Source organism: Buteo buteo, chromosome 9 (assembly GCF_964188355.1).
Source record: "Buteo buteo chromosome 9, bButBut1.hap1.1, whole genome shotgun sequence".
In the NCBI taxonomy this organism is placed as follows: Eukaryota; Metazoa; Chordata; class Aves; order Accipitriformes; family Accipitridae; genus Buteo; species Buteo buteo.
The window spans coordinates 19,400,392-19,544,570 of NC_134179.1; the positions used below are offsets into that span (position 1 = coordinate 19,400,392).

Genomic DNA, 144,179 nt, shown 5'->3' on the forward strand with positions numbered 1-144,179 from the left:
CAGGGATAACACTCACTGCTTTCTCCTCACGCACGCCCTGCCCACCACCAAGCCCATTCTCATGGGTTCCCAACACAGCCAGTGGAGTTAACAACAGCTCACTCACCCTTCAGAGACCAGCTTCTGCTGCCTGGCAACCTGTCCTGGTTTTGGCTGGGATAGAGTTAATTTTCTTCTTAGTAGCTGGTACAGTGTGTTTTGGATTTAGTGTGAGAATAAAGTTGATAACACACTGATGTTTTAGTTGTTGCTAAGTACCGCTTATCCTAAGTTAAGCATTTTTCAGTTTCCCGTACTCTGCCAGCAAGCAGGTGCACAGGAAGCTGGGAGGAAGCATGGCCAGCCAGGAGAGCTGACCCGAACTAGCCATAGGGATATTCCATATCATAGAACATCATGCTCAGTAGATAAACTGGGGGGAGTTGGCTGGGAGGTGTGGATTGCTGCTCAGGCATCGGTCAGCAAGTGGTGAGCAATTGCATTGTGCATCATTTGTCTTTTCTTGGGTTTTATTTCTTTCTTTTTGTTTTTTAAATAATCCTTTTCATCATTATTATTATTATTATTATTACATTTTATTATTATTATTGTTAGCATTATATTTTATTTTACTTTAGTTATTAAATCGTTCTTATCTCAACCCATGAGTTTTACTTTTTTTTTTATTCTCCTCCCCATCCCACTGGGAGGGGGGAGGAGTGAGCAAGCAGCTGCATGGTGCCTGGTTGCTGGCTGGGGTTAAATGATGACATAACCTCAGGATCCTGCTGCACTTCGAACACAGGGCCCAAACTCCAGAACCCTCCTTCCCACAAGGGCACAGCTCTCCCACTCCACTCCAACAGAGCATCTTTTTATAGCCCAGCCTCCTCATGCTGCATAGGACTCCTAGGCAGACTGAGCACCTTTAAATGCTCCTATGCCTGGTGAGGGTGGGCATGTGCCTCCCCACACTGCTTTACAAATACTGAACAACTTCACATAGCCTCTGCAGGACAAAGAAATTGTCGTGCCCCCAGTGGGGAAACCGAGGCAAGCAGCTTGAGCATCATCCTTGCTGACTGGCAGCACCAAAACTGTGCCTTTCTTACATTAGCACAGAAAGTTAGGAGTAGCTGTATAGGCCATAAGCAGATCAGCTCCTCACACACAAAAAGCCTGACTGAAGTGCCCAGCACCGACAAGCTGTGAAGCTGATTTCCATACAGTACCAGCAGGGCTCCCTTTTGGATGACGCACCTTCACAGACAAAAATGAAAGCCTGAGGAAAGCTTATTACCCATGAAATGCAGACTTACCAAAAAAATACAGAATCCCTCAGCATTTTGAATTTAGCTTACCTTGAAGCATCCTGCTAGTTTAATGGAAAGACACATAAGCATGCAAACACTGAAGTACAGGTTAAGAACAGCTAGCTGAAACCTAGGGCCCAGTTTTCTTCCTGTTCACATTTCTGAAATAAGCCCATTTGGGGCCAGGATGTTCCTTTGCTTTCATATCACCAAAATCATGAGCAAAATTTAAACTATCCATGGTAAAATACTTCTGGAACATTCAGCTTTAAAATACATATATTCCTCATTCACACTGCATGTACCTGACAGCACAACAGAATGACAAAATAAAATGTTATTCTGTGTTCACTTGTGTTCTCTGAATAAATACAGAATGTACTGAAGATTTTCCCCTAAGTTACTTTGGAAAAGCTCCTGCAGTCATTCTTGCAGTCTACTGAGCAATTCCTCTAATAAATGCAACACCCAGAAAGATTGAGTTCATGTCACAGAGACACATCCTTGCAGCTGAGAATCATTTTCAGGCTTTGAATCTAGCTAAAAAGAGATGCATTAGCAAATGCAGACAACGCATTACTATTTCCTTTTAAAGGAGGTCTGGTCAGCACACATGATGAATTCTGAGACCCTTACATGATATAAACAAATAGCCATGACTTTTTATTACTATTATTTGGAGCATCAGGCAAGCTTCTTCAGTATGAGATTTATACAAAAGAGACCACGCTTTTTCCCATTTATAGCACATACCTTGGACAGCGCTGACAACAATTAAAATGGGGTAAAAAGGCTTCCCAAATACCTTGGCATTGTCTGGATGACCACTGAATGTTAATAATAATTTCAATTAATTAAGACAAGAAAACATCAGAACTATAACAACAGTGCTATTTCATTGGCAGGCTATTGGGGAAAAAAAAAAGAAGATTCGTATCTTGGCCAGCAATAAAAATCAATATAACTGCAAGTAGCCTCTGGGCTAGAATCTGCTCTTATTTACACCATCCAGGTAATTCCATTTATTGCAGTGGGATTACTCCAGGCAGATATTGTGGTCATGCAGCTGTTGAACATCTCGTGCAGAATTGAGCCCTCCAAGGAGAATCTGGCTCCGTGCATTTATGCTTCCTATCAGGCACACACCCCTACGGGGCTATAATGAAACGTTAAATAAATAAAGTAAAATAAAAATAGGGACTTCTGGCTCAGGTTTTAACTCTGCCCTCCTGCACAAGGTTCCAACTGATTTACCAAGTTAGTATTTTGCCTGGGAGGCACAGGAAAGTATGAGGGGTAACGAGCTCATTTCTCCATTACTAATTCCTATTATTGTTAGCTGGAGTCAAGAATAAGGTGATTCAGAGTGAAGATGTCAGAAAAAAAGATCAAATAACTTGAACAGGCAATAACAGCACATTGACTAACTACAGCAGCTGTATTACAGGTGGTAGTTCTTCCTCCCAAAGAATGGCTGCATAGGAAACAATTTTCAGGGTGAAACATGGGATGCTGCTCAGGAGAGCAAGAGAAGATAGTCCTTAAATGAATTCTCCATTGCAGCAACCCTAAAGATATCCTCCTACAAGCAGGAAGATAGACTATATTTTCACATGCCTTTATGTCTCCTTATGCTCCCTCATGTTTCACAGTCACTGTGGAAGAAGTACGTGTCAGTTGAGGATGAATGTATCGCTGGAAGGTAAGCAAGTGATATGGCTGGGGATCTATACCCTGCAAAGGGTCTTTCTGTCAGGCTGCACATGAAGATGATGTCGTTGGTTGAGGACAGTGCACCAGGAAATGTTTGTGCATATCAGTAGTTCAAAATGGTGTGACCAGGAAAAACAACAGAAATTCACTCACTGCCACTAACTCAGGCAGCAGAGTCTTCATCTAGGTGGCTGTTTTTTCCTGACCTTTCTCAGTTGTGCCCCACTGTTGGAGCATATTAAAACAGATATATCGCCTCCATCAGATCCCTTCAGCTCCTAAGCAGGTTCTTGTGACCTCATCACAGTAAACTATGAAACAAATGATCTGCAATATAAAATTACTCCCAACCAAACTGATTCAATTTCACAGGTCTTTAAGGACCAAATGCTTAAGGACATGATTTCAAGAGAATGTATGCAGATGCTTTTAATTAGATGCAGAAAGAAGTGCTTTGCTGAATGAGAAGCTAATGTGCAGCTGTGTAAGAGAAAGATTGGCCTGTTAAGTGTAAGATTTCTCACATACCTGGAACAATACATCTGCTTAAGTTTGCGAGCAATAACTGTTTTGTACTTACACTACCCACTGAAGGCCAGGCAACCAAGTATGTCTTTTGTCTGCACTGAAGTTGCAGAAACGTCTCAGGCAAACAACTTAGCAGAGAGAAAACAGTGTGTTCCATTGCACAATATGAATGACATTTTTCTTTAAAAAACACTGCAGGTTGATGGCAGGATATCAGCACAGAGAAGTTATCCGCACTTAGTGACTAATTCACCTTTGGAAGATATTTCTCCTACAGCTGATAACAGACTCAGACAGGAGTCCTGCCCCTGAAATCATTTCCTATCAATCTCAATCACTCTGAAACACTCAACCACCAAAGGTTCCCAAGTCAGCTGGCACACAAACGTCCAGACCCTGCCAATATTTTGTGATGCACTTACTGTAAACACACAGCTAATGAATGTTCATTCACTTGATGATTCTTTTGGAAAGTGGAGATACGTCTAAGTGTTTAGGAGGTATGTAGTACTCAAAAAAAATTGATAAATACTCTGACACATCTTAAAACAGAGGCACCAATGCTTTCAGCCAAATGAATAATGCTGATCTTGCATAAAGACATGAGTTATTTTAGGAGCCTCAATGTATTAATTTCATTATCACTGAACATTGGAGTTGTTAAATATTCTGACCCCATTGCTTGTTCCCCATGGGAACAAGACTAATGCAGATGAAAATTGTTAGTTGTTATGGAAACTTTTGCATAATCATGATGGCAGTTTTGTGTCACCCTGTGGATTACGTATTTCCACCATCAGCAATGGCCATTGCTAACCCATAATGTCCACTTAGCAGGATCTGAGACTGTGCAGCTCTTCCAGCAAACAGGATGCCCCGACTCTGGAAGAAATGCTGACCTGCAAGTGAAAATGAGATGTGCCAGGGTTGCTGTCCACCTTCCCACTGAGCTAAGCTAGAACTTGGCAACGCAGTATCAATAGCCTACAGGAAGACTTGAATCCTATTTGTCTTGATGCCCAGAAGGACTGCTCTTCTAAATAGCTGGGCACAAGATAAAAATTGTGGTATAAATGCACTCATGTGCACATAGACATGCATACATTTAAACAGAAAGTTGAAAATTAAGTTTTAACAATATTGTGCTGAGAACCACCTTGAAAAAAATTATTTGACTTGAGTTTCTTTTCACTACAAATCCCTAAAGGCAGATGATGGGACCCTTCGAACACAGTAAGAATTTGGCAAAATGATGTAACTTGCAGACGCTGTGTCTGACACAGCACATGTCCTATAAGGCTGTAGTCACTGACTGCCATCTTAGAAAGCTTCGAAGCATCAAGGAAGTTGAATGCAGTCTTCCGGTCTTCTCAGTCCGTCCACAGAGAGTGTGTCTTCCAAGAAGGGAATAGGAAACCTGCCTCTGTGTGTGATCATGTTGCCATCTAGTGACCACAACCTAGAGAATACTCAAGCCCTAACACTCCAACACAAGCACAAGGCTGTGCATGAAGCAACAGGGACTTGTATAACTGAGACCACAGGGGAAGTCTTAGCTGTTGCCAAGATATACACGATTATTTCTCCTAAAGTTAAGCAGAAACAGCAAGTTCCTTGAATAGGGTGATAAGGAACTGAAAGCTCATAGAGGTTGTAGCTCTTGCAGTATCATTTTTGTGCCACCCTCCAGCTCCAGGGCCAACACAGTGGTTCCCTTTCCTTAATTCACACAGAGAGTTGGCAAGACCAACCACAACAGTGCATTGTGGCCAGATGGTCTCTGCCACTCCTGTGTGGGTTGCTCAACTTTTTGCGTTAAGCCCAAAGAAGAACAAAACATCCCAGCATAGGTACTGGACACTGCGAGGCCTCCTCTACTACTCATTGCACCTGGATTCAATGGCAGATTTTCTGGGACAGGGGAAAAATGCAGTTATTTTCTACAGGCCAAAAGATGTAGGTACCCAGCACTTTTTTAAATGACCAAGATATGTAGGCAAATAAAATTTGGGGATTCCACATACAGGCACTTCTGAAATCCAACTCTCATTGCTCTTTAGGCATCTTTTACCAATCCTGGCCCAAGACACTCAATCTCCATCAAAGTTGCTCGAGCGTTTTGATAAGGCAAACTTTCTTTCATAAACATGTATGTGCTCAGTCCAGTTGTATGTAGATAACTGTACGTATGTGTAAGTGTGCATGCGTGTGTGTGTATACATATATACACACAAACAGAGCATCCTCTCCAGGGTCCAATCTTTTTATTTTCCCTATATACACATTGCTACAAAGTCAGTTGTAGACAACTGGCCAAAGATATATAAAGGCACTTATATGTGACTTTCTGCAGTATTCCTTGCAAGTTTTTCACCCTGCCTAAGCACCAGACATTACCACCCCAAAGTCTCTGTATCCTGAAAATGACTTCTCCCCACAGTATCAGGTTTTGTGGAATTTGTCTTTGTTTTTTCCCTCATTGAAAGAAGGCCTTCGGTTTCTTCCTTAACAGAGCCACATGTCAATCTGGATCAGCATCACCTTGTTGGTTCTGTCTATAAACATACACACACAGAGAACAAAACCAGCTCATACGTTTTCTTCCAATTATTCTATTATCTCTTTCTTTTGCTTTGGGATCTGAAAAATCACTGAATTTTTTTTACTAAAATATAAATAAATTTTAGGCCATATATTCTCTGATCAAATACAGACAATGTAAGGCTAATTTCAGCATACTTTTCTCCTTAAAACTGTTATAGAAGTCTCAGTGTGGTTTCCTGAGAGATATGATACACACAAGAATTGCTAGTAGATATAATTTACTGGCTCCAATTTATTAGAGATCAAAGAATGGGGAAAATAGGCCTCACCTTTCTTGTTCTTCTTGGCAGTGGAACTTTTAGATCACTTAGATAACCAAAAGGCAAGCAGAAAAGAAACAACATGAGAATATACAATTGCACTGGGGAAAAAAAAATCATGATCACATTGAAATACCTAAGGGAACCAAGGATGGCTTCAAAAAGCCTTCATAACAATTAAATGCATAAACCAAGTCAGATGCAGATTACCAAGCACCGTGGCCCTTATGCTCAACAGCCGTGAATCAATCTTGATGTAGCTATGCTAGTGTGAAGTAGCTGAAGATCCTCCTCCACTGTGGTGATGCTCTAGGATTTGGGATGGGTTAGTTCCAGTGGAATATGGAGGAGAGCACGCAGCTACATACATCCCTGCCTGGGAAATAAGGCATTTCCTAAATCCTTTTCCATGATCATTTCTTAAAACCTTTTCCATGAAAATGCCCTAGCTGATGAAGCTAATCTCTGCCACTCCTGTGAGATTGGCTCAACTTTTCCTGTTAAGCACAAAGAAGAAAAAACATGATGCAGAATTAAGGATGGCCATTTGCAGGATTGCTATTTTTGCTCTATTATGCTATATATGCTTATTCATGTAGTCAACTAATTTCTCCCTGAAATAACTCAATAGCTGAGACTAGAGACTGAAACTGTGTTCTGTTCTCTTCTATGGGAATTTACATTCCTCAGGCAATTCCTTAAAATCAGGTTTTCTTTTAGTCTTTACCAAAGCGCTTCCTTTCCAGAGAGACCACCCAGAAGAAAACAGGAAGTTCCATAGTTTCATATTCTTTGAGGAGCAGAATGCTGTGTTCAAGCCTCATACTTACCCAGCCACCAGGGAGTTAATGTGTTGAGCAGCTACTTCATGTCCTGCCGCTATCTATGTACTGATTAGCAGTGGTTGCAATAAAAGACTACAGCCCAAGGAAGGCGGAGCGTTCTCAGAAACAGCAGCCTGGCAAGAAGCTGTCAAGGGAATAGATCCAGAACCCCCAAGAAGAATGAGACGGACTGACTGGGAACAGTTAAGGAAAATCATTCCATTCCCTATAAAGGGGAGAACAGAGCATCTTTCCGAAGTTGTGGGGTCCCTAGAAATACCCATTAACATAGGACACAGAAGGGACTAAAAGACTAACAGACTGGACCATTCATAATCTCTTGGAGGATAACAGCAAAACTCCTCACAAGGAGCGAGGAAAGTCTTCCCCAGCATTATCTCCCTGTCAAATGTGCTAATGATGGCAACAGTGCTTCTAGGCCAGGTTTTACCACAGTGCAAACCAGACAGCCACTGGATCCTTGTTTTGGGGGTCATTCACAGTAGTTGTCTATTACTGCCTAGCTATGCAGAATTTCAAACAGCAAAGCAAAATGCTCCAATGCTAGTGGCTAGTCTCTCCACTCAATCCTTATCTGATCAGAAGCTGCACTATGCTGCTAGAGAAAGCTATCCAAAAGGCAAAAGCTAAGAGTCCACCTCCAAGCCCATTAGTTCTTTGATTACTCTATTGTCAGTGCTAATGATTAGCAACTATTGAGAGATGTATGATTGAACAGGCTGATTGACTGACATTACCAGCTGCTTTTATGCAGACAACTGAACAACCCCCAATCCCACCTAGGAACTTTCTTACTGAACCTTACCCAATTCCAGCTCCGGAAGCAGACAGCAGTAGTTATCTTGGAGAAAGATACAGGACGCTAGAGATCAACAATAATCTGTTCACCATCCTTGTATTTGGACTTCACCTTGATTCCATCAGGTTTTGTATCTTTTTCAAAAAACACATTTAGCATAAACTACTATGAAACTGGTTATCTTAATTAGGCAAAGAGGATTTCCTCTCTATGTCTCTTGCTGAGTTTTGGTCCCAATACAATCTAGCTGCAGTGAGTTTCACAGACTAATTCTGCATTATGTGAAGATGCATTCCCACACGGCAGCTGTGATCCCTTCTAGGATTCAGCAGCTTTGAAGTTCTTCTGTTACAGTGAGCATGCCTCTGTGGACATCTCTCTCTCTTCTCTGGAACCTCAGAGTACAAGGGCGTGTTCCTGGCTGGACCTGTGTCACAAGACGATGATCACAATACAAAAATAGCCCCCCTGCAAATCAGTTTATTAAAACTATTAAATGATCAGCAAGGACCAGGTCTTCTTAAAGATCAGAGACCCAACTGGACTCACTTTTCAAGCTAGAGTGAGGGCGGGTTACAAATCAAGCTAATCAGCACTCTCTCTCACAAAACAGGAGTGAATAGGGCACTGAGTCATGAAAGTGTGAGACCGAGATATGTGAAAGGAGAGCACAATGTGCAGGGATTCAAAGATATGAGTCCCATTGCTACTGCAGAGGTTGCATCAGCAAGTTATCCACAGATGATGGAACAAGGATAAAAATCCTACCATCATTCCTACACTATTCCTTATTTGGGGAACTTTATCCCAGCTCATTTCTTTGATCCTTGTAAGGCAAATGAATCTGTTGTATGGCAGTGACTTCCTTCTGGCACATGGGGACTAGACAAACTGAATGCACTGCATGACCTCAGTACTTGTGCCAAGTACTTTTGTGCCTATATGCGTCTTTTGGGGATGAAGACAGGAGCAAAGCTTGTGACTTGCATCTTGTCAGTCAACAGGTATTCTCAAATTCCCCTGAGCGTAACATGCCTGGGTAGAGCAAAAAGATAGTCCTGTTTTTCCAGACTAATATTCTCAGCCCTGGTGTGGAAAAGCCAGGCCAATGCATGGCCTGACTTTCAGAGGTATCACAGAATCACGTAATGGTTGGGGTTGGAAGGGACTTACGGACGTCATCTTGTCCAACCTCCCTGCTCAAGTAGGATTACCTAGAGCAGGCTGCCCAGGACCATCAGCCTTGCTCCTATGGTTTTTAGTGGGAAGTACTGGTGCTTACAGCACTTGTGCAAGACAGATCTCCCTCCATAGGCATGCATTTTGTTATGCAACAAAATATAGATGAAGAAAGGGAGTGACAATATTTCACAGGAAGTAGTGCTATTTGGAATGGAGATGGACTCTGATACAAAAGACTGTTTGTAAAGCAGCTATTTCCACAAACACACAAAAAAGCAGAAATGTTTAAAATATTTATGTGCAGGATTAATTCATAGCCTGTAAAACTTGCAATCTTATATCAGAATGAGCCATCTGTGTATTTATCCATCTTCATAAACCGCAAATACGTAGAATAGCAAAACTGCACAAACCGCCCCCTCCCCTGAAAGAAAATACATGTTGCTATCTCAACACTGAAACAAAAAGAAAAGCAACCATCTTTGCAAATTAATGAATTTACTGAAATTCTTAGAGAACCAATTGGAAACAGTTGTTAAAAAATAAGGCTTCTTAGACTATGGAACAATTCAGTAATGAGAAACCCTATTATTCTCTTCAAAAGGTCTTGGACTGCTTTGTAAGGGACTGCTATTAGCTTTACAGATGGGAAAGCCAAGGCCTTACCAGGTGATCTGATTTATCCAAGGTCCCTTCACCACTCAGTAGTGGAAAGAGGACTATAAACAAGGTTTCCTAATCCCCAGTCCACCACCAGCTTCTGTTAGCCTTACCTCTATCACAGGGAGGACTGGACCAGCAGTTGATAACCAATCTGTTTACTTGTGGGCCCTCACATTGTGGTTTCATCAGAATCCGTGTGGAAGCCTGGTGGGATGTAACAACACTGGAGGACACTCTGCCACAAATCATTCTTCCTTATGCAACTAACGACACTAAGATGCAACAGGGATCCACTTCTGCATGAAGAAAAGCTAGTGCAATTTCATACTAGACTTGAGTGAAATCACCTTGTGTAGGAAATGCTGGGGAAAGGCTTTGAACAACTTGTCCCAATCGGGTAATTTCAAAGCGCTGCTTCTCCCTCCCTAACGGGAGCCTCACTGCAGTCGCTCATCAATTTGCCACCTCTTTCTTGTCTCCCACTGCATCACAAGTGGAACGACAGACAACGTGTCAGAGCTCCCACTCTTGAGGCTGTAGTTCTACATACCCACGCTGCTGTGCCAATGCCAGCCAGATTTCCACTCCTACTCCCTTTATAGTAAAGGGACGTCCATCCTCAGAAACATTAAACCATGTGCCAGGCCCAGCACAAGCCACAGCGACACATGCCAGCTGCCTGGGTGCCTGCTGCAGGCCGGCGCAGAGGGCCTTAGCTGAAGCGCTGCCACCTCCAGGTAGGGATGCCCAGCTGCGGAAATTCATTTCCACCGGCGGCTCAGAATGACCTCTTCCAGCCGAGCAGAGCGGGGAGCCACCGCAGAAGACCCTTCAAGTAGAGGCAAAGGCGGGTGCCATGACGGACGACGACGGGACTCGGGGCGACAGACCTCCCTCAGCCGACGACACTCGCCGTGAGGGGCCCGACCTAAACACCGCCCCGACGGCCGCGCCACGCGCTTCCGCCCGGCGCCCGCCTCCCGCCTCGCCACAAGATGTCGCCCTCCCCTCAGGCAGGGCCGGGGCCGGCGGGGAGGTCGGGGAGGCCCGCAGGGCCAGAGCCCCGCCGCCGCTTCACCGGCGGGGAGGCTGGGGGACGCGGCGGCGGCGGCGGGGTCGCAGCGGTGCTCACCGGAGCCGCCCGAGACCTGCCGGCCTCCAGCTGGCGGCGGCGGCGGCGCCTGGCTGGCGGGGAAATGGGCCGCCGGGCTAGCGGCCGCCATGTCGCGGAGCCGCTCGAGGGCAGCCCCGCCGCCCCCTTCTAAGGCCTAGGGGGGGAGACGGCTTTCGGGTCCCGCCGGCGGTCCCCTCTCTGCCCCGCAGATCTGCTGCCTCTTCCCTGGCGTCCCCCGCCCAGATCCAAGGCCTCCGTCCCGCTCGCCGAAAAAGAGTGTAGGCACTGGGTTTGGGGACCAAAAGGGCCTCCTGAGGCGCGGGCTGTCTCCCCCCCGTAGCGGTGCGTCCTGCTGCAAAGCCGCAGAGCGCTGGCTTCAGACCAGCTGCCCTCTTTGCACCCAGGGGACGGGAGGCTCCAGCTCTGGGAGGCCCTTCAGGGGCCTCACTCCTCTGCTTTACAAAACTCTTCCTTTCCATGGCCAGTTCATTCTGCTCTGCTCCTGTGACACCGCTGTCGTTTAGCCCAACTTATTTTTCACTGTGTCTTCTGAGCAGTGAAAAAAACCCCAAATCCAGCAGTCTAAGAAGATGCCTGGTATTTCCTGTTGCTAGGAGTGTGGAGCAGCGCGTCTTACGGTGACTCGGTGTTGAGGTAAAGCTACCATCTTGTCTAAATCCCCCCATCTGGACCAAGCATCTCTCCAAAAATTACTAAATGCAACAACTTGATCCTAAAATGGGTCACTGGCAAGGCTCAGCAGCCTCCACTCCTCTTCGATTGACTCCTGGAAGGCAGTTAAAAGTTAGGACTAAAAAACCTGGCCAGGATGCAAACAGCTGCCCTACTGAAGATACATCTACCTCCCACTTACTTGTCAGCTCCTGCCTGCTAAAGGGTTACCACCTTCCCAACTCTGTAGGTGGGATCACCTTATCTAAGTGCTGCCTAATCCACTTCAGGCACAGCCAGACAGGCTGGTTCAAACAGTCTGAATTGGTGGGCTGAGCACAGCCAGCAGATTTTCCTTGAAGCCCATAGTGGATGCTAGACAGACAACTCCATCAAAGTGACAGTGGTGTTATCTTTCCGTAGGTCCAACCAGATGGAGAAGACAATGAGTGTCCTTCTGGGCTGTCACTCTCCAGGGTCTTCCCAAGCTGAATGACCCTTTTCAAACATACCACTAACCTTTCACTAAAGATGTTTTGGTGATCCTGGAGGAGGCCTCCTATCCCTGTCATTCATAATGTCTAGATTCAGCCCAGACCACATGCATTAGTACTCTGGTTGTGAGTCCGAGAGGCTCGCATACATGTGAGCATAAATGTGGGGGAGACAGGAAGAAAGATGTCACGCGCAGCAGCCTCTGAGCAATCCTGTAATGATGGTGTGTACGTAAATGACGTAGGAGGGTTCAGAACAGGAATCTGCTCTCAGAAAATATTTGCCCTCTGTGACATGAGGAGTACTGCTGATGTCAATGAAACAGGAGTGGCAAGCCCTGGTCCTCAGTAAGGAGTCAGATTTCCCTTTTGTTTTTTTTTTATATATTCACAGGATTATTATGAACATCTGGGAAACAAATTCTTTCTTAACAATTGACAAGATTTTGACCATTTCCTTTCAGACAGCTGGCTTAGAGTAGTAAGGCACGGACTCTAGAGTTTAGGTTCACTATTTTTTTCATACGTAGCTTCTTCCACACAAGAACCAAGCAAAGTTTCTGCTTACGCATAATTATGTTCACCAGCAAACTGTAACTGCTGGGGGGGGAAAGTCTTCCCTAAGACTGCATTTAAATCCAAGCATCCCCCTTCCTTTTCAAGACCATGCTCATTATTACAAGACAGACACAATGGTACTAGCTTTGCACAATCCAGTGTTTGTTTGGTACCTCTGGAAAAGAAGATTTAACAATCCTAAACTCTTGTGCAGGAAGTTAGAGAGAAGAGTTACATAGCAATTCAATGCGCAACAAGGAGATAATTAAACCTGGCGCACAGGAGAATCCTTTCTAATTGACTCCCTGGATCAGATTTTGCTGGCAACCATTGGAAGTGAAGATTAAAAGAGTTTAACAGCTTCCACTTTCAAAAAGTGATTTTTAAGAGGGAAATATCATACTTTATTAAGAATTTCATTGGAGCTGCTATGAATTGAGTTCTAAACCAGACATACTTCATCGCTATCTTTGCTAATATTGTTTCCGTAGATTCAAGTGCATTCTAGGGAAGGTTATTTTTTGTTACCATGGTAAAAATGATTTTAACTGTATATGATCAGCATTGCCCCCTCTGTTTGCTCATAATCACTGCTACTCCTCCACTTTCCCCTTCCAAATATATAAGCATCAAGATTTTTTCTTTTCACTCACATAGGTAACAGAAAAACAATCTCTCAAATATATCCAGTTATGACACCTATTTATTAACTGGTCTGGATAAAAACCAGCTCTCTTTGTATAGCTTAGTATTCAAGACAAATCCAAAAAATTTAATAGCTAGAAGTTAAACTCTCTTTTTTTAGCCTGGTTTCCTAATGAAATGAGGCTTATGTGATCCTGCTGTCTGTTTTCCTCTCCTTTCCCACCCTCCTCCCTCATTCAAATGCTTTTAAACCTGTGGGCCAATTCCAGCTAAATTTGGCAGAGAGGTAGGAAAATAATATCTTTGCAACCTCACTGAGCTTAATGAAAATCAGCACTGGCCTGAGAAGAGATACCCAAATGAATGCCCTTGTTTTAGGAAAGACCATGTAGTTCCACAGTTACCCGTTCAGCTCATGGGGTGACCCAGCAGCATGCACATACCAGCCAGCCTATACCGTGGTTACTTGAGCTTTCCCACTGCAAGTGTCTGCTGCTTGGCTAGCTATTGCTGTGGCATAGGAAAGCAGGTGGGACTTATATGATGGGGGGAACTGGAGGTGGTGTGGGGCTGTGCAAGTCATTGGCTGAAGCTGTAGTTATAGGGTTGTGTATACAGAGGCATAGGATGAAGACACATAGGAAGAAGCTTTCACTGCATCAGCTGCTCCCAGAACAACTACTCGCAGTGATTGATACTACCCACTTGGTAATAGCCACCTTCAAATAGTACAGTAATCCAAACTGGCACAATTCTTTCCCCGTGATACATTTTGCTGTTCTACATAAGCAATTTGGGTAGGACATGTATGAGAAGATTTCCTGTACAAAATACTGAACAGGAATACTCCTTGTCTTCCATAGCCACTGCCTTCAAACAAGCTATATTATGCCCTTTTCATCCTGGGTGGGAGCCAGGACTGCTAGAGTGATGAATCAATAACATCCATAAGGAAAATGAAATGGAGGAGGGTCTTATTCAGTACATTTCTCTTTTGTTAATTGTTGCTGTATTTCATTCCAGCCCCCCATCCTTCCAAACGGCTGGGACTGTGACTCAGCTTCAGCAGCTTACATGCTCAGAAGAGAGAGTCACCCTCCTGGGGCTGATTTCACTAGCGCTTCATAAGCTCCATTGCTCGGCAGGCTTGTCCATCACACGGATCCTTTTGCAGGTCTTGTACATCCCACATCCCGGATCCCTGTCTTGTCCCAGGCAGCCGACCACACTGAACAAGGACAAGGACAGCTAGAGCATTGGGGCCAGCAAGATAATCCTGCTAGCAGGACAGCTGCATAGGGAAACATTGGCTTTGCTCACCCTGGCATCATCATCCTATACTCATCAGATGCATAATCTAAATGACAGAGCATGAACTGGGCCTAAAGACAGAAAGAAATAAGACCCACTCTCCAACCCTGCTGCAGAAATGCAAGCACCCGATGGACAGGCAATGCAAACAAAGGGCAATTATTTCTTTGGCTGCGGCACTTAAATCCAGTATATTTGGTTTGTCAGTCATGAGTCAGCTCTGAAGCAAGCTTGTGCCTTCAAGATATGGTATAGATGCTTCAGAGTTGACACCTAATAAGTCACTCTGTATGTATGGAAAGCTTAACATTGCTGTTCCTAGGTAGCAATTACTCTAGATGGCAGGTTGGAAGGAGGGGTTCGTGTAACTGACAACCAGAAAGAAGGAGCTGAAATAAAGTTAATGAGATTTCTTTTTAAGATAACTGCTGTGTCCTCCTCAAAATAGATCAAGGCCCCTTAGGTGGACACTGAGGGAAAAGCATAGTGAAAGCAAAACAAAAAAGCAATGAATAGCAACAGGAAAATAAACTAGAACCATATGTAAAACAAAGACAGAGGCAAAACAGACAGGCCTTTCCAAGCCTCACCCTTTAAGCCCCAGCTCCTGGAGCCAGGAGATTGCATACAGTCCCCAGTGTCATTAAAGTTATTTTCTCCTTCTTGCTATCCTCTGCAAAGAAGACTTCAAAAATACAACATAGATGCACTTTAAAGAAAAGCCAGAAAAGGCACCCAGATTTGGCTAGCAAACACTGGGTCTTTAAAACCAGAGTGACCTGGTAATTCTTTGAGATTGGCCCCACAACTTTTGAACAGTGAGGAAGTGTTCAAAATTCTGGTAATGCTGCATGAGTTGGATGAATTAATAGTTTGGGCCCTGGAAACACTACACAACTACGCTGCTTTCTGGACATAATGAGACTATTTTAATAAAAAAGGTGTTTGTGTGCAAATATGTGGCTTTCAGGTCAAAGAGAAACCTGGTATCAGAAAGTAAACTACAAGGACAGAGACGTCTAGAGACATGCAGAAGCTTGTAAGGTCTGTATTATAAGGCTAATGTTTCCAAGTGCATCTGGAGATGGTACATTTATATTGCTAAAAGACCCAGCTCACACCACAATGACAATGGGACACTATAATGATATTGGTGGGACACTATAATGATATTGGCAGCTGACTGCAAGTCTTCTGCTGCTAATGTTTTAGAATAGGTCAGACACCACAACCCATATTTAGAGCATGCTTTTCAGAGACACTGGCCACCCACAATTCCTACAGGGCTGGGCACAGACATCAAACCAACAGCTGTAAAGCTCTTATTTCCAATGTTATGTTTCCAGTCAACACACAAAGCTTAGGTAGGGAACATATTGTCAGGAATGTCTTCTGGGTTTGTCTTTTTTTTTTTTTTCCCCCCAGCCTGTTTCCCAGCTAGTCTTACTGAGGAACAAGAAAATCAAATGACTTGCATGGAGGTCACAGAGTGAGTCATCAGCTCAGCCCAGTGACGGTCAAATAATGCTTATTTGTAAAACTATAATTTTATAGTGCTCTACTGCATAGCTTTAAAAATAAACGTACGGGAGAAATACACCCACATATGACAAACGTACTTATACTCTCTCCGCTTTGGGTGGACGTTCTGTTAGTCACAGGGAAGCATCTGTGTAAAGCTTTTTTTTTGCTGCTTTTTGCTTCTCGACATTTCATCAAATGGTTCCTGAGTCAGAAGAAGTGGGTTTTGCTATTAAAGTCTATGTGGAGGCTGCATTCCAAAGCTGTTGGAGGATTCAAAGATAAATATTCCTACTTTGGTAAAAAAGAAAAAAAAAATCAAATATCTTTGATTTAAGAAACAACAACAATCCAAACTGAATGTAATGTTTACGAAGACAGCAAATAACTAATGATCCTGCCTGATAGTCGCTTTGGAACTGAAATGCAAGAGGAGTTTCATTAAAGTGCAAGTTCCCCTAAAATTGCTTTCAATTGTATAGTGTGTGTGCCTATTGCGCTAAAAAAAATGGTATTGATTCATATTGAAACTAATTCCAACAGCAACAAAATATTAGCCAGCAACCTCATACAGCCACTGTGCGGTGAACAAGGCTCTTTGGAGCAGGAGCCATCTCTGTTCTGCGATTTGTATTTTGTGTGGTAAGGGTGGAACGCAAGCCTCTAATAATCCATCTCAAGAAAATATTTGGGGGTGAGCGTATAGGCTACAGCTCCTTTGGCTCACTACTTTGGAAGCCTCATGTATCCTCTCAGATACGCGGCTTGCATCAACAAAATGATAAAGGGCTGTGCAGTGGGAGACGGTAGAATCACCCCATCCTGTGAAAGCGTTTCTCATATACATATAAAACCAGCAGCTGCAGAACACACCGGATGGGTAATACAAGGAGGTCAGACTTCAACTTAAATCTAGGTACGTTGCTCGAAGTAGCATCCATGCCTTAGTTCAGGGCAGCTGCTGAGCAGTACCTTCAAACCCACAGTTGTCCCTGCTGTGGTCTGCCACAGACAGCAGAAATGACAAAGTCTATGCTCTCCCTATGTAGTATCTGTCTTCATCCCTTCCATGGGGTACCCAAGCCTAGATGGGCTTAGATTGATTTTGCCCTCCCACATGAGGCAGAAAGAGTGTATTCTGCTTTTTGCCCTGGGTGTGCTGACATGCAGGATGGAGGGACTGACCTGTTCAAGGACAGGGAACCCCACAACAAAGCTGGACCCAAAGGCTCAGTCCAAAGTTGAGTTCTTACCCCATCCCACTTTCCCCATGTCCAGCAATATCCCATGGCTGGGATGATTTACTTCATACTAAAAGAGAGCCCTGGATGAGGGCAGGGAGTTTAAGAAATTTGTCTAGCCTCCCTCACTCCTGTAGTTTTATCTTTTTCTTGCCTGGCTTAGCAGTGAACAGCTGAAGAGCTCTGCATCCCCAGCCATTCAAGGTGGAGCTGGACACAAGGGGAGGTGATGAGCCTCTAGAAGTGGAGCTTTGTAGAAGGAAAACTGTTGAGCGAGACTGCACAGGAAAAGGGGACAATTTTGTTTGAGCTGGCCTGGTCCCAGACTCACATTGCCATTGTGATCATGACCTAGGGAAAAACAGTCCTCAAGCAACATTGATGAGCCTGGTGCACCTCATCTCCAATAGCCAGATCACCAAGGCAATTATAGATCATGTCCAAGAAAAGCTAAGAAGATGAATGAATAAAAATTTTGAAATATTAGATCATCAGTAGAACAATGAAAACCCCAAACAGATACAAACAATGTTATTGCCTTTTTTCTTTTTTTTCTTTTTAACTTCAAGCTGAAAACCTGTTTGGGCCAGAATTCTTTGCAATCATGCTACTGAATGTGCCTATAGTTAGGAGATAAAAAAAGAGGCGTTAAAGCTGCTAGGAGATGTGATCATCACAATGAGGGACTGGTTGCAGCCTGCAGGAACCTGAAAAGAAACTGGTGAGTGCAGGAGTTAGAAGGCATTGCTATGACAACAAAGCAAACTACCCCTGAAGAGAATAGAAAATATGTACAGCCATGCCAAGATCATAAGCAAAGAAATGTATATTCTAAGAGGAGGCAAATGAAACATTGACTTGGAAAACAAAATTACGCCTTTAGCATGATTTCTTCTTTATACATGGCACCTCTTCAGGAAAAGCATGCATTTAGCGGAGGGAAAGAAACTTTCATCAAAGCATCTCTTTGCCCAGTCCTTATGCTTTGAGGAGGTAGCAGAAAGATCTGTGCTTTATGTTTGCACTCTCAGATTTCGGCTAGCCATGGTTGTTTAAGCTATCCATAAGGTGGCCTTTATGCTTTTTTCCAACCAATGCTTACTGTACTTGTGAACAAATTTAATGCTAACTTTCTTACATTTTCCCTCCTAATAAAATTAATCTCATTTACCAGAAGACACCTTTTTATTCACATTCGAAGCCTAGGACACTCCATGGAGGGTTAAACCTAGAAATTCCTCTAGCATTCTGGCAGAGAAGGTTTCCATGTTGTTCTACAGCTGCACATAAGTCATTAACAAGATCGATCCAAACAGTTGTCTAGACCATACCTAGCAGAAAGCTCCCTGGTGACACTGATGCTTGATGACAGTCAACTCTTGAAATCAGAGCCAGTGTGGATTTTGACATAATGGTCCACACTTTGTGTGCTTAGCCAGGAGGGGGAAAATTCTCTGGTTCCCAAAGTGAAGGAGCAAATGAGCAGGCTGGAGGAATACACTATAACAAGAGCATGCTGAAGAGGTGGTGAGCAGCATCTAGGGTTTGTCACAGGGAGGAGAGCTGGGCAGCTTTGTGCCATGGGATTGTTCTGCATAGGGGATGTCCTACACTGGGAGAATTGAACAGATACTGCTGGAGTCAGAGCAGTATCAGGCCCTACCTGGACAGTCTTATGATGGCTTTTGAGATTTATCTTCTAATTTAGCTCTGGAATGGTAGGAGAGAGGGTGTCATATACACAGGCTTGAGTGGGTTGTCCTCTGTCTCTACAAGGTCCTCATGATGCAGCCTTCTGCCTCCCTCCAGCAGACCTGAGCAGTTCTGCATCACTTTCTGGCATAAATACTTCCCTGCTTCAGCCTCAGAGATTTCATTCCCTTATGGCACTCCTTAGCCAGAGACTGAAACACAGAGCTCAACTGTTATAAATGTATGCTGTACCCCATAATACATCTGGAACATCAGCAAACTAACACATGAAAAACATTGTCCTGGGCTAGGAGATATCTTGCAGTAACAACAACAACAACAAAAATGTAATTGTCCTTGCCTGTCCTGTGAAAGGTAGTACCATGGAGTGGCATGGGTTGAACCTCCTAGCAGAGACACGGCCTGTGCTACCAAAGAGAGTTTCAGCCCACAGCAACACCACCTACATACCCAGACACGCTAAACTGTCAGAAACACTCATCTGTCAGCATAGCTCTGTCTACACCAGTGCCTTGCCAGCAGTGGGGGAGTTGATTTCTTTCCACACCCTAGAATTACACTGGCAAACTCTGTAGGTTACGCTAAGCCACAGAGTGCAGGCCACGTGTGCATACACTTTATTGGCTTTCATTTGATCCTGTGCATTAAAGGCAGCTGGGCTTCCTCTCTTTCCAACTAAATAATAATTACACCTATTGTTCCCAGTGGGCAAAGAGACCCTGTTCGCACATATCCAGAAAGACAAGGCATATAATTAACACCTTGCTGGAATAGAGAGCTTTTGTTCAGGTTAGCTATTACATGTCTTGCAGCCTGAAAACAGTGCTTCTTACATTGATTTCAGCTCATTTCCTCCCTGCCTCAGAGCTTAACTCTCTGCTTCTTCCCAGGTCTTTGTGCACGAATGAGTCCAGCAGCAGTGGTCAGTAAGCTGAGGCCAACAGCTTAATCCAGATGTCCGGAGCAGGGGGTCCCGAACCCCCGTGTGCATCCCACGTTCCTGCACACAGGCAGGTGCTGTGGCTGTCGTTGCTGCTGCCAAACCCATTTGCAAACACATGGCAAAGGTCTCTGCCAAAGATGCAAGGCAGAGGACATGTCTCACCTTGAGACTGGGGCTACAGGAAGAAGGTGAAGTCCCACCAAATGGATGGGCTTAAATAACAACTCATTGCTTTCCTCTTCCTCCTTCCTTTCTCTTTTCTTCTTTACCCCATTCCCATCCTCACCGCAGCTCTCATTCTCACTCTGCGTTCTGTACCTTCCCTTCCCATGTGCTGGACTCCACCCTCTGCTGACCACTGTGGTCAAAAAATCTCCTTTTTTTGTGTGTGGATTTAGGTTTTTCACTTTTTCACTTCAGGTTTCATTTTTCAAGCCTCTGGTTCAGTGCATTCAGCTGAAGGATCCCAAACAGGCTTAAGACTGGCACAAAGGGGGAAGCAGAATAGTCATGGTTAAGGGCAGAAAGGAGGTGGACAGGGAAAGGGGGGATATGGTCCCCTCTTCTAGCAGCAATCTGCCATTAGATCAGCTCAAGCTCTCTTCTGTAACTTTGCCATTTGTTTTACCAATACAGCGATTTGGATTACAGTGCTATGAGAAGGTAGGGAAGGTGGAACTACATCATTTTGTCAGTAATAATGTTGCATAGGTACAATTACAGCAGCAAAGAATCCCTTCATTTCAAGGCCAAAATCCCACAGGCAAAAGCACTGTATTGCCAGAGTAAGGTCTATCTTTATGACAAGAGCTTCGCAGGAAGGCAACTCTCAAAAACCCTTTTGGACCCCCCAGCACACTGAGAGGCCCCGTGACTTATCCAGGCAGAGCAGGGAAATCCTCCCCACTCCAATGCCCCCATACTGCAGGCTCCATACATGAACTGCTGACAAGGCTGCTGCTTGCACTGATAGCCACCACCACTCAGGAATACAAGGCAGAGAGCAGGAGCTGAAGAGCAAAAGCTACACAAGAGACATGAGAAACCAGAGCAAGAGCAGAAACCAAATGGTCTGGCATCATCAAGACAGGTTTTGGCTATCGACTGACAAAGGAGCAGCTGCAGCTACTGCCTTACAGCAATAGGTCCTGGCAAGCAGCAGGGTTACCAACGCCCAATCAACAGGCGTTTGCATAGCCAACATTTCGTCACTTCAAGCTTGGTCCAGCTGGTACTACCTGATTTGGCAAGGTCTCTGCAACCCCAGAGTGGTGTTTTGCCCACTGACAGCTTTAACTATAAATATCCAAAGCATCATACCAATACAACCTGAGTGAGAAGGAGCTTAAAGACACCTAAGTACCAAGTTCCTTTGATGGGACCACTCTCTGCTGCCTGTCGTCAACATGAAGCTAGAGGTCAGCTCTGTATCAGAGCACTCCCAAATCAGTGGGATTAACTTAAAACCCCTTTGTCAGCTCCATAAACTAACCTGGTGCGCAGCTGGGTTGGTAGCATATAACATTTTCACTGCCTCAATACAGATAAAGCAGCACCAGTGCTTTGAGGAAAAAAGGTCTAAAAAGGCCATTTCACATCTGTACTAACTTAATAAAAACAATAATAGCTGTGTTTTGTAACTGGAAAGTGCAGCCACACTCATGCAATCCTGGCAGACTAACAACTCCTGTAGCACACAGTTCTGTCTTTTGCAGCCTCTAAATGCAATGGCATCTGGTGCGTTGGGAGTTCAGCCCTTCCAATTAACTAACAAGCTTTATCTCCCACTGGTGCAACTGAGAGGTGATTCTGTGATCTCAGGAAACACTAATTGCTCTTTTTTTTCCCTGTTCTAATTTAAATAACATCCAGTCCTACCCTACCAAATAGCCACTATAAGGAGCTTTGAAAAGGTCTGTACTTAGCACAATGAGATTGCAGCAGACAGGTAAGCAATTAGGCAAAACAAGCAGCAAGTTCTTCTAATACAACAGCCATGCAAAGGTTCATTTCCTGTGACAACTACTGTATCTAAATGCTGTAGTATGTTTAAATGCATTTGACACATAACATTTTGCTAGTGATCTCTGGTTTCAGACCTCAGTGTTATGAAGTAGCATGAAGGTCCCTTATGTACATACCCCATCAAAATTGGTAAGACCTAGACAAGCATCTAAAACCACCATGATAGCAATGTCCCTAAAACACATGGTGGTATTACTGGACTATGATTTGAAACATTATTGTTAGAATTAGCAATTTAAAGCCTGATGTAGCAAAAAACTCAACCCCAAACAAACCAAACCAAACCAAACCAAACCAAAAACCCCAGCCCCAGTCAGTTCTCCTTGTTTTCCAATTCTATGCTCAACAATGTTTCAGCAGCTGCCTCTGGAGATGCTAGAATATCCCTGCAAGAATCAGATGCTGCCGGGAGAAGGACACGGAGTGCTGGAGATGGGCACTACTTCCCCTGTCGCATGAAGCTAGTTCAGAGCAGCAGCCAAAGGAGTGTTATTTCAGATCCTTTTGTAACAGCAAGTCAGGAGAGTTCAGCGGTGCCCAACAGGCCAGACAGAGGCAGAAAGGATTTGTCCCAACTGCCCAGGACACTCCTTTCCTGCTTTCCATGGGAGGTCTCTAATCTGCTTTTGCTGCCGGTGGCTGGAGATAATAGTAGCTGTACTGCCTTGGGCATTTTTCTCCAGGACCTCATCCGGTCCCCTGAATGGGGACAGCAGATGCGCTTCCCTAGGTTCCCAGTCCATTCCCTGGATGAAAAGTTATCTACCATCCCAGTTATCTCAAAAGGACAGCTCTGGGAAGCGTAGCTTAGCCCTGAAAAAGGCCATGTTGTCAGGAGACAGGGGAAGTAATACTAAAGAGAAAAGCAGCAGCAAAGCTGGACCACAACATGTGATTGAAATCTCAGGTTTCACTCACTCAGATTTTACTGAAACTCCCCCCACTTCCAAACTTTCTCATGACAGAATGAATTGCTCTATCAACAAGTGTAAAAGGAAATGATTAATTTACCCCTCCCATCCAAACTGATTACCAAGACTTCCATATCTTCAGGACCTGAGTAATGAATGAGCTTCCTGTGATTATAGCCAGGCACACCAAGAGGGCTCTGGTGTTAGCATTCACGCCTCTGGGTCAAAAGCTTAAGGACCACACAGCATATCTGTGCTCATCAGAGACAGAAGCAACTTTTTAGCATGGTGAACAGTAACTCCTGTAGTTTTTGACCTTGTGCACAGTAGTAATCTTGTTTTAAAAAAACCCTACAACTCTGTTTCACACCATATGACATGGCACATGGAGCACTAGGCTAATGGGAAAGTGCTAGGGTCCTGGTTTCCCTGCCATGCAGACAGGAGCAAGGGTAGCATGCCAGCTTGGACTTTCTTTCCAAAACATGAGGCTCAGCTTGCTGGGAGAAACACAAGAGGAATCGGAAGCTCCTGTGTCGCAGAAAGACAAAATGCTGCCAGCAATTAATGGATGGTATCTTGCTTTCTTACATGACAAGCCTCACTCCTGGTGAGACGGGAATTCAGCATGAACTGGAAGCTGAAATTTCTTACAGCTCCTTCTTTTGTGGTGGCATGGTTCCCAGTTGCTGATCTTACCATGTGCCAGGCAAAAATCTGTCCTCCTGCTATCTTTGGCCTCCATGCTATCAAATGCTGACCCTGATTCAGAGCTGCACTGGTCTGAGCTAAATGGCATAGCAGCGAGACAGCAGGGCTTCTCTGCACTAATGCACTCCCCATTGCTAACAGCAATAGGAAAACCAGGCTGGAGATCCAGACAGGGACGTGATGGTCGCCGTCCTCCGTTCTGTCCTTCAGATCAGATGTTAAGCCAAAGCCTCTTCTCCAGCTGCTTTCAAGGTAGAAATTACAAACTGTCACTGTCATTCTCAAAAGAATAAAAAACAAACCTCAGTCTTAGCAGACAGGCCAGCATCCCCCCTTCCCCCAGAGGAAAATGGTTTCTGTGTTAAACTTTCACAACTAAACCTGAAACCCAGTGATGTTTGTTTTAGGTTTTGTTACAAACCTAGAACACAGGCCAAGTTTGGAGAAAAAAAAAAAAAAAACGGGCAAAGTTTCAAGCAAATCAAGACCAATTTATGGTTTTGAGTGGAAACCATACTCAATTCACTACTTTCACGGGGGTTTGATCTGAAACCAGGCACAATCTGGCAGCCTCAAGCTGATTTTTGCTTCAGGTTAAATTGAAAGCCAAACCCAGCACATCTCGCCAAGTATCCAAATCTATGGGGTCCTTGCAAGAAGGAAGGATTCACAATCACAGGTGCTCTAGAGATCCCATAATTGCACAGCAGTACCTACACACCGGTGTGTTATTCCAGTCTCACATGGAGAATGGATCTGCCTTCAAGATGGTACTGTAATATAAGCTGAGAGCTTTCAGTATAAAATACGTCATATAATTCAAATTCTAGCCTGTAATTTTTCATTTGTTAGTGTCATGTCCATGTGTCATCTCCCCCCCCTCACCCCCATTTCCTTTAATTGTTTTGCTTTTAACCTCTTTGCTGCTTTGGTACAGTTGGCTTTTTATCAGATAGCAGACAAAAATTCTGGTGGTCTTGTATCAAAGGCTGTAAGTTGCAGTAATTGAGAATGCTGTTGCAGCACTGATAGTAATTCCCCAATTTTACTGAAAGATAAGGCACATGCCTTACTATGTGTATATACTGCATTATCTCTGAGCTTTCTCCCCCTCTGCCTAACACTGATACTTGTGTACATTTTAGGCCTGCTTTCAAAATATTAAACAAAAGTGTCCATTTGAAAAAAGTGATGGCAACTGTGCCATTGCTAGACGGATGGCACAGGAGTCAGTGTTTCACGGAGGCAGAAGGAAGGCTGAAGTAAGTAATGGACAACCAAAGCCATTATTTAATGATCCTGTGCCTGGCTTCTAGCATTATTTCACATCGTTAAATGTAACATCTTGCCTCTCCCTGCCAGCCCTCCGTTTTCCAAGTCCTACTTAATACCTTGTAGATCCAGACAGTGAGGGTTTATGCATCCCTGAGCCTGATGAGATGCTCCAGACATGCAAACATTCACAACGCAACAGCCCTAAGTCAGCACATCAGTATCAGGGCCATGCAGTTCATGCCTTATACAGATGTACATGTGTGCTTGACTATATGCTGGGAGTAGATTTTCATGGGATTAGCCACCGGGAACATTAAGTGCATGCTTAAGTTTTTGTGGGAATGGTAGGCCTATCTACTAACAGAAGAAACAGATATAGAAATACTACTTTGCACGTATCCAGTCCCCCATCCTAATTCTTTGTATTTTAGTCAGATTAAACTTTGCAGAACCATATTATTTCATGACAAAAACGCCACAAGGAACAATCCTTTGTATAGGATATCAAAGAACCATCTTGAGACATGGCTCCAGTCGAGTTGGCACGGAAGAGGTAAAGCATCCCCAGCCATGAATCCTCCCCAAGCCGTCAGGAAGCCACAGGGCAGTTTGCTTGCTGGAGCCAGGCTCCTGGAAATGTGCTGCTCTCTGTAGTGGTTTCAACAACAAAAACAAAAAATCCGATAGCAAGTATGATGGGCTTAACATATGAGCTGTTCCCCATGCAGCCTGCTTGATGTGCTTCAATGGGTGCAGGGGAATCGTTTTGTCACCACCTATTTCCCCAAGTCCCTGCTGAGATGGGCTTTGCCTCCCAGGCAGTCCCTCCCCAGCGGGAGGATACGGGTGGAGATACACGACCTCCTACAGCTGCAGCTGTGCTGGCCGTGTTGCTCCCACTGCCACTGTCCCTGCAGGTCCCTCAACCCGCTCCCTTCAAAACCTGCTCTTTAAGCCGCTTATCAGGCTCATTTTCACCTTGCTGTGACAAGCAACTGGAGACAGGCTGTGAGCAGTAAACATCCACCTGCACCTCCCCAGGCACACCTCCCGCAGGCCCGCAGCAGCCTGCCGGATGCTTTGGCTTCCTTCTCTGTAACACCTTGAGCCTCAGCAAGGCATGACAGCCACCTCCAGGCGCTCCTCTGAGCCAGGGGACCAGCCAGTGGGTTTTGCCTGCAATTCTTCACCTCTACATGGACTTTGCAGGGGGTTAAACTGAAGTATAGAATCATAGAATAGTAGTGAATAGCCCAGCACTGCCAAAAAACCTGAGCAACCCTAGTCCTTGCCAGACAGAAGGCAGTTTGCGTTGGTATTCCTTTACTTATCCTTCCCAAATTTACCAGGCTGTGTGATCTTTTCAGGCGTAAATCACCTGAGGTGACTAAGGTTAGGAATTCATTTCTAGATGTTAATAACAACTGCCAACGATGCCACCATTCAGCTTGTGCACAGAGCTGCCAAGTAGCAGACCAAATTCCTTGCTAATACAATCCCAACAACAGGAAGGTTATTCCAGCAGGGTTAATTCTTAATTCTTCATGCTAGACACACGCCACTTCTTAAATCCAGTTTTCTATTTACGTTTTAGGTATCTTCCTTGGAAGATATGTGAACTAGGCAGCTGCACTGTCTACTAAGGCTGACTGAAAAAATGAAAAGAGAAAACTAGTCCAGACGAAGCACAGCTGGACAACTTTTCTTGCTCTTATTATTTGATGCCCTTCAGGATATAAAGAAAGTCCGTGCTCCATTGTTCCAGTGACAGAATAAGGCCTGCTGAGATCCCACCACTTCATTACAAAACATTGCATGCTGGAGCAACCACAGAAGGCCACAGCTGGCCAGCTCTGGGAAAATCAGGAAAAGAGTTTGCTAGCTTAGAATGGCTTGAATTCAGAATTTCTGTTCCCTGCTAGTTGGAGCACACAGCTTTATTTGTTGGTCTGGAAGGAAATGCCCATCACCTAAGCTGCCAGTTACCATACATCTGGTTTTAAAGGGCTGCTGCCTTCACATTAGATGGTATGGCTGGAAAGAGAACTTTTAGGACTTGACTGTCTGCCGGACATCGTACTGCAGCCATGGTTCCCTTGGACCAGCTCCTGCCTGTCCCTGCCAGAGAGTGCCAACAAGTTGGGCAAACACTTGAGCTGCAAACCACATGTCTGCTTCAGTTGCTTGGGATGTTTCTCTCATGCCTATCAGCATCACCTCTCTTATCTGGAGTGAGCACAAGGCATTTTGCTCCTCCGTACGTCCCTAGCCTGCCCATTGGTGAGCAAGCAAGCCCCTGGCTTGAGCAGGGAGGTAGCTCCAAGTGCACCTCCGCACCCGTAGCCCTAACAGGGCAAACCTGCTGAAGGACAGAGCCCTGCAGAGCCCCACAAGGGATGGGGTGCATACAAATAAAAGTAGCCCCCAACGCCTCTCACATGACCCTACACATCTACCTCTGTACAACCTGCCAGCAAACTGAGAAAACCTGGAGTTTATTGGGATGAAAGGCTGGTACTGGCAATCTAACCAACCATCCAGCGGCATAGGCATTTAAAACTAAGCGCTGTAAAGCTGCACGCATCCATCCCCTGTTGCCTCAACTCTTTCCTCACTGCTGCTTCTTCAGTAGCTTTGCTGGGAAATAAGAGGGCAGTCTTGCCTTCAGCCATAGCTTGGGCTCTGCCCCAAGCGCTGTTGTGAGCCTTGTCCTGTGCCCTGAAGACACAACCAGGAGTTGGAAGCGCTCCCAGAGCCTTTAGCTAACATGAGCCGTGACACCCCCCCCCCCCCCCCCCCATTCTCCAGGTTACACGCCTCCCTTTTCTTGTTTCTGCAGAAGCAATTGCTCAGCAGGGATTGAATGAGGCCAAAAAACCCCCAAAAATGTCTAGGAAAAAACAGACAAACCCAAAACATGCAATTTTGGAGCTTCCAAAATGAATGAAACATGGCAAACAGTTTCAACTGTACTCAAAATATAGGGGGAAAGGACATACATATCTACATTTCGTGAAAGGAATGGTTTGTTTTGAAAATGCCACAGCATTTCATTTCAATGCCTCTTAAACACAACCCTTTGATTTGCTATTTTGAAGTGGCATTTTCCACTCAAAAGAGACCTGAAATAGAAGAAAGTGTGAGAAGCAAGAGGGGTAACTAACCTCAAAACAAAACATTACATTCAAAATGTGATTCGGGTTGACCCAAAATAACATGTTGGGGTTTTACTCATTTCCCCCAAACAAAAAAAAGGAAAAACGACCATTTCTTTTACTTTGACCCAATCCAGTTCTTTTTCTCTCCATTTTCCAGCTCAGCCCCTGAACTGAGGCAGCTATTATTTTCCCAGGTCTTTCCAGAGGGAATATTCTCTGCTTTGTGCCTCCCTGCCATGCAGTGCATGGGCAAACACAGAGTGAGCAACAAAGCTCTGCTCCTTCGGGGCAAAACGAACCCTCAGGTGCCTCATTTTTACTCCATCTTAACTTCCACATAAGTGAGTCAGTATTATCCAGGCCACCTCACTCATGAATTTCAGGAGCGTCTAAAATGCTCAATGCAGATAAAGTCTTTGCATGAGTGTGTGAAGCAGGCAGTGTAAGGGGAATCTGTTCATATTTAATCTTCTTTCTAACTCTGTCACACTGTGTGGCTTTGGCAAGTCCATTTGCTCCCATGGCTCAGTTTCCCTGACTCCAGAGCAGAAACCAGCTTTATCACCACAGCAAGGTGCTGTGCCTGCTTACGGGGACACTCTCCTGAAAACAGCACATTAACCACTGCACTGTGGTGCAGCAGAATTTCTTTTCCTCTATTTCAGCATCTACAGAATATTGAAAGGTTTTAATGGTCTAAACCTGCCTAACGCATGTGTCTCTTTTGGGATGTTACTCTGCTTGCAAGGGCAGCCAAGCTTTGAGAAAAACAGCTTCCCTCCCCCCCTTTCCCCTTTTCACTTTTTTTTTTTTTTTTTTTTTTGCATCTTCCTCCATGGGTTTCCGGCAGTTCCTTACAGCCCCACAACAGACAGCTGTGCTCACTGTACCTGTATGTGTGTCTGACTTTTCCTCCCCGGGAGATTTGTCTAGAAGATAAGCACAAGCTTGCGGAAATCCTGTGACACCGACCTTAGGGCAGCTTTTCGTAGCGGGGATCCCAGTGATATTTTGTCCTTCTGGAGGTCCCACTGATGGACAAATCCATGCATTTCATACTCCCTGAAAATCCAAAGTAAATCTTTGGGTGCCTTACACTGTCTCCCCAAACACACGAGGCTCCACTGCTGCTCTGTGGTTTCGCTATGGCCAAGCTTACTTTCAGTTTCACGTGGTGGAGGGGAACATGGCTTCTGGGTTTCAGCTAGGGAATCCTGCATCGTGGTCCTGCACATTGCACCCTAAAGACACTGCACACATGAGAATGATCCCTCTGTGGGGGATCGACAGTGAATTTACCCCTTGAGATCTGGGAGAGCAGGGGTATAAATGCACTGAAATTATGAGGAGCTTAGCTGGGTGATGACTCTGAAGGGAGAAAGGAGCAGTGAAGGGAGGAAGAGTTGGGGAGGGTGGTGACATGGGTCAGGCATGTGTCTCCTGCACAGGAGAGTCCTGTCTTGTTGGCATGGAATAAGGTGAGTTCATTGCAGATTAAGAAGGGTTTGCTGGCAGAAAAAACATATCCAGAAAAAAAAAATCAGGACAAAACAATATTCCGAAGATGCTTGTTAGGATACCAAGATGGACCCAAGCCTTGGACATCTGGTTGCCCTGAGTCAGAAAGAAGCAGGGTGCAGACCCTGCGGTTTGGCTGAGGTTATAGGGGAATTCAGGGGCACTTGAAGGCAGGCAGCCAGATTTCAACCTTTCCAAAGGAGCCACCTTAGTGCCTGAAATAGCTGCCTTATCCTTAACATCATGACAAAACTTCCCAAGACTGACTCTACAATATTGCTAACAAAGACACACAAATACACATAAAAAGACAAAGCCAGGCTCTCCTTTTGCTGAAGCTGGCACTGCATATGACATATCAGACTTTTCCAGCTCCACTCCAACCAAAGGGGTATACGCATGCATTTTTTTTCCTAGTTTAGAAAACCAAAAAATATTTCTTGGGCTTTTGTTTCAAAAATCACTATGCTATGACATTTTTCAGCAAAATATTTCAATTAGGTTTTTATTGTTCTTTTTTTTTTCAGTGAGACGGATTTAGTATCTGGTCCCATGGGCTCAGCAAGTGAGTAAATCAGAATTTATAGGAAACTGGGAAGTCCCAAGTGGACCTACCCGGGTACAGAGCAAAGATTTAAGATTTATTCAAGGACATGGAAGTAAAAAACCAGCAACATTTCCTTTGGGAGGAGCAGCTCTTGTATTCATGGCTTCCAGTTTAAACAGAAATGTCTTCCCTCAGCAATTTCACATCGCAGGCAACTTGGGAGATGTAGCACGACTGGAAGAGAACAGGGAGGGGAATCCCTAGGACTCAATGACAATGTTAAGTAATTCCAGAGACTCTCCTACAGGAAACAAAAGTCAAAAGAGGAAAAGGAAAAAGTCCAACAACACCTTCCAGTTCAAAACTCTCTGTAAACCATTGTTTTGCAGATGAAAATGTCAAGGGAGACAGTGTCTTCTGGTGGTGAATATTCCCATATATCCTTTTCCTTGTGAGCTTGGCTAGCACATTTGTGTCGAGCCCAGTAACCCCACAGGCAGCTGAATAACATTTACTGCGATGTCTAGACACAGGAGAGCACTGCGCCTCCTAAATTAGCCCAGGATACTCTCCAGCCACGACACTCTAGGAGAGGGATTGCCAATATCTGATACTTGAAACAGATTGCAAAATCTTTCCTCCCAACAATGAGTTACGAGTAAAGACTGCTGTTGAATAGAGGCAGAAGAGGATGTCTCAGTCCGGCTGGAGTTTGGGGGTCCCTCTGTATACCCACAGGCTGATGGAGCCAATGGCTCTCTGAAGCTACCTGTGGCTCCTGGGAGCCATGGAGGTGGAGAATGAATTTGGCATCAATCCCATATGAACCTAGAAAGGAGGACTCTGGTTCTGCAGGGGTGCGCAGCCTGTGGCAAGGTTTCCATAGCTGCATACCTTCAAGGAGCTATGTTAAAGGCCAGCTGCTGGTCTCACCATGGTATATATATCCAAAATAAAGGTGCCAGTGGTATTACTCCTCGTCTATACCACCATACTGGAGAGGAAAAATTTTCTCCAATAGTCTTAAGAGAAAGACACCTAGAGCTAAACAAACAATTCTTTACCCTGAGCATGACCAGTCCTTCTCAGCCTGCAAACCACTAAGCAAAATCTTCACACCGTGGGGAACCACCAGACCCTGACCCCTGAGCCTGAAAACCATAGGGAGGAGGAGCTGGGAGACAGAAGGGGAGAGTTACCCCATCCCTGAGCTCTGCAGCTCCCCGGGTTGCACTGGGTGCCTGGCCACAGGGGTTCCTGCACAGGCTCACATCCTCCAGGCAGTTGGCCACCCCCGATTCAGTGCTGGGCTCAATTTTCGCAGTTGCACACGTCTTCAAACCAGTGGGAATTAGAGGCTTTATGATCTGACTTCCATGATTCAGAAGCTTGCAATTTTGCGGGATGTGGGTGCTTCCCTCGCGTGGGACGTCTGAAAGGCCAAGCCTTGCTCATCTTCGAAATTACATGTAGTGTTTGGATATCTTTCATGTCGCAGTGCAATTTCCAGGATGAATGCATATGCTGCACCCCTTTATGGTAAGTGTGTTTTAATTTAGGCCTCTGTGATGTAAGACCCTGAAAAGTGCATTTAGAACTGAAAAGGCAGCTGGTCCTCAACACTAAAGGCACAAATATGATACCGCAAAACATTTTCTGAAGGGTGTGCCTTCTTCAAACACACCTTCATTAGAAAGATTAAAATTCAGAAGAGAGACAGCATATGTCTTACAGTCATTATTAAAAAAAAAAAAAAAAGTCAGGGGAAGCATTATAACTAAGAGTCTAAGTTTAATTCTTTATCCAAGTTACATGTTGGCACAAGTGCAAAGGAAAGGGCTCTTGTTTAGGCAGCAAAAAGTATTTGTAGGTGAAAACACTTCTTTGCAGGGTGAAAAATGTGTTTCATCTATAGAGAGTTATTTTCAAACTTGGAAATCGGGGCATAAAGAATTTTCCTAGGCTGGAAATGCACAGTGAAGCACTTTTACTCTGGCCCCACTGGGTGAACGATTACAACCATGTTCAGTTTGATGGGGCAGCTTCACAGCAGCACTTCATTTTAATCCATGCTGATATAAACCATGAGAATAAGCAGTGTGGTATGTAGGCTTGAAGCATTTAACTTTACTCCAAAATTCTCCCAAGTTTGGAGTAATTCTGGTATGTCTCACAAACATGTTAGAATTTATTTCTGTCATTTCTGATAGCAAATTACAAGGGAACAGAGGGGCTTAGTGATTTAAATACCAGTTACAGCCAAGCAATTAGACATATGTAAATAAGCATTGGGAATTAAGCTCAAGTAGATGTTGTTTTCCTGTCCTAGATGACTCCCAAGTGCTCCTGAGTCCGAGTTCTCCCCCTGACACCTGGGTATCTCCTCAGGCTGTGATTTCTTCTGCTGTAAGGGAAGACAAAAGCTCTTCTCTGTCCTTACAAATGACTGTGAAGGATACTAATGAAAAATTAGTATATAAGACCAGACATGATTACTCAGATGCACTAACTATATCAAAAGTCACAATATATCATTTATTACCTGGGTGATTATCTTTTTTCAAGATCTCATATTCCTCAGTGATTATCTGCCCCGATACTTGGAAAATGAATATGAGAAAATACTGTATAATGAATTGCCATTGTTAAAAGGTCAAAGCCCCTTTTAGGGTAATTGTGTGCAGCAAAGTAAGTTACTGCAAAGCTTCCATCACTTTCTGGTACAGCAGATTTTATGGTCAAGTAAAGCTCTGGCTGTGATTTTGGTGGCAGCTTTATAGTAGTGGCACAAAGTCCCTTCCACTGTTAGTATTCATCAGAAAGCAGAAGGCAGCAGGCTCTGGTGCCCTTTCTCAAAGGGTGCCTTGCTCATCCCATTACTAGCAGAGGTAAAGTCCATCTGCAGAGGGGATAGAGTTGACCTTGACTTGCTACAGCAAGGTGAAAATCACCTCTGCTTTGCACCCTCCCAAGATTTTAAAGCAAGACAGCTGTCCATCTTTCTTTCAAGATGACAAAGACTTATCACGGTTTGCCTGTGACCCCGGGAGAGGAGAAGGACCCAAAATTTGGACTGCCATCTCCCAGGCCTTTGATCAAGTCTTGTAGGAGCTTTCATGTTTGTTACTTCCTTAGACTTAGAAATGCCAAAGAGAAGACCCGAATCTCTTTAGACCTGAGCAGGAACCAATTTATAAGCAGCTTTTCAATGTCACAGTTATCCAGAGCATTTTAGGCAGTAATAAATTAAATACTGGTAGTGTGACAATGGCTTTGGTACAAGGAGCAGCAGTCATATGCAAGGTGATGTATACAGGCCGTGTCACTAGGGTAATTCTGCCACCCCTCGATGAGTTTTGGACTACATTGTATGGGAGGAACGGATCTGGTGGGAAAGAAGCAGAAAGTGAAAAATAAAGGAAGGCCCCAGGCTCTGTGATAGGTCTGATGAAGACAAAACTGATGGCATTAAAAAAAATATCATCAGTCACCAAAAATTCTTCTTCATAAGCTCTCTAGCTCCCTGTTTTAAAAAAAAAAAAAAAAAAGTGGTAAAATGCTTAAAATACCAGATAGTGCTGCCAAGTTGGGCATGTATAAGAAGCTAGATGTCTGGATACTGTTGAGGATCTTGTTCCTTGTTCCTCCAGAAATTTAGGGCAATTGAAAACCTTTCTGGAGCAAGGCCCGTAATTTTGCAGAGATTCATGCCCACGTTGAACATGTGTGACCCTAAAGATGTGCAAGGTCCTAGCATACATGTGAGTTCCCCACGTCATCAATGGGACCTCTCCAATGTGTGAAATAGAGAGGCGGGAATTTGCCATAAGCCACTGAAGGTATGTAATGGCTATTTAAAATAAAATATCTCTTCTGGATGGCCTGATCCTGCTGCCACTGCCTTCAGTGGGGCTGAATCAGGCAGTTATCATCAGGGCCATGTAATGCCTCCCTACAAACCACCCCTCCAGCCATACTTTGTAAAGCTGCAGTCAAACAATTAGCTCATGTTAAAAGTACATGCAGGAGGGGATGAAATTCTCTTCTTAAACACAGCTTTCAGCACATCCATTTAAGTGTAAATGCTGGGGTTTATAGACTCAAAGAGAGTAACTGAATCAAAGGCAAATGTTTACCTGCCATGGATCTAGGAGGTTTCCTTCACAGTCCCTGCAACCTAAGTCAAGCACTCCTGACTATGAAAATTAAGCTTATTTTCCAGAATGTCTTCCATTTGCTGTTTTCCAGCACTTTCTAAATAATTCTTCTTTGTCACAATAAACCTTAAATTAACCCCCACTCCTCCCCGCTTGAAATTTTAGCACGATGGTATTAACTGTAGAATGAACAAAAAAAGCCCTTCAAGCTGCCACTTCAGTACGCCCCATATCTTGGATTGTTTTTACTTTCAGCTTTTAAGGTCAGAACATGCACCCAGCAATAACCAGCCCCTTTTTTTTTCGCTAAGAGACTGGAGAGGCTCCTATCTAAAACAAGGGAGTTTTGTGAGCAGGCTGTGAGCTCTGGGGAGGCAAGCCCATGCTTTTAGCTTTGCAGGCGTGAAGTTCTCATAACCTGGGCTTGCATTTCAGGGCCTTGTTAACCCTGGCAGCAAATGCTGCTGGAAATGCGGCTCGCAGTAAGCACGTGAAAAGGCCTTGTACCCCATTTCTGCAAATGGCAGTGTCTGTTAATAACCATGCACAGAACAGAGCTGTGCGTCTTCATTCCCTTCTAGACAGAGCTGGAATACATACTGGATTGTATGTATGGTCCCAAAAGATTTGTGTGGGGTGACTAATTACTTCTCTCCTTAGAAGTGGGCAGGGAAGCATAATATGTTTGTGATTACAAGGACATAAAAGGAGCGTATGATTATTTTCCATGGGAATCCTTGGGAACAGCAATGCAAACGTCTTGGAGGATGGCTGTCTAAACTGTTGCTCTCTGCAGGACCATTAAACCCTCCTCCCAGCTTCTTCATCGCGTGCTGCAACTTATCCCTGGTAAAGCTATCCAGTGGTGCGTGGGGTTAACCATGAACTTTCTTTAGCTCCAACTCTCCACTTCTGAGTCCTTCCAGGACACTCATAAGCCATGTGCTATATTTGCCTAGCTGGAGTTGTTATGAGGACGTTGACACAAGGGGAAATATCTGCCTGGAGAAGAGGGTGGACTGCTACCCTTTGAAATTAAATATTGTAGAGCATCTGTAAAGAACTGCGTGGGTCAGTGTCACTGAGCAGCCCTGAAGCCGAGGGCTTGGTTAAGGAGGATACAGGCAGGGTACATACAACACTTGTTCCACTCGTTTCTCCTGCGTACCATACGCCACTAAACGCGTGACCCAGCCATGTCCTCATTTCCATATTTCAAAAGCTTAATTTAACTCCAGAAGTCTTTCCTGATCAATACAGGTATTGATAAGGACCTGGGGGTTTCTGCCACGGCTGGGCCTGGGACTGGGTAAACCCACAATTATAACTGCTCAGATACTGAACTAGGACCCTCTACTCACAGCAAGACACTAGGTGAGAAAAGCAGGTCAAGCCACGAAAACTGGTTTTGCCACAGTAAGTAGTCAACAGTTCATCCTGAGGCCGACCAAAGAGCTTTGCAATAAAGGAGATACGGGTGTTCAGAAGGGATGGTCTCCCATTAACTGTGCGAGAAAGGGAGGAACACTGTTCATCGAGTGAAGTTTGGGTATTGGAAGGTGACTTTCTTAAAATACACTTAATGGTTCAAGCCTAATTCAAATAATCCCCAAGGAGGGGAGGAAAAGGTGTGCACAGCTCCAGTGTTTTTCCCAGATCCATCCACTTTTGTGGTCCCTGAAGTAAAAACAGATTATTTGGCATCTGTTTATCCATCTCCCATGAGGCCCTGGAAACAGCTGTATCTAAAATGCAGAAACCTCTCAAGGGTGGAAAAGCATCTTGAGAGCAACCCTTCCCTCATGGCAAAAGTAGCCCAGCTTTAGGACTAATCCTGAGGTTGCCAGTGCATCTGTGACACTGGCAGAGTTTGTGCACACTTATTTTGTGATCCAATGGGCCAGGGTGTGCTCTGAGCCGGGAATGCACAGAAGCAAAGCACTGCTGGGGAACCAATGGTGATATGTGAAGGTTTTGTAGCAGTTTTTCCTTCCAAGCATTCAGCAAAAAAAGGTATGCAAGAAGTTCAAGAAGCAGCTCTGCACCCATCTCTTGTTGAGTCCATGCTGGGAACTCAACTCTAGCAGGACTCCCCAAAAATGTCATCCTGCATCACTACGTCTGAAGGAATAGTCCACGCCAATGTTGCTGTCTCAATAAACCTGCTAATGCCACCCTGTCACCAAGGTGAAATTCTGGGGGGGGTGGGGGTGGAAATCTGCATCACTGAACTCAAGATTAGAGCATTTTCCTGCTGTCTGCACCACAAAGACAATGTGTCATGTGCTTGTGAGATTACAATTTAGCTTTGTTATCATCCCTTTATATCAAAAGGAAGTTATGCACACAAAGGAAACACCAAACCATCATGTCAGGAGGGCTATAAATCACATACTGCTGAATATTAAGAGGACATCAGAGTGCCCAGTAGAAAAGCAAGGGTTTGGAAAAGCCCCCTTTTCCTCACAATCCCCTCATTTCAATAAACCTTGCTTTTATTTTGGGAGAAGGTGAAAGAGAGCATATGGTTTTGTGAATACAGCCACGAATGAAACCAGGTTTGTCCCATATGTGTGACTCATGGCTGACTGCTTGCGCTGGTCAATGCCTTCCCAGCCGTCTGGACATTGCTGTTGCCCGTGGTGTCCAGAAAGGGCTGAGCTCCTGCTCTACCTCTGCTTTCAGTGGAAAGCACTGAGCTGCTCCTCTAAACAGCCATTTACTTTTTTTGTATTGCTGAGCACTGGGTTATTTTGGAGATCTCTACTCTCCTTCCCTATTCCTCCCTTACTCTTCTTCCCCCTGGCCAGCAGCCCCAGCATCTCAAAGTTGTACAAAGGCGCACACATGCAGTAGCAAAGAGATTGCATGAGCTTTGTTGCCATTTTCTGTCCTAGTAAAACACATGGTTACAAAAACCAAGAAATGGAGAAAACAGTGGGATAGTCAGATCTTGGGCAAAGCAGCCTATCTGGCAGCGAGGGTTCCTTTCTGCTTTCCTGCTCTGATCTTACTGCCCTTCAGAAGGACATCCTGGGAAGACTGTGAAGTGAGGAGTCCTCCACTGCCTCTTCCCCTGGCAGGGGCCCGAAATCCTCCCAACAATTCTCCAAACTGCATGCTGAAATCCCAGTCCTGCTGAAAAAAAAGCCTTAGTATTTCCAGACTCTGTGACCTCCCAAAATGCGTCAACTCTGAAAGCTTTCAAGCTGACTGCAAATGTTGCAGATCGTTTCTGTAGCTCTTAAATTCTGAGCAATTATAATAGGGGAAAACACAGATGTAATCACTGCTTTTAAAATATGATTTCTGCTCAAAAGAATTATCGGGGAGGGGGGTAATTGTCTGGAGGATGGCATGATTCAGGAATGCTGACTTCCACTCCTCACTCATTCAAAGTCACCAAGTGAGTCAGTGGAAAAGTCATTGAAACTAGCACAGTCAATAAGGTACCGACATTCATATTTAGGTTCCTAAATCAACAGCGTGGAAGATTTCAGCTCAAAGGTACGGGTTTTAAAAGAAAGAGCAGGTGAAGGTAGGAGGCTACATTGCAAGCCTGCAGTAAATGTCATCCTAAACTCTGTCGCTTCAAATTCCAGTGCTTCTCACCCCAAATAAGTGCTAGCTAAAGGTGTAACAGCACTTGGAGAAGTCCATTTTCAGTCCAAGGAGAAACAAGGTCCATACATCAGGTTCTCTGCAATGGCTAAAGTATTATGCTGCAAAATAAACGGTCCTTTTGAATATAAAATGCAGAATAGTCATAGCATGCAAACTGGTAGTACACAGAAGCTGCTGTCTTGAAGCTCTGCCACCAATGGCTAATTAATTCTAGGTATCGTAACAATCGCATCACAGGGAAGTGCTATTCTGTGTGTAAGCAGAAGCTTTGTATGTAAACAGTACAATGCACAAACAGAAATTGCACCTCCGAGAGCCTTTTCATTCAGAAAAGCCAGTCATCTTGAAAGCGCTACTCACAAGAACCAGCAGTGTAACCTAAATATTAGAAAAATAAAACTCAATATTTATTGGTATGAAAGTAATAGTAAGAGGGTTGTGCAGTGAGAGAAAGTGTTCAAAGAATAAATAGCTTAGCTTCCAAATTAGCAGGACAGTGAAAGCAGAGATCAAATATGAGATCTCGCAAATCCACAGGAAATGACTCAAGAAACTAGATCGAGTAAAACTTCAGCTTCCAAGCCTCAGACACGTTTGCTTCTCACCATTAGGGCAAATATACGCATACACAAGTACATAAAAATACACCCAGATCATACAGTCAAGCTCCCAGGCATTAATCACGCAGTGATTAATACCCAGTCCTCCTCAGAGGTATATGCATTACAATGGCCTTTTAATTACATGATTGCACCCTGGGTTTTTCACATGGCCATAACTCTCCCCTTATTCTAGTTCTGTAGTAGCCAACTGCTAAATGCCACACTCCCCACTTCATGTGCATCGATGCTCCTGCTGACCACGGAAATTTTTGGCATGGAAGATTTTAAGGATGTTAGACGTCTGTGCAATCTCAGCATTGTTTGGGGGAAAAAAAACCCGACACAGGATGGGTGGAAGTGTGTCAAATCATTACATCTGGTCTTTTATGGTACAGCAGCTGAAGACGTTCCTGCCATTTCCTTGCCCCCAACCGCTTACTCCTGTCCTGACACTTCCTTTCGCTGCCAGCTCAGCTTTGCCAAGATGTTTATCATGCCATTCTGCAAGCTGGATCCTTGAATAACTTTCCAAAATAAAGAGGTATTGGGGGTATTATTAGCTGGGACCATTTAGCAGATCCAGCAGTGTAACTCCCCAATGGGGGGGGGGGGGAATGCATTAGCACAGCCAAGGGGGTGTCAAACTGTGCTTTGCAGAGGAATGAATGGGTGGGAAGGGGATGGGGAGAAAGGCAGCACTGCCACCTGAATGAGCATGCCACAGGCTGCCAAGGGAGGGAAGCAAGCTTGTGCTCTCACACGTTATCTGGTGTTACAGCCAAACCTCTAGCAATGACAATAATACTGTAATGCCACCAAAGCTGCAGATTCTGATATCGTCTCCAAAGAACATGCTCGTTCTCCCTGGGGGCAACCTCCCATAAAGAAGACCTCAAAGCTTTCATCAGCTCTTGCCTCCATCGCATTACTAGCAGTCCACAGATTTTTCTCCAAGTTTCCACTTCTGTTCCTGAAAAGAAAATTTACAGCACTCAGAAACTGAAACCCAACAGAGCAGAAACACAATCTCCACCCCAAAACCTGAACGCCTCTTCAAGACTAAATCCCATAGTCTAGACTTGAAAGATAAATCGGTAAGTGGCTTCCTTAGGAATCACAACCATACGGGGTCTGAATATCCCTACGCAGTGAGAGCAGAGATGGGACATCTCCCTACTCGCAATGGGAAAGAGATGCTGCAGCTGAGGAGCCTGCGGAGGCCAGAAGGGCAAGGTGTTGTGCTTGGGTGGGACAGACAGATTTCTTCTCCCAGGATTGCCCGGTCACAGAGGACCTGATGGAGAAAGCAAAACCAAAACTCACTGCTAGTTATTCAACTTCATGGGCCAAACTTTCTTTTCAGAAGTCAGCTCCTGTCACCCCCTCCTCTGTGGACCAAGCAAGTTTCCAGGGCAGATGTCACAGCGTAGCTGTGGCCACACCACAAGCTGGGAGAGTGTTTACTGTTACAGCACTGTTCATTGTAGCAAAAAACATTTACACTGACCTACAAAAAAAAGCTGCGTGATGCCACCAGCATGCCTGCGCTCACCCCATAGCGTTGCCGAGCGTGGCTCCAGGGGTTGATTTGAGCTCTTGTAGAAGGCAAGATGGGGCGGGAAGAACGCAAGCAAGGGTGGTGAGAAAAGCCCAGCTGTACGGGCAGAGGAGCCCCGTCGCCTCAGGACTCAGCTCTGTGGGGGCAAAGGTGCCTCCCTGAGCTCTTCTTCTACCAAGAGGCTGTTAAAACCCTCGCTGCGCAGACGGCGTTGCGCTAATCGCCTACGGGGCCGTAAATCCTTGCTGAGGGCCTTGTCGGCCACGACAAGGAGCTGTGCCGAGCCAGGCTGGCTTGGGCCGAACCGAACCGAACCGAGCCGGGCTAGGTTGGGTCGGGCTGAACCCAGCCGAGCTGGGCCAGGTCAGGCTGAGGCGAGCTAGGCTTGGCAGGACTGAGATGGGCTAGATCGGGCTGAGCCGGGCCTTACTAGGGCAGGCTGAACAGGATGGAGCGGGGCTGGGTGAGACTGAACCCAGCCGAGACAAGCTGAGGTGAGCCGAGAGCCGAGCCGGACCCAGCCGAATCGCGCCGAGCCGAGCCGAGGCGGGCCGAGCCGAATCGCGCCGAGCCGAGCCGGACCGAGCCGAATCGCGCCGAGCCGAGCCGAGCCGAATCGCGCCGAGCCGAGCCGAGCCGAGCGGCGGCGGGCGGGGCGCGGGGGCTGCGGCGCGGGGGGCGGCGCCGGCGGGCGGAGGCGAGCGCGGCGGCGGCCGCACCCCGGGCGCTGCGCCGCGGGGGCTCGGTGGGCCGGGCCGGGGCGGGCCGCGGCCGTCGCGGGGGAGGCGCCACGGGCGGGCGCGTCTCCTCCTTCCTCGCCGCCGCCGCCGCCGCGGCTCCCTCCCTCCCTCCCGGGTCCGGCGCTGCCCTGCCCGCTCCCGGCGGCCGCGGCCGCTCGGCAGCGCCGCCGCTTCCTGCCGGGGCTCCCCCCCCCTCCCTCCCTCCCCGCTCCGCCGCCACCCGCGGCGCCCCGCCATGGCGTGAGCGCGGCCATGGGGCTGGCCCGGTGCCGCCGCCTGCCCCCGGGCGCTGCGCTGCTCCCCCGGGCCCGGACCCCGCGCCGCCGCCGCCGCCGCCGCGCCCCGCCGCGCCCCCGCGGCGCGCTGACCGCCGCCTCTCCTCCTCCTCCTCCGCCCCCGGCCGCCGCCGCCCGGCGACGAGCGCGGCCGTAGCCCCCCCCGCCGCCTCCCCCTTCCCCCCCCGCCGCTGCCGCCCGCGCTCCCGCGCCGTCGGGCCCGGCGCGGCCGCCAGCCCCGGCCCGCCGCGGCGCGGCCTCCCCCGCCATGTGAAGCGCAGGAAGATGCGGAGGCGCAGCCCGGCCGCCCGCGGCGAGGGATGAACCTAGACGGGGAGAAGATGACCGAGGAAGCCTACCCTGACGAGTGAGCGGGGCCGGGCGGGGGCGGCGGGCGGGGGCCACCCTTTGTTGCCCCGGCGGGAGCCGGTGCGGATCCCTCACACCCCCCCACCCCCCCAAAGCGCGCACACACGGACACGGACACGCGCGTACGTGTGCGCGCTGCCCGCCCGCGCATCCGCCATTTCGCGCTCCCCCCCCGGGCCGCGCTCATTTGCATACCGCCTTTTCATTCATAAAAAACCCCGGGAGGCGCGGGGCCGGCGGGGTGCGGGGGGGGAACCCCCGGACACCACCTCTCCCCGCCCCTGCTGGGAGGGGGGTCGGGGCGCCCGGCGGGGGCGGCCTGCGGCGGAAGCGGGGGGGGGGGCGGTGCGGCCGTGCGCTCCTTTTCCCCCGCTCTGCACCCCCGACGTTGCGGGGGGGGGGGGGGGGGTCGGGAAGCGGGGAGGGGGTGCACGTCGCGGATCCCCGCCCCGGCCGCCGCCGTTTTGTGAATAGGAGGGCGGCCGTCGCCGCCGTCACATGACGCCGCATTCATAAACCCGGTCACCGGCGGCCTCCCCATTCACCGCCACCCCCTCCCCCCCCCCCGTACCCCTCCCCTCGGGGGGCTGCGGGTGCCTGCTGCACCCACCCCCCGCAAAGGCATCCCCGCAACCTCCCCACAAATAAACCCCCCCGAGAGGCCGCACCAAGGCTTTCAAAATGCCTGACAGTGCTCTTTTACTTTTTTACATTTTTTTCCCCAAAATAAAAGTTAAAGGTATTACAGGAAAGGATTTTACAAGCCGGGCTGGCCCAAACATTGTTCCTGGCTATCTCTTTCTGGGTTTTGACAGTCAAGAGAAATGACTCACTTGCATGCAGGACTGGTTTCGTGCCAAGCGCCATAGGATGTACCGTGCTTTAAAATGACTTCTCTCAGGGCTTATAAAGCAGCGTCAAAATTGTGCAACTTTTCGGCTCGTTTTTTGGAGTCTGAAAAAAATCATAATTGGCGGCATGTGCTGCTCTTATACCTTTGTAACGTCAAACTTATTTTAAGGCGATTTACTGGAGAAATGTGAGCAGAGAAGGAAATGGCTTCTGCCTGCAATGTGTGTGTTAAGAGGAATTGTTATTTTGGCACTTCTTAATGAAGAGACTATAAATACGTGTTTATATGTAGCTTCTGAAATTGTGGTTATTTTGAAGTTGGTATGGTTTTTCCAACAAAAAAAAAAAAAAAAAAAAGTTGAGTTTCTCTCTCGCAGATTGCCATGACCTAGCAGGCTGGAAAAATGCGGCCAACTTGTTTCCAATAAAAACCCACCGGTTCTTGGTTTGTTTTTTTTGGTTTCATTTCTCAAATTGGACAAGAAGAGGAGAGGTGGGTCCCTGTCTCTGGGTTTGAGCGTGCAGGGGCAGACCTAACTCGATTCAGTAGATGAAAGCTGGTGTTTGCCAATCTTCATCTTGCAGGAAGACGTTGCTCTGAACACGTTTCCCTGCAGGGCTTGGTGCGGAGGTGAGTGTCGGTGTAAAACAGCGAGCTCTTGGCTCTGATGGTTGGTTTTGGGGTTTTGGTTTTTTTTTTCCTTAATTGTAGGCTGCAGTTTGTTTTGGAGTCACTTCTTCCTCCACGTGCCACCGCACTGCCATGCTGAGGGAGGCTTCAGCTAATGGGTTTTGTGTATGTCCTACCTGGGCTAGGGAGGGAAGTTCTCGGGTCACACCACCTCTCCTGCGGTCACTGGTCAAGCCAGCAACATTCTGCTTCGGTCCCTTGGGAGATGGGGAGCGCTGGTGGCTACAGGGAGCTGGTGCTCAGCCCGCTTCCCAGGCCAGTGTTAGCTGTCTTCTCGGTGGCTGGATGTATTGCCTTTCAGGGTAACTGATGCACCATGGTCCTTACCCCCGTGCATATCCCAAGCAGCTGTTTTGGAGGCTGCATTTGGGCTCGTCGCAGTTTAGTCCAGGCCTTCACCTTGCAGGGCATGGTGAGGTGTTTTAGGTAAGCCATGGTTTCCTCCGTAAGCTCTTTGCTTCCAGCCTTGCATTGATTGATAGCGTCGCTGAAGCTGGTGACTCATGGGTTGTTTTTCATTTTAGTGGTGGGTGAAGTGATTTGATTTTTTTTTTCCCCTCCCCCCTCAATATATATGTTGTTAAAAGAAATAAGGACAGGGTCTCCTGATAAGTTTTCTCAAGCTGTCAGAACAATGGTAGTATAGCGTGCTATTTGCCCTAGATATCTGGCTTTAATTTGCATAGCTATTCTCGTTTCACTGAGTGCACTGTGAGCAAATGTTAACAGCCAGATTACAAAAAAAGGACCACTGTCGGGATAGGATGCATTTTAAAATAACCCTCTTCAACTAAATTACGAGGGGTTTCCCCCCTGTTTTGTTTTGTTTTGTTTGTTTGTTTTAATTCCTTGAGAACAGCTTGGTAAGATTTTGAGTTTTGAAACAATTTATAAAACCGAGGAGGGGAAAAAAAAGATGGGGCTTAGGATGCTGGAAACTCATTGGTCCCTTCAGGACTGCACCATTTCAGATCGATACTTAGAGGTCAATTTGTCATTGCAAAGAGAGCGCCTCTTTCTGCTTCCCAGCCTTTATTTCTGCTTCCCTCCTTCCGCCCCCCATCGCTGCTGCGCTTCTGCTTTGCACGTTGCAGGGCAGGGGGGAAACGGGGACACTCGGTAATAAATCAAGAGACACGAAGCTGCGGTGCTAAGTGTAGGCAGTGGGAGAGTTTTGGGCAGCGCTACCTGCACCCGGTAGAGGGGCAGCTGCCTGCGGCGAGCCTCAGTGACCCTCTCCGTGGCCAGCAGCTCCCGGGTGGGCTGCTGGCATCTTTCCACTTGTAAGTAGGAGGATGGAGCTGAACCCGTAAAGCGATTCGGTTATGCCTAGGGGCTGCCGCCTGCTCGTTCCGATGCACGGTTCCAAGAAAGTCACAGGAAGTAATTAAATGGAAAAGGTCAGAGAACGAGGAAGTGTTGGTCCGCAGCCTTTCGCTGCTTGGGATGGAGCCGCGACGCCTTGGCCGAGCCAGGCAGCGGCTGCGTCCCCGGGGTGTCCCCGACGCTCGGCAAACACGCGCTTGATTTATTCCAGCGAGCCCGGAGCGCACGTGCCAAGTGTTCGCAAGCGGGACTCGTCTCCCGGAGGTTTTTAATGAGCTGGGTTAAGTGGGATATGTCTCAGGCGGTGTAGAGGGTTGCTGTGGCATTGTCCCGCACAGCAAAATACGGCGTGAGATCGTACCGATGCTTTGGGGTGATGCGTTTTTCCCAGTCCAGGGAAGGAAAATTAAAGTTGACTCACGCTCCTTTGTCCTTTCACTGGTCCCAAAATCCTGCTTCCCTCCATTGCCGAGCAGGGACTGGTGATGCTTGCTCTGAATACCGAGTCCATCAATATTGCAGTTTGCCCCTTATGCTGAAAAAATAACTTCTTTCTTCCTTTTTCTTTTTTCTTCATTTTCACCATGCTTTTGCCCAATACTGATGATTTTTTTGTGGGTGTCATAAGCAGCTCATTCAGCTAGATTTTTTTGCTGCAAGCTTAAGCTGGGGAGGAAGGCATGGGACACATTGTATGTCATGACATTATTGCTCACAAATAGGACAGGAAATGAAGGATTGCCAAAATATAACTGTTTATTTCTTGGCCTGAAAACATGCCTGTTTAAAATGTGACATGTAAGTAGCTGCTTTGTTCAGTTACTGGGAGAAGTTGCTGTTTATATGGGAATAATAGCTCTCTTGGATGAAGGAGGGGAAAAAAAGGGATTTACCCTTTCTACTTCTGTCTTGGAAATGCCTTGGAAAGGAGCTGTAGGTGGAAGACATATGGAGAGGGTGTTTGGTTGGACAACTAGAAGGGAAACCTGTGGGAAGAGGGTTGCCACTAGCAGGAGGGAGCTGGACTTGAGTTTCTCAGCACGTTAGTCCATGCTATGGCCACGGGCAACCCTTGGATAACCCTGATCCTGTATTGAAGAGGAAAAACCTAAAGAACCCACCTTTGGGCCAGAAAGTGAGTTTTTTTGGCGAGGCTGTCCTTGGCAGGATGTGTGGTGGGATGGCGGCGGTGGGACGATGTTCAAGCATGGTGCACATGCTGCACCAGCAATGGGATCATCTTTGACCTGTTTTTGCAGCCTGGTCTTTATCTTGCTGGGGCGCACCCTTGAGCGTGGGTTAAAAGGTAGGCTTTATCTGTCCGTTTAATTAAATCCCAAGGCTGCAAACAAAAGTACATTGTGTGGCAAGGCTTACTCTTAACGTGGACTCAGTTTGCTGGTAGCTGGATTTAAACCACAAAATTGTTTCCTGTTGGCCACCAAACCGCAGGGAGATGATCGTAATTGTCCTTCTTCTGGACCAGACTGGAAAATAGGAGCTCATGAATGAGGCACAACTTAACTATTGGTTTCAATCCCTCCTTTTGCTTTCTTACACTCTCTGGCATGCTTGAGGAATCGATAAATTCAATTTCCTTCCCTACAGCAGAATAAGAATAAATGATCCTCCAGAGGTATTAAACCTGGGATGGACGTGCTTGGAAAGCTTGAGTACCGAAAGGGTGCAGGCAGTCAGCCACATCCTGACACAAGTGATGTTGCATGTTGATCCAGCCCATTGAATGGCAGCACCCTGTTTCTCCAGAAGTTGAGATCTCGTGGGTCATTGGCAAAGGTGCACCTCTTGCTTTCTCTGCTGTTAGGACCACCTTTGGCCATAGGAAATGCTCCCTACAACAAATTCATTGAAAAATGTGTTGTGTTTTGGTTTTTTTCCTTCCCCTTTTTTAATAGTAGAAGGTAATCCTTCTCACAAGAGATGTGCAGGAGTAGAGAGGGCTCAGAGATCAGTAAAACTAAAAGTACAGCTCTGGAGACCGCGTTTTTGATATATGCCCTGTTTGCTAAGTGGAACATTTAATTTTTGGAGGACTTGCACTTCTGAAGCAGTGCAGAAATTTGAAAAGAAAGAAAATAAAAAAGGTCAGTTGACTAAAGAATGCACAAATAGACTGTGGAGTTGATTGACAGCAGATGCAAGCTGCAGCGGTCCCCATTTCTGTGGACTACCAAAAGCAAGTGAGAAGCTGTTGTCACGTAAATGAATCCCAGCACTGGTAAGAGAGAGCTTCTCCAAGCCTGCCAGCAATCAGAGCAGTGCAGCATCTCCCAGCACCTTGCTTGCACTGATGCTTTCTTCCTGCCTTGGCTGTGGGTAAACTCAGCTGATTGTTTCTAATGCTTTTTTTGTTTGTTTGTTTCTTACCTGTTGGCTTTCTGCCAAGATTTTGTGAGTTTTCTTTTCCTTCCTTCCCTTTTCCCTACCCATGTCCCCCCCTTTCCTTGTCAAATTTCCTTTAATAATTTATTTTTCTGGTGCTTGCTTAGTACTGAAAACCTGACCCTCTGAAGCTGCAGAGAAACACAGCTGGGCTGTACCGGCTGCCTTCATGATGCCTTCCCTTTGTGCATAACCCTCACCTTCAGTTTTGCATCAGCTTTTCGGAGCAAAGGTTGGGTTTTCCTGCGTAGTTTCTCATGCTTCATTTCCTTGTATGGCAAGGCTGTCTGTCCGCTGGTCCCCTCTGCTTGGTGAGTCGAGGGTGCCGGGTTGCAGAAATGGAGCTAGGGCGAGGGGGCAAGCCCTGCTAATGCAGCAAGAATAGCAAAGCAATGCCCAAATACTGTGCTTCTGTCCGCTGGTGCAGTTGTTTTGGGGGTTTTTATCATATGGATGTGACCATTGGTGTTGGTACCTGCAAATATCATAGTGATGCTCCTCGCCTCTTTTCCTACTCCAGCTTGATGTCAAACAAGTGTTGTGTGGGCAGAGGAAGATCATCTTCTTTAAGTCCAGGAGGATGTCTTCACTTCGACATCTCTGTCGTTCCTTTAGCAAAGTCACCGGTGGTTCCTCCCTCCCCTGCCCCGTACCCATCGTACCCAGGGAAGCGGGCTTGCCCTGGCACCCGCTGGCCGGCTCTTTGGCACGGGAGACGTGGCTTTGCCTCCAGCTGAGGTTGGGAGCAGCTCTCCGCGCAGAGCCAACGAGGGGCTGTTCCCTCCTGCTGGGTTTCTGCACTTTCCTGCCCGCTTTCTCCGTTTCGCTTCTTGTTTTGCGCTCTTTCGTTTCCTTTGTCCTGCACTCTTGGGTGGGTTGTTTTTTTTGCCTCTCACTTATTTTATTTCTTCACATGTTGCTCTTGTCTGGAAGCAGGACTTCTGCTATCACTGCAACTCCTGGTGCAAACCAAACTCTGCTGGCCATTATCTTCTTCGTAGCATCAGGGGAAGGTGGTCTCCCATAACGTGCACCTGCTGTGGCCATTGGAGCAAAACACTGTCTGCTTCATGCAGTAGAAGTAGATGCTTCACCTTAAAAGTAAGCTGTGGTTTATCAAAAGCAACATTACAAAGTATTATTTTAAGGCTGTTAAAGACCTTTCTGCCAACAGCTAGCAGGTTCTACCTGTTGCAATAGGTCTAAATGAGATTTAACCCAAATTATTATTTTTGTCTCCAGTCTTCTTGTTCTTAGGCTCTCTGAATAACTTTCTTCGTTGACTTTCTTTGCTTGCAACTCACACTTCAAGGACTATGTTTTGGGGTTGTTTTTTTGTTTGGTTTTTTTTTTCCTCCCCTTTTTTCTCAACTCCTGCATGTGCTGTAATCAGAGGAGAGATCTTGAGTGTATCAGCTGAGCCCAATAGCTGATGGCTATTCCAGCTAGGAAGGAAACTTCTTACTGGCAGGCATGGGATGGAGGGGTTACAGGGCTTTCTAACAAAATTACTTGATTTCCCCAACTGTGGTGTTTTCAAAAGTGAGATTGTGGAGTTGCCCACCTCCACAAAGTACTTGGACTTTGGCAGCAGTGCCTGGCGAGGAGAAAAGCGTTTCATGGCCTGAAGACTACTGTGGTGGTGGAGCTCCTTCCTTGCTAGCTAGTGCTTTTTGTCCAAGGTGCTACAGAAACTAGGCAAAATACAAGCCAAAAATAGCATCTTTAGTGAACTACGTAAACAATTAAATGGATTTTTTTGTTTGTTTGCAGGTGTATTAAATGGCCTTTCAAAAGTAACATTAGGACTTGTTACCTGTGTACATCTCTCTCTGTAGCAACAAAAATGTGTGTCTCTTGTTGAGAGCAACCACTTTCTGCACGCCACCCCACCCCTTTTTTTTTTTTAATAGGAATGTTGAGTTGGTCACTGTTACACCTCTGCTGTTCCTCTTTGTGAGGCTCACATTGACGGTGCTGGGACATGTGTTGTAAAACCTGATATGTCTTTTGATCTAGCATATGGGAAACATGTCTCTCTGCTTGTAAGGACCTGCACTGCCGTGCAAGGACAGGAGCATGTTCTGCACATGCACTCAAGTCCTGAGGAGGTCTGGAAATGCTTAGATTTTATTTTTTTATAATTGTATTATACATAAGTCCTGTTTGAATAGTCCCATTACTTGTATTTTTGCTAGTTAAAAGTGGGTCTAGGCAGCCTCTCTCCCTGTGCTGTACATTAAAATGTTTAGCATTGCTTGCTTGTTTGGTGAGTAGTTAGGAGCAAGATTGGTTTCCTTTGCAATAGCTGAAATATACTGAAGGTGTTTGCACAGCAGTCAGAGTTTCAGAGTGCTGAGGGAAATCATGAAGCTTCTTCCCTAAATACCAGGGCCTGTTGCAGCACCACGGTCTCGCCTACCAGCTCCTTCCTCGTCCTCCCTTTGCCTGCGGAAAGACATTTCTTAAACGATGTGGTTTTATAGGAATTAAGTCCATGCTTAGGATTAGTTGATGCCACTAGCAGCAATTAGCATCTGAGCTAAAGCACATCTGTGTAATATTTTTTTTCTTCTTGAGTCTCTAGACCATTTATGCTTTTCATTTTTTTACTAATTTACATACTGGTGGTAGAATGCATTTTTAAGGGAGGGAACATGAGGTGAAAGAAGGCTCTCCCATAGCCTTGTGTATATCTGTTTCTAGGTGGGGGGTTCCTCCCTTTAAATATGGGCAACACTCATTTTTCTGCGCCTGTAGCACCTTGAGCAGATCCCCAAGGTGAGGGGGATGCTGCCCAAAAAGATAGCCATCGTGCTTGCCTGCTCCATCACATGCTTGCGCTTGCTGAAAGCCGAGAACTCAGCTCACCTTCGCTCGCTGCGTTTCTTCCACTGACATGTCCAAACACTCCCGCTTGGGTTTTTAAGCACTTGGAAGGCAAGCTGGCTGTTTACGTGGTTTTATGAGTGGAAAGGTATGCCCCCAAGCTGATATAAGGTTACTAACACTTCAAGTTGCAGCATATAGGGAAGTGTGTGCTTTGCCTCGAAGTTGGGACAAAATGAGGCAAGGGGGGGTGTGTGAATAGCTGGGTTCATGTCCCGGTAGCAAGCAGCAGCCCGGGCGGCTCGTCATGCGCATCCTTCTTCCCCTACAGGCCATCACCCTGCCTCTGGGCTGTGGTGCCAGAAGCATGGTTGTTCATGGGGTCCTTATAAGATCTCTGAGGCCTGAGAAGAGGAAAAAGTATCCAGGTGTTAATACTGGAGAGCTACTTTTTTTTGTTTTCCAAAAATCAAAGGGATGCTGTAAAGAGCTGCTGGAAGGCATCAGCAGAGCTGGCGAGTAGACTCGGCTGCTGCTGCAGGGCTTCTGGGGCTGGGGTTGCAGGCTATTTACAAACAGTCTGGTTCATAAAAATTACGTAGATATCTGAAAGTATCACCTTGACTCATTCAAAGTACGTTCAGAGTTTTTTCAGCTGTTTAACTTAGTTTTTGTTCAATAGCACGTTTCCTCTAACTCTTGGACCTTTGCATCTCTCCATCGTTCACCCGTACTGCATGGGTAGGGCTGTGAGGACAGAAGTCCAGCAGCATGACAGGGAGATGAATGCCTAATTTTGTCTTAGATGCCCAACGCAGTGGGTCCTCACGGTGCCAGCAAGCTGAGAAATTCACCCTCGTCTGCTGCCAGGTTGGCCGTTGAAGAGCTGCGTGTGTGGGAGAGCACGTTGCAAAAAGTGGGGGCTAGGCCTGCCTTCTACCACCTTCTCCATGGTTTTGGCAATGCAGCCACCTTATTTGATCACACTTCCTAAAACACAAGGTGCCTGATTCCTTAGCACTGATTTATTTTACTTTTTATTTTTATTTTTTTAACTTTTATTAAAACCCCCACTGCCTTGGTGGGGACGGAGAACCAGGGTACAGCTACCCTGTTAGACCGCAGCGTAAATCCCTGTATTTCAGAGCTTGTTACACTCCATGTATTTAAAGTATGTGTGTATAAATTACAGAAAAGCCACTGATACTTCAGTGGAGCATGCTTGTGATTTTTTTTAAAATACTGGTGAAATTACAGCAAAAACTTTATCACTGGAGATTTACAGCACTGCCAACATAATTCATCCTTGACTGAAACTTGGCATGGGAGGTGTTAAGCTGGTTGCAGCCTGTCATTGCTTTACATGTTGTTACTGGATGTATGCAGTTTGGTGGCTGTAAAGATAGAAAGGTTAGGAAATGGTATAGAATTTTGTAAAATAGTAATTCCGATACTTGGCATTGCTTGAATGACTTTGTGTTTTTAAAAAGACATCAGATGTTCAGATGAACTAGAGGAAGAACTTAGTGCAGAGCTTGTTTTCTGTGTTTAAAAACAAGAATAAAAGGCTGCAGTACAATTAAAACACTAGAGCTGCTTAAGAGAAAAATTTCCTGTTTGGTTGGGTTTTTTTTTATTCTGCAAGTATTTAGCATTTTGGTATTGTAATACTGCATGAAAGCCCAAATGTTGAATGGCTGGAAAGTTATTAAGCAGTGCTGGAGATGAGCTGCTTCTTGTTGTCGGAATGAACTGAAATGTAGAAAGTTAGCTAGCTTGGTTAAAAACAATGATTAAAATAAAAATTTAAAGAGGGAGTGTTAGGAAAGAGGGAGAAAGGGGACTAAATGCATTTTAAAGATGCAGTTAAAAACCCAAACAGCATTATGGGTTATGTAGACAAGGATAACTTGCAGATTTTTCTAGGGAAAAACACATCCAGAAGAACTGTAATTTTCCTGTATCTTGTCCACCTTAGTGACTTGGAGCTCAGTCCTGCTGAACCGTGGGACTTCTTGTGAAGCATCTATAGATTCTCTGTACTTCTAAGGCGCTGGATATAAATGTTGTGGACAGGCAGGCTGGTGTGGAGAGGAGCTGGAGGCATACGGAGAGCATGGTCTCACAAATGCAGTCAGGAAGTTCTAGAAATACCCTTTATAAACACTGTATCCTACAAGAAGAACCTTAGAGCCCAAATAAACCATTTCCCCCTATGCCTATGTATACATAAACTCTACTGGTTTGGAAGATCTTACCAGGTCAATGATGTGCCTCTTTACAGTAGCTCCTAAAACAAATTGTATGATAAATATCAACTTTTTTGAGCTGTTTATCAGGTCTGTCTGTCCTTTATTAGTTATTAAAAAAGTCTGCATCTCCCTTGCCCTTACCCAGAAGTTATAAACCTTCCCAGGTCAGTTCGTCTGGATAAGTGACCGTTTTTGGTTAAAAGCCTTCCAAACGCAGAGTTGCATGGCTTGGTGTGGATGGGCCAAGGCAGAAGGAGGGTGGGTTTGACCTGATGTGCATGGCGGGGGGCGGGGGGGTGTCTTCCCCCACCTAGAAGTTGTGTTTATACATATGTGGTATGTATAGAAATGATTAACAGACAGCAGATAAAGGGGAGGCAAAAGTAGGCTTATTTTGATGCCTTGGATTGAACTCCAAAAGAGTTTGTTGGTCCTGGGAATGCCATGGCCATCTTGCACGATGCTGGGCTGGATGATGTTAAAATATGTGTAAAAACATCACTGTACCACAAGCACACAACTTCTCTCCTGTGTTTGCATGTTAAAAATTTTCTTGCTTCTCTCCCAGTTTTATTATTAGGTCCCAGAAATGCTTGTGTACCCAGAGGCCAAGATCTAGCTGGGGTCTCCCAGTTTTGGGGTGTGGAGCTAGCAGTTGGTGCACCTGTTGACCTCAGCTGTGCCAATCCTCCCCCAGCAAGTGGTTAAGGAGCCCTTCGAAATCACAGCCTATGAATGAAAAAAAAATTATGGCTTAATGAAGTCTGCCACCAACCATTCATTTGATTTGGTTATGCATGCATGCCTTTAAACAAAATCCCTGAAATAAATTTCCAGGGCATGCAGAAAAGCCCCCACCCCAAACCCCCATAAGCAACAAAAAAGACTTCCCTAAAGTTAGCAGCTGCGTGGATTATTTTAGAAATGGTGATCATAAAGATCTATAAATTGAAACACAAAAAGCTCCATCTGAGGCGTTTTTATCTTGGATGCGAGGGTTTGGCTATGGAGCACCCAGATTCTGTGGTGTTCAGTGCCTCTGCATCCATGTAGCTCTATATTCTCTTGTTCAGGAGAGCTCTAGGTGAACTGTAAACTGGGTTAATTTGTTGATATAATTCGCTGTTTTATACAAAAGTAATTTAAAAATATTTCTGGCAGCTTTGTTGCTGGTGGGGGTGTTTGGGTGTGGGGTTTTTTTTTCCTCCTTCCCTTTACTATGTCTCTGAGGAAGTGTGGGCTACCTTTATCAGAATATTGGTGGAATAGCTTCCCCAACCTTTCATAAGGTCGAATAAAAAAACAAACACTCCTCTTTATTGGAAGGAAGGGATGGGGAAAGAAGGGTGTTTGTGTATGCTTTCCCATTCATGTTTTAAAAAGAAAATATATAAACTTCTGGAGTCGGTGCTGCATAACTCATGCGATTATAGCAGTTGAGAGTCGGAAGCTTAATTTGCTTTCTCAGTGCTGACTTAAAAAAACAAAACCAAAGGGGAATAGCAGTGAGCAGGAGAGCATTTGCTGCTTTGGTTTTGCCTGTGTTGGACAAAACACACTACAAGTTCTGCAGTGATTGAAGCAATAAAATCACTAGGTGCTTTTGCAATTGAGTTCTCTTGGATTACAAATGTATCTAAGGTTTGTGTGTTGATTTGGGGTAAGATGATACAGAGGAAAATGTGTCCTTTGTTCCAGCACTTGAATTTTGAGATTTCAGTAAAACACAACTTTTGTGCAAACTTTGCATCAAGAAAAACCAGTTAAATATTACTAGACTATTTCCCTCTTCTGCTTCCTCTCTGCTGCAGGAATAGGAGGAATAATTTTTCACAAGACCATTTACCAGGTTGCGGTTCTACGTGAGCCTGGTACCCTTCTGAAAACACTCAACTGCAAGTAGTACTTCACTATACATGTTTTAAGAAGGAAAAATTTGCTCTGATTTCTGTGCTTGGGGTATGAATGGTAGAGAAAGAAGTTAATTAGAAGTTAAAGAAAGCTTAAGACTGGTGGGACTAGAAATGAGCATCCTCAGTTGGACTTTCTCCAGATGATCATCCACCTTGGGTCACCGGTGGTGAGCCCTGGCTACCTACTCATGGTATAGATGTTTAAAGCAGCCAGGTGCTGCATTTGTCCAACCCCTGCCCTGTAAGCAAGGGTGGAAAACCCCAGCTGCTTTGCAAGAGGCTTCTGGATCTGTCGTCTCTGACCAGTTGCCTTTGGAACAGTTGGAGACAATATATAGCGTAGGCTGTTTGTTTCAATTCATGTTGTAAAGGACTCATTCAATGGAATTCCAAGGATCTAGCTGAAAACTGCTACTGGTGGTTGCAGGGAACATGCCTGTGCTGAAAGAGGTTGTCTCTTCAGATGGTTAATGTTAGCTGGCCTTCAGCTGTAAACCAAGAATCAAAGAGAGATGCTTCACATCCTCTCTCATCTTTTTATGAAAGTGATAGTCCAAATATTAGGATGCATTAAAAAATACTTGGTAAATAGCTACCAACATTGTTTTTGAGTACAGTTAGTACTGGGTTTTTTTGCAGTGTATATGGAAGTAAACATCCCTGCGTGTAATAGGAGCAGTAGGGAGAGAAGGGAAGGATGGGGTGGCAGAGAAATTTGTTGACTTAATTGGTGATGGGTCAGCAGAAAAAATACTTATGTTTTTTGTACTGATTCATTCCAGTTTGTGGTTTTATAAACTGCCACGACATGAACATGGGCCAGTTGGGTCACCCCTTCATAGAAGGGGCACAGGAAGGTGGTGACTGTATTCTTAGACCAGTAGAACTGAGTCTTCTTCGTGTCTGCAGATAGTGTCTTTCACTGTCAGATGGTGTGCATCTTCCTTGGCTTATTGTTCAGAGCTGTGTTTCTAATCAGGTACAGAGCACCTAGGTTTTTTTCCTCACCCATTAAGCCTAGCATCATGTCTTTACTTTCTGGATTCTGGCAGAGTGTAGATGCCCAGCAGCGTGGCAGGGTAGCAGGGGATGTGCTTTTGGCTTCAGCCCCAACCGCTAGTTGAAGTGTGCGTGCCGAAAGTTCATCCTCATTGCCTTGCTTGCTCCACGTCACCCAGATACATGAAGCCAGTGCAGCTTCAGGTGACTCCGGAGGTACAACAACAGCAGTTGTATGCGTTTGCTTGGCAGCGCTGAGTTGCTGTGATGCTTGCAGAGGAAAACACGATTCTGCTTTCTTCTGTGAAGTGGTGGGGAGCACAAGGTCACACCGAGCCCCTCTTTGCAAAATAGCCTAAGAGAGAGGGATGCTCTGGGTTTTGCAAGTTCTTTAATTGAAAGAGGCTCCCAACAACTAGTACCCAACCACTCTTTTAAGCTGTTTTTTTCTTAGGTGGAAGGAGTAAATGCTAAGTCTCTTTCCTGTACTTCTGCATGTGACTTGTCAGCAAGAAACTCCTGCTGTTCCCTGAACTTCTGAGTAAAACCAGCTCCTCAGGATAGAAAAGGGAAACTCCTTGAGTGCACTCTCCAGCATCAAAATGCACCATATAAAAGCATGTTTGTACGCTTTGTCACGCGAAGGAATTCCTGGCTGTACCCAGCCTTAAGTAAATAGCCAGGGAGGGGTGACTGAAGCATGACGAATGTCTGTGGTTGGCGAGGAAAGGTGTGCGGCATGGAAGTCCATGGTGCAAAGCAAATGATTAAGGGAACTGTGCTGTGTTTTACAGAAGTGGTGTTGTGTTAGGAGAAAACTGTCCAGTGCCTAAAGCTGTGCTCAAGGTCTCTTGCAACAAGTACAGAAAATGCAGAAAGGTTTTCTTCAATCCATCAGTAAATTTTCTTGTTATGTCATGCATTTCAAGACACTTGAAAATGGTAAGTCTTCATCAATGAAAGGAAGTAATCCATTGGGGTGTTTTGCTGATTTGATGTTTAGCTTCAAATTTTGGACAGAAAAAACCTCCAGAAGTTTAAAATCCTTTTCTAGAGGATGCATAATAAAAGGTCCAGGAAGGTCCTACCTATAGATTGCCTGAGCTGCCCTTGCAGCTCCCTAGGTTGGTGAGATGGCAGAAAACCAAGCAGGGTTTTCCTTGGATGGCTCCAATAGGAATGTGCCTTGTTGAGCACCTGGTTCGAGCTTTTCTTGCTGTATAATTCATAAAGGGGATTTAGAAACTGCCTTGACAGCAAAGGTTAATTTTTAAAACCCAGAGAAAACTTAACACTGGAGAGAGGGGGAAATGTGGATCATTGGAAGGTGCTGCGTTGCAGGCAACACAACTGCTCCCATGCAAGAGTTTCTTTGCTTAATTGAATAAAAGAAATTGAAAGGGTTGTGCATGTTCACAGGTTGTGCAATTTTTTGCTGTTTTATATTTAACTTCTGAAAACTGTAGACCTGAAATATGGGGAAGGAAGTACCTAAAAGGCTAAAATCCAGTTTCTCTATATTCATTTTATTTTGGAACATCCCAAATACGGGAACTACTTTTGTAGCAATGTAGCTTTGTCATTCATGATCTGATTAAAATGCTAAATATAATAAGCTCTTTTGTGGTTAAGGAAGATATTTGCTTCTGTATGTGGTAACTTCCCTCTGCAGGATAACCTTAATTTTGTCAAGAGTTCTTTGTTGTAAAGGTCAGAAGATGGTTACTGTCTTCCCTCTGATCAACTATGTGCTGACAGATGTGGAAAAAGTCTCTCTGAGATTGGTCTTTGTGGGTTTTTTTTACAAAAACACACAACAACCTGTCACGGGGATGTGTAAGCTTCCAAGAAACCTGTTTATATAAGAAGGTATTTCCCATTGTTTGGTAACCAGGAGGTAGCTTGAAGATACAGTCTCCTGCCTGAGCGCAACCAGGAGCCTCTGCAAGGCCGTGACTTTGGTCACAGTGGCTCAAGGATGAAGTTTGCGATGTGCTCCCTCAGCGTGTCGGTGCAGACATGCATGGTAGCTTCAAGGCTTTGGTAGCTTCAAGCATTGTGCAGGCTTTCTTCCTGTGTTGCGTAGCAAACCACTCTTGGCTTATGTTGTCTATGGCTGTAGCTGTAGTTTTGTGAACACTTTTTTGTCATTTAGCATTCCTCTGTGTTATGGATCGTGCATAAATTAGTCTGCCCATGTCATGGAGCAGGATTGTGGCAGAGTGGATTTTTATTTTATTTCTTTAGCTAGACACTGTGCTGAACGTGTTCTTCCTTTGGGCTAAAATTAAACCTTCTCCCCACCCCAAGCTACTCTCCCACCCATGGCCTTCCACTACACAAGGCGTGAGACACATGCAGAGCACACTATAGGTTGGCATGATGGTTCAATTAACTATTAAATTCTTCAGCCCAGGATATGACCTGATTAAACTTGAAGAGCATGCTTGCCCCAGGTAAATAGAAAGCCTGCTCGAACAAGCATTGGAGCACCGAGCAAAAATTACTCCATATCAAAGGAAAAGCTTAATTTTAGCGCTACAAATCTAAATGGGATGTAGCACCTTCAGTAGCCCATGGATGTGGGTTATTGCGTTGTCAGCTGTTAGCAGGTTAAAGTTAATAAAATCTGCTATTTTGAAACGCTGTTGGCACCACCGGCCTCATAAGAGCCGTCCATGCTGATTTCATAGCAGTGTTTCAGGAAAGCAAGTGAGGAGCCACTTTGAGCTTGCAATGCCGCTTGCTTGGCAGAGGGTCACGAGGAAGTCCTGAGTGCTAGTGGGATTTTTGGAATAGTCCCCGTACCATCCTCCATACTGGCAACAGCTGGTCATCGTAGGCATGATGGGCATCTAGGGACCCTGGCACCAAAGCCCAGCCCTCCCCATTGCTACCTTGGTTGGCAGGAGACTCCACAGTCTATAAGTGCCATGGAAATTTTTAAAGCTGCTTGATTTTTTTATTATTATTTTTTATTTTATTTCTGATGTCATTGGCATGTGTCTCTGACTTGTTGAAGTACCTACCCATGGACCTCAGACACTAGTTGTTTTAATGGATAAGGCAAAAACACCCCATGCAGCCAGGGCTCTGCAAAGCCAAGAAGCCATGAGATGCCCCAGAAGAAGAGAGGTCCAACGCTTTCAGCATCAGCTGGCTTACAGATGTCCTTGTGCACTGTGTACTCTGTAACCAGGGCTGCCAATGCTTGGAAGGCTGCTTTGGACAAGGCACCCATCATTTTACTGTGCTTTTTTGTTACTTCATACTATTTTTATTTACTTTGAAGAAAGGGACTTGAAGAGCCAATGAATGACTTCTGAAGCTATCTGTTGGCTATTGGCAGACAGTGGAGAAAAACAGACTGTTGTATTTTGCTAATTGGCTCACACTTGATGAACTACCTTAATGGTGGGAGTGAAAGTTTGGTATTTTTCTGGAAGTATTGTCCAGGGTTTTTTGGTAGCTTGTTCATTCATCTTTGTCTAGAGCAAAGAAGGGGTGAAGCCAGAATATCTGCGTATCATTTCAGGGTTGAAATGACATTTCTGGGTGACATTTCAGGGTGTGAAGCATGGGGAACCTTGGTGAGAGCTGTATATGGGTGCAGATTCTCATTGCTGCCTCAAATACTTAATTAGCTGGAGAGCATGAACTGTAACAGCGCTCTTGATAGTGATTTCCTAGAAGCTGGTGCTCAAGGGCTCTGTCTGTCTGTTAATTATTTTGCGATTTCTGCTTGTAATTGATGCGAGTTGTTTAATTACCAATAACATCAGTTAATGCGAGGAGCTACGAGGTGGCATAAAACATTTTGTCACACAAACTCTTGTACGCTAACACACGTGGGAGACAAAAATAAGAAAAGATTAACAGCTGGTCTACTTAGTTTTGCAGCAATTCAGCATGATTTTAATGTAAGTAATCACTTGAAAAGGGAATGTGAATTGGCATAAGGCAGATACCCACTAGCTAGCCTGGCTGGCTCAGGTGGGCATTTGAGCACAGACCTTTGCTTATCCCTTGTCATCAGGGAGCACGTCAATGTGCACTATGCCACTGTAGCAGCATCGGTGTTTCTCTAGACAGGAATAATTTGTGTGAACTGAAATTTTAAATTGTTTCAGTCTGAGATCTTTGCTTGTCTGATTTTACTGCAATGTAATTGACCATATTTTTGTTATAGTCGGTTGCTGTCCTCATACAAAACAAGAAAGCGTGTGGCTTGGTATATTCAGTGTCAGACAAATAGCAAATGCTTAATATTTGATACAATATATAGATATTTTTATATATATACACACAAATGTTCATGCAGTAAGTGTGCAAATAGCATCTAGGTCTTAACTGCAGTTATGGTAGAGGTCAAATCCAAGTGGAAAGCTGGGTTGATAGTATTGCACTTGTTTTTTTTTTAATGTAGACCATTCCCCCCCCGTTAACTAACATCTGCTAACTAACGTGGAAATTTAATTGTATTTCCTAAGCGATGAATGCCCTAGTTCGAAGGCATCACTTCCAGTGGACAAAAATAATACAACTATATATGGTACTAAAAAGCGAAGTGATGAGAACATACTAGAAGCATAAATATTTAAACCTTTTTTCAGGTTAATTTCTGTACTGATGGGTTTCTGTGCTCTGGGAATTCTGCAGAGAGATGTGAGCCTAATTCAGCTCTTAGGGTGGCATTCACTACATGTACGTAGCATTGGTTGAAATGGGAATGATCTAAATTTCTTGCAGGCTTTTGCAAGAAAGGGGTGGAGAAGTTGCTTCAAAAAGTACCTGGATGAGGACAAATTGATGTGGTGTCCCTGTCCCCTACTGTCCTCACTTCCTTTAATAGCAGAAGACCCCTGGGCAGCGCTGAGCCTCAGACTGGCTCAGTTAAGTAAGCTAACTTATGTATAAGAGATGACATGAGTCTGAGGGCTCCTTGTGATGCCACCATGAGCTAGCATGAGACATTTCTGAGATGGAAGAAGAAGTTAGTGCCTCTGGTGTCTGTTCAGCTTTGGTGACTTACAATGATCCGAAAATAGCTGTGCCACCAAGTCGCTGCAGAAGCGGTGGTTGGCCTCAGCACATCCCTGCTGCATCCTTGGAGGGGCTGTAATTCACAGCGGTGGTAGTTTTATTTTCATTGGAACAAAAACTAAGACAGGAGAGTCCAGAACAGCTTTTCCTCATAGTTTCTGTTTGTGGCAAAACCCTTCATTTCCAACAAGTACTACCTTAATATCAAGTATTACAGTAAATATACTGAAATACCGATCTGGAGGGAGTGCCTTCATCCTGTGGCTGTGGGGGGAAATGCAACAGCAACATAACTTGATTTACTGGTATCACCTACAGAACATTGTCCACGCTGTGACAGCCCTTTTGGGGACTTGTAATGACTTTAAATGAGGTGAAAACCAAGTAACAATGTTGGCTAGGGAGGCAGCTAACCTGTAATGTGCAGGATGGCCTCCCCGGGCTGACAGCTCTGGGGACCTGAATGAGGAAACTCTCTGCAGCTGTTTTTGTATAGAGAATAGTGTGACCTGCAGATGGAGGCTTTTGCCGGTATCTTAAGCTTTAGAAAAACAAATATTCCCTCAAAATAACATTAAAAAAAATAAACTTCCACTTCTTCCTGTTTTTACAGTTTGCTTATTTCCTCAGTGTCATGGTTTTGTCTCCAGTACTGTAGATTATTAATCTTCAGAGGATCAGGACCTTCATAGAAGTATTTCCTGTACATGTTTATCTGTCTCTTTAACAAATTAGTATCTACTTGTTCTCTTCTGAATTTTCCTGCAAATAATAGGAAACTCTCCCTCAGTAATAAGGCTTTTTGCTAGAAAAAAATATCTAGATGAATCACTGCCAGAGGTTAAAGTATCTTTTGTATGACTTAGTTGATGGCATCCTTTAGGACATCTGCAAGTAGCCCCAAATTCCAGAGGTCACTGTCTTTATGTTGGTTTTGGCAAAGCATTGTTTCAGCTAAACTTCATTTATTTGCTTGTAAGTGCATCTGGAGGTCTCCTGTCCAAGTGTTACGTAGACTCCTAGAAGAGGGATGCTGCTATGTCTAGAGCTCGTTTTGAGACGGCCGCAGATTTCCACCTAATTTATTGGCAAGGTGAGCATTGGCTGTTGGTCAGCAGAGAAGTGCCTGTTTTCTACGTCCAGCTCTTGTGATGCCTTGTTATAACAGGATGAATGCAATCTTTTCAGCCACTACACTACTAACTTCTGTTACTTTTAGTTAATCTCAGCTTGTTTTTTAAATACATGCATTAAATATGTGAATTTAAATATATTCCTCCTAAAAAGTGCATGCATGTGCATGGTGGATGGGGACTTAACTCCCAGGTTCTCCATGGAGTCATTACAGCCCAAGCACATCTGGACCGGCTGAAGTGAGGATGCAGTTTCTCCCTTCTACCTCAGAACTGATGGTACGCTCTCCAAGGGAGAGCGCTGGATTGGGACGAGTAGCTGGCTTTCCACCTTGGCTTTCTATTTTGGATGGAGCTGTCATCATCTGATTCCATCACTGAATTCACTGAAGCTGGGTCTATTACACTGCCTGTAATTCAACGCTCGTGCTGGCACCACCGTGGGTTTCCGCAGCATGTGCTGGATTACGTCGATCTCCACAGCATTCTTCACAGTGTTGGCCTGGTGGCTCCTCCAGGGCTGTCCCCATGGTGGAGGAGACATGGGTTGGGCACCTGCCTCATCGTGGTGCTAGAATTAATAAAAAGGCATCCCTGGACGAAGAAATAGCTTGTGGGTCCTTCAAGGCATAACCTTTTGAATTGCTCCTTGCCCCACCTTGCAAATTCATATTGGAAATAGCACTTGATCAGACTCAGAAAGGCTTGGGGGGGTATTGGGTTTGGTTTGGGTTTTTTTTTTTTCAGACTTGACAGCTTGTGATTTCCCATCATGGTGCAAATTATTTAGCAAAGCTCGTATTCAGCTTGCTTTTGGGCAACACGTGCATATTTGTTTCCCTTGGCACACTGAAATTCCATCACTTTTTTCTCTGAATATTAATTTCTAGTGGACAACAAGGCCTTGCAGGGCAGTCTTGGCATATTGCACTTATGCTGCCATCTTGTCTGGGAGCCAAAACATCCCACTGGAGTGCTGGGCACGGAGCTGCCCTCCCTTTGCACAAATGCAGTGGAGACCCATCTTCAGACCAAGGTTCTTCCTTTCCAAAATTTCTCTTGCTCCAAGATACTAGTGGACATAGCCACAGAGGCAGGTAAATCCAAAGGAAGGAAGTCAGAGACTCATAACTGAATGAAACCACCTTAAGGAAGAAGGAAAACCAAGTTCGTAGATGGGGCGTCGAAGGATAAGCGTGTACCTCCTGTCGATTTTGCGTCCTTGGTAAGCAGGAATTAAAATCCTGGTTAAATCTGAGTTTAAGGGGGGGGGGGGGGGGAAGCCATTTTGGATTGAGATAAACTCTTGCGGTTCCACTATCATTTGCTGAATGTGCGTAGAGTGGTTGTAACACAGCTTGAAACAGTGAAAAACAAGTGGGAAGTTGGGAAAAAAAATCAGAGTATATCTTCTTCCTCCCTTCTAGACATTACCTTAATAATTTATTGGATGCGGGCAACATACACTATAGACGGGGCTTTGCCCAAAGGTAAACGTAAGTCCTTTCTTTGTGCAGATCTTCAGCAAGAAGATAATGTTGCTGTTCTTCAGTATTTATTTTTTGATGTTTTTAAGCAGCATTGTGGCCTGTTAAATGAATAGACTTGCATAAGCTCTTACTAGATATTTTCTAAGCTTGGCAGTTTTTTTGGTCTTGTGTGGGGCATTGATGTTCTGGTATTCCCTGACGAACATGGAATATTTGAGATTTTAGCTCCCAGTTGATACTGAGTGCATCAAAAACCCTGATGGGAACAGGATGAGAAGCTTCTTCACCATCTTTGCTGCTAAAAGGAAAGACCATGGGAGGCTTCAGTCCCCTTCAGATATGCCAGACGACTCCACCTGTCTCTAAGCAGATGTACCCAAAACTTAAGCTTTTTGGAAGGAATTGGCATGAAAACACGAAGTGCAGTGTGTTGAACAACTCATCCTTACCTGTCAGAATAAGAATATAGAATGACCCTGAGGTGATCTCCCCTGATCGACTTCTCTGCTGTATGTAAACAAAATTGCTCTTGCCAGCCATATATTCAGCGGGCACTTCACACCACCATATCTTCTAGCATTTAAAAGATGTGCCTATTAAAACAAAGCGCAGGAAATATAAGCCATTAAATGCAAGTGACACTTTTGTGACCGGGTGAAGGACCGTGGCAGGAAGAGAGGCATGCAACTGTCTGCAGCTTGAGGAAACGCTTGTTTGTTTGTGCTTTTTCCAAAGCCCTTCGGCTTTGCAAGGGAAGCGATGGCAAAGATGTAAACAGGAAACCTGGCTGCAGGGAGAACAAAGTAGAGGTTGGGAGATGCGCAACAGTTGGCTGGAGGAAACCAAAGATATTGGTGAGAAATCTCTGACTGCTATAGGACTTAAATAATAACATCAGGAAGCTGAATGCTGGATGTCCTAATACATGGCAGGCATGGCGAAGCTTGCAGTACGCTATGCAAGAGGGGAAGCCTGCGCCGTATCATTTCGGTGTTCCAAGAGAGGCAGACTGTGAGGGTCGCTATCCTAAATGAACAATAAAATAATTCCCACATTACTACTAAAAACGAAAGCAGCATCATAAGCATTAACCATCTTCCTTTCAAGTCTATAAAATAGCAGCTTGTTCCCAAGAGCACTGGACAGAGCTAGACAAGGTACATTTTAAGGGCAAGATAATGTTTTACTAACACATGCAGGAGAAGCAAAGTGATCTTGAAAATTTAAGCTGGTTAGCTTAAGTCAGTCCCCAGCAAAACAGGAAGTTTTCAGTGGATTTAGAAACGTAGGTGGCTAAAGTTTGTCGTATCATGGTGCTTGCCTCTTGGTCTTCTGTATCTTGCTGCCTTTGCAGGTGCTTTTAGCATGCAGTATTGAGTCCTGGTGTGAGGGCTTTGCGAAAGATAGCGCCAACCCTCAGAAAGAGCAGCAAAGATGATTTGAAATCTAGAAAGAAGAAATGAGGGATGAGAAACTGGATATATGCGGTCTGGGGTACACATAATTTGTCTGAGAATACTTGCATGGGAAAAAAATTTTATCCTACAGAAGGGGAAAGCAAAGATGCAGTTAGAAGTTAAAAGCAGATTCACGCTTAAAAAAAAAAATTATATATTTTTTTAGGGATGTTGTGGATTCTTCATCACTTGAGATCTTTTGCAGATAAACTGGAGTAAAGCCTCTGTTAGACCAAGCAATCTAGATTAAAGCTGAAATGAAACAAAAGTTTGAATTAGGAGCAACCAGCCAAGTCAAGTTCTTCAATCTGTGTTGTGAGTGATTGGTTTTCTCAGGGCATCAGAGGTATGAATCCATCTGTGGCAGTGATTGATTTTGGCTCGTAGAGGTGAGTTCTTTGGACAGACGACTTGAAAAAAGCAGTTGAACTCTGCTGTCTGGCCAGTCTAGGAGATACCAATACTGGCGCAAGAAAAACACGAATTCAGATGCAAACCGTGAGAGGCAGGACATAAAAAGCACCTCTCCTTTGAGCTAAGTATCTAAGCTTGAAAAAAGGGAGGAGGAAGGTCTTGGGTTTTTACTAGCTTTTTTGTTACCAGTTTTTTATCAAGAAAATGAAAATTTGCAGCCTGGCCTGTGATGATCAAGTCCATGTCACACAAGTAAAGCAAAGTACAGGGTTAGACTTCCTGGGGTATATTACAGCTGTTTGTCCAGGTATCAATTAGGAGCTATGGAGGAAGGGTTTAATTAGAAGAAAAGCATATGAGGCTTTTCTGGCGCAGAAGAGCTTGGTGCATGTCATTTGTGTAACTTCTTTTCTGGTCATGGATGTTTATTTGGAGTCAAGTAAGATGCTCTCGGCAGCTCTCCTTTGATCTGTCTGCAGGAAAATTAAATCCACATGGCCTCCACCCAGAACCTTTCTGCATCCTGGATGGAAATACCCATCCATGCTGGTGTCATTTTTTATTGTCATCCATATGTACAAAGGTCCATTCATCTATGAGAATGACATGTCTGTCCAAGGCCTAAGCTTTAAAACACCCAGAAAAGAAAAAAGGTTGTTGCAAGCTGTCAGTCACTTAGAGATGAATTTTTTTAAACTGATACATAAAGAGTTGCCTTGGTTTGCACGCTTTGAAAGGGCAAAAAATGCTGCCTCCAACTTGCCATGCTCATTTAACATCTCTGTAATTTATAAATAGTTTGTGCCTTCACTAGGACCTGGGATTGTACTATATGTAATGATCCAGTGCCAGCTGGGACGATGGCCTTCCAGCCTGGGCCCTGAGCTGCAAAGCAATTGCTGCTGGGCGTTAATGGCAGCTCCCACCATGCTGGTGGCTTGCAGCTTGCCGGAGCCAACTGCAAAAAGAAAAAGCGATGGATCCTCTCTGTTTCAGATCAGATGATGTCTAAGAGAGATTAAATACTGCAGCTTTCCTCTTTCCTTAGTTTTACTGGAGTACTTGGGGTGCATTTGTGTTAGGAAAGCATCATGCTCAGTGATGCTTAAGATCTGGGTGAAGTCAATGCTGAGAAATGCATAAGCAGAGTCGAGCTGTGCCGTGACCAGAACTGCTCCCACATGGGCTTTCGTGGACCATCTATCCCCCAGCAGACTCCTCAACAGCTGAAGGGCTATTCAGCTGTACTTCTAATAATACCTTGCTTTTGTGCTGGCAGAGGTGTGCAGCATGGCAGAGCCGTGCAGCATGGCAGAGCCTTATTCCAGTTTCCTCGAAAATAGGGAAAGCATGTTAATGGTAGGTAGGGAGGAGCGTTTCAGTGTTCCTGAATATTCAGCAGTGCCAAGCACATCATAAAAGGTTTGAAGTCATTCCTAAGGATCAGCTTTTCTGCCCTTTTTCCTATTTCTGCTATACTTCTAGCTCTTCCCTACAGCGCCACTTGAATGAATGCTGTATTCAAGAAAACTTTATGTGCAACAAGGGCAGATGAGTGAAATGGGTGTCTCTGAAGTGTTGGACAAAAAGCTACACTGACCATGTCTATAAAGTCTTTGGGTTGGGGTTTTGGGGGGTTTTGGTTTTGGGTTTTTTTTTTAATTAAAACAAAAATGGGGAAAAGCAACCTTCTTTACCCCTCACAAGGCACAGTAAGCAATGTTTAGGTAATATTGCTACAGCAAATCTCGAATGCGACACCTAAGGTAGATTGCCTGGCATTCCCAGATGATGAGACATTACAAGTTTCAGAGTGTCCTATATGGACCTGGGCCTGCAGATACTTGGAAGCCTTCGCTGCACAAAAATTACGTGCTGAAACATCTTTTTGCCTGGTTCACAAGCTGTCAGTGCTTGGTCCTGTGCGCTGTGTTAATATTTGCTGCAGAAGTTCAGTCCATTAATATGACTGGCATTAACAAGGTGACTGAATTTCATTCCGTTAATCACAAATACTCCAGCAGCTACAGTGAAAAAGGGCTCCTCTTGCTCTGACCACAGCCTCAGCTCTTTGAACCGTGCTTGTAATTGGCCAGCAGGCAGTGGAAAGCAGATCTGCTGCCTTGTTGGCTCTCCAGTTGCGATGTTTACTTTAGATTTCTAATAGCAAAACCCTGTAGCAGCGTGCATCCCACTGGAAACTGGGGAAAATGTTCGTGTAATAGAACAGCCGCTCACCAGTCCAAGCTAGGAAATGCACAAAAGCTTTGGAGGATATTTCACTGTAGCACCAAATTAGTAGGGATGGGTGTGCTAAGGTGTACTGGACCAGGCAGCATAAGGGGAAAAATAATAATGATTAAAAAAAAAAAAGTGTGGCAGCATTGCCAACCCAGGCACTGAGGTTTGTTAGCTTAACCTTAAGTTTAAAGAACATTTGCAAAAGCGAGAACCCAACCAGTGATTCAGTTGATGCTCAGAACTATCCGGTGTCTTGATATCCGCTTCCCTTTGGAGAAAACCCTTGGGAGCAGGGTTTGAAGCAAACTGAATTAGGTGGTAGTGGTTCTTCTTGACTGATGCAACAACTTCTCAGTGTAGACAGGCAGCCAGGGCTTTATTTGCATCCATATAGATTGAGCATGCTGTAACATTTATAACAGAGGGCTTTTCTGTGTCTTGGATTTTCACACATGGAGTGTTTCTCCCTACCTGCCCCTGATCCTGGCACACCAGCAGACAGGTGACTTTGCAGAAAATACCCAAGTCATTCCTCAACCCAGCCACGCGAGCTGAGAGCTACCTTGCGACAGCTGCAAAATTGTGTTAGCTTTACAGTGTGATGGCTTTTCCGTGTAAACCCATCTTTTGATGTGTAATGCTGGAATCACATTTGTTAATGCTGCTCCTCCGTAAGCCGCCTTATGTCGGTGCTCAGTCCCAAGTCTCGCCGTGTGCTGTGCTTTGAGTTTCTAAGAGGACCAGTGGCAGGCTGGTCTGCGGAGCAGTGGGAAGGCAAGAAAACAGGGAAGCTTTGGGGAGATGTAACCGCTCAAGTTGTTGTTTCAGAAACATGATTACAACACAGCTTATTCAAAGATAGTTTTGTTTTACACTAGGAGGTTAATTTCATCTTCCCCTGTCCCTTGGGAGAAAAACTTTAGAAACTTGACTTGCCGCAAAAAGGGCCAGGCATCTTTCTTTAATTTTTCTGTCTGATGTTGCTTTGGACTTGTGTCCTGACTTCTTGCTGGAGACAGCTGAGGACAAAGCTGATGGGCGCTGTGTTAAGCATTTGAGGGTAAAAGCAGCGCTTCTGCAGAGCTTGAAGAGGAAAGCAAGGCAGCAAATCCTGGTGCATCTGGGAGGACAAGTTGTGGACTGGGGATGTGCAATTAAAATAAAAAAAAAAAATTAATTACTTGGATAGCACAATGCTCTGACTGGCTAATGAGTTACCCAGTGCTCGCAAATGCACTTCTACCAAAATGGAGTACCCTTTGCCCATTAAATTAAGGACCTTTTTATGTTGTATATTGAAATAGGGTAAATGCAGCTGTCACTTGATCCCACTGTTACAAACTTAAAATGCTGTCTGTTACCTTCAGCATGGCTTTGGAGTGTAGCTTGATTCCATTGTCGTGACAAAATCCAGCCAAGCTGCAAAAAGGTGCCTGCAGCTACACCTGCACACGTGCTCGCTGGATGCTGGAGAGAAGCAAGGAACAAATGCTTCTGTCCTGGCAACTCAGGACGTCCTCAGCATCCTCTGTGAAGCCTGGTGTCTACACACTGAAGCTGCATTCAAGCCTTGGTGGTCTTGAGCTCCGTGGTCTAAGCTTGAAGTTTTCAAGAGTGTGTGTGATTTTAGGTTATTATGTCTGTAAAATGGGGACGCAGCTTTCCTAAAGGATGCTTTCAGGCAGCATCACCTCAGCCACCGTTCTCTATCCTGGGAAAAAGGGATTTTTGCCCCAAACCGAGGTTAAAACAGTATGGATTTAAGGAAGGCAGAAGCAGCTGAGCCTGGAAACGCTTAAATTAGCTTTCTTCCCCCCTCCTGCCTAATCATCAGCGTAGATTAGTTCAGAAACCGGGCAAGTATTTTTAGAAGCTGCTTTCAGAGCCCCAATGTCACAATTTTTATTCTTCTTGTTGGTGCTGAGGCAGTTCTTGAGCAACATTTCAGCTTTTAAAAAAATGAAGGGGCATTTAGGGATGATCATATAACTTTGGGGAGGGGACACACTGGCTGAGCGAGGAGTTAAAGTGGTTATGCAAGTTTTCGAGCAGCAAGGGAGTGCTTGAAACCAACTGCCCAAAACTAAGCTCTTGTGTAGGGACGTTGCTGCATTGGCACTTCAGTTGCATGGGCTGCCTGCAGAGGTATGGTATACAAGGACCTATAGCTGGTATTTATAAATACCAACTTGTCGCAAACGGGAAGTATTTAAAATCCTGTTAAAAGCTGCAATGCAGGCAGGCACGTCTGGAGAGGATTGTGCTTCCCCCAAGCCTGTTGAGTTGTTTGGACCCTTGGTCCCAACGCTACGTTAGCAGCTTTTGGGGAATAAAGTGCAGTCAAGGTTACCGGAGAAGATGACGCCCGCTTTCAACTTTGGACCTGTTTGCACTCCTGGGTGAGCAGGTGACGCGCCCACCGGTCTGGTGCAACCTCTCGGCAGCTCGTTTGCTCTGTCAGCTGCTGCTAAACGCCCCCGTTATTAGTTTACGGTGGTTGTATTGTAATTATTTTAATTTTTTTCCAGCCTATAACCGGGGTGGGGAAGCAAGGATCTTTGGTCCGTGCGTGCACTGGTGCTCTGCGAGCTGGGAGGATGTTGGGAATGAGTAATGGTCCGGCCAGGGCTGTAATATGCAGAATACCTCTGGGATGACTCACCCGGTACAATGCAGCACATCCCTCAAGGAGACTGAATCACGCATGGGGGGAAGCCGCTCGGCAGCAGCCAGCTGGGATGCGGGGCAGCCAACGCCGATCGGGACGCTGGTGGTGGCAATGACGGTAAAATGGAGCAATCGGGGTGTAAAATGTAGAGGAAATGGCATCCCCCAGCAGGTATGTGTGTGTGCTCTTGCTGTGTATAATTTCCTAGTTTTTACTCTTGGGGTTTTTTTTCTTTCGCCTCCCCCCATCTGCCCCCAGAGCCCTTCTGAATCTTTTCTAAATCAGCATATAATTTATCAGTGAATATGTATGACTTCTGTGAAACACAGGCTTTCTTTTATGGTTACAAATTTTTTTCAGAAGTAATGGTTTAACGTGCACCCTCTCTTAAATACTGAGAGGAAAATAGATGCTGCTTGGGAAGCTGCTTCACTTGATGTCCTTCTCCATGGACACTTTTTGGGGTGAGGGGTGTTAAAGAGAGGTGGAAGGCAAACTCAATGTGCATGCTGGTTTTGATGTAGTTAAGAATGTTGTCTTTTGTTCTGGTGTGATTTTTTTTTTAAATGCATTTACCTGGCAAAAGATAAAACATTTTAGATTTAGACCACAGTTACTCTGCTTATTCCCTCGCCCCTTCACTGAAATGGATTCAGCTGGAATTGACTCACAGAATTTTTATTTTATGTTTTCAAAATACTGTCTAGCCTTTGTAGTTGTATAGTACGTGTCACGGAGGTTGTTTACAGGGGGATAAATATAGTTGCATTCTACACTCATCAGAATGGAGGAGAGTGGGGGAAAATGCAAATGGCTTAGGGTGAGCAAGGGGTTTTGGTGTTGGGGTCTCTTTTCTTTGCTTCGTAAATTTCATTTTTTTTCCAGAAATATTGCGTATGCATATACACAATAATTTATTTTTATGTCCGGAATATCATTGATTCTGTAGCTGAAGATAAGCACACCTTGCATTATTTTCACTCCCACCATAATACAGCTGCATTAGGACGGGTAGCACTTAATCTGCAAAATGTGATGTTATATGGGAGTAATGGGATACCTCGTCTGGCCAGTGCATTTGATGTCATCATGGGCATCACAGCGGTCTACAACGTGACAGCAGAAACTCATTGGAGGGAGAAGAGAGTCATGTCGAAACAGCGTCGTCTTGTGAATTGAATAGATTTCTCCATTACATTCCTCTCTAATTTTTGGCGAGCAGTATAAAATCTCTAGTTTCATTTTACAAAATAAGGAGGGTGATAAAACTTAGAAAGCTGGAATACCGTTCCTGTGTTTGTTAGTTTTCTTATTTTTGCTAAATATCACCATTCATTAGCTAACATAGGATAACAGTAACAACGTTTATGGTAAGTATATGTTAGAAAAAATTAACATAGAACTTGATTGTGGCTTTTGGGGGGGGGGGGACAGGGAGGAAGTGGAAATCAATTCAGGATGCAGATTTCATGTAACTACCTGTTTGGCTGGCTAAGCTTTTATGTGATTTTTGCTTATCTTGCATGTGATATAAAACAAATACCATCTGTCATGCAATAACAGGTTCCTTTCTGATTACAGTAAATGATAGTACTAATTAGCTTTCCTTGAGATCTGTTAATATTTTGTACACTTGCACAAAAATAGGAGGACTTGAGTGTACAACTCTTGCCTGTACTGCAAGCCGGCTTCATGAGCTGCAGGGTAAATTATTCAAACGCATTATCTTATTAAACTGATTTTTTTTGTTTTGCTGTTCCTTACAACTTTCCAAGACATACTGACATGTGCAGCTATAACGATTTGTTGCAGAATTGATCCATTAAACAATTTTGAATAAAAGTTTTTTAGTTTGGGGGGGGGGTGTTGTTCTGTTTTGAGGTTGGTTTTTGTTTGTTTTGGTTTTGTTTTTTTTTTTAAATAAACACCAAACCTGTAATTTGCAATCACTGAGAAAGCAGTCACCATGCAAAGCTGCAAGGAGGCTGGTCCTGAGGTAATTCAATTCTCCAGTGAGGAGGTTCACTGATATTTTTTTTTTTTGTAAGAGGTTTTATTAAATGGTTGATCATTAAAAGTTTTGTTGTAAGCATGCATCCCAGTGGTGTCATGGCTGTCTTGTAGAAAAAAGTAATTTTGGGGGTGTCTTTGTAACAACTTTTGCTGTGGGTTTCGATAGCTTTAACACAGCTTCAACAATATATTTTACATAGATTCTTCAATATGGCCATGAGTAGTAAATTAATATGTCCCTGATGCAGTTAGAATTTCATTTTAATTCAATACTGTTTGTGTAGTAAGCTAGTTTCTGGGGATAGCCCTTAAAATCCATGCACTTGAGCTGTCTCAGTGGATCTTCACTTGCACATCAGCATGTTTGCAAGCCTGATTTTTTCCCCTAAAAAGCCGCTTGCTGGTTCATTTGGGGTTTTGCTCATGTGTATGGCACTTTCTGGGGATAGCTGGGCAAGGCTGGCACAAGAGGAGAGGTTATGCTGGCTGAAAAAAAGGGTTTAGCTCGTGCAGGGCTAAAACGCCCAACCCTATAGCTGTGTGAATAGCACTTGTGTTACCCTGCCTGCGCCAAACCCCGATGGTTTTTAACACCAGATCCGTAAGGAGTGAGGGCCAAGGGCCAGATCTGCAGCAGAAAATTGCTCTTGTCCCCTAGTTTGGTGCATCCAAGTTAGTTGGGATGTTGCATTGTAAAAATGCACTGCGAGAGTTACTCTCACACCAGAAGCTGATGCTTTTCTGTGTGTCATTTAAAAAAAGAAAAAATCATACATATATAAAAGATATGAATATATAGAAAAAAATTTTCATATCTACATCAAATATATTATTATATATATTTTTATATATATATAAAAAAATTAGTTTTCTGTGTAATTCCTGGAAGGATTTGAAATAATTACAGGATTATGAAATCCCATTTGAGCAAGTTAGGATAGAGCTGTTTCTCATAAACTCAATAAAATCAGCCTTAAATGTTTAACAAACGTTTTGTTGAAAGGGTTCCTTTGTTAATCCTTGCCTCGGTGTTCAAGGGAGATGTGGAGGCGGCCGGCTGGATTGTTGCAGGTGTCTTGGTTTTTTGAGAAGTCCCTTTCCTTCTGAAAAAAACAAACAAACAAAACTGCTATTAATCTTTCCTGTGGAGGATTTTCACATGAGCTGCAGCACTGGAAACAAACCCAGGCTTGCTGGGCACTGGCTGTGGAGGACCTGGCCCTTCTTTATTCTGCCTTTGGGGCTGCTCTAGACCCAGAAGGGCATCAAGGAACAAAAAATAAAATCAAAAGATGGTACTTTGGGTTTGCTCCAGCCTCCTGGAGCTGTGTTCCTTGCTTGAGGCCGTGTGTCATATAGGAAGACAAGCTTTTGAGGGTTGAAGGCACTTGAGCCTTTGAGCATCCCTGCTGCATCTAGGACCCGCTCAGTCCATCGGAGTGATCAGCCTGCTGGGTTGGGTTTTTTTACTGCACACAAGATTTTGGGCAGCACTCATCCAGCAGGAAAATCCCCAGCATTGAATAACCTTTGTGCAAAACTACTTCTCTGGAGTGCTTTATGGGATGTGCAGGTAGGACTGTGCATGTCTTTTAACTTACTGGCAGTGATTTCCAAATCCTGCATGAGCGCTTCCTTTGGGGCAGGATTTTCCTTTTCCACCTTCTGTGTTGCTGTGGCTAACAGTGTTCTTGGAGTTAATTTTTTTTTCACCCCTTTTTTTTCCCTGAAATGGTCAGCATACAAGCTGAACACACGCTGCCAAACTCAGTTCAGCAGCCAGGCATGAACTAGGGAGTTGGAAGAGAAAACTCCTTTCCGTTTTCAGGGGGAAGCTGGGAGGAAATGCTAAATGCCAACAAAGTTATCTCATTTTGTTGAGACAGAGAGAAATGTCCTGAAATTGAGCTTGTAAGGTTAATAATGGTTTAAGATTAAGTGCTCCAGGACAGGGATATTGCAGGACTTGGCCAGCATCTCTGGAGCAAGGCATGTGGAGATAGAACTGTCTTGTATTTACTCCGACTGGGTGGAAACCAAAATTTCCCAGATGCCTTTATTCTGGCAGTATTGGATTTGAAAGACAGAAGAATATAGGTTGCAAATTTGATATATTAGAGATGGGTTACAGGTCCAGTGGTTCTGTGTTCCTGGTGTGATGCAGAGGTGAGGGCAAGGAAAACTTTTGGGAGGTATTCCATGGTTTTCTACAGGCTCCATTTTATTGTTGGCTCTGACGAGGGCGGTGCAGATGGCTATTTTTTCTTGCTTATATTTAATGAAAAAGCATCAAACCTGCTGGAAATCTAAATGGTATCAAAATATCAGTTTTATTTTACTGTGACTCTGTGCACGCAAAAGTTTTCTTTCTAACAAAGTGAAAAGTTAGGGTTTTGAAGAATACTGGTTATAATCTGCAGGTACTTCACCCTTGCTAGAAGGTTCGCAAACCAAGCATCAGATCAAGAAAGTGGGACTTCAAAAATAGCCATTTGTCATGACTTCCATTAAACTGCCACTGCTTTCTGGCACTGTGGGGTTAACTCCAGAGAGGATCCTTGCAATGTAATTTCCAGCGATCACCTGGGCAGAACAGGATGGCTTTAACTCCAGCTGTCAGACGAAGTAAAAGCACAGTGAAATACATCCAGCTCAGCTAAAGACAGGTTATGCCCCAGTAACTGTAAAGTTAAATTTGCATGGATCCATGCTAAACAGCCCGACCTCTGCTGCTGTTGCATTTGTAGCCTCCTGCTGTCCTTTTGGCTCTTCCCTGAAATCTGGGATCTGGGAATGTCAATGCGTTAAAAACAGAAGTCCATAATTTTGAAACCCGTTATATGCAATTACGTTTCTGTCCAAGATGTGAATCTCTCCTGGCCCTGTAAGCTGCAAGGTCGAGAAGGGGGAAAATACTGAAGTGCCGTATGGCTGCATTAGCATGGAAGTTTCTAAGTTTATATTATGGTCAACTAGCCTGGCTAGAGGAAGAAATATTACTGAATTATGGAACGTGTCTGGAAAGTTTTTTAGATGCTGAATGTGACTCAAAAGAAAGGAGTAAATGTGGTGGGTTGGACTACTTCCCCCACCACCACCCCTTGGGATTTTTAAACATCTCATGGTATTTGCAGTTGCTGCGTTTTAAGCAAAGTGGGAAAGAAGAGCGGCTGGTGGAAGGGAGCTGTATACTTCGACCCTCCTTTTACAAAGACACTGGTAAAATTAAAGCCTTAACTAATGAAGGAATTATTTGCCGTTTAGTCCTGGATGCGGGATTGCAGCTGTAAACCCACACCAGGTGTACAAGACAGCTCAGGGCTTTGTCCCCCACTGGTTTCACTGTGGTGCGGTTGCTGTAAGTGATGTGGCTGGATGGTGTTGGCTGGGCTTAATGCGGCTTGTGCATGCTGGAAGAAAGCACTTATTTATCCGCCTTAAATGTCACTTTTCTCTCAGACACAAATGCTTTGTAAAAGTTAGGCTATAGGTAATGCAACCATGGTTCAGTTATTGCAAAGGTAATCGTGCAGTCACTTCTCGTTTAGAAAAATTCTCAATATCCTTCAGAGTAGCAATTATACACGCACACACTTTTTAAATTTTTTTAGAGATATGTATGCACACCCACAAGCTACAATTTTTAAACGGCTCTCTTCCTTCCAATAAAAACAGCATGTGGTTTTCTGCGCTACCTTTACTCCCCAAGTTCATTATGTTTTTTTGCTCAGGGTGGGGCAGGCGAACAACCTGAAGCAGCCCTTGAACATGCTGGCTGGCTGCCATGCAGCTGGGTAATCCCTGCAGATACTTTCTTCTCAAGCTTTTAAGGCTGTTGAAGACAAATCTGTAGGGTTAAGACAGAAAAGTATTCCATTTAAGAACATAATTAAGAATAGTTTGCATGAGACACGTAGCACATAGGCCGTAAACCCAACAATTAGAGTGGTCTTAAAGTTTTAAGAAGCCAACAAAATGAGGGAACTAAGGCTTACTGCAGGGGTGGTTTTTTAGCTGTTTCATTTTTAAATATATGAAAGGCTTGCGTTATCTAATCTCAGTGGCAATTGGTATCTCATTAATGGGAATGAACTAAATATTTTCACATACCTTATTAACCATTTCTCCTGGAATAGTCAAATTGCACAGTTGCCATGATAAAATTGCAGGTGCATGACTTGAACACGGTTGTTTTGCTGCTTCAGTGCACCAAGGTTTCAGCAGTGACGTGCACATGAGATTTGCAGATCTATCCTTTGCTCCTGAGGATTTTGAATGCTTGCAACCAGCCAGAGCCTCGGTGCAGTCGCGTAAAATTAAATAGCAAAGAAAATAAGCAGCTTTTATACTAAGGAAGCAAGGTCCTTATATGGACCAGAAATATTTGAGTACCTCCCAAGCATTTACCAACACTGGCATGAGGGAAAGCAGCATTGCCTATTCTAGGCTTGTGGATGGAAATGGCAGGCAAGATTTTGACATAGAAAACTGAAGGAAGCAGTATGTAGCCTTGAAAATTAAATGTGCAGCTTCTGAGTCCTCGTCTAGTGACTAAACCAAGATGTCAAGCCCTAAAAAGCCTTAACCACCTCCTTTCCTTATGTTGGGAAACGTGCACCTGTGGCTGGAGCCCAGTGGGAATGGAGACAGGGCTCTCCAGGAACCGCAGCGTCACTGGTGACTTTTGATCATGCAGGAAAGCGTGCCAAGGGATTACGTTAACAAAGCCAGAGGTCTGCTTACCTTGCCAAAGGTGAACCCTTCTGCTGGACAAGGCCCTTTTCTAATAGGGGAGCAGAAGTCTTTTTGCCATGGTAGCGGGGTGGAAACTAGGTTTTCTGGCTTGATATATTTAAGGAGGTAGCTCTTCAAGATGGGAAGAATTAAGTTTATGTGGTGTTCTCTTGGCACATGGATGAAATCAGTGGCTGTGGTGGCAGCGGTTGTAAGTGCCATAGGTCACAGTATCAGTGTGGATATAAAGATGAAAACTGTATGGCTCTGTGCCCCATCAGAATGTGAGTATAATGGGCAGGGATAGTAGTCAGGGGATCTAAATTTAATGTGTAGGCATCCACTAGTATTCAAATGTAATTATGAGCCTAGAGAAATCACCAAGAGGTGATGGAAACACACAGATAATTGGTAGAAATCACAAAGTACTGAGTAGTAGCTGCTTTCTTATTTTTTCTTTAAGTTGATGATTCCTGCAGGAAAGTAACGGAAGATGACAGTACTTTTGGGACAGCTGAAGGCTTAGGCTGCTGCCATAAAAGTGAACAGTAAATCCCGCAGGGAGCTGTATTTCCAGCGGCAATTTCCAAGTGTGGAAGGAGAAGCAGCAGTTTGTGTGGATGACTTTTGCAGGAGGATAGGAAGGAAGGTCTTATTGAGCAGTTCTGACTTCAGAAGAGAGCTTGAAATTTAATGGGAGTTCCCCAGAAGTGAGAAGAGTTAAAAAGAAGTCCAGAAAGGATCCTTTTCTTTATCTGTTAATTGCTAATCCTTATATCCCATATGGGAAAGTTACAAAGGAGAAAACTAAAATTGTCTTGGATGGAAGCAGCTTAATTTTTGCACAGTAGGAAATTAGCTGAAGTATTTTGCTTGATTCTGACTGTCAGGAAGCTGAGAGGTTAAAGTTGCTACTGGTAAAATCTAGAAATGCATTTTCATCAAAAGATAAAAAGGTAACTGGATCTGTTTGTAGACACACTTGCCCTGTTTCCTGTACCAGGATGCTGCTTTAAGGACTCAAGCAAAAATATTCTTAAAAATGTTGTTTCTCAGTTCTGTGAATGCTTTGCATGTGTCAGCTGTGGTACACGCCATGTATCTAAGCATGCTGAAAAGCTTTTTATCAGCCAGTGCAAAGTCCTCAGAGCAATAGGGGATGAACCTTAAGTGTCTGTGTACTGCCTTCATTGTGCAGGTCCAGTGGGAAAGTTGGTGTATCCATAAAATAAAGCCAATGAAGAGAAAATTGCAGTGTGTGTTTTGCAAGATATGTCTAGCTGCAGAAGAGATTAGCTGGTCCCAGGCACCTCTGTCCAGAAGATGCTCGATGCCTTCCTTGGTCTGTCCTCAAAAGTGCCTTCAAGTAGGATCCATGAGTCTGCTCACTTAGGTATTAAATATAATCTGCTTGTATCGGAAAAAAGGGAACTCAGACTTCAAGTATTAGCAGTTGGATTACAAAAGTGATGCAAAAATTATGCCTGAAAACAAGAGGTAGTTTTAGGTGCTGCAGGATGAAGAAAACTACCACTGCTTGTAATTTTGGATAGAAAGGGCCTGTTCTCTTGTTATGTTGTACAGGATACTGGGAAAATGTCCAGATACAGAGCTTTCCTCCAGGAGGAATTTCTTTTTCTAAAGGATGATACCTGTCACTTTGAAAGGCCTCCTCTTGGACCCCTCTGCGGGTTGAGCTTCCTCCTCCTGGTGAGCTCACCTGGTGGCCTGGAGATGGACAATTCCTGGGCGATTTTCTTTGCGCATCCTTTTTCTTAGCCCCTCTTGATGTTCCCAGTTTTGTCCAGGTTTGAGTGTCCTGCGGCACCTTTGCAGGTGCTGGCGGGTGTCTCAGCAGCTCTGCAGCCGACAGTGCCATGGTCATGCGTGGTTGACGTGTAGCTGTGCCTTGGTGACCTCCTTGGGAGGGCGTCACGGCCGTCAGCGCTGTTCCTGAGCAGTCCCTGGGTTAATCGATGTCTAACACATGATGGGTTGCACTGAGCCGGGACTCAGCAGCAGCGTGAGGACAGAAAAGCTAACTTGAGTATTTCCCAGCAGCTCCGGGGTGGGGATAACCTGTTTTAGGTTGGAGTCTGTTGTGTGTCCCATGCAAGGTGCATGGCTTTTGCTTACATCCTGTAGTGGCCTTTCTGCTCCCAAATGACCCCGTCCCTGGTGATGTCCTCAGCAAATCCTGGAGCAGCTGCTCTGTGGAAACCCTAGGATGAGGCCTGGGTGAGCAGATCCTCCCGCTGTGGGGCTTTTTTTTTGACCCCTTGCAATGGGCACCTGGATTATCCCCAAATCTCAGGTGCTTCTAGAATAGCTTCTTGTGAGGTTATGATGTGATGCCTTTGAATGCCCCTTGAAATGCTGGTGGAGCTGTTTTAAGAACATGGTGTGGTCCTGATGACCTGAGCTGAGGTGGTCCCCATCTCCTTTTGTCTGAGGTACCATCTGGAGCCACGCTTGTGGTTTTTTTCCCATAAGGGTGTCCCAGTTACGAAGGAATTTGAGTGTCGTCTTCCAAAGCCCACTTCACTAATTTGATCACAAAAACCTTAAAACACCTTGTTCATGGCTTATTTGAGCTCCACATGTTCTTCCAACACTTTGGAGACCTGATGCCCCAATGCATCCCCTGTGGTTGGTGGCCCTGGGGTGCTGCTTGTCTCACCCAGCTCTCTTGGTCCCTGTCCTCAGCTGCACGAGGGAGAGAGTGTCCAAGACCGTGGGTGGTTGTTTTGTATGTTGAAATCTGGAAACCCAATGGGTTCATTCCTTGCTCTTTGGGTCTCTTTCCAGTGGTGGCTCGAGTGGTCAAGGCTATCCGTCACGGAGATGGACTTCCATCCTGGGCAGAAACTCTGTGTTGGGGCCAGATCAGTGCTGTCTAAATACCGCCCTCAAGAAAAATGCTCTGATGAGACTGTGTGATGCTCACAAAAGGTTTTGTTTTTGTTTTGTTACCATTGCAGTGACAGCTATATTGTGCGAGTCAAAGCTGTGGTTATGACCCGAGATGACTCCAGTGGGGGATGGTTGCCGCAAGAAGGAGGCGGTCTCAGTAGAGTTGGCGTCTGCAAGGTCACGTACCCAGAGGGCAATGGAAGAAGTGGATTTCTAATCCATGGTGAAAGGCAGAAAGACAAACTGGTAATAGACCCTAATTCAACTTTTGTCTGTTCTTATAATGAGAATTATCCCAAATCTATTGCTATTGTATTCTTGTGCAAGTTTTTTTTAAAACATAAAAAACAGGCATGTGCAGATAGTACCAGAATGGAAAAAACAAACCCATCCTCATCTAGAATTGCCATCTTTTGCTATCTAGATTGGCATGCTGCCACCTGGAAGGAGCAGGTAAATTTTCAGCATCCTTGTGCAAAGACCCCCTTTGATGATTGAAAAAGGGCCTGTGTTTTTTTTCTAAGACGTAGCAGGGGTAAGTGAGAAGTGAATTGAAGTGTAAAGAACCCATGAAGCCAGTCACATTGCACTGAGTAATGGAGTGCAAGCCTTTAGAACAGCCATGAATTATTTATGCTGCATGCTGTTCAGGGTTTGAACAAGCAGAGTGAGAATATGAAGACAAGTTGTCTCTTATGAATTGACGCACTCAGTTTCTCCTGGTAGCTGTTTATCTAAAAAGGAACTCTCTTCTTTACCTGCACAAATCAAATTAATAAAGCCTTTTCCCTATTTCCAGGGTCTGTTTTAGGTGTTATAGTTTGTTATGTTGTTTCTATATATTTGATTCTTGTGATCTTCACTCTTGTGAAGAGATGGGCTAGCTTAAAAATAACGCTACCTGCACAGGCTCTGCTAACTCAGTATTTGGGCAACATTGAGTCAGAAATGATCTCGCTTTCAAGAAGACTGGCATTTTAAAGCTGTTTCAAGTACAGTTTTTCTTTTGCAATACTATTTTGCTTAGGATGGTTTTTTTGACACTATTTGGGAGCTGTGCTTATGGTTTTGGGGGATGGAGTAAGACTAACAAGCCATTCCTGTTCTCCCTGAGCATCACTCTAGAGATGGGTTTTGGCACAGGAGAGCTTGAAATGAGTGCCTGGCTGGGTATGAGGGAGGAAAAAAAAGGTGAGGGGAGTGTTACAGCACCTCCTAAATCTGCTGCTGGTGGATAAAATTTCTGTTGAGCAAAATTATTGAGGGAAGAGGTTCTCCCTCCACCTGAGCCCCTGCTATCTGTGACCTGTGCTACGCTGGGTCTGGGTCCGAAATAGGCTCCTGGGGTAGGGAGCAAGCACCTACTCAAAGCACAAGCAAAAGTTGAATGTGCAATGGTTATGAGAACAATTACAGTGTCTGGTGTTTATTAGTCATCGTTTGGTAGGGAAGGATGTTTCCCTACATGAGACATGACTTGGCTTGCTTTTGGGTCTGGGCTGAGACGGTGCCGTCTGTGTCCTTGGGGTGGGAAAAGTGACTTTGCTCCTCTTCTGGGGCTTGCGCCCTTCCAGGTGGTGCTGGAGTGCTTTGTGAAGAAGGACCTGGTGTACACGAAGGCAAACCCCACCTTTCACCACTGGAAAGTCGACAACAGAAAGTTCGGACTCACTTTTCAAAGCCCTGCTGATGCTCGAGCCTTCGACAGAGGAGTGAGGAAAGCCATCGAGGACCTCATTGAAGGTACCGCGACACGTGGTGGCAGTCACTCCAACCCTTGGAAGAGTGGGGAACGGGTTTTGAGTCATGGAGCTGGGAAGAGGGATGGGTTTAAAATCAGTTCTTGGGCTTGGACATCTCTTGTGCATGTGTCCAAGTGTAGCCGGGTGCTTTCCCTGTGCTGAGCAAGCCTCAGCTTTTAAGAACTGAGTTTTCTCATCTGTTAAGGCAAGAAGGGGTTTCAGTCCAAGTATGTTCCAATCCTATCTGGCCTGGTCTGTCCAGACTTCCCCCCTTTAATTATCATTGAGTCTGTTATTACTGCTTTTTTTGATAGGCTTTGGTTTCACGCTAGCAATAGTAATTCAAACAGCCCAGGCTCTTCTTTATATGCAGCCGAATCTCATCTTACTGAGTCTTTGTTAAATCATAGTACGAATTCCTGCCTGGAGTTGAATAAAACTTTGTTTTGTTTTTGGTTTTTTTTGCAGTAATTAGTTTTGTCTGCGTACACGTAGTTGAATGGTAGTTCTTGAAGACTTTTTGTTGTGTTTCTGGGGTTTTTTTAATTCTGTAAAAAATGCGTTTGAATTGCCTGTGCTTTGAAGTTGTCATAAATTTTTCCTTTTCACATTTCATTGCAATCAGGCAATCATAATACAGCTATAATTCAATAGTGCTTTATTTTAACGAAATTTGATTCTTCATGGTTTTTTTGCTTAATTTTTTCTAACCATGCCACTTTATGTAGGGACATAGTGGTCCAAAGCCTTTCTCCCTCTCACCTGCTGTGACTGGGATGTTTTTATATACAGTTGGTATTATTTTTTTGAGGATACTAGCTCAAATACATATACATATATATATTCTTTTTGAGGACATTAGCCCCATAAGACAGCTTAACGTTCTGGATGCCCTGTCCTTGCATTAACATAGAAATGGTAGATACTGGGGGAGAATTAATCCCCCAGGGTTCTCTCCTGGTAAATACCTCATCAGTTAGAGGAAGCATCTTCTGAACTAGTTATTAATTTGCTTTTTCCTGTGCCATTAATGTGAACAAGCTACAGCTAGGCCTTCCTTTTTCTTCTTCTTACTTGCTAAAACTGGGAAGCATTTTAAGTCATAAAAGTGATGTTTTATATAAGTGGCATGGGATTGTGCAAAGTTTCAAGAGATAATAACTTGGCTGTATTGAGTAGTACTTTGGAGATCCTGATATGTGGCAACTCCTGTTCTGCTCTTTCTGATCCATTTTACAGTGGAGGTATTTAAAATCAAGTTCTGCTGTATCTCAGATACTTCAAAATCAGCAAATCTGTTTACCCCATTAACAGCATAGACTGATCCTCATGAATGTGTTCCTCCTTAACTTCCAAATAAGGCTTTCTGAAAGAAAAGCAGTAACTGGCTCATGCACACACAGCGTTGCGCAGTGGATTTCATTTATCGTATGTTTTTTGTTCACATAGTTGATCAAATTTAGCAGGTAATATTAAGCACAACTATGTGCATTCGAAACTTCACTTTGTGAAATTGCAGCTTTATTATTAATATTTAACCGATACTTTGTTCCCTGTAGCATCAGAAGTATAGAAGTCTTGTGCACAAGTACAGCAATCCTATGCAGCTCTGTAGAACATCTAGATTTTTTACTTTTAAAGCTAATGTAGCAAATGGCACAAATGTTTTCATGTTACTTAGTGTTTTAAGTGGGCTTTCACACTTAGCTCTGCACATCTTCATGATGAGGCAACTGAGAGCAGCCAGGGCTGGTGCAGATAGCATTATATAAAGCACATTATTTTTAAAAATTTCCAGAATGAAGGTGGTACAAACCGTTCAACTATTTTAGTTAGGGATGTGATGTGGCCCTAATTCAGTATAACAGTGGGCTTATATTAAAAAAAATAAATTGCCTTTGGCTTGGGGTTTCTCCCCCCACCAGAGCACCTTTCTGCACCCACCCTCCTTGGCAGCCTCATGGTGGGTGAAGCCACCTGGGAAGGGGGTCCAGGATCCCTAGCTGGGGATAGGGAAAGGGGTCACCCCCTTTTAGCCACAGCATGAATTTACTGCCAAGTCCAGCAATGACATGTGCCACCCTCCCTGCTGCCCCTCTGCGATGTGGGTGCTGACCAGGCTCTCAAGCAGCTCTGGAGGGGGACACCCGCAGGGTGGGGAAAGAGGTTGCAGGAAAGTGGTTTTTTTTTTTTAATGTGATTTCCCACTTTTCCAGATGATTACCATGTAATTAATGAGAACTGCACCCCGGTATTTTGCTCTTGTCCATGGTATTTACACTTTTCAGCTCTTTTCAAATACTTTGCTTACATCGTGCAAGGTTGTTCTCTGAGAAACAGCTGATAACAGAGAAGACCTCTACAATATATAACAACTTCTGAAGCTAGAAGAAGAAAAAAACCCAATCTAATTCTTCATTGTCAAAGTGATGTTTTGTTTGTGGTTTTTTTTTTAAATAAAAAGTAATTTTCCCCCCAGATTTAGGAAATACATGAAGAATAACTCATATAGGGTTTCTTGACAGCTGAGGATCTGGTCTTGAGCACTGATTAGTATGTAGTTTTACTGTTCTTCAGAAATGAAAGTCTTCTGTAATTGGAAATGTTAACTGCTATTTTTAACATAGTTAATTAGCATTGGCAGCCGTGCAGTTGCGTGTCAAGAAACACTTTCAGATTTTACCCTTCCAACCCAGCTACCAGGAGATGATTTTTTTTTCTTCCTTAATTTGAGCCCCTCTTTTACACATCTACAACATAAAGTTGTGAGGATCCAAATGTTTACCAGCCTAATAAAAAAAAAGTTGCCTAGAAATGTCATGTGTTTAAAAAGCTGTTGTTTTTGGTTTTTTTTCCTAGGGTCTACAACTTCCTCATCAACGCTTCACAATGAGGCTGAGATCGGCGATGATGATGTCTTCACTGTAAGTACATGTCACCTGAGGTTGTTCTCCTTTATGCTCCAGTTTGCATGGTCCAGTTGGAAAGGCTTTTCTTTTTATGCCTCAGGGTTGGCTTACAGCCATCTCCATGTTTGGCCAGTGGGTGTGTTTTATTTGGTGGAAGTATATCCTCTACAGAAGGTAGAGCCTTGGGTTTCTATTGGCCTCCTGTCGCCACGTGAAAAGCATGGCAGAGCAGATGTTGTCAGGGCTAGAAGTGAGTGAATAACAACTCTCAAATTTCCTATGTCTTGGCCTGAGTGGTGCACACACCTCTTAATAGCTCTCTTTCCCACAGACTCAAGTGGGTGGCTGCTACTCAGGTGCATACTCAAGGAAATAAGATTTTGAATTGCAGTTGTTAACAAAAGCCAACTTTTAAGTGTTTTGCCTATGCATGAAATGTGGAAAGTTAAAACAAGTGTTTTTCAGCTGGAGGAAAGCACAGTAGCATGCCATCTACCTAACCAGCGGTGACTTAAGTAGGAGTGAGTTGCTTGTATTTAATTTGTGGTAATGTCTAAAATGTGTTTTGGAGCTTTTCTGAAGCAGAAGAAGCTGCTGTCCTTGCTATACTTGCACATTTTAAAAGAGAAGGAAAAAAAAATAATTATGTCACATGAAATATTAATCCAGTCATGGATATTCCATGGACTGAAAACAAGATGCTCACAACGAATACTTTATTAATTTTATTTGCTCAGCTCCAATCGCAAACCCCCACACACATGCATACGTGTGTTAGTTGTATTATAAATGCCCTCCTTGTCCCGTGGTGCAGATGGGGCCTGGATGGCAGAAGGGTGGAAGGTGGGATGTCCTCAGCGCAGCAGCAGCAAACTCAAAGTCGTCTTTGAGATACTTTGCTGCATCTTTAGGGTGAATGAGGAAAAATTGAGGACAGGTATCAAGCTGTTTGAAAATGGGCACTGGGAAGCACGCAAAGCCAAAACGTGTTTTTGAGGGTGATGTTTTGCTGGTATGGGACCAGGGCAGGTTCCCTGCTGTGTTTTGACCAGATCCTCCCGACGGCTGGCATGTTGTCCGCATCTGTCCTTTTGTCACGGCTCCGGGAGACAAACAACAGCAGACAGGGTTAAAAGGTGACTTCCTGTGCTCCGCAGCAAAACTATCATTAGCAGCTGCTTCCCAACTACCTGCCAGAAGTGATTTATAGGCACTGGGATGGGATGGACCCGGGGGAGGCACTGCTGGAGCCAGAGCAGTTTCCTGATTTGTGCTGCTTTGTCCCCAAATTCACCAGGTGAGCCTTGCTCTGCTGGGGATGGATGGTCATGCTGGACATGTGTGTGGCTCTTCTGTGCTTGTCAGAAAGGGGATGACCATTGAAGTGTACCTTGGGCGGGTGTGTGCCAGCTCTCGCTGGGTTAGACATGGAAATACTCAGTGTTAAAGCAGTGAAAAGTAGCCTGTGGAAATGGGAAAGGACGTTTTTGCTAAAAGCCAACTGGCTGACATTTAGGGGCCTGGGAGTGCTCCTGCATTTCTCCATAAGCTCAGTCTTGTGGTTGAGTGTTGATTTTTAAACTTGTAGGGTGCTTTTTACTGGGAGGAAGAAGTTGTGCCTTTCAGTAAGTGTTGCTTTACATTGGGAAAGTTGGATGAATGGTGCCCCAGTTGCATCAAAATCACTCAAACTCCTGCATTCAAAGTGAAGAGCCAAAACTGCAAGAGATTTTCCCCCCTACTTGACCCTGGGGAGGTGACAGGTAACCCCCTGCCATACAGATATTTATGGGTAGGGTGCTTGGCGGAAAAGGAGGAACAAGCTACTTGATAGCATTAGCAAGGAGGGAAACCTCAGCTGCGGTTGGCACCTTGTTGGGATCCAGGGAGACATTCACACCTCAAGTTGTGCCCTGCCTCGCAGCACTCTCCACATGTTGTGTGATCTCCAGAGTGAGAGAGAGACTTCACTGATGGTGGTAGCTTGCATGGTGCTGTTGGTCAAGCTGTCACATCAGGGCAGGTGTGTTGTCATACTCCAAAAATAAGGCTTTAGGAGCATCTTCCTCCCCATTACTTCTTGTTTGCTTTCCTGGGATGAAGTTTGTCCTTCTCCTGCAGTCCTTAAGCTCTTTGAAGCTCTCAACTTCCTGTTTATCTGGTAGGTGATGGTGGAGTATGAAGTCTGTATAAGCCAGAAATAACAGACTGAAGCATGGAGGGGTTTTAGTCTGGGAGAAATTGATAGGGCTGTGATACGTTTTATTATTAACCTTCTGTTTCATTCTTTCTTTGCACTTCTTTTTTACTTGTGTATCATAGTCCATTTGGTCATCCTTGTACACAAAACTTCTTTACAACTTTCCTGTAAACTCTTTTCCCCAGCCACAGTAGTGGATTTTTTGGGTTTGGGTTTTTTTTTTTCCCCACTCTGTTTTAAAGAGAAAGTACATTTGTTCTTTTTTACTTCCTAAGGTAGTTATTAAAATCTTCACGGTCCTCCCCCTCTCCCACACATGCATGAATAAACTTAACTGCGTGTGGCAGAATTTTCAAAAGCATCTGCATGATTGAGTCATTTAATCAGTCATTTACCCATCTCTGAAAATCCCAGCCATCGCTGCTACACTGCTGCCTCAAATATTTGGCCTGAGGTCCTGCCTCTCCTTGAAGATGTTTCAATCTGTTCAACCACAGTGGTCCAAAAGTTCACATTTCTTATGCTGTTTTGCAGACAGCCACCCCAACTTTATCTTGCACGTCAGCACTGATCTTTGCACCGATGTAATGGTACCGGCTTTAAAACAGCCACCCTCCTTACATACAAGCACTGACCCTGATAACAACTGTTGGATATTGATTGACACAGGGCTTTTATACTGTCCCTGATCTTGTTAACTTCAGCACCACTCCATGGGATGATGACTTTGGGCATGTTTTTGTGTGTGCAACTCATACATCATCCATTTTGTTTATTCATCAGCCAGGATGAAACCCTTCTGGGCACCCAGCAAGTTATTTACATGGGGAAGAGAAGGTTTGCCCCAGAGGTAGAGCTCTCCCTCAGGCTATGATCTTGCGTGTCTTAATGGAGGATCATTTTCTTGTACTAGAAGGTGGGGGTTTTTGTTTTTAAGGGGGTGAATTATCTGCAGCTGTGGACACGTGAGCATTTGCTTGGGAAGCATCGCTGGTGTCAGTAGCCTTATCTCCTCCCATCACTGTAACTTGCGGTGCCAAGACCATAACTTGGGAAGCAGTACCTTGCACCATCCCTACGGCGTATGCTCTTCATCCATTGTTCTGAAGCATGGGTTGTATCTTTAAAAACGGGACTTTGCCATCTAATAATTTTCCTGTGGATTAGACCTACAGCAACTAGACAAATCAATACAAACCTCTGTTCTGAAATGCATACCTAACAGGGCAGAAAGCAAAAGTATATAGAAATACATGTCACTGACTTGAGGGGAATATGCTTATTTCTTAAATGAAATCTCCATTTAGAAGTTTTAACAATATGTAGTTGTGTTTCTTTAATTCCAGATTCTCAGTAGAGCCCATAAATGTTTTCCATATGTTAGCAAATACATTTCTCCTGTCTTGTACATTATAAATCGTCCTCTCAAGAGATGCAATCTGAGTAAGACTAGCCATCCGTTCTGTCTCCACTGGGGGAAACATTGTCTTTGCAATGGTCTGAGATTGTTCTGTTTGTCTTCATCCATCCAGCCTGCATCTTCAGCCTTCTTTAATTAACATTCATTTCAGAAATAATGTTTAATAAGGACTGAATATGTTCTGTAATTCCTCAGCCACAGATTTTGCCATATAATTGAGTTCTTGTGCAAAATTTTTTCCTTAATCTACACTTTTACTTTCAATTGCAGATAACAATCCCACATGACCATGAAGTGAAAAATGTGAATTGAGTCCAAGGAAAGAAAGGTCAATGTCTTCCAGAATCTGCAGAGTGCCTGAAATGGTCTCTTTTAGCAACCCGTCTGAAAAAGCAGAGGTGTTCGTGCTGAAACCTTATGACTGGTTCAGCTGAAATGCTGCGCATGTGTTTTTCAGATAAATCTACAGCCCTGTGACTGCTTTAGTGCTAAAGAAAAGACACCCACTGGCAGGAGGAGCAACAGCTCCCTTGTTAGTTCTGGTTTGTGAACCTAAAAATGGACTGCAGTTCCTTCTGGGTTAATGTCAATATGAGGGAGAAAACAACAAAACCCAACCTTACCAAGTTTTATATGCATGTTACAATCATAGCTGTTTCATGTAATCAATAATAATTTTAAAAAATCCTAGGTTTTGTTCAAAATGAAACTTGCAGATTTTTGCAGGTAGAGCAGGCACGATCTATAGGTGCATGGCCAAGCTACAGGGTTGCGTTTCAAGACACCTAGACTCGATCCATTGCTTCTCTTGCAGACTCCTGGCTAAAAGCCTGTTTGCCTCGGTTCCTCAACAACAAGACAGGGAAAATATTCTCCAGCTTCACTAAGGTGATGCGGACAGATCTTGCTGCCGCCACTTTTCTTCTCTGCACAGGGTCCTGGTGCTAAGATTCACACTGGGCTTCCAGCAGAAGTCTTCAGACTCATGTTTTCACTACAAAGTTGTCTGTTTTGAGTGATCCTGTGCCACTCGTGCCTTTTTCTCAGTATGAACATGTACTCCTGTGCTTGGGGATGTTCGAGTTGGGAAGTTTGTTACGTGGCTTGGACGCTGCTCACAGTCGTTTGAGACAGACACAATTACCCATTCTGTGCTGTAGTGGTGCAGATTATGGCAGATGTTAATGTTACAGTCCTCCTTGCATCTCTTCTGGTTTCCTAATTAAAAAAACAGATTTCTCCCTGCTGCCTTTCCATGAAACCTTTTCCCTACTTTTATCTCCCATGTGGGCCTCAAGCATGTTACAGCCTCACTATTAAAATTTATAAGATTTATGTTAGTTAGATAAACACTAAATCTAGTTTTTCATGCTGGCTTGGTCATTTCACGTTCAGATAGTTCTTTTAAAGAACGACTGTAGCTCTTTTTCTTTAAAGTAGACGTGTAGAAACCCAGTCCAATTCCTTTGGAATATATTTGTAAGTTCCGTGTGATGCTGGAGCATCTCTCGTCCCACCCCTCCATGGAAAATGATGTTGCCGAGAGTAGAGAAGCACTGAGTTGCAAGATTTATTTCTTTCACAAGTTGTGCTCAGGGATTGAGGAGCAGCAAGAGCCTGCAATTTTGTTTCTCTTAAAGCTAAGATAAAGTAACAGAAAGGAAAAATGCCTTTTGGAGGAGCAGAGCTCTTCATGAGGGTGGTGGGGTGCGGTGCTTAGGTTGTCACCGCAAGCAAATCCACCTTGTTTGCTCTGTGAGGCTGAGCAAAGCAATTAGAGGATTGTCACAGTGATAGGACTAGATGGCCTTACCTATGTTATTCTTCTTGCTCAGCAGCCAGCTGTGCTGTGCATGTACAGTTGAAGGGTTCACTGCTGCTAGCCACATCCTTTGATCTCTGGATTTTGGGCTTGCATTGTAAACCACAGCTATTCTAATTCAGATTTTAAAAGAAAAAAAAGTACTTGCCAAGAAGAGAGAATTCACACACAGAAACCAGCACGCTCAAATCCCTTCCTCAAAAAAAAAAAAAAAAAGAAAAAAAGCCTTTCCTGGCTTTGAGCAATGAACTGGACTAAGATTTATTCATGTTTTTTTATAGTTGGGTGTCTCAAGTTATATGCAGTGCTCTGGGCATCCCCGTCCTACACTTCAACAGTCAGTGCAACACCAACTTAGCAATTGCTTGTCATGTCTGAACATGGCTTTTGCTCTTTGCACTTCAGTGCTGTGAAATTTGCCTTGATTTGTTCCAGCAGACTGACTACTGAGGTAGTCCCGGAGTCTGAAGTCGCTGGTTTACCTGTAGTTTGTTTTGGTTTGGTTTTTTTTTTTCCTTCCTCCCATTAATACCAGGGTGTATAAGCTTCTTGGCGAAATTCTTCCTGCTTTTATGCCAGGGTTCAGGAGGCAGGATAGATGCCACTGCAGTAGTGAAAAGGTCCTGAATATCCAGCTATTTTAAGGCTATCTTCTTTTTTTTCCTTTTATTCCTTGTCTTTCTTCAGGTTAACTTTGCCCACAACAAATTCATGCCACTCAGTGGGAATGGATAATGATGCTCAAAGAGATTTTTCAGTAGGGAAAGTGAAGTGGAAAGTTTTCCTCTGGCTTTCAGGTTTTTTATAGTGTTGTGTTTCTCCCTTTCCTTCAGGACCTCCTGTTTCTTTTAAGTGATGCTGGAAATTAACCCATTTATTTTCTTACTCTTTCTACCAATACGAGCAAGCTATACTCACTGATAATTTAATGCAGTTGTCACTGAGACGGAGGTATCACTGCTGTCATCTGGGATGTCAGCTGCTCTTTTCTCTAAGTCCTTCAAAACTGTAGCGGCAATTAGTGTCTACTTCAGCCTATAGATTGCCCTTGCTTGCTCACAGCCTGTCATCTGGACAGGAGGAAATATGAAAATTACTGTGGTGTGGAGGTGCACAGAACATAAAATCTATTTATTCTTGTGTATATCACAGATTCACAAGATGTAAGTGAAGTGCAGAGCTAAGGGGAACTGATAGGAGAGAGAACTGTGGGGTAGATTTGAAGCTTTATTTGCTTTCTTTAAAAGAAGGGAGGGGGAAGTAGAGGTCTTGCACAATTTATATATTGCTTTGTTGTATTTATCATTACTTTTTTGCTTTCGGGTCAATCTCTGGTGGGCAAAGCAGGCTTTTCTTGCTGCAGATCAGGAATATACAGTTTAACAGAATTCCCAAATGCACTGAACTTCAGTTACTTTGGCACTGTTTCAGTCTAAAGCTTTCAAACAGTAAAACCTTCTCTTTTTTTTTTCTTTTTTTTTTTCTCGTTTTTTAAACCAAACTATCAGTCTGGTTGTCTTACCCCACACAGTCTTCAAAATCCTGAGTCCCTGGCAAGGACAGGATCACCCAAACAGTACTGCAGCGCTTCCCAAGGGTCCGGCAGTCACCGCTGCGCTGGCAGGGAGATGATGGAAACACGGTCGGAAATTTGGTCAGTCACAGGTACCCGTGTGCACTTCGTGGAGGAGGCAGAAAAGTGTTTGCTGTCACAAAACCAGACCTGAAAGAAAGGATGTGTTTTTTTTTTTATTTTTTCACATTAGCCCAAATATGGGAAGCGGTCCTTTCCTGCAAATATCAGCCTACTAAGAGCTTGGGGCGTTTGGGGTGTCTGTGTGAAGACAAGGTGAGGAGCATCCATCGTTCAGTAACAAATTATTAAGCAGAAAATACCTGTATTGCTATCAGATCTTCCAAGTCTTGCTGTCATGTAGTTTTTATGTAGCTAATTATAGCAACAACTTGCATGTGTTGAGCTACTTTGCTGAGGGTAAGCAATTTCTCTTCTCACAATTCTTCCTCTCAAGACCGTTTTTGTAGTGTATTTTCTGGCTCTGTACCGTTCCCACATACAAATACAATTGGCCCTGTGCTAGGATTGGGATATATCCTGCAGGAAACTGAAATTTGATCTTCTGCTGTGATCGAAGTTTCCTTATAGCTGTATCTTGCCAGAACTTGTAAGCGTTGTAATTTGTGCACCAGTTAAGTATCGAGTTTTGTTCACTTTGCCCCAGCAGTGCAAAGGAGATTTTTGTTAGGTTTTTTTCTTTCTTTCTCTTTTTAACACCTGTTTTCCCCCTTCCCTGTGCTTAAATGATGATATGGTAGCATATTTTAGTGTGCCAGCTCTTTTGGTTTCATATTGTCTTTAATTATTTTGTTATGTATAACCACACTTGCATTCATTTAAGTAATCTTCAGATGACTGAAAGCCTGTTTTCTTGTAATATGCAGTCACCTGAGGCTTTGGGATGAGAAGTGTCACCAGCAAACCTGCCTGTAGGATTCCTTGTCCAAAGGTGAATTGACTGCTGCTTCCCTAGCTGTAGTTTCTAGCTGATGAATTCGTGATCTGAGTGCATTGTAGCACCATTTCTTACTTGCAATCAGCTAGCTGCGTGTTCGTCTTCTGAAAAAAATAATGTGGCTGTGTAGTAATGTACTTAAACTACATGATGAGTTAAAGCATGAAGCTGTTTGTGAATGTGTTCCCTTTTAATTTATCTGGAGCTCAATGCTTTAGTGCACTTGTGTGCTTAAGGCACAAATGTGTCAGAAACAAAACACAGCCAAGATGAAATTGCCCTTTCTTAATGTACAGTAAAATGGGGGGGGAAGAGATTTTTTCTTCTTCTTTCACTTTTTTTTAAGGATTATTTTTTAACCTGGATCAGGTTACTGGTTGGACTTAGTGCATGGCCCTGCAGGCAATAGCAGCAGCCCAGATAAAGGAGGGATGCAGCATGGTGAGCATCCAGAGGTGGAGCTGGAATTGCTGGCAGCCAATGAAGCCATCCCTGGGACCGCTTGCTGAAGGTGGGCTTTGCTATTCCTTCCCAAAAGCAGTCACTGTGCCCCTTGCTGTTTCCCTTGCGTAGCTCTGATTCCTTGCCCTCAGCCAGGAGGAGCGTTTGCAAGTACAGCTCGTCTTTTCTGTGTTTGCAGCGCAGCGGTTTTGCCTACCTCAGCTTATCAACAGAGCTTTGCAGGCTGGGTTTGTGGCCTTCTCATTTTGGCCTTGCTTTTGTTCAGCCGTGGTTCCCTGGGCATTTTTTTGGCATTATGTAAGGGGGACCTGATTTGAGGCAAGATGCCTGTGAAAAGCAAGTTATTTTCCAGCCAGCTCTGTTCTCCCTACCTTGCTTTTGCAGCATAGCCATGCCAAGAGCAGAGCTGGTGTGGGGGAGCGGGAATGGGGTTGCAGGGGTTATTTTAACATCATATATGAAACCACAGCCGAGGGATGCAACTTGACTGATGCATCGTTAGCCTCAAAGCCGCTGACAGCCAGCAGAGCGGAGAGGGGCTCCTGCCTTCACCCTTTTACCAGCACAGCTGACCCCGTGCTGAGCCAGCCTGGGGAATTGAACCAAAAACTAGCCCTATAAAAGAAAGCAAATACTTTTCCGGTGGTTTAGCTCCTTGAGCCAGCTCAGTGTAGGGCTAGAGAAGCAGAAGTGCTGGCTCAAGGGAAACCGTAAGCACTGCTGGCTAAGCAGGCGGCAAAAAACCTCAGCCACCCTGCTAATATTCATCGTGCCACCTTCTGCAAGACAGCTTCACTGGAGACCTTTGCTATGCTTGTGCCAATGGTACAAGTAAGGTGGTTCTTGCACTCGGGCTGAGCCAGGCTTAGTATTTATGGCATTTTCCTCATTCATGTTGCTACTGTGAAATCTATCCTTCAGTTGAGACAAGGAGACAAGATAGTTGAGGTGGTGTCAATGGGGATGTGTTATGGCCAAATGTTATGCTTTTACCTTGAAAATACATAGTTGATATTACTATTGTTTTCCATTAGGTTCCTTCTTTAATCTGGGCTATGTAGTTAGCCTTTGAAGCGTATAGTCCTTTCTTTTGGCTGTGGGGTGCTTGAAAATTTCACAAAGACAGAAAATGGCCTTTTCCATTATTTTAATATGCAACCTAAGGAAGTGGCTTTCAGCAAGCAGCTGTATTTGTAATCTGCAACCTATCTGCCTGCTGTGTTCGAACAAAACGCTTTGTGCCAGGGCACTCATGGGAGGAGGCACCGGGGACGTGGGCTGGATTTGAGGTGTCTCGCCCAGCCCTGGACACCACCTCTGAAGGTGACAGGTGGAGCAGACCCCGCGCAGGGTGTAAACACAGTTGGAAAGAGGCAGCCTTGGCCAGGGGGACAGAGTGATGATTGACAACTTCCCATGCCATGGCAGAAAGGATTAGGGAATTGCCGCCCAGCACATGACCCGGCAGCGCTGGTGGGGCCAGAGGGATGTGGGTCTGGAGTGAGCCGGCAAAGCTGTGCTTGGCCCCAGCATCCCAGCCTCTCCGCATAATTTAGAGGGAGGAAAGCATTTGGCTCCTGGTGCAGAGCTGGAGCATCCGTCTTGGCAGTGATATGAAGGGGGCTGAGTCGGAACTGCAGGGCAAATGACTATGTTGCAGTGCTGTTCATGAGAGACCCTGTAATTTCCACGTGCTGTTTAAACACTGGCAAGTCTGGTTTGAATCTGTTGTCTCATGTAACAGGTAGAAAAGAAAAGAAAAAAACCAAAACACAAAGAGTTCAGGCCACTTGGAGTGTGCACCCGAGTTTTGCCAATCTAACCATAATTTGGTTGCATCCTCGTAGATGTTGGGGTGTTGGGGGGGGCAGTTCTTTTTTTTGGAGAGTTTGGAAAGGAAAAGGAGGAGTTTGGTAAAGCTAAACAATGAAACGTGCTTCTACATGAGGCTTCAAGAATGATTTTTCTTTAAAGTGGCAGGCTCCCCCTTTCACCCCTTTAAAGAAAAAAAGAAAACCAACCTTCTGACTGACAAAATACTGCAGGATGACGTTCCCTCTACCCCCAGGCATGTGTTTGGTAGTAACTGAGGATGAACAACAGAATACAAGCGTCTGGAGTCAAAATGGACCTCTGCCCAGTACAGAAATGCATTATAAACTACTGCATCTAAATAGCCCTGTTTCCTTCCCTCACCTGCCTGATGTGTTTTGCCAAAGGTCTGCTCACCTCTCATCTTGTAAATATTTTATGAAAATTAAATCAGAAGTGATTATAGGAAGCAGTTCATCTGTCTCTGGTTCTGTCTGCAAAAGGAGAAGGGAAGGCAGAAGTAAATGAGTACCATTGCATTTTTAAGCAGACCCTGACATATTTGCAGTGCATGTGAAGAGGGTATTTTAAAAGTTTGTATCAGCTGTTGGATTCTATTTTGGTGATGGATTCCAGCTAAAATAACGTGGATGCTCATAACTGTGTGAATAAATGACCCCTAACTGACTTTTTAAAATATGCTGTCAGCCTGCTGTAGGAAGTTTGCATTTAACTTTTTTCCCCTCTATTTGTAACCTGGTGTATTGTATAGGAGGAGCACACTGCTGAATTTAGAGGCTGAAGTGTTGAATTTGTACATAGCAATGACATTAATGATTGATTGAGTGCACCGATTCTTTTAGCTTAGCTAATCTAATTTTCATTAGCATTTTCCACCACCCCCCCCGCCCTTGAAAATTTCTATATAGAAGAGCTGAGATTCAGTGGTGAGTTACGTGAAGCCATCTGTTCCCAGCTGTGCTCAGCAGCAGTGCAGGCTCTTCCCATCCCCGTGCACGTCCAGTGTTTAACAACCCCCAGCTGAGCTTCGCTCCTTTAGTTCCTAGCATCTCTACCCATCTTCTGAAAGGAAAGCTTTTCAGCAGCATTGGATGTGCTAAATTCCCTGTTAGCATCTTAAAATTAGGAGCTAGCACTTTCCAAATTAATTGTGGCTATACTGATGACAAGCAAGTCAAAGACAGAAGACTTTAAAGTGGAGCTGGCACCCACCTCCCTCTCCAGACCCCACTGTCTCTGCCCTCTGCTTTGCTTGGAGACCCTCCTGTGACATCAGGGCACAACCTTCTACGGGTGATCAGCTGGCATCAGGGAGCTGATAAAAAAATGATTTTGGGCTGGATTCCTGTGGTTCTCCACTCAAGCATGTGCACAGAGCAGGTGATGGGACCGGTGGGAGGGAGAAGCAGGGACCATCGCCTCCCCACAGCAGTACGGACCTTGGTGGCTGTCTCTCATGGCTTTAGCAGAGGACAGCTGTGGTAACATGGCTAATATTACTTGTTAGAGGAGGGAGGCTTTGCTAATCTTCGCGGAGCTGTACGAACACAAATATTGGGCAGCTGATCATCCTGACAATGCTGTAGTCTGTACCAAGATGTCATTTCCATGGCATAAACAGATTAACGGAGCCCTTTATGCAAAAAGGAAAAGCCTGCCTCTGTCCCTAGATGGTTTTAAGCAATTGGTTGGTTTAAACAGTTCCCAGGTTTAGGTAAAAAGATCCTGCTTGAAGCAATGTAGCTCATCTCGGCATGGAGAAATCCAATCAGGCCACAGGAAGGAGGAGTTACAGAAATGAAGAAGGAAACCTAGGAGTCCTGGTAAGGAGACACTCTCCAGATTGATGAGGACACGAGTGCCTCATGAGTAGGCAGAGCCATCCCACTCTTGCCACTCTACCTATGGTGGAATTGCTGTGCTGCCTGGGGAGCAGCCGCAGTAACTGGGGCTTGTGGTTTGAGGTTGTTTTCCCTTATAAGAACCTGATGCGCAGACTCTTCCTTCCATTGAAGCGGTGCTGTAGCCCAGTGGTGCAGTACAGGCAAGGCGAGGGGTGTCATATGGGAAGGAAATGTTGTGTGGACCCGCTCACAGCCTCTGGTCCTGGGCTGAGTCCAAGCAACATGGGGTACTGTCTTCAGTCCTCCTCTGACTTTTGCAGGCATTTCTCTTTGTATCTGTGCAGATGCCTGCTTTTGCAGAGATGTGTCTGACACCTTGTATCACTGGCAAGTAGTGAAACAGGGAAGTCTCACTGAGGTTTCCCCCTTACCACATCTGAGTCTTTGTCATATCATTTAACCATGTCTGATTCTCATATATTCTTTTTACTCCTCAAAGTGAGCTGTTAAGCCACATCTGTGGTCCATGCAGAACTGACCGATGATGCCAGAAGCAGGTTTATCATTAGCTTAACGGAGATGATCTTGTGCACCAAATTCTTGTAAATGTTGCCTAAGTTTTGCTGACTTAAGACAGCAAAGCTACCAGCATTCTTCTGGCGCTAAAAGCTATAACCATAAAACTTAAAAATAAAAAAGGTAGTAGTAAAACTAGCTAGCTTTCTGTATTTTATATTGGTATTTGTGTAAGTGGTGACTAGGAAACAGTCCAAACATTTGAGAAACTATAGCCCTGTTCTGGTTTTAGAAAAATCTGAATCCATGCTTATTGTTATGGTTGTGTGCAGCCAATTTATCTTTGAACTGTACTGGAGTATGATCTAACATGAAGCTTTTCCTTCAGACTCTCTGCTAAGGAATAGAAGTAGATTCAGCTCCAGCGGTCCTCAGCGGATGAGAGTGTCAAAAAGTTTCAAAAATGTATGGAAGCAATTTTTTTCAATACAGTTTTTGTCTTGTCTTCAGTGATAGGAAACAAACAGAAATTTGAGAAAAGCATTTTCTTCTGTGGCTTTATCTTGCCATGACAAATTAAAAGCTTGTGCTCGGGAGACAAGAGTCTCAAATCTTAAGAGATTTTTCACACTGAACCTTTTTCTTAATACTTAGATAATCTAAGCCCCCTTTGAAATGGGCTGTCCTGTGTATACAGGGCACACTTAGAGGTGGATGGAAAATGTCAACTGTTTCCTCTTCTAATTTTCTTGAAAAGAGAGAAAAAGGCATTTTGAGACAAAAATTAGGATTTTTGCAGTTCCCCTCTTTGTGAAATTCAAAAGTGCTATATCTCTTTAGGCTTAAAAAAAAAAAAAGTTGGATGGGAAAGGAAGGACTCGTTATGGCAAGATTAAGCTGAGGGAGTTCTAGGAGACTATATTTTATCTTAATTTTTTTGGAGAGGTGGAAGTTTCTTTGCCATGCATCCGAAATAACTCTCAGACTTCCTCTTTGTGAAGTTCATAAACAGCAGAGGCTCTGCAGATAAACTTCAGATTGACGCTTAGCTCAGTATTGCTCGCTTGCTGTACCGTTTCACCGACTTTATCATTTTTCCTTTCTGTATTGATAGCACAGCTGTGTTTTCCCTTATTCTACTGAATGAAAAGGGCCAAGTGAAGAAGAGCTGGCTTGTGCCAGGTCTCCCAAAGGATCGCACCTGGGCAGAGCACTCAAACAAAGGGCTCCAGCTGCCTGCAGGGAGCTCATTGTGCGGGTCTTGGCCGGAGGTGGTCAGGCTACGGTTGGAGGGAGGATGCAGCTTTCTGGCTGTCATTTTTCCAGGCTTATCCTCAAGCCATGAATAGGTGAGGGTGCTGGGTTTCTTCTCCTGGGGACGATGGGCACATCTTTTCACATGACGAGATGGTGATGGGCTCCTCTTTAACATGTCTAGGCTTCCTGAACTGAACACAGGAGCCACTGTGAGGAGGTCTGGCTGTTGCAGAAGGCTGCCTTGGTAAAGATGAGACCTTGAGCCCCCATCAAGTTTTGTGTTTCCATGCTGCATGTTGACAGTCCCCCTCAGATATGGGTGATGCAGTGAGCGGCCTTGCACAGCCATGGGAGCTGAGCAAAGGGGAGCATGGCAGTAGACAGCAGGTTGGTTTGTAGAGGGCTTGTGCTTTGTAAAGGCCAGGCTGACATGGGTTTTCGATTCCTTTAGGACCATTACTTGCAAAACTACTTGTTAACATCATGATACTTCTATTCCCCCTTGTCCTTACCACCTCATGTAACCATTAAAATCCTAGAAGGAGAAGAAAAACGTTGTCTTGCTTGACCCACAGTTATTTTTGACAGCAAACTTGCAAGTGCTTTAGCTAGCTGAGAGCACTTCTGGAAGTTACAAGTGACAGAGCTCCATAATTTCCTTCTGACAAGCTGCCGCAGATTGTATTGCTTCATAATTTTGAGACAAATCTTGTGTTTTGTAGTCACCCTTGGATGTTGCATCACATGGGGTGAACCTATTCTGTAAAGCCATTAATGGCAAGGTGATCAGTCCAGTTCAGGAGCAGGAAAAAACTTCTTTTTCTCATTAGTTTTGATAATAGATGCTTATCTCACAATATTACTTAGGCACCTGATTAGCTGGCCGTTCTTCTGTAACAAATCCATTTCAATGAGAAGTAAACTACAGTAAATTATTAACATAATCTTCTTTACTAATGACTAGGGTTTTTTTTAATTTAATGAGTCACTTCTGAAAGTCTGAGGGGGAAACAGGGACACTTTTTTTTTTTTTGTGATGATCACACTGCAATCATTTGCATGTAGAAGCCTGGTGTTGTTTCTCAAAACAGCCATAGCAAACATGCGATATGTGTGCTCACTCAGATATGTACTGCTCACTTGCAAAAGGAAATGTGTTGCACAGGTTTTATAAAATTACTATTATGGTCATGATTAATGATTTTGTTATCCAGGCAGTGAAACCACAAGACTTTGCGACCGCCATAGCAATAGCAAAGCTCTAGTACATGCGGTACAAATTTCTCTAATTAAGTATTTGAGGGCATGTTGAAACAGAGTTTCTTACCAGACTCCCTGTTCCAATAACTTCAGTTTTGGGTTCATTTCTCTTATGTGGCTACTGGGCATGTTTTCAATAGTTTCCCCTCAGAAACAAATACTGGAGCTGGACTGGTTTCAACAGGCTTTAGAGGAAGACAGTGTTTCTCTGACAGACCAGTGACTCAATGGTTTGGGACATGTTTTTCCATCAGTGAAATAGCCTGACTCTGGACACTATGTCCTTTCTAGATACATTCCTGTAGGCAAGTGTGTTGTATTTGGGTGACCTGCAACAACCCTCTCATGTCTCCCCCCCTCCACCATCTTCCCCAAAATTTTCACTGCTGTGTTGGTGGTAGAAAATCCCAGCCAAGACCCAGTCTTGTCGTGGGGGACATAAGTTGTTCCCTGCTTCCATCACTGACAAAGTCTTGCCATCATTTGTTTGTAGTGGCATTTGGCTGAAGATGAGAATGCCTTTTCTTTGAGAATGTGCCTGATTTTTGCCAGTCACCAAGTCCAGGTTCACTCCCAGTGGAGTGGTACTGAGAGAACAGTATGCTTTTGAAGACCTGAGCATCATCATGCCTTTGATCCTCAATCACTTAGTTTCCTCTGAGGTTTTCCATATGGCTTTTTGAACCACGTTTTAACTATGGGCTCTGTCAGAAGTAACTCTTTCTGTTTGAATCTTACCCAAGCCTATTCCAGTGAATGCCTTGCAGTCTTCTCTTCTGAGGGATACCAGAAGAATAATCTCTTCTTACTCACGTTCCCATGGGACTCACGATTCAATACTACTTCTCTTCCCATGTTCACGGTCCCTTCCATCATCTCTTTTCCAGAATGGAGAGACCCAGGCTATTTAGTTAGTTGTTGTTGAGAAACCAACCCATCTCCTTGATTTTCCTGACCGTGGCTCTGTGAGCTTGCCATGGTGACAGTATCCTTATGGACACAGGGTGGAGGGGAGGCCAGAACTGCAGACAGACTAGGGAAGCACAGCAGATACATACAATGCCTTGATGATCATCTTTGTTGCTGCTGCTTTTTCTTTTTTTAATCTGTTGCTGAGCCACCAAGCTGACACTGTCACAGGGCTGTCTGTTTTAACTCCAAGATCTCTTTCTTGAGCAGCAATAGCTGGCTCAGAGTGCATCATTGTACGTGTCAGATCAAGGTGTCTCTGTCACTTTCCACTTTAGGGATAAAATTTTTTTTAGGTTTTTTGTTTGGTTTTTTTTTTTATTCATCCAGGCTCTCAGCATTATGAGATTCTTAAGCAAATTTTCAGGATCAGCTTTCATTTTTACTCCCTTGAATAACTTAAGTTTCATCAGAAAACTGTGTCATCTTGTTCATCTCTCTCTTCAGATCATTGATGACTATGCTCACCAGCACAGGTGAGGAGCCTGTGGGGTTCATTGGTGACCTTCTGCTCAGGAGGGAGGTATTTCCTACCTTTTTTTCCCAATATTCAAACCATTCATTCCTATGTGTCGAGAGCCTTCTCTCTTCTACAGAAGTTTGAAGCTTTGATGGGGGACCTGGTTGGAAAGTAACAGGGCTTGTCCCAGCCAATGGTCAGCAAGGTAACCCTGCAGACGCTGCGTTTGTCAACCAGTTGCCTTTAGCGTCACCAACCAGGAGGCAGCATGAACTTTTTTTACAGATGAGTGAGCAGAGACCTAGTCTCAGATAGCTTGCTTTCTCCCTTTCTGGGCGCTTAGGTTAAGTGTTTGTGTTGGCAAACTGCCCCTCTAATCTGAGGACATTGAACGTGGAAATGCAGCAATTTTTAATAAGGTGAAAGGAAAGGCCAGAGCCACAGCCTCTCTGGTATGCTGCAAACAGGTTTTGTAGCCATGTCAACACATGTGGAAGAGAGGCTCAATTGCCCTGCTGGGTCTGAAGGAGAATAAGGTGTGGAGGAAAGCAAGGGTAGATAAGAATCAGGCAAGATAAAAATCACTACAGCCTCTTTTCCAATTGCCTATTGCAGAAATACTGCCTTCCCCGAGAGGCAGCAAATAGCATGCTGCTTGGAGGGCTGGTTATAGCTCCCAGCTACCCCACTGAGATTATCTAGCAGTTACATTCAGTTTGGGATTTTTATTTTCATTTAGGAGGGTAAGGGGGTTGCAGGCCAGTATGTGCAAACTCCTCCAGTTGGGTAATTTTCCCAGGCTTTCTTATTTTGACTATGAGCACCCATGACGTTTTCGGAGCATAATACACGAAAGGCTTGCCCCAGCAGGGCTCGGCCGTGGTTCCAGTGAAGGTGAAGGGTCCTGCTGGCTGGCACAGCACCGTGTTAAGGCCCTGCCTTCTTTTTGGTTCATGTCAGTCAAAGTTTAACTTTGAGAGCATGCTGCAGACTGAAGCTGCCTGGACTATGGGGTGTGTGCCTTTCTGTTGTTGTTCTGAGAAGCTTAAATTACAGCTTGGCATCTGGGCCTGCACCGCATACAGCACTGCAAAAAGGTACCCGAATGAGGTGGCTGTTGTAACTAAATCCTAATTTTCCTGGGGTTTTCCAAATAGGTTGGAAGCTTAATGTTGTTACAAAGTACTTGCTTGTAGAAGCTGCTCGTTTTCTTTTGAAATGTCCCCAAAACATGCTAGATATGGTAGGACCTGAAGTTACAGGCACGAGAATTAGCTTTGAAGGGTTTAAACCCCAGATTTGAAGTGCCTTTGTCTAGTAAGATACGAAGACTGGGCTGAAGAAACCACTTTTTAAAAAGAGCCTGAATATCAGTGCAGTTACATTTTAGAGGTGGTGTTAACCATCTTAAGAGTTGTTCTACTTCTAGGTACTTGTTTAAAAAAACCCAACCAAAACAAACACATGCCATTAAAACTCTGTTCCTAATGGGTGGGTCAGCCCTTCAAAACTTATCCTGCTTGTTGTACCTCTCAGATAACCCAGCCTGGCCTTACATCACACTGCAAAGAGATCTGTATATTTGCTTTCAACAAAGTAAGTTGGGCATTCAGTGCTTTTAAGTGCTATACAGGTTGAAGAGGATCAACACCTATTTTGTGTTGTAATACTTTAAGGTGTGCTCACCTTTGGACAGAGTCTTGCAGAGCGCTGTTTCAGAATAAACAAATGCCCACAATGAGTGTTCTTGTATTCTTGGAGTAAGAGACGTGTCTAGTACGATTCATTGGAAAATAATATTTAAAGAGTGCATTCTTGACAAGGAGAGAAGGCTTTTCAGGTAAAACCAGTCTTCTCCCACTACCGATACAACTTTTTTCCTCCACTCTTGAGGTTGTGTCTCTAGCTAACTGTTGTGGCAAATGGAAACCTTTCCCTTGGACTTGTCATAGGTGCAGCACAGCTTGTTAGTTGGGAGGGGGATGGAGATTTTTCTTAGTTCAAAGCATCAATATTTTTGGCACGTGCAGTGTTACAGCTCTTCTGATCGTTGTGCATGGAGGCTCATTTTTCCTGTTCCTGATCTGTTAGTGCACTTAACAGCTGTCCTCTGGTATTCATGGTAATATGAAAAAGCCCAAGTAATCTATGAAAAGAATTAATCAGCAAAATCCTGAATGTCTAGAAATTGTATGGACACTATTTTAGCCAAGGAAGGGCTATGGTGAGAGGATAGCTAAGACTGGTACACCACTGTGTTTCTCCAGGAGGTGAAATACATATAATAAGAAGTCGCGGGTATTGACAACAGCATGTTATTGTGTGATATTTCACCCTTTTATGATCATTGTTGTGTAATGATGCAACTAGTTAACCTAAAGAAAGTGCTCACCATGAGCCAGGAATATATAAAAACACAAGCAACATTCATTGCACATTAGAGATTAGTGACAAACCGAGGGGAAAAAAAAAACAACAAAACCCCTGAAGTTTTTAAAGGAAAGCTGATTATTCAAGTAGCCTGTGATGAACTGGAATTCGGTGAGTGTTTGGAGAAGAACGTGTAAAGGAGGTTTTGGCTTAATGGGAGACCTACAGGTTAATGAAATTGCCAGTATTTTTATAGCCTGGGTAACTAGTGGGGTACAGCCTGGACACACTGATGCTTTGTCTGAGTCTGCCCATGGGACTTCCATGATTGCATCATTTGACGGAGTTTAACTTTGCTCTTCAGAGTTAGCTTCTAGTGTGAACGCTCATCATCCTGCAATGCCCAGTATAACAAATAACATGCCAAGTGAATACAAGTGGTGTTAGTGAATATGTCACGGGTAGGCTGTGGCATATTATTTTTCCATGTGTGTGGCGACAGCTTTTATGGCCTGGCAACAGATCTGCCTCTTTCAAGTATTTTATGTGAAACTTTATGAAGCTGCCTGCTGTCAGGTGTTGCCAATATTGCAGGTGTGTGTAAAGTCAGTGAGTGGCAAAACATCTCTTTTAATACCGTGTGCAGTAACAGCTGAATGTATGATGATTTTTTTCCCCCCTTTCCATTTAAAACAGAATGCTACAGATAGCTCCTCTAACTCCTCTCAAAAAAGGGAACAGCCTGTACGAAGTCTGGCTTCTCCTGCATCCTGCGAACATCGAAGAATTTGCACTCGTGGACACCTTCACGACCATTATAGCTCTGACCATTACCATCTAGAACAAGTAAGATTTCTTCCCAGTGTGGCCACCTAAAGGGCTGTGTCTGACATAGCTAAGACTGGTGTTTGGTTTTCCCCCCACATCCTTGAAAGACCCCCCTTCCTTTCTCTTCCTTTCCTTCTCAGTTAGCTTTAAATGGCTTCCAATTATTTTAAAAAAAAAAAAAAAAAGGTTTTACACTGTGATTTAATGTGTTATGTTGTACCATGTGCACACAGACCATTGTAGGTCTGTGACAGTTGTACTCATTCCTGAGCCAAAGGCTGAAACTCTGTGATGGGTCACACTGTAGGGCGTACAAAGAAGAAAAGACAAAAATTGTTAAATGCTGGCTTTTCTGTGCTTAGGAAACAGTGATTGCTGATAGCAAAGTGAGCTTATTTATCTTTTCTCCCTCTTCGTCTCCATCCCTACTTCCACAGTCAGTACCGCGATCCTACCGGCATGTCAACTTTCCAGACGATGATGAGGAGATAGTGCGCATCAATCCTCGGGAAAAGATTTGGATGACTGGATACGAGGACTATCGCCATGCCCCAGCACGAGGAAAGAACTTTGATCCTGATGACATGGACTCCTACGTACGTTTTGCCAAAAGTGAGGCCTCAAAACACGAATACACTTATCCTTATGTAGACAACTCGGACTTTGACCTGGGTGAAGATATCAAGGGTGCTGTGATAAAGACTCAACCTGTCAAATTCAAGCCCAGGCGGAAGGAAGATGGTGAGAGGTCGCGGTGTGTGTACTGCAGGGACATGTTCAACCATGAGGAGAACAAACGGGGTCAATGCCAGGATGCTCCAGACCGTGTCAAGACTTGCATCCATCGAGTGAGCTGTATGTGGTGTGCAGACACTATGCTCTATCACTGTATGTCCGATCCAGAAGGAGACTATACAGATCCTTGCTCATGCGACACCAGTGATGAAATGTTTTGCCTCCGGTGGATGGCCCTTATCGCCTTGTCTTTCATTGCTCCATGTATGTGCTGTTACTTGCCGCTTCGGGCTTGTTACCACTGTGGGGTCATGTGCAGGTGCTGTGGTGGAAAACACAAAGCTGCTGGATGACTACAGATGCATTCAAAGTGTTACGTTTTTCCTGTAGTTCAAGGAACACGTTGGTTTTGGAGCATTGAGATCTCTCATTTTGATGCAGCCACTGTGCCCAACAGCATCCAGTTCGGATCACTTTACATTTGGTCGTCTGGGGCTCACACTGCATTGATTTGCTCATCAAGTGTTCGTACTAACTAACCTACAGCATAGACTTTTGTATTATTAATCTGTAATCAAAACAAGACTGTCTTGTACATGTTTGGTTTTTTTGTTTTGGGTTTGTTTTGTTTTTGTTTTTTTTTCAGTTAAAATGAGTTTGAGAAAAGAACTGCTTTAAAAGGTGGTGGATTGTAGAACATCTCCAGGTTGTGTCCGTCTTGCCTCTGCTTGTGTGGTACCATCAGCATGTTAGCAAGCTTTGGCATTTCTAGAAACAGGGTGGTGTAGTGAATGAAATATCACTTGGAAGATATTTTAACTTGCCATCAAGTTATTGTGTGTGTATAGAAGGTGTGCTAGTAACAAACTTGTACCACAACACAGTATTTCTGTCACTAGTTTTCTTTGGGGTTTTTGTTCTGTTTTCCAAAGCAAAAATAGCCATCTAAGCTGCAGTTTCTCTTCTAGAGTCCATCGTCATTTCCTTCAGCAAACATCTTAAATTATTTCTCTGTTCATAAAACTCCATGAACAGAAAGCAAGGTTCAGTTACCATAGTCACATAACCATTGAGAATCTGGTAGTTCTCCTTACCTGCAATCATTTCAGACCACTACTTGAAAGGGAAACTTAAATTTTAGGGTTTTCTTTTTTCCCTAAATAACATTGGAAAAATAAAACTGTGTTTTCAGAGTTCTGCCCAAAAGAAAGGGAACTTCTTCATTAGCCAGCCATGTAATGATCTGTGAATGAAACACTAAGGTTCCAGATGGGGAAAATTGTTGTTATGCAAAGAATTACTAACAATGCAACGTCAAAAGCACTATTATGGCAATTCTGGGGAAATGCTGCATTAAGTGGTGGATTATATGGAAAATTGTGTGTGTGTGTTTGTTTTTCTATATAATACATGAGCATGAGAACATACGCATCCACGGCAGAAACTACATTTAGCAATCTAAACAGGTATTTAAAGTCAAAAGCCAGGATGTTAACCACCACTTCCATTTCCTGACCTGTGGTCCCAATCCTCCAGATGCTTACACATGTTTTGATGTATTGTGCATGCATCCAGCATTTCTGTGAGTCTGTGTGTAGGATTAAGCATGTGAGTCTTTGCAGGAGCCAGACCGAAGCGTCTCCCTGGCTTTCCCCTCCCCGGTTCACCACCCAGATTTATCAAGTGGATGCATAAGGTGCATACAGCAGAATAAGATTAATTTTTTTATTTTTTTTTAAATGTCATGTTGTCTTGTGTACAAGGCTTGTAATTAGCTTGGAAAAAGAGTATTTTTCTAATATATTACAAGGAATAGCCAAATAATTTTTATTAAAAAAAAAAATTTAGCGCAGTGAGCTCTAACTAGCATAGTACAATCTGAATACTTTGAGGCAGCTAGGGATTGGCTTGTCAAAGCTGGCACTGCTGTTCCTGCCATAATTTCTTTCTGCAGTAAATTGCCAGTGGGCGCATGTCCTTTCCCTCCCTCTATTGCACATTGACATCAGTCTTAAAAGAGAGGAATTATTTTTTTTTTAATTAATTTGCCAAATAAATGTAAAAGGAATGCTTGCCATTCTTTCTTGGTGGAATGTCCCAACGGTTCCTCTGAGAGTTAATCACAGCTTTTTAGTCAACCATGAATTAAGTATGCAACATGCTTATACACTACAGAGTTTGGTAGGTTTAATTCGTAGCAGTTGCTGGGGATTTTTTTCGGTAGGGAAAAAAAAAAAGAATGATAGTGGAAAAGGGATGGAGTGTTACACTCTGGGTGATGTGTCTGGGTTTGCTGAATGAAATATAAGTATTTTGTGCCTAATAGCAGTTGACAAATCTCTCAATGGTGTCTAGTAAACATCAAGCCAGCCTCGGAAAAAAAAAAAATAATAATGGAACAACCTTTTCCTTTTATTTCTATTCTCAAAGTTGTTTCATGTAAACAAACATCTGTAAGATCTTCTCTCTATAAAGCACAACACTACAAAAAGATCTTACAGCTTTTTGTCCGGTCTTGAAGTGCCCCTATTTATTTAAGTAAAGTAGACATACTCCAAGCCTTTCTGTATGTCTGGAAATAAAATTTAAAAAAAAAAAAAAAAAAAATCCCTCTTTTATTTTTTTTTCTTTTTCTTCCCCTCTTTCTTCCTCCCTCTTCTCTTGGGTTTTTGTAATACTTGTAGATTTTGCTGCGTGTGTTATTTGGTTTGTGAAGGCAGTGGTGTAAGGGCACAATGATAGAAATGGGTGTTTTTTGTAAATATTTCTCCTTAATTTCCACACTGCTGCTGAACAGTGTGTAGCATTCTCCCAGTCAGCTTTGCAATACTGACATCAATCATTTGAGAGAAATTATTCAGATTTTATTTTTGTATCTGTGGTAACAAAACATTAACCAAATTTTTTTTTTCTGTTGTGGAAAGGTTTTTTGGTTTGTTTTTTTCCAAGCTATCGCTCACGTTAACAAATTAAAGTGCCTGAAGCCTCATCATTATTGTATCTATATACTAAAAGTTAAAACCCTGTTGTATTGATTTTTATAAGCCTTTTTACCTCTGTGTAAAAAAAAAAAATATATATACAAGTGTATGATGTACATTTTAGTTCTTAACTTCTTTTTTTATTGTTTCTAATATGTATGATCAGTGTAGCTATTGCTTTAAAATGTACCATGTAAATATAAATACATCATATCAAAATGATACTGTTTATTGTTATTCGGCTGGCTGGAAAAGGAGGGGAAAAATAAACGGTGCCAGGAAACACGGGGCCATTGCTGGAGCCACCTCCCCACAACCTCAGGGGTTTCTGAGGAAAAAAAATGGATTTATTTTACGTTTTTCAGTGGTGAATGCTGCTAGCCTCAGGCATGGGCCATACTTGCCCAGGCACAGCAGGGAGCATGGGGGCAGGTGTTTTTTAGGTGTTTTTCAGGTGTTTCACACACTTCTGGGGAGGACACTCCTGGGGGCAGCCTGGCCTGGTGGCACTGTGCCCCAGGAGGCCCCAGCAGCCATGACAATGGCCGAGATGCCCCTCTTGCTCTCCCTTCTATTCTCCCTGGGCCCTCATGGGCTGCTTTGGGCTGGGCTAAATGTGCCACGGGGATGTTTTCATTTTATTTTGTTTCACCCAAGCAGAGCTGCCCCAAAGAAAAGGGGAAAGCAGAGAGAAAGGCTGACAGACATGGCTGCCGAGCGAGGGCCACCTTGCTTTTTGAGAGGGCGCGCAGTGGGAGTTTGTAGGGCTGGCTGGATGCTGCCACCACTGAAGAGAGACACCTGGGGCGGCTGGCAGTGCCATTCCTGCTCAGGGAGGTTTAACGTGGAAGATGGATGAGGAATAGCCCAGTTAAAATGGACACCAGGCTGTGGCCTATCAACTGAAGAAACTGGAGGAAAACCAGTGAGTATATCTGAATTTTTACAGTTATTTCCAGTGTGAGCTAGTCAGGCCAACACCATGCCCTTCTGAAAAAGCCCAGTTTTATTCTTCTGTAGGTAAAGTGATAACACAGCCAAGCCCTTGCTCCTTTTTTTTTTTCTATGTGCTGCTACTTATTTCGCTGCTCAATAACTAAGCTGCCTCGAGCAGGATGTAAGAGCCGAGGCAATGAGCACAAGTGCCAAACCATACATGTCCTCATATAAAAGGTTTGCTCCCTGCAGCAGCGGTGCTTTGCGTCATCTGCACCACCCAGCACACAGGATGATGTGCCAGTTGCATAAATAACCTCAACGGTTTGTCACAGCTTTGCTGAGATCCTGAGTCCACATTTACCTTTTTATTGGTTTACATTTGTATTCATGTATTTCTAGAAATATTATATGCTTATATAAACCTAGATTTCTGTTTACATTCATGATACAAGTGTGTATTTGTCAGAAATTTAAAAAAAAAAGACTTCAGGCCTCATGAGAAGCATGTGCAGTGTGGGTCAGGTGGTGTGTTCAGGAGGACTCTTGTTGCACACGAAATCCTTTGGGCTGCATTGGTGTTTGCTCCATCCATGGCTAAGCTGAGGGCAAAGGGACTCCAGCAGCCTTTTGCTTACAGTTCGTACTCTCTTGACTATGGCAGGAAAACTTCACTGTTCCCTGGCCATTCGAATTCAGCTTGTCCCACAGAAGACGTGGCTAAGCTACGTATCTTCTTGCAGCCTACAATGTCTTCTTGCTTTAATCTGTGAATCAAAGGGTTGGTTATGCATGGATATTTATAAACTGGATCAGTAAATGGTATGTTTGGACCCTGGATCCATGGAAAATGCAAACACCAAGATACAAGGCACCACAAAAGGTAATCAACCTTCTGCAACCTAATCAATGTGGAGGTCCCAGGCTTACTCCTGCTGATCATCTGGGATGGGTACTGTCCTCTTGGCAAGATGTAATCAAGGAGATTGAGTTTGAAGAGGACATGGATATTGTAAGCTTGCAACCATATGAAACAAGGTTGAATATTTTATGGCTTTAAAATAATCATTTCACTATTAAGCGTAATACAAATTGCATTTTAGAATCGCGTCCTTTCACCCAAGCTGAGTTTTAGGTGCTGACAAATGCAGCTTGGCATTTTATAGCAAAGACACTTGACACCAGATGTGCTGCTACCATTGCCTGGGTCAGAATGGCACTCCCAGCCTCTCCTTTCCCTGCTTTGGCAGCAGGAGCGGTGTCGACCCAGTTCACCCCCAGACCTTTCTCCTGGGGAGGAATCCTTAGGTTCAGACAAATGTTATCACAGCAGTCCCACCTGTGTGAACTTTTCTCCATGTAGCCTATGAAACTGAAGAGAGAGAGGACAAGGAGAAGATTTTCTTGGCTGTGCTCACTCAGGAAACCTGCAAATACTTCCAACAAGCCTCTCCTCATAAAAGCAGTACCAGGTCAGGAATTGCAGGGGGAATGGAGGGCAACTGTGAGGGATAACCAATGAGGGTTCCTCCAGCTGCAACAGCTCTGTTTTCCTGCAAGGTACCAAGATGACAGTTTCAAGCATTTCTCAGGAGAGACTACCTGCCCAGTGTTGCCTTCAGGGACAGAATTTTTGCATGAGAAGGGTTCACCTGGCCTCCTTTAATCACTCAGTAATAAGTTTTTCTCACTCTGCTTAGAGAGCTGTAATTTAAATAGGTAAAACAGACTTATCCCTGTTGTGAAAATGAGTAATTCCAAGAGTTTGAATGACTTGCTTAATGTCACATGGGGAATTTGTGACGGAGTCTGGCCTGGAGTATCCCGAGCACAAGTCTACCACCATCTTCACCCAAAGGTCATCTCTCCTGTTACTCTCTCTGAAGATTAACTAGGAGGTTTGGGCTTCTACAGGAGCCTCACTGCATGGAGCACAAACCAATCGGTCCAATCAGCAAGGAATGTGTAAATCTCCTTTCTCTGCTAATTCTACTTGGAAATGCAAATTGGAAGTAGCTGTCAGGACTCCTGGAAACAAGAGGTATCATTGCATGTGTTCCCAATGCTTATCACAGGCAGAACTTGGCTTCTCATACAGACCAAATGCAGCCTTTTTCACAAACTACTTGAGAGCGAGCTTGCAGCACTAGCAACTGGAAACGCTTTCCTTTCTTCAGCACACAATGCTAGATAAGTTAACATCCTCCTAACACCTTGTCCTTTTCCAGGATGTTCAGCCTTCTGGTATTTTCTTAACATTTTGAATTAGGCAATTAAATTCCTTAGTATCTTGGTGGCATACGTGGAAATAAATAGAAAAATGTTTGGCTTCCACCCAGAGACAAGATATTTAAATGGTGGAAAGTATGTGTGTATTTTTGGGGTGGTGTACTTAGATCTCCACAAATATTTTTAGTTGCTTCCCTACACTCATGCACAACCATCCCATGGCATTCATTTCATTCCCCCATTCCCCACTTGTAAATTCATTTAGGAAGAGTTGACAGACTTTGGTTTGGCTTCTGCTAGATTTCAAGCCTGCTGCCTAATGTTGTGCGAGACAGGATCTCACAGCAGTGCTCTGGGTGGTTGTAGAGAGAAAGGTCTCCGAGGACTGTAACACACCTCAGCTCTCTGCATGCACAATCAGAGCTCCATGCACTGATGTGTGCTCTGAGGTGGCAAGGAAAGTACAAAGTCATTTCCAGACTTAATATAATTCATGTAATGACCTAAGGAGTCACTGATGTTAAGAATACATATCATTGCATGGGGGAGCTAGAATTAATGCATACTTTGGGATGGCTAAGACATTACCAAGTCATATGCAGCCTTAAACTTAATTCTTATCTACAATACTTAATTATTCTTAATTATACAGAGAGTATAATATGAACTGACATTTCTTTTTCTGCATTTTCTAAGGTTATGTCACGATGAGCTGCAGAATTGGCCAACATCTGTTTTAAGGGAACTGACAGGACTACTATCAGGCTTACCACCTTGAGCAAGCATTTTTCTGATTTTCACACTCTTAATTTCTCTGTTTCAGTGTTGTGCCAATGTTAGTTTATTAACTGTTTAAGCTCTTGATGTGAGATTCCAATCTTACAAAAAAAGAACAGGGATAGGGAACTTGTCAGTGCAAACAGTGAGATCCTTGATGTTGAAATATCAAGTCTGATATGTTCCCAAATGTACCCTGTTTTCTAATCTGAGATTTCCGGTATTCGGATTATGTTTAGCTCCAACCTGATTCAGAAACTAAAAGCTCAGACACTTCTAAAATTTGAAGCATTAATGTCCTTGTGCCCTGGAGGGCCATTTCCAACCTTAAAAGCCCAATTCCAGAACTACTGAACTCAAGTGATTTCACTTTAAAAGTGCTTACTCTTTACAACTTCCTGAGAACAATGATAAAAGCCAGGTTAGAAAGTATAACTTTCAACCACATTTTGTAAAAGTGCTGACCACAACTTAAAACAGAGAGCATTTTGATGTGTGCAGCCAAAAGAAGCAGCACTCTGCTGGTTTTGTTCATGAGTCTAAACATTGCAAAATTCAAATCCCAATAAATATGTTTCAGAAAACTCTGAGCAGCTAAAAAAGACAAAGTAGAAGCTAGGACTGAATGCAGATGCAGGATATACAGTTCATCCCAGATATGAAATATAAGTAGAAATACAGTCTTTTTTTTTTTTTTTTTTTTTTTTTTTTGAGGGGTACATAAAATGAAGCTCCCAGGGTCACGGTGATGTATTGGTATGGGGTCTGATGTTCAAACTGAGGTATCCCCAGCAGTTTCCACATATTCCTGCCAGGAAGGGCAGATGGTCTATGCCTCTGAGAGGAGAGTTCAGACCAACACCGTGGCTCAGGCTGCCAAGCAGGAAATCTATCTACACATATATATGCGTGTGTTTGTGTACACACGTATCCTTTTGGAGCAGAAATCTAAAATTACCAACAAGAGCTAAAAACCCAAGTGATACTTACCCTTTAAATAAATAAATAAACAGGTAAAACTCCAGCTGTGTGGCTGACCCTGGTGGCTTGGCAACAATGAATGGGGTTTTCTGTGCAGTGGCCCCAAGTATTGGGTATTGCTGGAGGATTTCTCTGTTCACTTAGTGAATAGACCTCAGTGAACATCCTCATCTTGGGGAAAACCCCATAACCCCATTAAGTGGTTGAGCCAGCCACAGAAATGGGAAGGCTTCCAAAGTAGAAAGCGAAATAGCAATAGGATGAAGCAGAGAGATGTCTTCTGCTCAGAGGACTTTTCTGCTTTGCTGTGACTTGAGCGTCATGTGCTGAATGGTCAGTGGCTCTGTTTCTCTGGGGCCAATGACTGGGCTGTGGGGAAACCAGGGGCATTTTGGTGAGTAGGAAAGCCTGTGCCTTCATTCATCTGCCTGAAATGGAGGGGTTTGGTGCAAACCATTCGGCCAGAGCAAGGCAGCCTTTGCAATGATGCAGTACGACAGTTTAGATATGGTTACTGCTGTCTGCTGCAGGGCTAAGACATAGTTGTACTTCCCCGTGTGCCAGAAGTGCCACAGGCCTGGAGCAGACTGCTGGGTGAGCAAAGTCCTCACACTTACCCCTGCCTTTGCAGAGAGATTCAAAGGGCTGTAACATGTCAGAAACACAGCAAGAAATACCACATACATTTAATTTCAAAACTCTAGCACCCATCACATATGCAGTGCTATTTGCTGCATTTGTACTTGCCTAGACTTCGAACAAATGGGTTCCTTCCAGCATCAGGCAGGAGAAGACTGGAGAGGAACAGCCCATTCAGTGCCAGGAGATTGCATTCCCCAGTTCCCTGGGGTAAAATCCTGACTCAACTTAAGTCAGTGGCAAAAATCCCATATACTTAAGTGAAGCCAGGATTTGTCTCCTGGGATCTGCAGGATTTGGATGCCAGTATCTCAAGGTTTGGCACCCAAAGTACCCCCTCTGCTGGCAACTCCCTGAGGTGAACTTCCCATGGTCTTCTCCCTCCCTCATTCTCCTAAGGGACACTATAAAAACAGATTTCTTATCCCACACAGTGCATCAGCTCCCCAGTTCTGTCTTTAAAGGGCTGTGTTTGAAATGGGACCCACTTTCTGGTCCTGCAAAGTTACAAGTGGGTGAGTGAGGAGTGAGAGCATCCTGCTGACAGCCAAGGAAGGGCTTTGTGGGACACCAGGATCACTGGTTTTACCCTTAGCACCTTAGCTCATCACCTTTTTTCCTGTGCCCAATTGCCAGGTCATTTCATTCACTTGGACCTTCACAAACCAGCTTAGAAAAGAAAAAAATGGCTCTAGGAGGAGTAAGCAGTTTTGACTTAAAAAGTGACAAATTGGCAGAGACGTTCCCTCAGCCACCTTTCACTCATTTTTGACAGCTTGCAGGGTTTCAAACTGGCAGCAATTCTTTCCAATATTAGGTTGAACTTCCAATGAAAGATTAAAAGGCTGAAAGGGTGTCTATGTACTAACATACATGAGAAAAAGGTCCTGTAACAAAAAAGCACCCCTGAAAGGACTGTGTTTTCAAACCCACTCACATACATAATGTTTTAAGAGCTGTCACCATCAGAGCACATTTTATGGCCAGTTCCTGAAGGAAGTGGTTGTAAAGATGTGGCACGAAGAGCAGAAAATCCAGGTGCTAAGCAGAGCGCTTTTGAACTTACAGCAAATGCGTGATACTTTTTTCTAACCAGAACAACTGCTGTTTGTGACCATCTGAACTTTAAGCTACAAGAAAATGTCTTTGGGGTTCATCAGGCTGATATCCTGTCTCTAACCACAGCCTGTACCAGATACTTCAAAGGGAGAGAATACAAGAAACTCTGTATTGGAATCATCTGCTAGCAGAGGAAATTTCTTCCCAACATCAGACAATTTGTCATTGATTTATCCCCTCAAACAGGAAAGTTTATGTGCCTCTTCAAAAAAAAAAATCCAATTGAATGTAACAGCAATGTGAGTTAATTCATTAAGCCTAAAAATTTTTTATTTGAAATTTATTTGATTTCACTGAAATACCATAACAATCATTCTACAGTTTTCTCTGGAGATTTTTCTAGTGCTGAATTGATTGAGGTTTTTTCCCAGGCAGTTTTTTATACAGATAGGCCTGGAAATGTGATGATGTTCTGGAGCTGTGGCCCATAGCAGCCATTTTGCAAATGCCAGTGTCTCCTCCTCCATATCCTTCTCTTGGCAAGTGTTTTTAATCCCCTTTTATGGATCCTTTAACCTTAATTTTCTTATTGTTGAGATGATATTGTGTTCTTATTGTTATACAATTTCTCTGAAGCCTCCTATGTGTCAAAAGACACAAACCAGATTGAGGATATGAAGCGAGTAGTGAAAAGACAGCAAATTTATTGTTTTGTTTATTTGTCAGATTGCTGACATTGAATTGGATTTATAATACATGTTTTCTGGAACTCATATACTTTCAAAAAACCAGCTGTGCTATAGCTGTGAATATAAACTAGGATGAACTGGGTGTCTGAGATGAAGGTGTAAAGTCCATATTTAGGCCCTTAAGTACAAGTGGCTTTGCCCTGAGAGGTGTTGAACATCTTAACTTCTTCCTGAAACCCTTAAGATTTCCTAGCTGGGTAGGTATAAAATATTGGCCCCACTGAGGTCAATGGCAAACTTCCCACTGGCTTCAGTAATATATAACAACCCCCAAAATACAGAGTTAGGAGGCTAATTACTGGCAGCTATTTTTCTCAGAGCCTGGCTAATACATAGGACAATACCAAAATGCCTCTTTGTGTTTATTTCTTTATGCAAAGCTCTTCTATGCATTTTCCCATCCCCTGTAAAGAAATATAGAAAAATTCTGCAGCCAGAGTTGCCATCACCGTCTATTTTAGGGTCATCTTTTCAGTCTTAGTCACAAGCAACGCAAGTGAAAGACCCGCTTTGCTTAAAACAAGGCCTGGCCAGGTGAGCCATTCAGCCAACTAGTAGCAACTTCGTGGTTCTGATGCAGAAATTCAGTAGTTGATGTTTGAATCCTAATTTGAGACTTCTAATTTGATTGTTTAGCAATTGGTGATTGCTACAGATGAGCAGCATCTCCAGAAATCAGGCCACAGATCACTGAAAATAGTAGGTATGGATTTTTTTAAGATGTGGGTTCTAAGGCTCTGCACTTCATTGAATTTAATCACAACTTGGAGTAAAGACACACACAAATTCAACTTTGGCTTGGTTTCTAACAGATTGGAATTTGCACCATTAATCTTCTGCTTCTCCTACTCCTATAATGGTTCTTGAACCACACAGCCAGTGAAAACCAAACTGAGGTCTTGAAGAAACTAATTTCCTATGGGCTTCATAAAAATAGGCAGCTGGGTAAAATGCAGAGCTGTTAGTACTCTTGCTGAGCTCATTCCTGATTAGACACCAGGAAAACAATGTGGGAAAAGCCTTGTTATGAATGCCCTACCTGTGGATAAACTCAGCTGGCAATAATGCCCTACTGGACACAAACCATCCACCCCACAAGAGCAACTTCATTTTCACAACACACCTCTCTCTTAAACAGCCAGTCATGCTCAGACACATCTTTTGGAAACCAAGTGCTGTTGTTTTCATGGCTTGTGGAATACTAGTTTTAACATATACCAGTGATATCTGGAACGGAAGTGACATGTTTTCCCAATCAGGGCAAAGAAATCTGTCACGTAATGCCCTGGTTTTTCAGTCTGGCCATAGCTGCTAAGGGGTCTCCTTCGCAATTTGCTAATTCAGCTGAGAGTGTTGGCTGTATCTTTGTAGGGCTGTAGGTGGATGACTTGCTTTTTTTTATTGCCAGATTGAAATCTGCTTTCACCATTTTTTCTCACTTGCTTATGCATTAGTATGAGTATCTTTCCATCTATGAAATTAAATTATTGTAGCTGGAAAGTCAATGATTCCAAGAGATTTCCTTGGGCTTCTACTTGCATGATGAGGGAGAGATTCCTGGGCTCCAAAAGGCTTAAAATGTCTGGGTCTTGCTAATAATAACAACCCAAAGGGAATAGTCCAGCTGACCGTATGTAGGCCAGACATAATCAATTAACACACTGAGATAATGACATGCCAGCTTATGGAGCCTCCTAAATATGATCACGTGTGAAGACAGCCACTGGCTACAGGAGGTCTGATGGCTTCACAAATTAAATAGCACAGAACTGCCAATATTTAGATCTGAGATTTCCGGGAAGCCACACTGAGATAGAGAGCAACAGCGATTTCTGAAGAAACATGCATCTTTCCATGCTAATATCTAAACCAAAACCATGGCTCAGGGGACACTGATACCATAAATAAATGTCTTTCAGCTGCGGTTCTTTATGGCTGGTAGTTGCAAACTGATACCTGTTGGAGTTGTTCAGCTGAAGTCAATGGGACCGTTCCTGCACATGTCTTTGCAGAACAGGGTCCAGCATACAGAAATGTTGCTTACTTTGGAAGTTTTGGTCGTACGCGTCTCCGTATTGTTCAAGCTCATGTGAGCCGAAGTTTGCATAACAGCTCTTAAAAAAGTGGGCCTCAAAATGTCAAAGGGAGCCCCCTTTCATGTAAAAGATGAAAGCCACGTTGTCTTGGTTGAATTCCAGTATCTATCCTTGTGTGTTCAAGCGGATGATGGAGGTTTTCTTGTGATGGCTCCTGAACCGGGTGCCCTTTTACAGCCAATAAAGCTAAGTTGATTTGCCTTGATTTTGCTGTGGGCTAAATTGCGTACAAAGGGGTTACAGTAAACTCTTAATTGGTGACTGCTTGAATGTGCGTGTGTGAGCCTTTAGTTCACCCATCTGTACAATGAGGGCAAAAGAGGGGTCCCTTCCTTTTTGACCCTTTTGTCTAATCTGGTTTGATTGTAAGATCTTCCAGGCAGAGATTACCACATGGCTGCACATTGTCTACTGGGATGGGGACCCTGGTCCCAGTGGTAAATAACAGCCTTCAACAGTTATTCTCACATGAATAAAATACGACCAGCAGAGTGATCCGAGTCATCTATCAAATAACCCACAGCTCCACCCACATACAGCTCCTCCATATGAATCCTGAGGTTAATTAAAAGAATTTAAAGAATGATGGGGTTAGGGTGATTTTGGTTGAGTGCTAAAGATTGATGTATCCTCACAAGCTCCCCATGCTGTTCCTCCGGGCTGGGGGTTTTGCATCCTTGCTGGCCAGTCCCCCAAAAGACCACAGCTAGGTTTCTAGCTGCTCTGCAGGCTATGCCAAACTACAGGTTTAAATATCCATTGCATTCTTCACATGCCAAGTCATCTAAGTTAGAAAGCAGGAGCCTAAGATTTTGCAAAGCTGCTTTTGCACATAAAGACCATTAAAAATTCATCATGACAGGGAAAAAACAACAACATTGCCAGTAGTAGGGAACTTTATGTTGACTTGGCTAATGCTGTGTGGGGCTAAGTTAGAGCTAACCCACATTAATCCCCTTAAATGGAAGGGTGAGCCTGATCCAGTAAAAGCAATAAATCCTCTTTAGAGCTGACCAGACTCTAGTTGCACTATAGGAGAATGGGGCTGAACGGCAAACAGTTGGCAGGAGGTAACTGGATGGGGCCTGAATTTCCAATGCACCAGGTAATTTAACCCACAGCATCCTCTTTCCCCCATATGCACAGACCAGTTGTGGGTAGGACCACATCCCAGAGCTCTTGGCACCAGAGATGGAATGATAGACTGCGGGGCAGTGCAACTCCCTGCCAATACAGAGCTGGAAAGGTTGAAGCATCTCTCCGTCATCACAGGAAGTGGGCACCCGAGATGCTTGTGCTGGCAGAGTTGTTATCCCAGACAGCTCGAGCAAAAGGGGTGAGGTCCAGGGAGCAGAGATGGACAGACAAATGCCTGACCTGGAGCTGATGAGGCTCTGCCTTGCCTTGGAGGCAGCCTGCAGCTGTCAGGAGAGAAGGGCCAGCTGCTGCTGCTGCCTTGCTATGGGTGTGGGACTAATTGGGTTGCTGTTAAACTCCACAGAATTACATCTGAAGCTGAACTGTCTCAGAAGTTAGTGGACCTGCACACTTGGGAAGTGGCTGTTACTATCAGAGAGCAATTTTCTCGAGGCTGACCCAAGGCATGGAACTAACTCCAGTCAGGGTGAATATCTCTGTTTCTTTATTCCTCTGAGAAACTGGGCCTGAATTTAAAAGGCTGTTTAGCACTTTGAAGCCACCCACAGTTCTGTCTTTGCCTCCCACACAAGCTCCAAGGAACTGACTCATTCCCACCACATTTTCAGCTGCGCGTAGATCTTGCTCACAGCCCAGGAAGATTCCCGTTCAGCCAAGTGAATTAAGCACACATTGTGACTTGAGTTAGCTGGTCTTGAAAGGGTTTCGCCACGCCGACTAACAGTCGACTGTATCTCAAGACATCTGGCCTGTCTTTTAAAGTAGAGTAGGAACCATATTCTTTAGTTAGCTGTATAATTTATGCCTTGTCTGCTGTTCTCTATTCATGATGCTTCCTTATGTTGACTGTTAAATAGCCGTCTGTGAAAATAAGTGACGCTGTCATCTGCTGTTAAATGAAGAGAGGTCTGCTGTACAAGCAGGTATTCCCCTCTCCTCCCCTTCTCCGTGGTAAAGTCATGTTGCTTCTCTCCCCATGGGGACATTGCTTTGGGATTTGCAGCATTTTAAAGAGTGTGAGTGATATATACAGCACTTGATGGTTCGTAATTCAGGAAAATCAACAAGCCTTTCTTCAAGGGGAGACATAGGATTGTCCCTCTGTCCCCTGCCAATCTGGTGAGCTCAAATGCTCTTTCCAGTTTGGACTAAAGTCCTGACATCCCTGGGTTTCTAGCATGCTAATTCTTCCACTGCTGAGGAAAACAACTCACTTCTTCTTGCTGACATCATGCTGTCCTCCTGCTATGCCGTATCCACTATGAGTCTTTAAAGCTTCATGCTATGCCTGAAAAATTACACCCACATTTTGGCTGGGAAACAGAGACAAATGAAGGCAGTTAGAAGGAGAACACAGGAGCCCTGCCTTCCATTTTCCTATTCTTCACACTGGGCTCATCACTGCCATCTTTCCCCCTGCCTGGTAGCAAATCTCCAGCAAATACCTGTTGGGGTCACCGTTCTGTGCCTTCTCTCTGCTTCTCTGTAGAAATATCCCCAGTCTATTTGGGCTCTGGACCACTTCTGCATGCTGTGACACCACAGCACAGTCTTTACGGGTAAACTTTTGCAGGTTTTCGAGCATAATCCTGCTCACTATATCATTACAAAAGAGGCGGGAAGTAAACATCCTTTGCAGTACAAAGGAATTGTCAACAAACTCAGAGGAGGGGAGAAATGTCCAAAGGTGTGCTCCATTTTTGGCTCGTTGCATTTGGTTTCCTTCATGCAACTTACTGAATGTCTGCCCCCTTTTAAAAAATCCGGGGCAAAGGCCTGGCTCTTGTCTGCACTATTAGCTAACAAAGTCAGGAATTTACCTCTGTCACCACCTGGGAGTTGAATAATGTAAAACCCAGCTCCTCCATCCTACTGGCACTGGGCTGAGTTCCATCAGCTTCTGAGGAGCTTTTTAGAGTGCAGAGTCCTGACCTACTCACAGTGGTTAGTATTAGCTGAGACATGAATAAACAATAAAGGAGATAAAGGAGAGACTGGGTTGAAAGCAACAGCTGTTTCCTATGGACTCCTGAATAAATTCAGGCTTCTCTTGCTGAGGGGCTGGGCTTTTGTCCTTGTGCAAAGAAATGCACTGCTCTGGGAATCTCATTCTGATATGAGAGCAGAGTGGTATTTGTTTATCACTAAATATAAAGTGTCAGCTCAAAAAGTTCAAGTTTTAAGAAGAAAAAAACATCTATTTTAAAATGTATTTATTTCAGGTAGTTCCAAAACTTTTAGCTGCGTTATCTCACTTCAGCTGTGACTCTTAGGAGCAGAATTACACCCCAGACTTGCATGTGTAGATCATACATGGCAAGGAGCAAAGTCCTTGGCCCAAGATAGCCTTTTGCTGACTCCAGATGTGCTCCTCTGCCATAAACCATTTTGGGGGCCCGATGCTACATTACATAAGCCACCCAGTGGTTTTAACATTGATTTCAACAGAAGGAGCGATCCCCTCTCAGTGTAACTAAGCAAATGGTTTGGCTTGAGCCTGGTGCTATAATGAATTTCTAAAGCTGGGCTTGTGGGAATGACTCCATCAGCAAAACACGAGCCTCCGCTCTGCTCTACCCCCAGGAGTGCACAGCAAGTCTCAGAGCTTTAGGCATTTACTCTTGATTTCCACCAGTGGAGCAGAGAGAAGAGCTTGGCCAGGAGAGGTGGATTTTCCTGGTACTTCTCTTGTGTAAGTTCCTTCTGTTTGTGTGGAAATCAAGCATTTTTCTTTTATAGGGAGATAGACCCTTCAGTTATCTCAACAGTACAGCAATGGGAAATTCTAACATCATGATCCAGGAACCAGATAAATACAATCTGTCTTAATGCAACAATCTCCTTTTCAGTTACTACCAAATTACTACATTTGAAAATCCTTTGCAAACTCTATTCACTCAGGTAATCTCTTAATTTGCTGAGGGCCTGGCTGCTTTTGTTTACATGTGTAAAACCTGCAACAAATTTGGATTCCAGATTAGCCGGTCCCTATCCTCCCCCTCTGCCTCCCAGCTGCAGAAGGGGGGCTGCAAACTGCAGCAGTTTGCTCTTGGCAGCACTGGCATTATCACTGTAGAGACCTTCCCCACAGAAAATAGTTTGGAGATATTGTAGGGAGCCAGAGTTTGAACTAGCCCTATTTTTAAATTTTTTTTAAAATTTGTTTTTTTTTAAAGCAGGAGGTATAATCTGTTTTAACATATGAATTAGCAGATCCTGGTGGGGGTCCCCTGGTGTGTCTACCTTTCCAATATGAGGCACTTGGCTCCAGCTGCAGTGGGAATTCAGGGCAGCTGGGGCTAATGGGCTGTGCTGTGGGCCAGGGCAGCCACAGCTGCAACAAGTTTGTGGCTCTCTGGGGTGGCTGTGGAGTATTTGGGCTGTTGGCAAACTGGCTACTTTGGGAGAACAGGTCATACCAGTCTCACCTCTTTAGTAAATCTAGTAGTGAATGGTGAAATGAAGCTGTGATTGCATCTGCTACATCCAGGTTGTCTGTACCTTCCTTTTTTTTTTTAAGGGGGGGGGGGGGTAAAATCCCTGGAAAAGTACAATCAAAGGGTAATCAAGCCTTAAAAATTCTGCTATTATTACCTTGCCTTAGAACAAACTCAAGTGTATAGAAATGCAAACCTGCTAAATTTCTAATGCTGTTTTAGAAGAGGGTGTCTTGGTTTTAAAGTTTAGTATTAGCTAGAACTCAAATAGATCCCTTCAGCACTTCCTTTTTTCTTTCTCTTTTCTATTTTTCACCAAGTCTTGCCCATCTCGACTGCTTTCCTGAGGCTCTGTTTTGTTTATCCTACACAATTTCCTTCCTTCCTTCAAGCCCAGACCCCTTTGCTCCCCTGGGGCTTCCTATGATAGCTAGGCACTAATCATGTACTTCTGTCCCAGAAGCACAGATAGAGGCTTCCTCCCCCTGCTTCCAGTCAAAGGAGGATGTAAGGCATAATGGTAATCTTAAACAACACTGCTATTCATTGTTTGGGAGATCTGGAAAATATCCTTGAATTCAGCTTGCTAAATTAGCTGCTTCTTGAGTAACCCACAGCTGCTGCGTATCTGTCCCATTACATTTTACAAAAATGCAGCAGTTTTCATTACATATGATATTCTCTCGACATATGGACCTTCCATTAGTTTATGTCTGTAGCTCTGTTGCCATGAATGTATACACAGAAACATTTTATTTTGTACTAAAAAAAAAAAAAAACCAACAAAAAAAACCCCCAACAATTCTTGAAAATAGATTAAAGACAGGCATTTGCAATTATTCAGATGGAGCAAAGATGTTGGAGCACCTCAGAATACAGCCTCTGTCAGGAGCCAATACTTAGATTAAATTGTTGCTTCTGGCAGTAAAAGTGTAACTACAAGTGGTTTTAAGGCTTCATCCTGCCTGTTGTGCACATGAATATCTCCCTTGAAGTTGGCAGGCGTTGCCTTGTGCGTGCAGATATTGGAAGTGAGATGGACCATCAGTGTAAGGTGATGCTTAACCATCTATCTGAGGCTCCTAAGGAGGCAGCAACATGTTTTTTGGATTTGGTCTTGTGTGTTTGCTCCTTCACAGTGATTCACAGAGGAATTTGGTTTGAAAGAAAATGGATTCCTGGTGTTAGTGGATTTACACTGCCTACCCTTTTAATATCTTCTCCGCATGAGTGGGGAACTTGAGCAAACCTTGGGGAGAAAGGTTTCTATGTCTCCTCCCTCTTGTGCACTTTTCTAGGCTTTGCCCCTCAAAGTAGATCTGTGTCCTTGAGGAAAACACAAAGTTCCATCTTTGCTGTGCTCCCTGTGAAATAGCTGGCTACAGCAGGGTGTAATCCTTGATGCACCAAGTACTTTAAATAAAAATGCAATGCTAGAACAAGTGAAAACTTTCCTTGGACCCCTAGAGCACTGTTCAACACCTCTCTCATCCCACCCAGGGCTTATTTCATTGACTTCAGAAGGAGTCTGAGCAGGGGTGAGCACTGGCTCTACTCTAAACATTGGGAAAAGAGCCACACATTTGCACACTGACTGTTGGCACCTCACACAAAACAAGGGAGGACAGACCACATCCTCCGAAGGGCATCCTTGGGCTATGCTTGATTGTATGGTCACCAGCAAGGGCCAGCAAATGTCTGTGACAGTGGTCTTGACTGTGTAACTATGGTTAGTAAGCCAGTGGTACCCATCTCATTGCCTTCCTTCCTTCTTTCCTTCCACCTACCCTGGTCCTCTCTGTTGTCCCACTTTCCCTCTCTCTGTCTCTCTCCCATTCTGTTTGGTTTTCTTTTCTTGAGTTGCATTTTCCTTGTTCCATTTCTGTCTTGCCATGAGCTGTTGACTTTACTCACTGCTGTAAGTTTGAGGCACTAGATCTCTGTCACTCTTTGGGATGTTGCCATGCTTAATCCTGCCTGCTTTAGTGATGTGATTTCAGGGCTTCCAATTAACCACGTTCAAAATTAAAAATGTATAATTCTGTTTTACACCTCTTTCCTCCTTTTATAATTAAGTTACAAGCATGCCCTGTCAAACGTATCCACCCAACTACAGATACACCCTGCTTTACTGCTGTATGTGAGCCTTCTGCAACATACATTTATATCCAATACCTGCACCTCCTGTGCTGCAGGAGGGGAGGATCATGTCCCTCCACAGGAGCTACAGAGCAGTTGGAGACCTGAATCTATCCAAGGATGTGGCTCTCCTGCAGCTTGGGGGAGCTGCCAGTGCTAGGGGCTGTCAGGTACCCCACTTCATGTTGGTGCATGTGGGAGGGTGTACAGAGGATCCCCAGGAGCTGGTCAGCTGTGTGCAAGGAGCTGCCAAAACTTGGCAAATAGAAGAGGCTAAGAACTCTGTTGTGGCTCCTCGAAGCCATTCAGGTGCTTAATCCTGTGTTATAAGGAGATGTCTCCTCCTTGTCAGGGTGCATGGGCAGGAAATCTTTGCAAGAGAGGCCCTTCTCATGAAATAGAGGAAGAAGGTTTGGGTTTCCTTTCAGTGGCCTCTAAATCTCTTGTCCAGAGCACAGAACTGCCTCTTCCTGGAGGTATTTAGGCCCATTCCTTTAGAAGTCATCTACGATTGTGTTAGTGTTTGTGCATAAATGAATATTAATTGTGAATGTGGTCTGACTACTGGGCCCATTTCCTCCCACAGCTGTTTTTGTGTGAGACGTGATCCAAAAACATCTTGCGCACACACAGCCTGGCTCCACAGGCGAGCTTGATGGAGAACGCTTTGCTGGTAAGGCCTGTTGTGGTTTAGGCATGGACAGAGCGCATAGCTGCTCAGTGCTGTCAGGGTCTCAGCAGATCTGCATTTGCCTCACAGCAGACATTTAGGTACCCAGGGAACTTGTGTTTTAACTGGAAAAAAGCTTATGTGCCAAAGGCCTCCTGTTGTAAGGGAGGTTGCAGCTGAGCAGAGGTTTGGAGAGGCTGAACGCTGGAGTTTGCTGCTCCAGCTGGCGAGGAAGGCCCACCCACAGCTTAGGTGATGTTTAGGGCTCCAGATTTCATCCTGAGCACCAGCACCTGAAATCAAGTATTGAAACACCTGCATTATAGCACTTTTATTTTATTTGGGTATGGTTCTGTGCATTTCTACATTTATCTCTTTGTGGATTTATCCCAAAGAGATTGCTGGGACTGAGCCTGGGACTCCTGCAGGAAAAGACGGTCCCAGAGATAACAGGTTCTGCAGACAAATACTCCCAACACCCTATTTTTTAATCATTAAATGAGTGTATCCTTACAGATTTAGGTGTATTTAAGTAGGGAAAGGGATTCGTTGTATGACTCGCATGTCCGAACTAATTGCTACTTGTATTTTTTGATGCAAAACCCTCACAACTGCTTGCGAACAATCTGTAACGGATGTGTGTGCTCAGAAACTCTTGAGCAAGTGATTTTGGACTTGTACACTTGAGAAGGTTGTTTGCAGATGATGCATGTGCAGACGATTTCTGTTAAGAAGGGACCTAATTCAGAGTGTACAGCAGGCAGCAAAAAGTTTCCCATTGCCCAAAATTATTCACAAATAATTTGCCTGGCTCTTGGTTTTAATCACACCATCCAATTACAACTTAATCCCATCAATATGAAATAAATGTTCTCACCTTTGGCTATTTTCTTGGTGTGGAAAGCTGCTCACAGCCTCATGCCTTGCAATTAGTCTGTTTTGTGTTCCTGTTGCAAAAGGGGAAGGGGGATGGACCAAGGATCGTTGGTAAAACACACGGCTTGAAAAGCCTTCTTTTGGCCCAAAGTGGGAGCAGCGCAGCCCATAGAGATACTGTCATGGATCCAAGCAGGCTGGGGTTAAGCGGTTTCCTCAGCTTTTCTCCCTAAATCAATTTGAATATTCTTGGCAAGCTCTGTTACTATGCATGGTGGGCAGCTGTGATTCAAGCAGGGACTTTTTTTTTTCCCCTTTCTACTGTCCCAGTCTTCCTGTCTTGTGCAGATGTGATCCTTTCCCTCTGTCTGCCTAACAGCTAATTATTTTACCAGATGAGCCAATAGTCTGAAGAAAACAGACCATGCATATTCTTGAAAGCAACAACTGTGTTACAATGTTGGGGAGGGGGAATTAAAAAAAAAAAAAAAAAAAGTAGTCATTTCCTTTTGACCCTCTCCACTCCTTAAGAAAACCTCCAAAAATAGCAAGCATTCTGATTTATAAGTGACCAACCTACCTCCCAAGTTAGTACCCCCCTCTTTAACAGCAGAAACTTGCACCATGTATTTGGGGAAAGTGGGGAAAAAGCCAGCTTGGATATAAAAGACATCCAGCTAACAGCTCTGTAATCAATGGCAACCCAAAAATGTACACACCCCTGTTACTGCAAGAATGTGGACAAGAGCACATCAGCTGCTCCCCAGAAGCTGCCTGAGTGTTGCTGCGTTCACTGAAATTTCATTCCCAGTCACAATTATGCCTTCTGATTAAAATCATTAGTCTCTGGATCTGGAAAGGGCATAAATTCTGCTTTCTGTGTTTGGTGGTTATGTTTGAGGGGGCTTTTCTGGTGGGGTAGATATCTGGGCTTTGCAGCCTGCTCCAAAGCCAACAGCTCTAAACCACTGTCTGCCATGCCCCAGGTGTGAGCTGTGAGCTACCAAGGAGCACCACAACTGCGCAGCTGTGTTCTGTAACCTACAGGCTGCATTTTGAGAATGCCTACAGTATTGGGTTTCATAGGCAGGACAGGCAGAGGAACGCTTCGTTTCCAAATCCCCCAGAAGCTCAGCATCGGTTGCTTGCTGGAGCGCCTCTGTGACACAAGGAGAAGTGTGTTGTTCTGCTGATACCTGCTGAGCCATGCTTACTGACTGCCTTCATCCTACAACAGTGAAGAACAGCGGGTCAGGGGTGTTTGCCCTGCTCTGAAAAGGCTGGCACATCCCATGTATTTGGGGCACCCTGGTTTAAGCAGTGAGGTACTTGGTATTTTTGCAAGTGGGCCAACAGCATACAAATGCTTAGAGGCAGGAATGGGGGCTCTGAAGGAAGGCATGTGCCTTGAGATGAGGTAGAAGCTGTCTGGTACTTTTTGGAAAATTACGTTAGAGCCTAGGGTGCTAATTGTTGGAGGATTTAGCACTCTGGGTAAGAGTTTTACAGAGGTCTACTACTGCTGGTGCAGAAGCTGCAGGGTCTTTACCCAACATGGGGTAAAACCAAGGCCTGTCCCCAGCACATTGCATCCACACCAAGGGACAAAGTGCTCCAGATATATTCTCTTTAAAATTCTGCACAAGCAAGTCCTTGAATGTAAGAGGCGACCCATACTGCTCTGAAGGCCAGCATCTGCTCCCTTCCTGGATAACCTGGGTCACTGAATCCTCCTTAATTTTGAGTTGCAGTTCAAAAGTTGAGTTGCTTTTGAGTAAGCAGTCTACTCTCCTAAAAGCAAGTTCCCTGCCTCAATAACCCTCTATGGCATTCAGAGCATCAGGATGGGGAGATCTCTGTCCGTCCTGGACTGCCTCATTCACCTTTTGAGGAACACGTGACTTTGCTGACAGTACTGGAACAAGAACCAAAAGAATGAATATTCCTCATTTCTTTGTTGCCATTTTAAAAGTGGATAACCATTTAATTAGTTGTTCACCCTCTGGGGCTTTAAGTTCTTGCATAATTAGATAATGAGCAATTATCATTACAGCATTTTGTTCTCACGTGGTACTACATGGATTCCAGCACTGACCATGTTTCAAAGGCTCATGTTCCAGGTTATTACCTAGTAATGCTGTGGGAAGCACTAGCACCTCCTTTACAAGAAGAATTTCTTAGAGGGGACAATCTACCAGTACTACAGGTGCTAATATAAATCCCACCTGCTCTCACTGGACTTGCCCTGTGGTAGTTTGAAGTAGTGTTGATACCCACTACAATGGGAAAACCCTAAAATATTCCAAGAAGATTATGTGGTTGGGTGCTTCCCAAAATACTGCCTTTTATGTCCTTAATGCCACCTGTCCCTTTCCTGCTTTGGCAGGGAGAGCCAACGTCAGGATTACACAGAGTGGTTTAGAACAGAAAGTTATTGGACAACGCAAAAGCTTAGATTTGGAGTAGCCCGCAGAAGGGGCTGCTGTGCTATGAAAAGCGCCTGATGCAAGTCAGGACTTACAGGATGTGCTTGAGTTGAGGTCAGCAACTAGCAATTAATTAATTCATTAAAATACCTGGAGAGATTTAAAATGGGCACATGGTGAGAACATGCGTGCAAGAGGAAGATCTTGAAACCACTTAAGCTTTAGGGCAAACAAAAAACAGATGGGAGATGGGTGCGGTGATGAAAAGGTGTAGGCAAGGGGCCCATATTTGTCATTATTCCTGCAGCTACAATTTAATTACCATTCTTAGGCTTTGGGGAGCAGTGATTTAAAAAAAAAAAAAAAAAGGTACGGGAAGGAACACCAGTTCTGCAGTTGGAAGATGCCCCTTAGCATCATCCCAAGTCTCTGCTAAGACTTATGCTTTACTCATCACCCAGAATAGAAACTGTTTCCCTAATCTTCAATGCTAAGGAATTGCTTTCAAAGGGGGGGTGGGGGGGGTGGGGTGGAATCCAGAAGCAAAGCCCCATGCTTCCTCTCCTCTTGAAATTCAGGACTCCTTGTTTCAGCAGCACCAGAGCAGAACGAGGCATGAGGCACAAGGAAGGCAAGAAGCCCTTCTCCAGCTGTCTGGGTGATAAGCAGATGTGCACTACAATCTGGTTTTGTGCAGTTGTTAGCTGGGACAACAGACTGCAACAACAGGTTACAGAGAGGTAAGCTATTTACCTGGAGGATGTTACTTAAAGCTAATCTTAATGTTGTAATACAGTGAAGGCAAGAGGCAAAATTAGCAGCCTACTCTGAATAGATCTTCTTTCTTCTTGAGGCCTATAATGGCAAAGTGATAGTGACTTACACCACCAGGAAAACAAACCAGTCCATTAGAGAGGAACAAGTAGCACAGGGCAAGGTTCAAATAAAGCTAAATTTTAGTTTACATTTTAATATATTTGGTGAAAGGTCCAAAACAATTTTTTCTAACACCTTTTTCCTGGTTGCTAGTACACAGGAAGAAATATATTTGGATTAAAAAAAACCCAAACACCAAAACAAACAACAAAAAAACCAAAACTTAATTTTTCACACTACTGAAACAGCTAATGAAGCTTGTTTGTGGAAAATAGATGTAAGTGCCCACAGGGAGGAACTCACTATTGAAAAAGTTGACTAGCAAATGTCAACTGAGCTGTATTTAGTCCTTTCCACACAAAAGCCATGTCAGGCAAAGCAAGCCAAAGGGGAGGAGTGGGGAACATGAATTATTACTGAGAAGAGGTAAAGCCTGATTTGTTTATTTTTTCCCCAAGAACACACAGCAATGGAATAAAGATTTGGGGGCTTTTTTTTTTTTTTTTTGCTATTAAAATCCTGTCTACCTGTATTGTATCTAAGATGGCATGTGTTTGACTAGCCACTGAGACAGATACACCCAGAGCCAAACTGCACATACTGGTTCACTGTGAGAAAAGAGTGACACGGGGACATGATGCCTGGGGAACATACACACAGAACAGCATGTACAGTGAGCTGGGGTGAAAAGGCTGGCTGAACTAATTTCAAAAGCCAGATAAATGCATCATGATTAGTGGGTCAGCCACTAATCCACACAGCAAGTTGAGAATTACAAAACTTCAGGCGCAAGAACTGCTGCAAATCAGTGCATCCTTCTAAATGCCCCCTCATACAGTTCTTCTATCAGCTAAAATGAGGGATGCAGGTGAAGTAGCACATGAGGCCGCAATGCCAAGATTTTTCCTCAACAGAGCATCATTATGTCGCTTCTGAGCTTAGCCAGGGATACTGAAATTAATACAAGTTGAGGGCTCTTCCCATTCTGCAGTACCAAGCATAAAGCTTTAACTAGAAAACATTCCTGTCCAAGGATAAGGATTTTATTTTCTTTTTAAAGAAACTAGGATGGAAGGAGGGGAGTCTTGGCTAGAGAATGGAGTAGGGGTGCTTTTCTCACTCTACGATAGCAATCAATAGGGAATGTGTTATTTTGTCATGTCACATTTCCTCAGAATAAGCAGCTCATGATAGTTTTGTGATGGAAGTTAGAGAAAAGCTGACAGAACTGTGATTTCCCAAAGGAAACAAAGCAAACATAATCTACTTTGAAAAAAATCTGATTTTATTATTGTATTGAAAAGACCTGTCAATTTAAATAGATGTTTATTTCCATTCATGGTCTCAACCAGTGTTGTGTGTTAACATTATTCAGAACTGTATAAAAAGCCATTTGTGTTACACTGGTTAACATCCTAGAACACTGGTGGGGCGGGCGGTGTGTGTTGAAGCAGCTTAACATTAAAAATAGGGTGTTCCCAAAAAACTTACAACTGACGCAGCATCTTCTATTCTAATTTTATAGGAGCTGAAGCATATTGCAAATACAACTCAAGTTACTTGGTCTTAAAAAAAAACAAACAAAAAACCCTGAAACTTTAAAACCAGATTGCTTTCATAGCAATATTGAAGCTGTCAGCTGAGAGAACACACACATACACTCTCATGTGTGCAAACACACACATGAAGAACCACACAGAGCACAACTGGAACACTCCATTCAGTATTTGGATTATGTATGTGTTCTTCTGAATCCATGATAGCTGTGATCTAAAATGCTAGTTGCCTTTTTTTTTATATATATACGCAGTTTCCATGGAAACCCAAGACTCTGCACAATGAACTGACATTTATACTCGTGGTGCTGTGAAGGTCTCTAGGGAAAGGGCCAAATTCCAAAACTTTTACTGAAATATGCATATAACTAACCAAAGCCAATGAAGAGGGGAGAAGATGGTTTAGAAAAGGGGTTGCAGGGTCAAGGTCTAGATTTGAATAATCACATGACAGATTGTCATTCAAAAAAGGTTTTTAAGTCATTCTTTGGTTTATTTCCATGATTCTCAACACTGTCCGAAAAGCCCAGAGACAGTCACATGAGAAACCATAGCTCTAAAGCAAGCCCACAGCATTTTTAAATCTTGTGTATTAAACGTTCAGAAGACTACAGGAATTCAGAGTACGCCTTACATTCATGTCCCCAAAAATCTAGTAACTGCTTAAGTGCATGCACTGAGGCATGACCGGCATGCCTGTAAATTCATATTGTTCAAGTTAAGAGTAAATATAGCTGCAAAAAACCCCGCCCACCTATAATTAAATGGTCATTACTAGCAATACTATAGTGACTGTCTTGTTATTAAAGAAATGCAGACATAGTTTCTGCCTGTTTGGCTCACTCAGCCAAAAGGAAGCTGTCTGCTCGATTTAGAAAGAAAGCCAATTTTAAGAATCCAAGGGAGTTTAATATTTCCATGTTCCTGGGGTCAATTATTAATGTAAAGATGTAGACAAATGGCAAGTATATGAAAGCATATCTCATACATTCCAAGGTTTGGAAGTCAAAAGCAGACCTTAACTTCCTTATGCTTAAATGTTATGGTAGGCTTGGAAAACCAGTAAGAAGTGATATAATATTTCCATGAAAAGCAAAGTAGAACTAAGTCTAACTGGCATTCGTATGCAAGCAGTTTTTGCTATGATTTATGTAAGGCAGATTTTATTGCAAAGATAGTTACCAGTCCACTAGTAGGAGAAAACACAGGCAACTATACTCAGAGAAGATTGCTGATAATTACTAGTGACAACTTCTATTTTTCAGAACAACTCAGCTTTAATGTAGTTTCTGGAAACAGCATTTTCATCACTGGTTTTCACTTCCTTCCCCATCCCATGTTAAGTATCAAAAATCAAGACTGAACAAAATGAATTGTGGATATTTACCAACCAACATCTCATATTCCAATGTTATTTTTAACTGGAACAAATATAGGTCATTCTTTATAACCTACTGCCAGTGGTTGTTTATAAATATCTGCTTGCTGCAATAAACACTGGTCATTGAAATATTCATTTGCAGTAAGTACTTGGCACTACGTTAATATAGTTGTAAAGTTTAATAGAAGTGCTTCTGATGTACATACAAGCACTTAAAACAGACTTTTAAAACTTAGTTTGGGGGGTTTTAATATCTATAGTTACAGTTTTCACAAGCATTTCTGAAAGTATTAAATCTCTTCAGAAGTTTAGAGGCTCCTGTCTCAGCATATCTAAGTTTCTTAACAATTACAGAATAGCTAATTTAACATTCTTGCTCCCTATGCTGAGACAAACGGTACCAAAATTTAGCTATAAAAAGAGGCAATTTTGGTCAGAGTGACCCCCAGCTGTCCCTTAACAGAAAAGCAACACAGCTCAAACCTGTCTCCTCCCTCCAGAAAAAGACACCTAAGGCCACAAATTTACATTTGCCAGAATATCAGGTGTTTCTCCATTTGTGGCAACTGTGTACATGCTCGCTTAGAGAAATACAGTATGAAAGCCCCACCACCACCTTTAAGGATAAACCACCTCAGAAGCCAGTTTAGGCAGCAGTGCATATGGAACCACATTACATCAAAACAGTGTGTTAAAGCCATTCCAGCTAGTTAAACTAGTTTCTAACAATGTTTAATCAAAATTTCTAATTGCAGGAAAGAAAAAAAAAATCTTAATGTAGAGAGAGGCAAAAAGATGCAAAGATAACCACCACAATGATCCAATAGCAAAAAGTCCTGTTTAAAGGTTTTCTGATGCTAAAAAAGGCACACAACCCCTTGTGAGCTAGAGACAAAAGCTAGCAGTACTACAGCAATAAACCCAGAAGAAAAAGCCTACCAGAATTACCCAATTGCCTACTGGGAAGGAACAATGAAGTAGACAGGCTGCTCTTGCTCTGTTTTGTTTGCAGGGAAGTGGTCAAAATTTAATAGCCAAATTTAGCCACATTAAGAAACATTTAACAAAAGCTACCCCAAGAAACCAGAACAAAACCTGACCTTTGGGTCAAAAGGCCACAGACAGGCCTTTCCATAGCATGTAGCTGAGTGAGTTCAGAGATTGGCAATGAAAGAAAAAAGCTTTAGACATGTGATGGGAACAAGCTTTGGGATTTATCGAACAGTCACACCAAGCTTCTCCAGCACACGCACTCCCTTTTCTTGGTATTCTTGTCGGGTCATCCAGAAGTTGTCTTTGTCTTTCATGATGTCTGCTAGAACTGCTCCACCCAAAAACACCATGTGCTTTCGACGAGGTGGATCTTCAATTCGAATCTTAAATTTCTAAGAAAAAGAAAAGAAACTGTTACTAGGATTCTTGAAACAAAGCCTTTCAAAATAAAATTGTGCTTTCTACCAGAAAAATGAAATGGAAACTGTTTAGTGAGAAAAATGCAACCAAAAAACTGAAATGCTAGCATAGGGCACTTTGCATGAGCTTCCAGCTTGCGCAACCAAAGTAAAATAACTACTTTGCACTGGAAATTAGAGACAGCTATTGACACTTTCCCCAAAATTATACTTTCAGTGTATCCACAAAAAGCCCAGGAGTCAGAACACAAAATTAAAGACCGTGTTTTTGCATTTCATGAACACAGTAAAAAGCAAAATACTTCCTAAGCTTCAGTGGCTAAGATTATCAGAAGTTACCAGATCATCAAATCACAAAATATTTTAGAATTATACCAAGTTTCAGAAGGGCAAATGGAACAGATTTTAAACTTACACAGTCTAGACCAGCTTATCTAATTAATATTCCCTCCAATTCTTCAATGCTAAAGCTCTAACTTCAAGAGCAAAAATGAGTGCAAAGCTATGTGTGAAATATTGTCTTAGACTTAAAACATTCTCTACAATTGAATTCTATTCCATATGGCTGCAGAAGATTTTTAGAGAACAGGTATTAAGAACCAGCAAAGTTCTATTCAGTTCAACATTACAAACTCCACTCAAAGAAATTTTCTCTGTAAATATCTCCTCCTTGAAAAGCAGATAGCATTACAATGCAGTGTTACCTCTGTAACATGTGTGTGGCTGTTGTCTGCTTACCACAGTAACCAAGGAACAAGGGTAATTTATTCCACTTGAAGGTGTGTGAGAACTCTAGCCTCTTACTTTTGAGTATTTCACTTATAGCATGAACCAAAACTTTCACAGATTAAAAAACCCAAACTCATTAGCTTTGTTTAACCTACATTACAAGTTGTGCCTTAGCATTTATCAGCCCATTTTACATTCAAAACTAACCCAAGACTTCAGAAATTACTTGCTATTAGCATGGACTAGAAGGTGGCTTTATTGCAAGTATATACACACAAGCCACCTATACAAGAAACAGTCGTGAAGAACCAAGAGGCAGCAATTTTGCAAGTTGCATGGAAGGCCACTCGCAGCTTCTGTCATTTCTGACTACTTGGTTCCCTCTAGTGGGGATTCAGGATAAACCTCAGCCCCACACAAATAAAGCAGCAACTCGGTACCTACCGAGAGTTTTTCCACATCTCCTTTCAGAACTCGTTCCAGGTAGAGCTGTTTAAGTTCCCGCTCCAGTCGCGAAGGCAGCCCGGGGTACATGGTGGACCCTCCAGAGAGCACAATGTGCTTGTAGAATTCAGACCTGAAAAAAAAGAAAAAAAAAGTGTCATATAGTAGAAGTAGGTACATGTACATACAGGGGAGTAAATACAAATCTAAAAAACGGTCCCTACACAAAGACAGACTTTGCATGAGTTTGGCAGACTTGCTCATGCTTTTCCAGGCATCCCAGAAAGCAGCAGTAAAAAGAATATTGTGCTTTTGAGATTTTATCCTTGCTTATTCATACCAAAATAGTCAAGTTTCCAGACAACCTGTTAAGCTTCAAGATCTCAGACTGAGCCCCACTCCCAGTATACACCCTCCCCCAACAGTGCACTTATTAGTGTCTAAAGCAAAAGATGTATTTTGTGTGATTGCAGTTCTTGCATCACCCCTGCACCCTGAGAGAGGATTTTAAGTGTTCTGCTCTTACCTGGTATCAATGTCAGCAGCCTGGATGGTGTTAAACAGCAATTCAGCCACACCAACCCCCTCTACATTGATTAAGTGAGGCTGGAAGAGAGCCTCTGGTGCCTCAAACCGTTCTCCACCGACTTTGATAATCCTGCCATCTGGGAGCTAGTGAAGAAAAAACACCATTTAGAAGACTACTTTCAGCTGCTTGGATACTAAACAAATCAGGAGGAAATGACCTACAGTGTTCCCTAATGTTTTATAACAGGAAATTGTTGATAATTGTCACCACTGCAAGAAGTCATTCAGTACTACTGACAGAAGGCAGAAATTCTCCAACCATTATGCAATTCACTTAGAGACATCAGGGACCAGATACATCAACACTGACATACCAAACATTTCCTTGCAATATGACTCCTAATAACGATTTAAAAGGTGATCTTACAGCAATAGTAATGCTTTCCTGCAAGTTCTTTTCTTCCATGTGTGATCACAGGAAGTTTCCACTAAGAGCAAGTTTACCATTCTTGTCACCAGATATCAGTCTCATACGTGTCACTGCTAGATGGATGAAGTTGGAACAATCTGACACGCTAGAGTAAGTCCACTTTCTCTACAAGTTCCTGTACTATAATATTCAAGTTTCAAGGATCTACAATGACAAAAATGAGTATAAAATCTTATGGAAAATCTGAAAATAAAAAAAAAGCTTTTACAAGTTTTCACTGAACCAAGTAATCTGATTCTACAGACTCCTACGTCTGGGAAGTGAGCTACTGCCAAGAAAAATTTAGAAGTAATAATAAAGCTAAATGCTACCTGAATTTAAACCGCTATAAAGTTTAGGACAAGAAAAGCTGTCTCAAAACACTCACCGTGTAGGATTCAACTAGTACTGTGGTCTCTAATGCCAGTTTCTGCTCCTGCTCAATGTTGTATCCCACATAACACAGCTTTTCCTTGATCATGCGAACAGTCTCAAAATCAGCAGAATGGTTGAAAGCATACCCTCGTAGTAAGAGGAGCTAGAGGGAACATATGAGGTTAGCAGTAAGTTAAAGGAACAGTCCAGATCTCTTCATCAGTAGATGGGTACATTTAAACACATATCTTTAAAAGTTCATCTCCCTTTTTTAACTGCAAATTAAGTCAAATCTGTCACAGTGTATCCATTGTTACCAGAGAAGTAGAATAGCAGCAGCACTACTCCATGTAGGAAATTTTCTTCGTCATTATCATTACAACTTTCAGTATACTTTCAGTATAACTGTTACAAAGACAAGTGAGAGATAACCAAAATAATTCTTATATTTAGGATTTCACTTCAGAACACTCCAGTATTCCAGTTAAACCATAAGATTTGTCAATCCAGAATATTGCTTATATTTAGAAAACCGGCCAAATAGTCTATGAAACATGCTACCTTATTTAATAATCAGTAAAGAATCACTATGCTATTTTCCACATTGTAAGAAGTCTTCCTGAAAATAAATTAGTAGAACTGATAGAATACAATCTTGTTTTCATTTTATGTATGAAGAAAGCCAACTTTTGAGTTTTTCCTTCCCAAATATGGAACAAAATCCCTTCCTACAAGACTGCCACTAAGAAAATGTGAAGTCTCTGAATAGTATCAATAATATCACATGTGACTTAGATGAGGAAACATAAGGATAGACTGAAGTAATACAGACAATACAGGAGTTCTTTATGTAATTAACATATGAGTAATAAAGGGAAAATATGTAGTGGTTTCTTGCTATCAAGGGATTTTAACTTGAACCAATGTACCACAGATACCAGCCTCAACCTTAAAAATTCTTTCCAGTTTACCTTGATGAGGTACCTAGTGATATCCCTCCCAGCGATATCTAACCGTCTGGTGAGATGAGGGAGAGAGAAACCTTCATAAACTGGGCAAATATGAGTTACACCATCTCCAGAGTCCACAACAACACCAGTCAACAAACCTGAAAGAATGGGAAGGAGGGGGGGGAAGAAAAAAAAAAGGTACAACTTTTATTAGCACCTTCATAAATAGAGCAGAATAGTAGCGAGTTTAAGATAGCATTTTTCATTGTAGTCTTAACACAACCTCTGTTCCCCTAGTCATCATTTTGGGAAAAGTAGTCACAATTTAAAATTCAGTTATTTCCATTCAGCTGGATTTTAAACTTAATTTTTTCATAGTAACAAATGCTTTCATGCATTTTTTTTTTAAAGTATTACCTCTACTTTTTCCTAGATGCTTATAACTCTACCATTCACAATTTTATCTGGTGTTTTGACATCTTAAATTGTGCTCTAATTAAAGAGAGTATCTAAGATCATTAAATGCTTGTTGGGGCACAAACTGCTCCTCAGATTCAGCTGTGTATGCACAACCTCATATTAATTTCTCAAATATGAAGAAACCTAGAGGTATTCAGGCCACAAGTTCACCTTGTTACAATTATTAGGACTTGTTGATTTTGACTGGTATTCAAAAAACAAAACAATGCTTTCATAAGGTAGAGAATATTTGGACTATACAGCACACATCTAATTTTTTTCCCAACAGAAATAGCATTAGGCTGAATAAGGTCCACTTTCATAGACTCAAGAAATTAACTCAGGCGAAAAAAGTTTACCGTAAACCCATTAAATTCTAAGGTGTACAAAACTGAGATGTCCTAGGCATGTAGAAACAGAAGTTTCTTTACTTCACTAACAAAATAAATAAGAAGCACAATTAATGGTGACAGTTGATTAGAAAACAGTTTTGTAGTTTCTCATAAGCTACCTAAAGCAAGAAAACATATTTTAAGGGGAGACCTTAAAATAATGAAGGAACATTTAATATGTAATGGCAAGGTGCATTGGTTTGGCTACTGCGATTTGCTCAAGCTTTGTAACCAATTTGTTTGCTTTCTGTTTATCTGTCTCCAATGAACCAAAGAACACACCTTGGTTCAGCTGTGCGATCAGATCTTCAGATCTATTAGTGAACTGAAATAACCACCATGCAAGTCTCATTGTGTTTGCAATCGGACACACGCATTAAGGAAGGAAATAGTCAGTCACAAGGGACTAAACCTAACTCCAAAAGACTGTTGTGAGGAATTGCTGAAGAATTTCCTAATTAAACTCAGTTTTGATATATAAACCCCTTTGCCTTTAAAAGGCACACGAGCACGCAGAATTCCAGGTAAAAGCAACAATTAGTCTCAGGAGAGTTTTAACAGCAGCAACAAAATGTGATGCACTGAAATGAGGCACTGTATGTAATTTTAGCCACTACTTTAATGTAATATAAATAAGTAAGATGTTTTAAAGGGCTTTTATTTTCAAAAGCAAATGCTCTATTTATGTGCCACTTGGTTTTTATATCTTAGAAGGTCTTCAACTTTGTTTTAGGTGATAGTATATAGAAACACTGTGGACTGCTCTAAGTTGTTTCACATTTTGTTGTTCACAAAGTAATTGAGCACTATATGGTAAAATACAATTACAGCAGAATTTAAGACTGTATATGTTAGTCAATTAAATACTTACAAGGAATCAAACCAAAGAAAAAACAAGGCAAGGGAGGGGGGAGTAATAGCACAGATCACAGCAAACAAAATTAATATCCAGGTCTGCAAAAGAGGTTTTGGTCCAACTAGTTTTAATGACTTGCATAACAATACCACCCTCCCAGTACTCCATCACTTTTGCTCTTGGACACAGAAACTATGGTGACTTGTTAACGGACAAGGATATTTATGTCCTGCTATGTGTCAGCTAAATACACCAAGCCACTACTAAACAGATGTAAGGAGTCATGTCATTAGACCTGATGTGCTTGAGTAACTTCTTAAAATCCTAGATGGATTGCAGTCAATGTTGGAATTTCTACCAAATCCAGTGAAGCTGTAATTTTCTCCTCAGGCTGAGGATCACTTATTCTAGTTTATCTACAGCAAAAGAATGAACATGTTGCACTATTTTCAGGTGAAAAAAAAAAAAAAGTCACTTAGTCATCTTGAAATTCTCTTATGGTAATAAATTTTTCCTTTATTAGAAAATCAAAAGTATGTCATTAAGACTTGATGCCAAAGGCTAAATGACTACACCCTGAAACAATGACAGTTTTGATAAACTAGGTTGTCACATTTACAAGCATATCTCCACAGTTGGTTCATGAAAATAACACCAATAACAGTACCTATCAATAGTTCCTCAAAACAAAAAGCAAGCCCGTAAGTCAGAACTGAGCTTACTTTCAACAGCGTTGAGTTAAACCCAAGACCCATTAATACCATATTAGTACTTTGGCTCAGCAACACATTTATAAACTACACAGATTTTAAGTTATCTTTGCCTACCTTGAGCATACAAAGTAAGAACAGCCTGAATGGCTACATATACCCCAGAAAACTGGTATGTCTCAAACATAACCTGTAAGATGAAGGCAAAAATTAACATCCAAAAAAAGGCCAAATACTTAAAAGAAGTTTCATAGGTGCTTGAAAACTGTATTTCTAGAATTCTGTATTTTTACTAATAAAAAACACTTTCCAAGAAATTTCATCATACAGATTCTACACAAACATTTGAAACCTACTTGCTTTATGGCAGTAAGTAGTACATTTAGCTCTATACCTTACCTGTTCACACAAGATGAGCCATATGAAATATTCCACGTCCGTTTAGCAACGAAAGCGAATACTTTCAAGAAACCCACACACCAATTTCTGCAGCTTTACTAGAGCTGTTTTCCAAAGTGCTTAGTGAGTGGGAGGCAGTACTTGTAGACCAGCCAAGTACTTCATTACTGAAATGTGACTTGGGAATGAAATGTTTGTTAAAGGTGTATGCTCTAAATCTAATGAAGTTCAGAGGGTTTTTTTCTCCTTCATATCAAGCCCTACAGACTTTGCACAACTGCAGACTATGTCAAATAAAGACCAAACACTCCTACACATATGAGTCTAGAATCAGTGTGGTGTCACAGGTTGTTCTCCGCATCTGGGCCACCTTCTTCCCTTCTTTAAAGCACAACTGATAACAAACTTCTAGAATTAGTGCAAAACCCACTATAACGGAAATAGCACAGGTAGGGCTAACTCTGTTGCTACATACAGAAAGCCATGGGTTTGCAGAACTCTTACTGAAACATGAAAAGTAACTGCCTGTCTTGTGGACTAGGTTCCCCTAACCACTAAACTAGTTTCAGTGAAGAAACAGAGTCTAAGATTAAAGGATGTAGAGTTTATAGGATCTTGTCTTCTTTATAAATGCAAAAAAGGCCAAGTAAACAAATCATACCATACAGCAGTTTTCCCCTCAAAATGCTTTACCAGGAAAAACAGATGAACTCCAATTATTTCAGCACATACAGAAGTTTTGCTTTTGCTATTCTGCAGCCTCCTGAGCACTTCTGCAATTTCTAGGATTAGAAGCTGATTAAATCCTAAGTACTCCCACAGCTCAAGTAAAAGATAGCTAAATATTTTTAAAGGAAAAAAGCTGATGTCTGACAATTTTAGAATTCTGAACTATTTAAAGAACCTCCTCTGTTACAATACCATGATTTTAAATGGCTGGCCCATATAAAAAACCCGATCCTTGCAAAGTCAAGTTAATTATTTCATAGCTGTATCGAGCACACTGCAAAACCCCTGGGAAGACTGATGCCGCCTTTCTCGGGATATTTGCTGTAAGCATGCAGCATAGCAGAAGTCAAGCAGAAAGGAACACAGAGGGGGAGCTGCACAGCACCCTGCCATGAGAACATCACACTTTGGGTTTTTATAAACCCCCAGTGTGAACTGGGTATTATAAAAGGAAATTTAATACAGTAGTCAGATGCACGGGCTAAGCATGAGCAAGACATTTCAAGGCTGGCTAGTAACTTCCGTACTGGCCAAAATTTAGCACGTACGCAATACCTCCAGAAACAAGAAGCAGAAGCGTCTGCCAGAAAAGGAACAGTTGAAAGGGCAGCAACTCAAAAAGAGATCCCGTTTGAGTAGTCATTATCTAAAACCAGCACTATTCCAATCGACGAGTCTTTCAAACAACCTCAGTGCTTACAAAATGAAAAACTAGTTTAAGAAAAATCTAAATTTTTAGCTTCATACAACAAAATGAATACTCAAATGGCATTAGTTACTGCCTTCACGTGTTGTACTAAACCCTAGAAGCCACTGCAAAATCCTTTTATAACTTCCATGCAGGCCTTTGGTGGGGGGTTATTCTTTCTTTCAAGACATCTAGGTCTGTTCTATTTGACATGGGACATATATGTTAACAAATCTTAAGGTGTAAACACTGAGCAAGATGTTGTCCTGAGAAGATTCTTCCTTCTCATGACAACAGCTCTTGGTTTACCTACAAAGTGATGTTCTAATTGGGCATAGAAAGGAAGAATTAAAAATAGGGAAAAAAAGATAAAGAATACTAGGTTGGGATTAGAAGCGACTGTGCTAGAGTATCTCTACAGCTACATCATATGCCATTACAGTTTGGCTGCTCCTGAGGGTACTACAGAATAAGAATACAGCAGATAGAGACAAACAGCAAACACTCAGTTAAGCTGAGGAGCAACCAATGTCTTGTACATGCTAAGAAAGAAACAGCACTTTTAAAATACATATTTTACAATATAGCTGTCTACTGAACACTTGCTGCTGTTACTACGTAGCTGAGTTTGATGAGGCAATGGGGTGAGGAGAGACAATTACCAGAATGAAGTACAGCATATATAATTATCTATCATCTTGATATGGTCCAGATGACTAAGCTTTTATTTTAAAGTGCTACTGCACTGTACCACAAAATGTGGAGACATTATTATATTTACTTCAGGCTTTAGAAAAAAATAAATCTTAATTCAGTCCTCTGCTTCATACTGGGCTAGCCTCCCTGAAAAGTAGGAGTCCATGTCAAAAATGGAAGGAGTATAAATATGTTGCAGTTAAAAAGTAGACATTGCTAGTCTTCATAACACTGTAATCCATTCAAAATATTAATGGAAGCAATAAGCTTCTGTTTAACTCAAATTTAAATTTACAAAAACAGATTCTAGGTCTTCCTATTCCTCTGGATCATGATTAAGTATCTACAATCTCTGGAGTGGTTTATAAAAAAAGCACAAACGGAGCAATGCAAATATTTTATCAGACTTCAGAAGCCATACAAGACTTTTCAATTTATGGTATAAAATTACTCAGTCTGAGAAGAACTAAAACCTAGCCATTTGTGTTTAGCAGGAAGACAGAAACAAGAATACTATTGTAGACAGCTGAAAGGCAAAGAAGCCTGAACAGGAAATTCAACTATTCTTGCTACATGGAGGCCACCCAGAATAATGTCTATCACACCACAGCTGACTGATATACAATAGACTGTATTACTAATGTTGCATTGCATAATACTTAGGTAATAGGTCCCTAATGTCCACAATTTCTAAGAAATGCTGAATTTAGATTGTACAGTTTGATTTTTTTTCACTTAAGTTTTTCCAACTTCACTACACTTCATTTGCTCCCAAGTCACTGAAAGAAAAGATTAGCACAAACAGATTCACTGCCACATTGCAGAAAACACTACTGTAGCTGCGACAAAGAAAGTATTTTAAAGGAAAGGTCAGCAGCTAATGATAAATTCATACTAAACTAAGCAACAATTTTTGGGGAAAAAAATATACACGAGCTTTCATATTCAAAGTTCTGATAAATGGATATGGTTTCAGACTTAGAACCCATTTTTCCTGCCCTGTCGGCTACTCTAACTACACATTTTTTTAATTACATTTTTGTTACACTGAATACTTACATTAATTGAAAATACCTATGATGCTTGAGAAGAAAAACAAAACAGGAAACTAAACTTTTTGTTCACATCAAACATTACTGCTCTTCAAAACTGAGTCTGTCACGTGGTTCGAGCTAAACAAAATACATCTGACAACCTACATTAATGCAAGGTTCAGATGGAGCTTAGGTCGCCCAGGGCAGCACTGTGAGATGAAGGATCCAAGAACCAGGCTTTCCTTCTTAGAAGGCTTTCATTGATAATCCCTATCATTAATCAAAGATTAGTGAATTGGTTGTCATCACACCTTTGTCTCAGCTACCTCCAATAACAGTGCTCCATCTGGTAAGCATCATCTTGCTCGAGCCTCAATCTCCTCTGAAGCATTACTGGCCTACAGAAGTCCAAGTCATTTAAAGTAATTAACATTCATCCAATAGCTAGTAATCAATATATCTTAGATACATGAAGATAAACATACATTTCCAGTTCTGTGTCTTACTGTGGATACGGCCTGAGACAAGAAGCCTGCTTATAGCTTTTGAATGAGATCAGCTTGTTTGAATTTAACCACAGTAGCCTTCATGACTATGGCTGAAGATGAGTTTTGGTTAGAAAACAGGAGTACTGCTTTGCCTCAGTTACCAGATGTTCCAAGAAGTTAAAATCTCTTAGCGATGCTTCAATGACAGCATATATCAGTTTCTACTAGACAGACATACCTCCACGATCTTCTCCCTATTTTTAGTTGGATTCATGGGAGGTTCTGTGAGTAGTATTTTACAATTTTTTGTGTCAATATTAAGTTTCTCTGGTCCAAATGTGTAATCCCAGAGGTGCTTCATATCATCCCAGTTCCGAACTATGCCATTCTCCATTGGATAATTCACTTCCAGCATTGAGCGTAATTCACTTGCTTCATCACCAACCATGAGATCCTGTAAAATTTTAATATAGAAACACGTCAGTGCTTGCAAAGTTTTCCAAACACCAAAATCCTCAATAATGACAGCGAACTGCTCCAGCTTGTGTCCAACTGTGTTCTTAAACAATGCCCACATTTTAGAATCATTTTCAGGTACTTAGGAGAAAAGTAGAACATATTTCATGTACTATTTAAATTTGGTTGTTACCCATCCCAAATGTTTTCCAAAATAAACTTTGTTAATTCCATCCTCCAATTAACCTTAAATAAACCAATAAATCCTGCTACAGCTAGATACCACGAAGACCTTTATAAGTACAGACATTTCTTCACCGAGACCTCCGAAATTCTTTTATCTAATACTAATTTCAAAAGGCCAAGATGCAAAATAGCACATAAGGGTAGTAGGTGGGATTGGCAGAATTATTTTTTCATGCATGTTGCAAATTTCTGTGCACAATACCAAAACAGGAATAATGAGTGGTGAATAAGCATACTGAACAGTAGCAAAAGCAAGTAAGAGATTAGAAGTTCCACACTAGACATTAAAAGAAACAATGGTTTACATACTGCCTATGTCAGTAGGGTGTGAAGAGACACATCTAAATACAAAATACACCCTCGTCTGTTTCAAGCCAAAAGTCCCAAGCCAAAAACCCCAGCAATGCATTCTTACACAAATACAACCAACTAATGCATAGTTTGTATAGTCATTTCACACTGATTAAGCAATCTGTTTATTAAAGTTAGTTATGCAAACATTGCATATTCAAATTAGTAGCATCATATCTTCTCCTTTCCCACGTATTTCCCAGAGGAAGTATGCACAGTAACATGTTAGCTTTGCTCCTTATTACATCCCATACTTTTCTAAAGAAGTCTCAACTGACTTGCTCATATTTAGCGTGTAAAAACATATTTATAGGTATCAACAGCACTGTTTCCATATTAATATTACAGTCATTTCATTGCAAAAACCCAGCTGCTTCATACAAAAATATGACACTGCAGTTTGTGGTTACTGTGGCACAGAAAACTTCAAACTGAGGGTTACTCAACCTACTATTTAATGCTATGGAAAAAAGATGCACAACGAAAAAAACCTAGTGTCCAGTTTATAATGCCTTTTTTAAGAAGTAATCTAAACAATTACTGTTGACTATATAAAAAGGAAGTCAACTGAAAATAGTTTAAATCAAACCATCCCTCTTCCAACCCCTCTCCCTGACAAGGCATTTTGTCTTCCCTTGCACAGTAGATCACTGTACAGAAGACAGAAGTCAAGACTAACATTTTAAATCAAATGTACTCTAGCGA

At 43.5% G+C, this 144,179-nt stretch overlaps 2 protein-coding genes across 6 annotated transcripts in view; one reads left to right on the top strand and one right to left on the bottom strand.

Annotated features, from left to right (window-relative positions):
• The first annotated feature begins 41,111 nt into the window (after positions 1–41,111).
• Positions 41,112–107,300, top strand: SPRED2 (sprouty related EVH1 domain containing 2). 4 transcript variants are annotated; one of them, XM_075035546.1, is made up of 6 exons: positions 41,112–41,566; positions 79,008–79,185; positions 80,514–80,682; positions 83,541–83,605; positions 103,231–103,380; positions 103,800–107,300. In XM_075035546.1, exons 1-6 carry the CDS (start codon positions 41,520–41,522, stop codon positions 104,448–104,450), a joined length of 1,260 nt encoding a protein of 419 aa, XP_074891647.1. In that variant the 5' UTR covers positions 41,112–41,519; the 3' UTR covers positions 104,451–107,300. The 4 variants fall into 4 exon arrangements, with proteins under 4 accessions (XP_074891647.1, XP_074891649.1, XP_074891646.1 ...); XM_075035548.1 differs by lacking the exon at positions 41,112–41,566 and adding an exon at positions 47,685–47,941; XM_075035545.1 differs by lacking the exon at positions 41,112–41,566 and adding an exon at positions 62,170–62,234.
• Positions 107,301–129,390: 22,090 nt separating this feature from the next.
• Positions 129,391–144,179, bottom strand: part of ACTR2 (actin related protein 2) — a 25,581-nt gene continuing 10,792 nt past the window's right edge. For both annotated transcript variants that reach the window (XM_075035549.1, XM_075035550.1), the window contains 7 exons: positions 142,660–142,875; positions 138,505–138,577; positions 135,992–136,128; positions 135,034–135,183; positions 134,175–134,320; positions 133,649–133,781; positions 129,391–132,448 (listed from right to left, as the gene is read on the bottom strand). In XM_075035549.1, the coding sequence (XP_074891650.1) occupies positions 132,278–132,448; positions 133,649–133,781; positions 134,175–134,320; positions 135,034–135,183; positions 135,992–136,128; positions 138,505–138,577; positions 142,660–142,875 (1,026 nt within the window). In that variant the 3' untranslated portion in view covers positions 129,391–132,277. The remainder of the gene's footprint in view (positions 132,449–133,648; positions 133,782–134,174; positions 134,321–135,033; positions 135,184–135,991; positions 136,129–138,504; positions 138,578–142,659; positions 142,876–144,179) is intronic.

What these genes read in the sequence shown, in the direction of transcription:
- SPRED2 (XM_075035545.1), top strand. Translation starts at nt 62,185, where the DNA reads ATGGGGCGTCGAAGGATAAGCGTGTACCTCCTGTCGATTTTGCGTCCT. An exon ending in CATCGAGGACCTCATTGAAG is followed by an intron (nt 80,683 to 83,540) that starts GTACCGCGACAC and finishes TTTTTTTCCTAG; the next exon opens with GGTCTACAACTTCCTCATCA. An exon ending in GCGATGATGATGTCTTCACT is followed by an intron (nt 83,606 to 103,230) that starts GTAAGTACATGT and finishes CATTTAAAACAG; the next exon opens with AATGCTACAGATAGCTCCTC.